Below are 144,179 nucleotides of genomic sequence, written 5' to 3'. Positions count from 1 at the left end.
TATGGAGTAGGAATGCTAAGTCTTGTATCTCTACCCCCAGTAATTTCTGCCTGTAATATGTTTGGCCAACTAACCCTCTGGCCTGCTTTAGTAGGATTGAAACCGTATCTTCAGACAATGCTCACTTGGAATCGTAGAGGCCTACCGCTTTTGTACACTACACCACAGGTCGCGAACTCAATGTTTTGGCTAAAACCTGCCAAAGAAACTATATAGATAATTATAACAGTCCACAAAATAATGAATAGACAGTAGCAAAGGACTTGTTTATAATATTTCTATTTTATTTGTTTGACAATTTTACTTTTTGTTATAAAGCTCTATTTCTTATTGAACAATGTTAAAGTTGTTATAATGCTTGTGTACGACTGACGCGAACGCTAAATAATGTTCGCTGTTTCGCATTGCCAAATTAAATAAAGCAACCGTTTGTAGAACAGTAACGTATTAAGATTGAAAAGTTCTGATAGCAACTTGACGATTTCCGAAAATTCAATACCCGTAGTGCTTTTATTTAGAATGTAGTGAACGATCATAGTTTTCTAAAAATAAAACAAACAAAACATACGAACTTATTCATCTCAGGACATTCCTCACAAATGAAAGGCTTCCTAATGCATTACAAAACACGCCGAATGTTTAGTCTTGTTCAACAATGTAGGCAAAGAGTATCCGTAGTGTTCCATATCATCTTTTGAGAAAACATTGTGATACTATCCGTGGTTGGGTTGTTGGTCGAACATTTTAGTAGAAGTAATTCTTTCAGGGTTTCTTTTAATCAACCTTCTTTCAGATTCTGTTGTTTTAGAATCTATTATTTCTATAGATCTTGTTGTATGAACATCTGAATGATAATTTAGTTTAAGTCACCAGTCTGTAGACATTTTTCGCATAAGAGAACTTTACTTACTCGAGAAACAAATGCCGCTGTAATGTTACTAATTAAAGCGTAATGTTGTACGTTAAACGACATTCACATTTTTCCTAAGAAAGAAATAATTTAGAGATATACTTCTTATCAATTTATTGTATTTGCTTTAAAATGGAAATATACTTAAGTACAGTTTCTGATAATGTTTTGCTTTTGGTGTCCGACAAAATGATTTTTCACCTTTAATTGAAAGACTGTAGGTATTTTCGTAGTCCCAGTTAAAAGAGTACATTGTTTATTAAGAATGGTACTCCGCTATTTGATGGTCCTGGATGCAACCTTAAACTATATGCAATGGTGAGGCTCCAGTTTGCGGGCTTTGGGGTGTGTGGAACCGCCCTTTAATTGGCATTGCTCTTAGGTCCACTCTGACCCGGAGTGGTAGTACCTGTTAGGGTATCAACTATGGATCAAATAGAAACCGACTTGCAAAAAATATATATAGTCTATTAAAAAAGTTTTCTTCAAAATAATTGGATTCGGCATTATATAACCTGAAAAGGGTTGATATGCCGTAAAACAAAGGAAACCAACCAACGAACCATTGTTTGATAGAGTCGGTGTGTAAGTACTTGTATATATTTATCCTTTTTCTTTTTTTCTTCGAAATGGACTTTATTGTTGGTGATGCTTTCTGAATTAAGATATTAGTGTCCAAATTGTTCCAAGTATCCCCTTTGTGAATTCGTACTCGTCATTGCCAAGTTGTGGTAAATATCTCCTTCGTGAATTCGAGTTTGTTTGTGGCAAAGCAATTGTGAGTATCCCCTATTGCGAGCTGTACTTCCAGTTTTGAGAGTATCGCTTTTGTTAATTCGGGTTCCTCGTCGCCACATTGTAGTAAGTATTCCTAGTGCGAGCTCTAGTTCTTCGTCTGCAAATTGTTGTGAGAATTCACTTTGTGCATTCGAGTTCCTCGTTTCAAAAGTGTAGTAAGTTGGAGGAGTCATTAAGAAAAATCCCGATCCGCATATGGTTTTAAAAAACCGCGTATAATTATATACACAACTACACACAGAGGGACAACAACTTTTTGTCTATTTATACAGTTCGGAAGAGTTCATATTTTGTGCATGTTTGAATCGCAACAACAAAAGTGCATATTAGTATGTGTAGCCTTTGGTATGTTATATATAAATTATTATAAATGAATATCTCTATTTTGATATTAATCATTGCTATATACACGCATAAAAGGTTCTACAGAGGTGTTTTGCAGCGGCTACAAACAAAATGGATTACAATATATAAAAATAGTATAATGGTTTACAGCCGTTTTAAGACAGTAGTTATTTGTTTAATATAATAAATAGTAAAAATCAAAGCACAAAATATATGTATCAGTTCATAATTTCCATGTCTCTTTTAAATAGTACTTTCAATATAGTTGTTAAAAATGATATCCGATTCCGTCAAACGTACAACTAATCCCATAAACATTCAACCTAAAAAATACCATAATCATCAGAATCAATTCTGTATTAAAATGCATGGAAAAACTCAATCAATAAATGTAAAAAAATGTTAAACCAGTGTATTGTGTGATTAGACAGATTAATAGGCATATATATATATATATATATGTGTGTGTGTGTGTGTGTGTGTGTGTGTGTGTGTGTGTGTGTGATTTGCAGCCGTCTTATAAATAACCATATGTGTGCCATGAATTTCAGTGCTGACATGTTTACGATCCTTAGTAAATCGCACTCTCCATATCATTTGAAAATTATAGACTCTTTTTATTAAGTCATTGAGACATTCTCTTTGCAAGCAAAAAGAAAATCTTCTAGGGCTTAATTCTCTATGTAATTTTCACCCGTTTATTTCCTTTTTTGTTTTTTTTTTCCTACCCCCTCCCTTGTTTTTTGTTTGTTTTAAATCGTATTTTCCTCGATTTAGCTTTGATAAGTGAGGAACGAAACCTGGTTAGCTAAGCTTTATTTTCATTTTTTATTTTTTAAATTCATTATGCTTTTTGGTCTGTATTTAGCCGTTATAAAATTCTATACCCCCTCGGAAAATTTTCAAATACATATATATATATATATATATTTATATATATATATATATATATATATAGTGGCGCCAAAAAGAAAGTCACCTCTTGTCATTTTTGCAAACACCGCAATTTTAAGCGAAATTGAATTTAACTGTTTAAACAAAATCTACCTTATTTGATTATTCTTTTGTTTTTCCATAAGTTTACCAATTCATATTTGACTTTTAATTGAAGTATCCTAGTGTTCACGTCAAATTAAAAAAAATAACTTTAGATCTAGACGGGGGAAAAAAACTCTACACAATGTTATTTAATTGTACCTTTAGGACATGAATGAAACACAAATACAACAGGAACACAATATAACTAGTAAATATTACTTTCTACAATTTGACAGTCTTCAATGTTTGAATTAATCTGCCGCAATCCTTTGGTTAAAGGGCATCCTACTTCTCATTAGTTTTTGTCCAAAGTTCTTCCAGATTTGAACTGTTATTACATTGTAGCGGTTGCCTGATGTAATGGCGTACGTTTTCGATAAGATTAAGGTCTGGAGATTGTGCAGGCCAATCCAAACACAGAATATTATGCTCTTCAATGAATCTCTTGCTATTGCCAGCTATGTGAATGGGAGCATTATTCTGCATGAAGATGGGATTATCATCCAATTCCGGCCAAATCCTAAGTCAACATATTAATGTACTTAGTCAAAGTAATTCGACCTTGAAAGCGAACTATAAACTCTGGACTATTGGTACTAATAACACCCCACACGAAAACTGAACCTCCACCTTCTTTCAGGGTCGAAACTTTGCACCTAGGCTAAAATTCTTCATCCTTTTTCGACAGACGTAATGCCTAATCTGTTGAACTTGCTTTTCTAGGTAAAAATCATTTTCGACCAATATGAAGAGTTCTGGTCTTCATTACATCTGTCTCGCAAACTAAATTTCGTCAGTCTGTTAACTTTGGAAACAGTACTTTTTTAACAAGATTACACTCTTGTTGGATTTGGGGGCCGTTTCAAATCTGTTTCTGAAGCTGTGGATCTTTATAGCATTTTTTCCCTGTAAGAAGTAACTATAGGATGACCAAATTTACAAGTATCACGAACAGGGCCACTGTTTTCGTGCAATTGCACAGTGATTTGTACTGTTTTCCCATCACATTTAAATCTGCAGCCGATTTTCCGGTTGGGTAAACCAGAAAGGTGGAGATTAATGAGCTTTTGACGATCATTAAGAGAAAGTCGAGGCATATGGGCAAAATCTTATGTTGCATAATCTGGCAGAACAACAATTACGATTATAGATGCTTTGTTGCTTAAAAATGGAATATTTTAGCTGATTTTAAGTTCATTTGCTGCCGCGGAAGTTCTTATTGCCCTCTCGATTTGAAGTTAACTTTTTAAATTGACGTGAACACTAAGACACTTCAATTAAAAGTAAATATTAATATGTCATCTCAAATATTATATCATTTCTCTCTGATAGGTTCATAAGAGAAGTCGTTGACGGGCAGAAATCAGAAGCTCTCGGTATTAACGCAGGAGTTCCTCCGGGTCCATCCTGGGTCCAACTCTTCTCTTGATCTACATCAATGATCTTCCAAATCACATACTTACATCAGTCGTAGACATTTATGCTGACGACAACACCATCTATGGCAGCACATCAAAGACCGTAAACGACCAAGTTTTTTTCTGATTCTCTCTCCTCTGATCTTGAGTGCGTGATACGATGGGGAAAGACGTGGCTGGTTACTTTTAACAAAACTTCTATCCTTACATCATCAACGTTCTGATGCCCATCTGGCATCAATTGAAATGAATGGCTCTCGTCTTGGGGAGGCTTCATGTTTTGATAAGCTTCTTGGCCTGACCTTTACTCCCGATCTGAAATGCAACACGTATATTAAATCCGTTGCCAAGGGCGCTGGAAAAATGGTAGGATCCTTCTACCGCTCCAGTAGATATCTCACTCCTGATGCAATTTTTTACCTATATAAAAGCCAGGTACGGCCAATGATGGCGTACTGTTGCCACATCTGGGCTAGAGCTGGTAGAAACTGGTAGAAACTGCTTCTCTTGTCTTGACAGTGTTCAAAACAGACTTCGTAGCTTAGTGGGGGATGCCCTTTTCTCTTCCCTACAACCTCTTTCCCACCGAAGAGACGTTGCGAGCCTCTCTCTGCTTTATCGTTATTTTCATGGGAGTAGATCGTCTGAGCTTCAATCTCTGCTCTTCCCTCGAAAAACACTCGTCTAGCCAAAACAGCGATCAATACTGTCTTACAATCTTTATATGTGCCTAGACCTAAACGTACATTCCATAATCAGAGTTTCTTTCTTAGAATTGCACGCCTGTAGTACTCTCTACCTTTGGTCTGCTTCCTAGGTGACTACAATCTGATTGTCTTCAAGTCCAATGTAAACACGTTTTTGATGAATCGCACCCCTATCTAATCCAACTTACAAAAATCCCACTACCTATGTTAAAAACGCTTTAATCACATTGACTAATGTGTACCCTTTAACACGTGTCCTCGAGTGGCCTCCGGGCATTGATAAGGGGTGATCCCTTTGTAAAAAACAGGTAAAATTATAAAGAAATAAAAAGCATAGCAAATGAGGTATAGGTTGTTTAAGCATTTACATTCAATTTCGCTTAAATTTGCATTGTCTTTTTGTTTGTTTTTTTTTGGTTTTTCCTAAACGACAAGTGCGTATTTTCTTTTTAGCGCCACTGTATATATATATTTTATTTTTAAGCTTTCAGAATATTAAATATATTTAAATATCTGAGAATGTTATGTTTGAAGTTTTAATGCAATTTTTCCCCATATTAATGCATTGTACTGTCTCACTACATTGTTCTATCATATTAGATTAACGTTAAATCTTGCGGGCATTCCTTCTCTATTCTTATGTATTCATCTACAGTTTTTATGAAGCCTATAAATCCGCTTGCCTCTGTCTTTCCATCTTACTCCCTCTCTTTGTATGTGTGTGTGCTCGAGTGTGTTTGCGTGTATGTGAATATGCATTAATTTTTCTGTAGTCATATTTTTTCATATATTTTATATAGTGCATATATATTTTTTGCTTTGTATGTGAACGTTCAATTAGATTTGTTTATTTTCCATTTTCTTAATTCTAACCAAGAATAAGAACGTGAATTAGGAAATGGATCAATAGCAATTCTTTTTTATCTATATCAGAAAAAAAAACTTTACTAATATACTTTAATTGTTTTTGCCTTGTAGATATGAGTAAGCATAAACTTAAAAATTATAGATGATAATTAAATAAGAAATGCGAATGAAAGTTAAATCTGGTCAGCAGCCAAAAAGATGCTTTTTTTTATATTTTACTTCATTCAGATTTGCTATTTACTATTTAATATCTGGTCAATATGCGTTCGGAAATATATTTGTTGCATGGAATTATTTCTCCATCATGTACACATATCTCATCTATATATTAATACGATAGCGTGTGTCTTCTTTTGTGTCCAAGAATTATGAAAAATGAAGAAATATGAGTTAATTGATACTTGTGTTTTTTTATGAAATAATCTGCCCATACAATATATCAAATGTATTATTTTAGTAAGGCGGGCGATAATGTGGGTTACAATTATGAAAAAGTATTGTCGAAATAGTAACATATTAAATAATTATGAAAAATTATGAAATATAAGTTAATTGACCGGTGTGTTTGTAATGAAATAATCAGCCCAGGAAATATACCAAAGTTATTATTTACGTAAGGATCGATACAGTTTTAATAAAAGGACTAGAATAATATGATTGTGTCTTCATTCTTGCTGAACAGAATGCCCACAGAATGCCCAGCAAGAATATATTACATATGAAAAATGCCGCTGTAGAATTTCCACAGGTCCCACTAGTCTATATATTAATACGGTAGTGCCTGTGTTCTTTTGTGTGTCACGCTTTCCAGCAAATGTTATTCGTTGAGATTTAATTCTGGAATAGACATTTAATTTCGGAATATACATTTATGAACGCTCCAGGTGGCATTCGATTAGCGTGTTCTCACCGTTATATTTGGTTTTAATTCTACAAAATGTAGGGATTTATCTTTCAAAACTTGTTATGAAATAATTGATTTTAAGTTATTCTGTAGTAAACGATGATAAAACAAATCTCTTGGCTGGCGGGGACAAAAATTGAACATTTATTTGTTTGTTTGTTTTTTTTTCATTGTTTTTTTTACATTTTTTTTATTGAGAGAGAGAGAGAGCGAGAGAGAGACGCTGATATTTTCATTAATTAGAATATTATTGCTACTACTACAACATTTTCATGTAAACAAAAGCGAAGGTGCATATCTGTTATGAGACCTCGAACTTCATGAAAACCTTGACGTTACCAACCAAAAAAGTGACACGTTTTTAGCGAAGAGAAACTGGTTTTGTACATAAAATATTTTTTATAAAAACAGTAAATTAAATATATATATATATATATATATTAAATGAAAGTTCCTTTTTCTAAATAAATTATTTTTATTACAAGCATAGTTTTATCTAAAATAGTTTCATGAAAAACTGTTTTTTTTTATTAAAAATATTAAAGTACAAAACCAGTTTCTTTTCGCTAAAAACCTGTCACTTTTTTTGGTTAGTAACGTCAAGGCTTTTCATGACGTTCAAGGTCTCATAACAGATATGCATCTTCGCTTTTGTTTACATGAAAATGTTGTAGTAGTGGCAATAATATTCTAATTATTGAAAACATCAGCGTCTCTCTCTCGCTCTCGCTCTCTCTCTCTCTCTCTCTCAATAAACAAATCTAAAAAAAAAAACAATGAAAAAAACTAATAACTTGTTATTTTCTGTGTAACATTTATTTTTTTCTTCCGAGTGTCGTTTAATTGTTATGCCTTTCCATATCTTGTAATAAATAAGAACCAGAAATTCTTCGTCAGTTTTAGTTTCGGTTTCGATTATAGCTGGTGCACACAAGCAATATGGATATATTTTTATTTTTTTATTTTTGAAATCACAAGTTTATAATATATAAGTAATATATTCGAAATCTATATAAATTAAAATATCATATTTAAGCATATGTTACAACCAGGCTATGCCGGTGCCGCTGCTAGCTTAGATATATACTTTTGCAGTTAAAAAAAAACTACAATAATATCAGGGTGTCTCCATTTACGCTGAACATCCACAAAAATGCCAACATCAATATAATATATATGAAAGTGTCCACTGTGTAATTTCCACAGGTACCGCTAGTTAAGATCTGAATATATTAACACTTTAACGAAACAGTTTCATGTAAATGAACATACAAATATTTCAAATAATTTTTGTTTTGGTCTTACGCTTCTTTTCATGTCTCTACCTATAATTACTTATTATATTCGAAGTAAACTGACCCTACAAAATATGGTAATATGTTGTCCCTAAGAATATAATGCTTATTTATTAAAAAAATTACAGTAAATATTAATTGATTAAAACAACTACGCAGGTATCTAATATGCGAAACATTGCTTCGTTATTATATTTCGTAAGCCAAACCTCTTTATCAAACGGTAAGAAATTCAAATTGAATGTTAATGTTATTTTCTGATTATACTACAGTAAATGATAATGTCGCCACAGCACATGTAATAAAATTCAAATTATTTAATTTATTTATGTTTAGTGGAGAGTAAGATATATAAAACTCTGACAGATTTCTATTGATATTAGTATCAAGGGGCTGCGTACTTTGATCTTTTCTGTGCCTGTTTTTCGATTCCGTTCCATTTTCAAAACCTTCGACCTTTTTTATATAATTTATGTAATTAAATGATAAAATCATTTTTCTGTTACTGTCAATGGTTTATAACTTTTTAAAAGAAGACATGTTTTTTTTCAATCTACTGATACTATTGACGTTAAAATTGTCTTGGAAAGAGCAAATTATATCCGAGCTTGTTGACTGTTGCTATAACGTCCGAATTCAATATATCTGCGTGATTGACGCTAATTTTTAATGCGAGCTTTTTCAACATATGTTAAAGCATTACTCGTGAAATTAACGTTTAAGAAAATTAGAATGTTAAATGTTATTCATAAAAAACATATTTATTTATAAAAGCATTATGTTATTTCCATCTTTCCTTCATTTTTATTAAAATCATAATTCATTCTAAAATGTATTTCGAGTTTCCCAATAGTACCTTTTAAGGAACAATCTGCATGCGTTTATTAACCCAAATTGTTAAATATTTCTACACGTAACTCATTATTGTATTCGTAAAATATTAGGACAAATAGATGCATAAATATTTTAATAAATATATCAAACAATCAAATATCCAAATCTAATGAAACAAAATATTAGCAAAAATACGTTGCTTCCATTATTCATGTTTTACGCTTTTGACCATCCGTAGATATTGAAAAGGTCACATTATAATAATTCTGGTAAAACAAACAAACAGGGTTTTTAAAAAAATATTTGTCAACATAAAGAGTTGTATTTTTTTTACAAGGTGCTCACCACTTATCAAGGCCCGGAAGCCACTCAGGGATAAGGGTTATTGCATGTACACTACGATAGTGTGGAGATTTAATAAAATGTCTACTTAAGGGGGCGGTTCATCAGGAATTTGTTTACGTTGGACTTGAAGACATCCATATTGTAGTCAGGTTGGAATCAGACAGGCGAAACAGAGTTTCATAGGCGTGCAGTTCTAAGTAAGATCTGTTCATTGAATCTACGTTTTGATTTTCGATGATTTTCTCCTTCACTTCACAACGATACTAAACTCGTTCTGTTCACACTTTTTACATACAGAAGTTAATTTTGAAGAGTTTTGAAAAAATACAATATATGATAAACACATGGACATTGTCAAATGTACGCACAAAATAGTTATGTCACACAGTTTACGCCAAGTTTTAATGGTCACTAGTAAAGAAAACACATGCAACTGTGTCCGATATAAACCTAAACCTTTAAACCTTGCGTTACGATTTCCGTAGAAGCTTAAAAATGTTATCAAACTATGTGAAAAGACTATCACAGAATGCAAACTTTGTGTTCGGTTTGCAGCGCATTAGTATGCAGTGCGTAACATTTGTTAAAAGCTCTTCACTAAAAACAACGTGTATTGTCATTGGAACGTAATGGACTGCTATTTGGGATCATGTCTAACGAAATACTGTGAGGAGTTTGAGCTGTGAGGTGTTTGCCTGCATTACACAATATGAATGCTTGCAAGCCTGTATATAACTTAACACTGAAGGGTCGTGATTTATTTTGCTTGTTAAGGTAGTCGGAAATATGTACGTCGAAATGGTAAAGGTCAGTTCATCAGAACATACTTCAGCGATGTACTTGTAAAAAACCACACCAGCATGTATCAGTGCAGCGATGGGACAGAAGCTGGAGCTTTGTCGATAGATTTAATATCATTTAAAATAGGTTTAAAAGATAGGAATCCATCAGCGCGAATTTTAGAAATATAAGCTAATCAGAGTATTTGGAAATTTAATCGCATCTGCTTATTTAAGAACTGTTTTGATAAGTTTTATCACATAGAAGAATAGTATACAATTCTACAGCAATTTCATCAAGTTGAATGATATTCAGACTGAATTCTTCAATTCTGTAGGAGACGGGTAAGAATTCAATAAGTTGTAGTTATCGTTAGTATATGTATACGTAAGATGAGCGATTGTTTGTATTTAATCTAATACAAGAAGATGTAACCGACGTTGCCCGATATTAAACGTAACCTACAAATATTCTAGGTATTAAATATAACATTAAATTCCTTTTAAATCTGAACTAAAAAACAGAAAGAAACTGAAACATATGCATTCGAGTATTATGTTTTTTTCCTAAACAGTTCATTTCTTGTAAGTAAAAAAAAATACTTGAGCTGAGATCGAAACCAAAACCTAAAGACACTGCGTCAAGGACAATAACCATTAGGTAGATGAGTGTCACTACATTGAAAGTGACAAAAAATTTAATCGAATGCGTTATTGTGAAGCAAACAAATTGAAAACACCCAGCTAAATATGTGGACTTTCAAAGACGATCAAAATCAACAATCTGAAGCATATAGAATTGTGAAAGAGGTTCGTATTTACTGATTGCAGACATGTTTGGCTATATGTAATGACATGTAACCATGCAATGAAACACACACGATCCAAGATCCAAACCTGTATTTTGAAGTAGAATTTCTGCTGATTGCTTATAGAGTGTAAGAAAATATTTGTCAGAGAGGGAAAATTACGACCATTTTCCCTAATTATGATTATTTTGAGAATTAGCTTAAATAGTATAAATGTAGGAAATTACATATTTGAATTAAAGTGGCCGTTTATTACCAGGAACATTTTGCAATTATCCACGGGATTCGTGATTATGTTGGGCTTATTAGTAGCACGTTTCTTCATTATTATTATATATTATTATTTTATTATTGTTTCTTCATTATTTCTTCATTTATTAATTAAGGAAAAATCAACTTTACTTTATTATACACACACACACACGCATGCACACACACACATATATATAATATACATATATATATATATATATATATAGATAGATAGATAGATAGATAGATAGATAGATAGATAGATAGAGGGATAGAGGGATAGATAGATAGAGTAAGAGAGAGAGGGGGAGAGAGAAAGAGGAAAATAGTATGGGAGAGACAAAGTAAGATATATTGAAAGATATCATTATAATGCGTACATGTGTGTGACTCATCATATGTATGTAATTTGAAGTCCATTCCTCGCTATTAGTTTATTTTATACTAACCTGGTTAGTTATCGATTTCTATATTCGATGTGGATAATTGAGTCGTTACCGTAACACAAAACGCTAAGGGCGAATGGATGCCATTAATTCCGAAATGAAAAAGAAATGTTTTCTTGGCATTCTGGTTGAACGCTAGGTGACGCTGCTAGCGGAACAGGTACGCTTCGAAGGACAAGTTGTGTGGATGCTTAGCGCCTGAAGCCCTGAATGCATGGAGGAGGGAGTAGCATAAGCATAGTCCAAAATTGTTATACACAACTAAAATAAAGCTAACAGGCTTTTTTAAAGAATTGGATTTTCAGATTATACAAAATAATTTATGGCTTTCATGAAATATACAGCAAGGGTTGTTTTAAACATGAACCTTTCTTGAGTGCGCCTGACATACAAAATAATTCTGTCATCTATCTTGTTTTTACATACGAGTCACCACCTATCAAAGCCCGGAGGCGACTCGAGGATAAGGGTTATTGATTGTACAGTAGTCTATAGGATAATATTACAGTAATCGTTATTAGTGGAAATTTGGTAAATTGGATTACTTAAGGGGACGTTCATCAAGAATTTGTTTACGTTGGACTTGAAAACATCCAAATTGTATTCGACTGGAAAGCAGGTAAAAAAAACAGCGTGCAGTTCTAAGAGACATATCAAGCAAGTAGACATAGGGAGACAAAACTAAGGTATTTTCTTTGTCGTAAGGAAAAAAATATCACTACGATATCAGTGAACAATAAACTTCTGCAGTTTTTAACCGATTTTATATTGATAAAATATGCATATATATATATATATATATATAAATAGTAAGTTATGCAAAATATATATGGCAGTTAAGCTACACAGAATATTCCGCGTTTCATTCTCATAAGTATTCCTTAGGCTTATGACGAATTTACATGAGAATGAAACGCAGAATATTCTGTGTAGCTTATGTGCATATATATTTTCATAACTTACTACCTAGCTCTACTTATGTATTGAGCACTTTTGAAGTAAATACTGAAAAATTTACGCATAAAATTATATTTTCGTATAATAATTTATGTGATTGAATGTAGTAATCATACATATAAATATATATACATATGTATGTGTACATATATATGTGTGTGCATATGTGTATATATTGTTTTTCGGGGAAAGTATTAACTCTCTCTCTCTCTCTCACACACACACACACACTTTCTCTTACTCTCTCTTTCTCTCTCTCTGATTGTTATGGGGTTAAATGATAAGAAACGAAAGGATCACAGGATGTTTAGGATACGAACATGTATTCATATAGTTTACAGGCAAAGCGAGTTGAGCAATACCATTCCTCAAAGGTGGGGCGTGCTTGGTCGCGTGCCAATCTCTCACTGCCGGGCACCGGTACTCCTACCGGATGTGACGTCACCAGAGGAAGTGACGTCAGGAGATAGTCCATTAATCACCTGCAGGGGCGTCTACAACACCCCATTCCAAGCTTTTTGTTCTTAAAAGCGGTTTTAGGGTTTACCATCAATGGCTCGATTATATATACCATGTTACCATATCACCGACTCACTTAGTAATTCTACCCATCTCCCAGAATGATGTATTTTTTTTAACTTTTGAAAAATATTCTTTGACCTGGTATGAAACGTTTACTTGGTACATAAGTGGTCACTCGTGGCCTTGACTGTTTGGATAAGAGCTTGTCAAAAACGAATCTCACTTTCCGCGCAAACATCGTTTCTACAGGTGAGTGCTGTTGGAGTGTTCGGATTGGGTGTAATCCTATACACGTGTAGAAATTGTTGAAGTGCTTCATCTGTTGGTGTCTCTTGAGCCTTCTTAGGTTGCTTTGGCTTGGGGAATTCTTTTGACGTGTATTTTTTAGCTTCCAGTTTTGCAGATTCAGTTTTTTTCGTCTCCTTTGACATATTTTGTTGTAGCTCCCTTTTTCGATTTCTCTGTTGCTGTGAATAGTACGTTTCTTTTCTTCTTGAAAACGGGCAAAATGTGTTCTTTTAGTTCGAATCTTGCTATAGCCTTTGCACATTTTCCTAGTCCTGGTGAGAATACTTCTGGAAATTTCACATTTAACTCGTCCTTCAGTTGTTCCGCCTCCGTAGATGAGTCTTCTACCCTATGACAGAATTTATTCATAGGTTGGTCCCACAATTTGAATCGCTCCATCCAATCAGTACAGAGCAGGTTTTCGGATGTCCTATGTACATAGACTTTCACTTTTTTAGTAACACCATTTAATGTCACCGGGATTGTGAGCTCTCCCTCAAATTCCACTTTATCGCAAGTCACAGCACGAGCGGATTTGTTCGTCTTCCACATCGTTGGTTTCCTTGGCGTTTTCCATGTCTTAAGGTATATGATGTACAGATCTGATCCTGACTCCAATTGTAGATGCACAGTTTTATTTGCGATGTTAACTGTGACATAGTCGCGCCGGTTCTTATCCGAATGCAAGTCGAATCTAGTCTATCGGACGCTGTACTTGACCCTGTTCTTCCTGCACTGGGTTGCTTTGTTGCCCTTCCTGCCACATTAGTTGCAGTACTTATCTTTGTAAAATCATTGGCTTGACCAATGTTCCCGCCGCAGCGATAGCACGGTCTTGTAGGGGATCCGAGTCTTGTGACTGAGTGGTACTTATTAGGTGTAGCCTGAGTTTTCGTACTTCCAGCTTTGCTTTTTCGGGGTGGGTATTTTTCCGGTCTGAAGGTCGTTCTCCTAATGAATGTTGCGCCTGACTCCTCGACGTGTCTCGAGTTGTTCCTTTCGCAGACTACCCGTTGACAATCCTCGGCCAACTTCCGGGGGTGACGCCCTGTTCACTCTCAAGTCTAGAGAGAATACGTTGTCAAATCTCATGGTTTTAGGATGAGACTAGACGTTGCGCAAAAAATTAAACCCTCGAAGTCATCTGACGATAAGTAATATAGACGGTAATCATCGCAGTGCTTATTTACCACTGACGCGAAGGTCAGGTAATCGTCGTCGCTTTTTTGCATGTTAAAGCACTTCCATCGAAAAAGCGTAGAATTCGGGTTGTACAGTTCGGATAAAAGTTTGACCGCTTCAGGAAATCTCAATTCACTCACCTTCCTGGGGAGAATGTAATCCACAAACTTGTTATGTTCTGTGGTCCCTAATGTCCTCAAAAGCAGGCGAAATTTTAGCGTTGCTCCACTCTTGACAATCCACGGTGAATAGATCCTGATATCTCCGATAGAAAGCGTCAAACGTCCCATCCAACTCCGGTTGGTAGTTGAACGTTTTTATAGCGTTCCATATTGTACTTTGGGAAAAAGCCAAACTGCCGTCCCTGTGTTCCGTTCTATCGAATATTTTTAACAATAGCTCTTTTTGTCTCTGTTGTTGAAGTAGCATTCTCTCCTCTGCTTGTTGCCTCCCTTGAAATTGAAACTGGAGCTGTTTATCACGTTCTTTTAAATTTTCTTCAGCTTTCTGCTGCTGGTTCATCTGGGCCTTGATTAGCTGTTTTAATACTGCTTTAACGTCCTCCATCTTTTAATGGCTTTTCAAAACGCACGAAAAAATATTTCCATTTTTGACTGAAGAGGAGAGATAAAATAATTAAAAAAACAAACAGAAAATATATTTTCCTTGAGTGTGTGCGTAAGAGGAGGGAGAAATATATCCCTTACTTCTTGCGAAACAAAAACAAAAAAAATATATATTGTGATACCATACAATTGCAAAGAATAAGAATAATTGTGACACTGTCTGACAGTTAACCAAAATTTCTGTTTTTCATGTGTGTGTGTGGGGGGGGGAGTTGTCCACATGAGGAAGAAAAAGATTTTTTCACTTTAGAACTGACAGTTAAAAATAGAATATCTCATGAAATTCAACTCAATGAAAAAGTAGTATTTCTTTTTAGTCCACGTAAAACGAAAAGGGGGAAAATATTGCATAAAGTTAGCAGCAAAATCAAAGGAAAAATAACTTTTCACTTCATTTGAAAATGTTCAAATTTGCATACGAATAAACAGTCAACGAGTTACACTAGAATTGTCCTCGCGATAAAATTGGGTCAGCATTTTTTTCCTTCTTTCAATAAGCAACCCAACTAACTCTTACGGCCTTAACCAAATGCGTTAACCACATTTCTTTTAAATTTAAATATAGAGATAAAAAGATTACTTACTATTGCGTCCATAACTTTGCTTTGTGTTCGTTTTCTTTTTTTTTTTTTGCCATATCAAATTCAATATATTATTGCTATACATTTGATAAGATGACTGACCAGTTTTCATGATTTCAGGTTCAAATGAGCAGCTACAGCAGGAATTGGAATACATGCTACTAGAGCATTACTGTCACAGATGGTGAATGTAAAAAATGCAATTTGGTTGTGAGGACGCTTTCGAAAAATGATATGCAAGAAAATTCTATTTTAAACTTAACAAAAATGCCGCAGAAACGTATAGAATGTTTCGGATTGCTTTTGGACCATTTTGCATGAATCGAGCATCAAATTATGAATGAAGAGATTTAACTAAAGCAGGGAGTCTGTGAGGGATGATGAGAGGTGTGTGAGAAGTAAGGAAATCAGAACACCAGAATTGATTGGCCCAAACATAGGATTTCATGGTTAAGGACGGTCGTGTGTCTATAGAGACAATAAGTGAACAGTTTGATGTCAATGTGAGAACTCTCCACACAATTATTTGCGAGGAATTGAAAATGCGGAAGATTTACGCAAAGTTTGACTCAGAGATGCCCAGGAAAGATCATTGACTTTTTAACCCAGAAAGGCACGAAGGCAGTTCCTTACTCTTCCTATCGTCACAACCTTGCTCTCTGTGACTTTTGGTTATTCCCTTAGCTCAAGGAAAACCTTGGAAGCTGTTGTTATGGGACACTTAAGGAGATAAGCGAGGTTGTGATAAGGGTCATTGACACGCTCACACAATGGGACTTTCATGGGGTCTTCCAGAAGTCGTTGAACGGTTCAACAAGTTCATTGTGTACTATCAATAAAAGTTCCCATACGAAAAAGTCTAGAAACCTATTGAATGCACCTCGTAAGTGTCTAAAATACAGGAACAAGCATCATTTTCAGCAACAATTCAGAAAGCTCTAATCAATAATACTAACTTCAACTGCACTGCGATGTGAAATAAACGCTATTTATGTACATTAAGAGTGTTCAGTTGTCATAACATTGTGTAACAGAAAGACGGTTTTATTATTTCTCATTACATAGACTAGCTGAGAGAAGACTAGAAATAATGATTTTGCTTATAGATTTCCTCCTTACAAAATTAGCGGAACAGATATAACTCTTTCGACTAGTTCCTCGATTTGAACCTTGAAACAAAGAGTCGAACCGATCTAACTAATTAGGCTAATCTCTGCCGTTACACAACGTAGTAAGACCTAGGCCCTATTTATGCCAAGAACGGTTCGACTCTCATTATCACGCGTACTTTAAGTTACAATTCGCTTGTAACAGATTATACAAGATACATGTAGGCGCTAACGACAAGTAAACGAAGTTAATTCGGTTGTTTTCTTTGTTCTAGTCTAATTGCTGAACTAAGACATTAAAATATGGTTCAGATATAGATTTTAGAAACGGTTCGCGGTAAGTGTTTTGTTATTAGTTTCCTGAAAAATATGTTTGTCTTTCTGATAGATGAATGATGTTTTTTTTCGATAGAAAACGTTATTGATACGGAATGTTATGTTTTAGAAAAATACCAATATTTATATTTAATAGTTCTCAGGAATGTTAACGAAGGAATAGTAAAAGAAACATCAGGTGATCTAAATGTTATGTAAAGTTTATGATGTAAGGAGATAGCTATGAGTTCATTTAATCTGTCTGTAACGAGAGTTGGCAATCGGTGGTAGAGAGAGACGGTCAACGAATCGTGATGCTTCCGATTAGGGCATGTCGATAATTAAGATTTAGAACTGAGCAGTAGCGTGCCCTTTTTAGCGAGAAATCAAGAAAAACAAAGCCTGTACATACAAGCAAGGCTTCTGTTGTAAACATATTTACATTGTAATTTTCCAAGGATGTTCCAACGCAAGATAAACCAGATGGAAGATATGTCTCCATATTTTACAATGAGCACCCCATAGAATTGCATCCAACCGTGTATTGTTGTTATACATGTATACGCGCACATATACAAAAATAGACTGCTATAAAACAAACATAACTAGAGACGATCACACGAAATACATGAACACAAATAGACGACACATCAACAGTAACTAGACTCGTTTATTCACGCATTATATATACGCCTATATAAATACAGTATTTATATACACTCTGACCTGCTACATAACATAAGCTATAAATTTTTTATTGCGGTTTTAAAATATATCTACTAGGCAATGCAACTGGCCGGACGGAAATCGAACACGACGCGCCAATACATTCGTCTACACGAGTGACCCTTTTGCTAGCATCACTCCTCCGTCGAAATCATCATCCCATCCACCACCATAAGATGGTATGAAGTTGAATTTATTGCAGATAAATCACGCTGTATTTAAGACAGACATGATGTCGTATTTGTAATGATTAAAATGTCCGTAACAGTCGATTTCACCGGTTTCATGAATATGTGCAAATAATATATTCATTTATACAGACACAAACACGTCTCTTATTTGTTCAATGCACATTTATTCGAATTATGTTTATTAATAGCCTTCTATTATTGCGAAAAAGAAACAAAAATAGAATACAGAATTAATTATATATCTAGGTATGTATATATATATATATATATATACATATATATATATATGCGTGTGCGTGTATATATTAGGCATACACACACACACACATATATGTATATATAAATTTTGATAAATATAAGAATGTATGATTAGTATAAATGTGTATATGCCTTAGAAAATAATTAACACTGTAATGAATAATAAAAATAATGAGGATATACTGTAGATGTAGATTCTAGATTCCATAAAATACATGAATTTTATTTTTGTATATTTATTTGTTTAGTTTATATAGCGAATCGAGTATATCAACAATCAAATACGTTTTAAACGTTGGTGGAATATGTAAATATAAAAAATGAATTCATGATTGTAAACTAATTTTTTGGATACTTGATATGTACATTTACGGTATATGTTATAGAAATTAAAAAAATCTTCATAAATCAATTCATATTTTTGTTACAAAGGACAGAAAACACAGAACACGATAGTACCCGAACCTGAAGTGATGTGCGTAGACCATTTGGAGTTTTTATATAATTTATATTTAAAAAAATCTTCGATTAAAAAATATTGGTTTTAATTCATTTTATTGATATATTCTAATTGAAGAGAGAGAGAGAGAGAGAGAGAGAGAAAGAGGGAGAGAGAGAAAGAGAGAGGGGGGAATAAAAAAGATAGCGTGTCCATGATGTCTGCTTTTAATTTCTTTAAAAAATTAAAGCTTTTCTTGGGGAATAGCCATTTTATAGAAGTTTACTTATAAGTTGACCATCTATTACAGATGCAAACAATACATCCTTTGCAGAATACTCATCAGCTGTGTTCGTAATGTTTTTACATTTTTAGACGCCCTATATATTTTTATATTTTTATTAGAGGCAGTGATCTTTAGTTTGACTAATCAGCTTCCTTTAATCACAGATTTTGAAAATTATACAATTATTTGGGTTCAGCTCTGTTTGGCAACTCGCCATGAAGAGACGGATATTCGAACAGCGTTTGCAAATTGTACATATTTATTATGAAAATAACACTTCAGTTCGAGCCACACATTGTGCATTACATAAGTTTTATATTGCTCATTAATGACAATCAGAATGATTAATTAGAAAAACGATATTGCCTATCATGTAAAACGGCGTTCAGTGCGCACACAACAAACGACTGCTGCTATATAATGTTATGTTGTTATGTTATGTTGATGATGCAAATGTGTCAATTCGCTAACATGTTCAACAATTTAATTTGTACGATTCGACTTCATGGAAAATTCTTGATTAGCGCACTTATATAATTTATCGTGTGCAGGAGTTGAAGCTAAATGAAGCTAACCGTTAATGCCGTACATTAGGTGATTAAACCGAAGTACACATTGCGATTTATCTATAATTTACTTTCAAACTTTTCTTCAATGATGAAGCATATTTTTTTGTTAAATAGCTATGTCCATTAGTGTGTGTGTGTGTGCGTGTGTGTGTGTGCGTGCGTTTCGGCCACAGGGTAGTAAGAATGTTTAAATATTTGACCAGAAAATTAAATCGCAGTCATATTAAGCTTATTCTCCAATCGTCTGTTCCATACCTCCGGGGTTCAGAGAATTACAATTAATAAGAACTCCAAAATTTTTAATTTCAAAAATAAATATTTAACAGTACACGGAGAAAAGGGGGTAATGGGAAGCACTGATGTACGCATATTTAGCATAGACAGTTACTTTTATATATATGTGTGTGTTTATGTGTGTGTAGTCAATAACAAAGATAACTAGTACATCGAGAAAGCTCAATATACAAGATAGAACAGGTAACTGAATAAATGTTCTTGTTTATATATATATATATATATATATATATATATATATATAATACCAAGCGCGCCCCCACCTTCCCCCTTTGTTCCCTTTCTCTATTTCTTCCGCCCTCCTCGCACCCCCCTGACCTCATTCACTCTTTCACTCTCTCATCCCAAAATAGCGAACATTTCTGTAAAAGTCTGAGGATGCTACAGACGGCCAAAAAAACGACCAAGTAACTGAAACAATAATGTAACTTAACAGAAAGATACGGTAATGAAAAATAAAACGCATATTTGCTCTACAACGGTATTGAGCACTTTCTTCAGTTTTTATTAATTACCATTTCCACTATATATATATATGTATATATATATATATATATATATATATATATATATATATATATATATATATATATATATATATATATAACTTTATTAAACATTACAAAGTCACAGAAGTACAGGGTGACCCCCCCCCAAAAAAAAACAGAGGACATTCAATTGTTTTTCTGAGCATTTTACAGTCAACGGAGAAACAAAGGCCTAGGACCCTAGTGTTTTGATGTGATGTTTTGAATATAATAAACTAGTTATGACCAATGTTTCATTTGCGTCGGACAAAACACTAAGAAACAGGGCCTAATTAGAGTTGGGGCCCGGTTTTTTTGGTCACCCTGTATTAAATAATTCACTTGAATATTGTTTTATTCCTTCGTCCTGTACCTGTTTTATTTGATGGCATGCATATACCAAACTAATCATCAGACAGTTACATGCATTCATCAGGAAAATGCATACAGTTTCTATATTAAAAAAAAATGGGAAATTGTGTTTACTGTGAATATTTGATCTAATCGGTTCATATATTTATAGTACTCATATATACGCACGGTTTACTAATTGACCTCTTGACAGTGTTTATTTATAAGGCATACACACTTAATTGACTATAAAGTAATGTTACTTTTCCTCTTTTCAGTAAAAATAATAAGATGATAAATACAGAATTCCAATAAATTGACACTTTCTTTTTAGTAGAATATTTTCTGAAATTAACGCTCGGTTTTATTAAATTTTATGATTTCCTATACTAATTCTGACCAAACTGATTCTCCCATACGTGTCAGCCTTAGAGGATCTAGTAGTATATTTTACTCAGTAAAACACAATCTATGTAAACCCATCTATTATTAATATGAATTATACTTCTAATCATTTACTTCTCAAAAAATATTCATTGTTTTATTAATTCCGTTAACAAATTATGATTTCCCTAGGAAAATTATTTCCATTTTCCTTCTCTTCGATTCTCATTTCCCATGCAATTAGATTAGTTGTTCAGATAAAAAGGCTTTTAGAATATCGGATTATATATATATTTTTTTACACAGTGATCACCACTTATCAAGGCTCGGAAGCCACTCAGGGATAAGGGTTATTGCAAGTAGTACGTCAGTGTGGAGATTTGATGAAGTGTTTACTTAAGGGGCGGTTCATTAGGATTTTTTTAACGTTGGACTTGAACACATCCAAATTGTAGTCCGGTGGGAAGCAGGCAGACGGAACAGAGTTCCACAGGCGTGCAGTTCTAAGAAAGAAGATTTGTTCATGGAATCCGCGTTTTTATTAAGGCACAGATATAGAGTGGGTGAAATTTTTCACAGTGGACTCAGCTACACGAGTGTTTTTCGTGAAAGATTGGCGAGGGGGCGGACGAGAGATTGGAGTTCAGACGAGCACCTGCCATCGAAAATAACGATAAAACAAGGATAGGCTCGCAACGTCTCTTCTGTGGGAGAGAGGTTGCAGGGTGGAGAAAAGGACATCACCCACTAATCCACGAAGTCTATTTTGTACTCTGTCAAGGCAGGATAGGCTGTTTTTAGCAGCTCCTGTCCAGATATGGCAACAGTATTCCATCCTTGGACGTACTTGGTTTTTATATAGATAGAGAATTGCATTTCAACAAAAACCTAACAGCCAGCCATGGTTCTCCCCAGAATGTGCTGCTGCTATCGCGCACAGAAATCACTTTTTCCATAGCTACCAACGTAATAGATGCACTGAAGCTAAAGCTGCTTTCAGGTCTGCCAGCAACTAAAGTAAAACAGTAATAAAAAATGCAAGAGAGCTATATGCCCAGTCTGTTAAATCCAAGGTAGCTGATCAGCGGCTTGGATCCCACCAGTTTTGGCAAATAACAAATAGGATCCTGGATAGAAGTGTGCGTTCTATACCAACCATAATCAATAGACCAGAGGTCATCTCGTCAGCGTCAGACAAGGCCAAACTATTTGCAAAGAACTTTGCAGCTAATTCTACCCTATGCGACGAAAACCATCTACTCCCCATATTTCCTCCTATAACACAGAACCAGCTGGGTAACATACAAATATCCGTGCATGAGGTCGCCAAGCTAATAAAGAACCTAGATTCCAGTAAAGCAACTGGCCCTGATGGCATCCCAATTATAGTGTTAAAAAAGCTTCAACCAGAACTTGCTCCCATACTTACGAAACTATTTAAGCGCTGCCTTAAGGAGAAGTGCTTTCCGACTCCCTGGAAGACCTCTTCAGTTTGCCCTATATTTAAGAATTCAGGTGATAAGTCATCTCCCTCTCAATACAGACCTATAAGTCTCCTGTGTGTAATGAGTAAGTTGCTGGAATCCATATTAAATAGAGAAATAGTCAACCACCTCAGCAGGAATAACCTTCTTAGTGACACACAATATGGTTTCCGCTCTGCAAGATCTACCGCAGATGTGCTGACGGTTATATCCCACAGGATAAGTGAATCTCTTGACAAAGGCTTTCTTTCTAGGGCAATTGCTCTTGACATATCAAAGGCCTTTGACAAGGTATGACATACGGGTCTACTTCACAAGATTTCCAGCTACGGTATAACTGGAAATGTTTTCTCAATCATTAAATCATTTCTCTCCGATAGGCTCATAAGAGTAGTGGTCGATGGACAAAAATCGGAGGCCTGCAATATAAATGCTGGAGTCCCTCAGGGGTCAATCCTGTGCCCAACTCTCTTCCTGATCTACATCAATGACCTCCCTAAACACATACTTAAATCATTCGTTGACATCTATGCTGATGACACAACCATCTACGGCAACACATCAAACGCTGTAAATGACAAAGTTATCTCTGATTCTCTCTCCTCTGATCTCGAGCGCGTGGTTCAGTGGGGGAAGATGTGGCTGGTTACTTTTAATGCATCCAAAACCAAACTCCTATCCTTACATCATCAACGCTCTCATCCCCACCTGACATCAATTGGGATGGATGGCTCTCGTCTGGGTGAGGCTCCGTGTTTTGACAAGTTTCTGGGTTTGACCTTTACTCCTGATCTGAAATGGAACACGTACATCAAGTCTGTTGCCAAGGTCGCTGGAAAGATGGTGGGATCCTTCTACCGCTCCAGAAGATATCTCACTACTGATGCAATTCTCAATCTATATAAAAGCCAAGTACGTCCAAGGATGGAATACTGTTGCAATATCTGGGCAGGAGCTGCTAAAAACAGCCTATCCTGCCTTGACAGAGTACAAAATAGACTTCGTGGATTAGTGGGTGATGTCCTTTTCTCTACCCTGCAACCTCTCTCCCACAGAAGAGACGTTGCGAGCCTATCCTTGTTTTATCGTTATTTCCATGGCAGATGCTCGTCTGAACTCCAATCTCTGGTCCCCCCCTCGCCAATCTTTCACGAAAAACACCCGTCTAGCTGAATCCACTGTGAAAACTTTCCCCCACTCTATATCTGTGCCTAAATCAAAACGCGGATTCCATGAACAAAGCTTCTTTCTTAGAACTGCACGCCTGTGGAACTCTGTTCCGTCTGCCTGCTTCCCTCCGGACTACAACTTGGATGTCTTCAAGTCCAATGTTACCAAATTCCTAATGAACCGCCCCCTTAAGTAAACACTTCAGCAAATCTCCTCACTAACTTGATGTACTTGCAATAACCCTTATCCCTGAGTTGCTTCCGGGCCTTGATAAGTGGTTATCACTGTGTAAAAAAAAAAAAATCAGTGTTTTTAGCAGCTCCTGCCCAGATATTGCAACAGTATTCCATCCTTGGACGTATTTGGCTTTTATATAGATAGAGTAGTAGTGGCAACAGACTTGATGTACGTGTTCCATTTCAGATCAGGAGTAAAGGTCAAACCCAGAAGCTTGTCAAAACATGGGGCCTCACCCAGACGAGAGCCATCCATCCCAATTGATGTCAGATGGGGATGAGAGCGTTGATGATGTAAGGATAGGAGTTTGGTTTTGGATGCATTAATGGTAACCAGCCACGTCTTCCCCCACTGAACCACGCACTCGAGATCAGAGGAAACAGAAACAGAGAGAACTTTGCCATTTACAGCCTTTGATGTGTTGCCGTAGATGGTCGTGTCATCAGCATAGATGTCAACGAATGATTTAAATATTTGTTTAGGGAGGTTATTGATGTTGATCAGGAAGAGAGTTGGGCACAGGATTGACCCCTGAGGGACTCCAGCATTTATATTGCAGGCCTCCGATTTTTGTCCATCGACCACTACTCTTATGAGCCTATCGGAGAGAAATGATTTAATGATTGAGAAACCATTTCCAGTTATACCGTAGCTGGAAATCTTGTGAAGTAGACCCGTATGCCATACCTTGTCAAAGGCCTTTGATATGTCAAGAGCAATTGCCCTAGAAAGGAAGCTTTTGTCAAGAGATTCACTAATCCTGTGGGATATAACCATTAGCACATCTGCAGGAGATCTTGCAGAGCGGAAACCATATTGTGTGTCACTAAGAAGGTTGTTCCTGCTGAAGTTGTTGACTATTTCTCTATTTAATATGGATTCCAGCAACTTACTCATAACACACAGGAGACTAATTGGTCTGTACTGAGAGGGAGATGACTTATCACCTGAATTCTTAAATACAGGGCAAACTGATGAGGTCTTCCAGGGAGTCGGAAAGCACTTCTCCTTAAGGCAGCGCTTTAATAGTTTCGTAAGTATGGGAGCGAGTTCTGGTTGAAGCTTTTTTAACACTATAATTGGGATGCCACCAGGGCCAGTTGCTTTACTGGAATCAAGGTTCTTGATTAGCTTGGCGACCTCATGCACGGATATTTGTTCTGTGTTATAGGAGGAAATATGGGGAGTAGATGGTTTTCGTCGCATAGGGTAGAATAAGCTGCAAAATTTTTTGCAAATAGTTTTGCCTTGTCTGACGCTGACGAGATACCTCTGGTCCATTGATAATGGTTGGGATAGAACGCACACTTCTGTTCAGGATCCTATTTGTTATTTGCCAAAACTGGTGGAACCAAGCCGCTGATCAGCTAACTTGGATTTAACAGACTGGGCATATAGCTCTCTTGCATTGTTTATTACTCTTTTACAGTAGTTGCTGGCAGTCCTGAAAGCAGCTTTAGTCTCAGTGCATCTATTACGTTAGTAGCTATGGAAAAAGTGATTTCTGTGCGCGATAGCAGCAGCACATTCTGGGGCGAACCATGGCTGGCTGTTAGGTTTTTGTTGGAATATTTTAGATGGTATGAATTGGTCTATGCCTACAATTAACCATTCGGTCAGATTTGATACTATAGAGGACACTTCCTTTTTAAACATGGAGTGCAGAGGTAAATCAGATATGAATGTACGGAAGCTATCCCAGTCAGCCATAGAGTATCGGTATACAGTACGGTGGAGGGGTACGTCTGGGGACTTATTACATTTCGTTTTTATCTTAACTTATACGACGGAGTGGTCGGAGGATCCTAGAGGAAAATGAACGGAACATGAACATAGCTCAGGGGAAGTTGAGAGAAAAAGGTCTAGGAGGCTTGCATATTGACCGCGTGTATCGGGCCCACGGGTGGGTTCGCGAACAATCTGAGTGAGGTCATAAGCAATGGCAAAATCATGACAGAACCTCCCCTTATCCTCTGTCTTTTTTGAATGGGGCAGCCATTCCACGTTATGGACGTTGAAATCACCACAGATGTGGATGTTAGCCGAGGGATGTGCAAACAGTATGTGGTCTTTTTTCTCAGATATGTTCTTAAAGATAGTAACTCCGCTGTTGTGGGGCCGATAGAGGGCAAATATAAATGCAGTAATGTTAACAAGTGCAACCCTGAAGCACATATAGGGTAAATTAGGATCTTCTCTAGAGATATCCCTGCCACACGGGAAGCCATCCTTAATGTAGGCACATATTCCATGCCCATGGCGATCTTGGGGGTCGAATTTAGCTGTTAAGTTAGAGTATCAGTTAATTATGAACTCATCTAGGGAAGAGGTCGGCCCTATTCCAGTTTCACTTAGAAATAATACGTTCGGTTTTGTCTCCTGTAATTGGGTTTAAACCTATGGAAGGTTGGAACCTAGACCCCTGATGTTGGAGAAGGAGACCTGGTAGTAGGGGTCTACGTTGGGAGATGGGGTTCTTGGTTTATTCGAGCTTTTATTCTGGAGATATTTCATGTTGAGGTTTTGCGGTTTGTGGAATAGGTCGGCATACTTGGTTAGACCAGTACAGAGAGGGAAAGTAAGAGAGAAAAAGACAGGATTTTTTTTGTAGCACACGAAAAGGTAAAGCCGTAACAATTACCCACTAATATGGCATCGAGAGGCCCCACCAGAGACTAGTTCATGGTCCAGATCCATTCACCAAATGGCAATACAGCAGTCCCAGTACTTTGCGCCTGCTGATAGGACAGCCTCCTTAGTGGTTAATCCAAGGTTCGGGTCCCTGACTATCAGGCGGATAACGTCAGCCCAGACAAAACGTTTACCTCCAGCACCCTTACTAGTGACATGGCCACAAGGACAGACAGAGACAGAAAATTTCCGACATCTCAGAGTACTGTTCCCTAAGTACTACCCACCTTTAAGCAGCTTTTTCTTCGCCCTTTTTCAGAAAAATCATTCATTGAATGAGGACTGAGGGACAAAAAAGGAGAAGCAAGAGTTACTGGAGCTGCCGATAACACATCCAACGTATTATCTACTCTCCATTAATCCATATTTGTTTAACTATTATATATCACAATTCTACTATATAGCACCATTTTATATTTACATGTAATTATACATAGTTTGACTCGCACTTAAGATAAACATTGAAAAGCGTCGCACTTACTACGTGGACAACGTTCTGCATCTAGCTAACTTCAAAAATATTTTGTTATTCGAAATTACATTCCCATAAACCCCAATGGTGTGAGATATGAGTAATCTCCCTTTGATTCTATTACATTTACTGTAGCTTCTTACTGACAAGTTCATAATAGAAAAAGTACTCACTCACCTGTTCATAACATTCCCATTGCTGCAACTTCCTTCTACTATAGTGACTGCTGCTGTCGTTTTCTATTACTTGTATTGGGACGTGTATACTTATAAAAATATAAATGTAGACGAAACGACGAGCCATAGAACACTGCTTAGTTCGCCGTTGCCAAAGCTAAAGGAAAAAAAGTATTTTATTTGTTTTCAATGAAATAGATGTTATGAAATCAGAGCCAACCACGTGAAGTAGATGATAGAAAACGTGCAATAATTATATACCAAATCTTTTAACTCCAGAGATGCTGATCAGACGTTGCTCCTATTAGTCTTGGAAAATAGTAATCAGGAAATTTACAGGTTATCTTCTCAACCCTGTTTAAATTTGAACCTTTTGCAAGGAATTTCGCAATTAATGCTAACGATTGTGATAAGGAATCATCACTAAAATAGTATTTGGGGAGCACATTTATGTCAGTAATTGTCTACAAATTCTTATATTGCGATCCATTTAAGTATTTAAATCTCGTAAATTCTATTCGGCGCTTTTAACCTCCCATGTTACTTATTCAACTGAGAAAGTAATGTACTTTTGTACTCGAATAGTTGTTTTGACTGAATAAATGTAGAGTAAGTATCATGTTGGAGTTGCATACAACCTCAATAAGTGTGTGTATTAAAAAAATGAAATTCATAACAGCAGTCACATTCCCTAGGGCACAAGGAATAGTAAACGTTCTTAAATTTTATTTTATTTAGTTTTGGTTGCATGATGAATACAGTGTGATTTACACTACTCTTTCCTCTTCTGACGTTCTAACGAACGATTCATTATGTAACGGTCCGGGATATGACCTTAAACTATATCCGATGGTGAGATCCCATCTTGCAGGCCTTAGGGAGTGAGGAGCCACCCTTTAATTGAAATTGCTCCCAGGTCCCCTCTGACTTTGAGTGGTAGTACCTGTTAGGGTCCCAACTATGGGTTAAATAGAAAATGACTTAAAAAACAAAAAATAAATATACTCTATTAAAAAATTGTTCTTCAAAACCACTGGATTCGGCATTAAATAATCTGAAAAAGGTTGATATGCCGTAAAACAAAAACAAACAAACATTATGTAACGGCCTCATGGAATACCGTGCCGGGGAATTATTTAAGAAAATAAATAAATAAAGTTAACTAAACCATAAACGAAAATATATTTATATACTCGCTGTCAACACATATATGAGATACGCAGACCTATTATATAATCTCCTACTTCATAAACTACTATTACAATGAAAAATATTCTATACTCGCTGCTATTGTAATCCACACTGAAATAGCGAATAGTGATGCAAAGCTGCATGACATGCATATGCCAATTTTTTTTTACGTTTTGGTGATAAGTTCACTATAATATGTTTCTAAATGCTTCTTATAACAATGTCTCCCTAAAGTTAACGTGTAATGTTAAATAGAAGTGTATTTTTATAATAATTAAAGAAGAAAAAAAATTGCCCAGAATTAAACTTTCCGAGGGAGAAAATATCTATCTTCTCCCGTCAGTAAAGCTCGCAGCGTACCTATTTCGATTGTGAGAGAAATTTATGTTCCAATCCGTAATAAAATATTGAGTAGCTTTTTTTGATGAAAGCGATAAAAAAAAACTATTAATAGCATATCTCTTTGAGTGATAAAAACAGGGCAGTGTCCATATCAGACTGCTTATTATGTAAAAGAAATTATGTTTTTCTTTGTAATTAAAATATTTCATCAATTCTGGTCAGCCAATGCAAATATTTATGAGGGCTAATGAAAGGATTATGTAAAATTGCTTTTTTTATTTCAAAATTTAACTTTCAAATCTTGTTACCAACAATGCCTTATTATGATGTATATTAGTTCATACATTATTTAGATTTTTAGAGTCACAGCCACCTAGATTGCCGGGGTTATTTTCGCTTCATTGAGGCATATCTCAAAGGAGGCTGTTTTATATAATAATTTGGTTGATATTCTTGGTGATATTTTTTTTAATATAATTTTATGAATATTCTGTAACTTAATGCACGATATTGATTAAAATTCCAGTTTTAAATATGTTATATTTTCCCGATAATATTTTGGTTCATAACAACTATTATTTCAGTGAAATATATTAACATCCTTTAAAATGTCCGACGATTAGACACAAGGGCAGGGAAAGTGGCACTTGCAAGAAAGCGCTCTAGAGGAAATTTACTCTGGCTAGCTAAAAATGCATAGGCAACCTAGTCGCTATTCCCCAGTATGAGCGATCAGAAATGAATTTACTTTTTTTTACAAAGGAGTCACCACTTATCAAGGCCCGGACGCCACTCGAGGATAAGGATTAATGGGTATACATTAGTAAATGGGATTATAGCGTAGTAAACATAAGTAGTGGAGAGTTTGTAAATTGGATTACTTAGAGGGATGGTTCGTCAATAATTTGTTTACGTTGGACTTGAAGACAATCAAATTGTAGTCAGCTGAAAAGCAGGGACACAAAAGAGAGTTCCACAGATCTAAGAAAGAAGCTTTGTTCATGGAATCTACGTTTAGGTTTAGGCACAGATAAAGAGTGTGGTAAATTATTGATAGTGGTTTTGGCTAGACGAGTGTTTATTGTGAAAGTTTGGCGAGGGTAACCAGAGATTGAAGCTCAGACGAGCACTTGCCATAAAAATAACGATAAAGCAGAGACATGGTTGCAGGGAAGATAAAAAGGCAATACCCACTAGTCTACGAAGTTTATTTTGAACTCTGTCAAGGCAGGATAATCTGCTTCTAGTAGCTCCTGTCCAGATGTGGCAACAGTACTCATGCATTGTTGGCCGTATCTGGCTTTTATAAAGGTAGAGAATTGCATCAGGATTGAGATTTCTACTAGAGCGGTAGAAGGATGCTACCATTTTTCCAGTGGCCTGGGACTACTTCTTAAAGAGAAAGCAAAATTAGGAATGATAGACATTTTAAAATTATACCTAAGACAATCAGAGAACCTAAGACAATCAGAGAACTCAGGATGCCCAAGACTTTCTCAGTTTGCCTTTCGTATAAAATTTAGTCTACAATTGATCATATGGTAATGTTCTTATGAGCTGCATATTTCTACGCATATTCAATCCAAACAAGGTAAAATGCTACTTAGTCGCACGAAGCTATTATAAATTAGAGAATTTACCTACACGGACACTGAAAGTAGGGAATATGACACAACGATGCGTATGTTCATATTACATGTAAATTTCTGATGGTTAATACATTCGGGGGAGGCAGAAAAACGGGAAGGAATTCCAAAGTCTAACATTTTGAGAGAAGAAAGTAGCAAAGTAGACGGCTCTCCGGCATCGAGGGACCTCTACCGTGAATGTTTGGGATTTTGCTGCTTGCCAGGTTTCTCGGGGGTATTTAAATCTAGAGGGCACCGGTGCTAAGCGTTTTTTGGCGTACATTCCATTAAAGTACTTGTAAAAAATAAAAGGATATTACATTGCGGCGATCGGTCAGTGGTTGGAACTTGGTTGATAGTTAGGGATCAATTAGATTAGAGACTATCTTTAGGACCCTGTAGTTAACGCACCGGTCCATATTTGGCAACAAGATTACATATTTCGGCGAATGGTAGCTTTGTAGAATACTGTCAAGCCTGAGTTTTTCTTATGCGGTACATAGCGTTTACTTTTTTTGCAGCAGCCTTGCTCATGTCTTCTATATACTTGCTTCAATTCATGTTATCTGCAAATGTTAGGCAAATAAATTAGAATGCTTAACTCTAAACTAAAGTTGATGGAAATCTTTGGCTGCAACATTGTGTATTAGCAGATGATCTGTATATCTAACAGCCCTACACCTATCCGTAACCCGTGGAGATGGTGGATAGGAGTTTTCATTCACCCGCCATTCACGTTACCTACGAGGGATGATGTCATACAAAACCTAAAGCAAGCAAGGAAATAACGTGAGAGAGTCAAAAGTACCCGTGACATTACCGCAACCTAATGATGATAACGTCATTCTAGAATAAAAGTTGTCGCATACTAAAATAGAAATGTTAAACAGCAAAAGTCATAAATAAAATACGAATAAGTAAGAATATCAATAAAGAAACGAGGTATATACATAGAAATGACGGATTTAATGTAAATGTTAGTATAACCATCACATTACAATCATACAAATGAAAGAATACAGAAATAAAATAATAAAATTATTAGCGTTGATATAAGTTAAAGCCTTAAATCATCAGCTATACCTATAAACAGTAGAAATTAGGAATTAAGTTTTAAGGTAAGTACCAAATTACGAGATTATCTATAAAACAAAAAACGAAAATTTATAACTAAAATGAAAAGTATAATTGAATAATTGTTTCGCCATTTAAACTGTGATTAAGTCTAATATACAAATGGAACGAAGTTAATATATAATAAACAAAAGTACGCAAATAAGTATTCTGGATTTACATTGTAAAAACACATTTATTTAATATTGGTTATTAAATTAGTGTTATTCAAAATGTTAATACAAATAAATATATAAATTAAAACATAATAGTTAAAATTATATATAATAATATTCTGCGGATCTTAATTCAAATTGTCTGCACAGTGAGACGATTAGAAACATTGTCAAGAAAGCAAAATTTAATAAGTAAACGCTCTCGAAGAATACACGTTGACTGACTAAAAAAACTGAGTAGTTACGTCGACATTCCGGAATACGAACTCTTAATGTGATCAGAGATAAACTAACTCAAAAGCGAGAATACGCTAAGGCCTGGAAGGGTAGACCACACAGGGTAGAATCGCACAGGAACATACATCAGATAAACGATGAACAAATGTATACCAGCACAGCATGCCCAAGACGGTATGGATGTTGTTTATAGCCCTTAATAAATATCATTAATATATATATATATATATATATATATATATATATATATATATATATATATATATATATATATATATATAGTAATGTAATTTATAAAATATATATGGCGATTAAGCTACACTGACTATTCGGCGTTTCATCCACTCTAGGACTCCTCAGGCTTATGCACGAATTCTGTGGTTGTTTATCGTTTTTATATATATTTTATAAATTACTAACTAGCTCTACCTACGTATTGAGCACTTTTGAAGTAAATACTTAAAGTTTATGCATAAATCTATACTTTCGTATATCAATTTTTTGTGAGTAAATTAAGTAGTTATATATATATATATATATATATATATATATATATATATATATATATATATATATAATATTTGTTCCAACACCTCGCTCCCTCCTCAGTCAGTGGAGGAGAACTCCCTCATGACTGAGACAACTATCATCCCTTCTATTATCCCCCTCCCATACCTATACCCCCTTTAATTGCCCCCCTCTGGGGGACAAAATCTTCCCCACACTGGGAACCGATCCTGGGTTTGGCCATAGCCACATGGGGAGACAAATAAATAGAAACATTAAAAAATTCCCTATACATATTTTTAAATACACCCTTCTATCCAAACAAACATAATATAAGGAATACCCGAAAAGACTGAAACGAAAAACTACAATACTAAAATCCAAGAATCCAAAAAATAAATATCAAAATAGAATGAAAGCACCCCTACCCTTATTTCAGAAGAACTGCCCCCCTCCTACTCACACATACACATTAGTAACGACCTTGGATCACAGTAACCTTACTAGGGAAGCAAATAACCTCGTAATACTATAAAACAGTACACACATTCTCAAACCAATAAAAGAAAACACACACACACACGCACACACATACACACACACGCACACACACACACCCTACTCTAAAGGAAAAGGAAAAGGAAAAAAAACACAAGCAGAAAGAAAGAGTGACTACAGCCGAGGTCAGCGGCCTCGACAAGCCCAATAAAAGAGTAATAAAAATTGAGCATGCCAATGAATAATAGACACTTACACGCCTTAAACCCTTGGAAACACTTCAAATGAACTACGAAAATGCCATTTTTACATCTCCAACACATTTGAAAATAATTTCTGACGAGGACGCTTCACAGAACGTCTGAAACGCGTAAAAACGATTTCAATGATTTAAAAACATTATTACAATGATCCAAACATAATTCTCAATGAAAAACCAAGACACGGAATAATAAAATAATGTTAAAAAATACACATTGTTGGTGACTACCCCCTTATTTAAATATACATCTTTCTTTTGTTGGAATTTCTTAACCCATTATATATATATATATATATATATATATATATATATATATATATATATAACTTTATATATATATATATATATATATATATAACTTTATTAAACATTACAAAGTCACATAAGTACAGGGTGACCCCCCAAAAAACAGAGAACACTCAATTGTTTTTTCTGAGCATTTTACAGTCAACGGAGACAAAAAGGGCAAATACTCTAGTGTTTTCACCATCTGAGGAGATTTCCTGTTTGCAGAAACAATTTTTATGGGCTAAGTTAATGTTTTGACGTTTTTTTTAAGAAATAGAAACGGAAAAACTAATGTCAAATGTTTTTATAGAAGAAGCAAACACAGACATCGCTGTTGGAAAAAAGTTTGTGTCGAATCTGAGGATTCCTAGAGTGGATGAAACGCGGAATATTCAGTGGAGCTTAATCGCCATATATATTTTATAAATTACTAACTTGCTCTACCTACGTACTGAGCACTTTTGAAGTAAATACTTAAAGTTTACGCATAAATCTATACTTTCGTATATTAATTTTATGTGAGTAAATTAAGTAGTTATATATATATATATATATATATATATATATATATATATATATATATATATATATATATATATATATATCAACGGTGCTGTATTTTTATTATAAGAATCTCATTGAATTCAAAAACCAAAATCTTGTAAATTCACCAAAAATCGTTTTCCATTGAGAGCATACAAGTGTTTAGTCCTATCACTATAATATGTGTAATATTTATCTTTCTTAGTAAGGCTATACTCCGTGCTAATGTAAATAAATAAATAAAACGGAAAGCTTCGCAGGAAAACTGTGTTATCTTCCACCTTTTCTTTTATTTTGTATTATTTTGAAAGGTTATGTCTCTTCACAGTAAGAGTAATTTTACTCGTATACTCAAGTGGCAACATGCTCGTAGTATGTGACCTATCTAGGTACTTATATCATACTTTACTGCATATAATATATTCTGTTCTCTCAAGTCGCTGCAAAACACTGGATGGCGATGGACTGTCAATGTGAGATGTAATATCGTTCATGCCCTGCCTTTGAAAGGGGAAGACGTCCACACGTTTCACAGATTCACTTTGCATGGTCGCATGGCAAATTTTGTAAGTTTCCTTTCCTAAGTATTCTGTTTTATCTTTACACACCCTGTGTTCTTGACATGAAGAGAAACGCAGCTAGTTTCTACAGATTCCCGCCAAGCGCTATGATAAACCATAGTTGCTCCCAGGTATCAACATCAATATCCGTATTCTTCCGATTGCTTTGGAGGCTATGTTTATAGCGCGTATATATATATATATATATATATATATATATATATATATATATATATATATATATATATAACGATTTCTCCTCTATACTAAACGAAATTATAGCTTTTAAAATGCAAATACTAAATGAAGATCTAATACAGTCGCACTACTAGCTATCATCTGTTTTTGCGTTTCTTTCATTTGTAACTAAAAATTGTAATAATGATTCGTAGTAATTTTCATTCACACGCGATCTTCACAGTTGATAGCACGAACATCACTCTTTCATTATTTACTACTGTTCCTTTCCTCAAAGCGATCCGGACCATTATTACATTTGACACACACTTTTTTCCAACAGCGATGTCTGTGTTTGCTTCTTCTATAAAAACATTTGACATTAGTTTTTCCGTTTCTATTTCTTAAAAATAGGGTCGCTCACTCCACACAGTCCAATCAATCCGAATGGCTGCTAACCTGTGTTTCTAAGTACAAAGCAATAAAGGTTTAAGTGACTTAAACCCTAAACAAGATAGCGTCAGTCACCGCACAAAATACATTTCTTTTCATGTTGAATAACGTGTCCAACAATTTCGCCAGCTTCATCTATGACGACACAAACCCATTCGCACAGAGGTAAACACATGTTGACTTATTGTTCCTACGCTTTACTTATGCACATAACCCTTATTTACAAGTGTACATAGCAACTTCGACACGAACACTAATCAACCATTACCTTATGCTAATTTTTCTCTACAAGTGACCAGCCGAGCACGAATATACTGCTGTTTCTATGTCGGTTTGCTTACGGTCATAAAAGCTTACACAAGTTTTATATTTGCCTTTCATGTTAACCATTGGCTTTGGACACATTGGCAACTAGTAAGATCAGTATTATTTCAGTTATCTCATCTTCCATCTGTATCTTCTTTTTGGTCGCAAGTGCAAACTACTTTTTCCGTTCAACATACTACGCTTTAACATACAGGGCACGAGTTTCTATTCAATACCGTTAATGTTTTATCGCGGTCCGTATTCCGAAGGATTATACGGTAAGATGCTTACATTATGATTAGATACATCAGAAATTAGGTTTACCTTGACAGTTACAAGACTTCACATTAAATTAAAATTAAATATATAAACAATTATATTTGCGATTTCTTTTTTATAGTCATTGTGGCAACTTCCCACCCAACGTGTGGATCAGAACGTTGATTGGAAACCTCTGAACTGCTGCGTCGAAAGTAACTTCTGCCTGACATAAAAATGTCTACTTTACACATATCTGTTATTTCATTTTTCTGATTCAAACTTTCGTCTATTACTTCCAATTTTAATTTCTTATTTTGTCGTACCTTTATTTGTTGCAGTAGTGGTGGTATTAATTATATACTTTTTAACTCATTCTCACCGAGGCAAACACTTGATGTCTTATTGTTTCATACGCTTAAATTCTATACGTATCATGTGTTTACACATGTACATAGCGGGTGAGACACGAAGACTGATCAACCATACTCTTCCGCTAATTTCCCTCTACGTATGCCCAGACGAACATGAATACACTGTTTGTTTTTATTTCCGTTCGCTTACGGTCGCAGAATCCTTACAAAAGTCGTTGTGTGGCGATTACTACCTATCGTAAACATCTGCTTTGGCAACCATCTAAGGTTGCGATTAGCTATTTGGACACACCGGAAACTAATAATAACGTTTTAGTATTTTCCTAGTTAACTCATTCTCTATCCGTGTCTTTTTGATCGCAAGTGCAGATTACTTTTTCCATTTACAAGATACTACGTTTCATCATATTAGGCACGAGTTTGTATGCAATACCGTTAAAGTTTCACCACGGCCCATATTCAGAATAAGTATAACATGTTTGTATAGCAATCATGTACCCTGCGAAATACATTTAGTTTGGCAGTTCGAAAGCTTCATATTCAATTAAAATGAAAACCAAAAACATACGTTTCGGCGATTTTTAGCGCTTTGCTATTTCTTTTTTTCTTTTTTTTTTTTTTAGGGACAGTGTAACCCGTCGAACTGTTGCGTCAAAAAGTAACTTCTGTCTAAAATAAAAATCTGTACTTTACACATTATTACGCTATTGCATCCGATTCTAATTGTTGGGGAGAGTTTCACTTTCTCAACTTTCCCATTCTCAGTTATCACGTAAACTAACGTGGATTTTACACACAAGACTATAATCCTTTACTGCAGATCTCATTTAATACCGGAAAATATTGAATTCTAATAGCTTTTTTCTTTGAAAACCTCTTCAAGGTCCGTTTATTTCCGATTGTTTATACACGCAGAAATGTAAATGTAATGTTAACTAACACTGTGCCTTCAACTTCAAACAGGATGTACCTTATAAATCAGAATCCTAATCACAGTCGCCTATTGTGTTTCAAAATCAATATTTTTCATTTGTGGTGAAAATCCAACTTAAAAGCTATTAAATAAGATAAATGTTGTATGGTCGAGTTTATATATATATATGTGTCTATGTATGTCTAGTGTATATAAGGTATACGTGTATCTGTAATCGATGCTCGTGCATCGTCTAGTGGTTAGAATCAAAAGGACAGTAACTTTTCTTTGTATATGAGGTGTCTGTACGTGTCAATCTCTCACTTATATATTTATTAGTCTTTCTATGTGTATAAGGAACGAGCCAATAAAATAAATAAACAGTGACGAATAATACCATTGTTCGCTTGACACACATACCTTATTCATTGTCTACCTCTTATCCTGAGCTGGCACCTGAAATGAAGGCATCTTCTTCCGAATGGAACATCCAACACGCCAATTTATCATTTTCAGATCCTTATTTCCAAGAGTTTGCAGCTCTTAATCTTCTCCTTACATATTTTTAGTTGGTCCATAGACGCTTCCATCCGACCACAGAGACAACTCCTCATCGCTAACGAAGGCCGCTGGAAAAATGGTCGGATCATTCTATCGACCCAGTAGATATCTCACTGCTGATGCAATTATCTATCTATATAAGATCCAGGTACGTCCAAGGATGAAATAATGTTGCCACATCTGGATAGGAGCTGCTAGAAAGGACTTTCCCTGCCTTGATAGGGTTCAAAATAGACTTCGTGCCCTCGTGGGAGATGTCCTTTTCTCTTCGCTGCATCTCTATCTCACAGAAGAGATGTTGCGAGTTTGTCTCTGCTTTATTGTTATTTTCATGGAAAGTGTTCGATTGAGCTTCAATCTATGGTCTCCCCCTCGCCAAACTTTAACAAGAAACACTCGTCTTGTTGAAAACACTATCAATAACCCCCCACTATTTATCTGTGCCTAAACCTATACGTAGATTCCATTATCAAAGCTTCTTTCTTAGAACTGCACACCTGTGTAATTGTCTTCCGTTTTCCTGCTTTCCAGCTGTCTATAATATGGTTGTCTTCAAGTCCAACGTTAACAAGTTTCTGATGAGCCGTTCCAGTTAAGTTAACAAATTTGCCGAACTTCCATTACTATCGATTACTATATTGTCCTTTTGACTACTGTACACTCTTAACCCTTATCCTTGAGTGGCCTCTCGGCCTTGATAAGCGGTGCCGCCTATGTAAAAAAAAACCCTAACCCAGTGGCAAGTTAACTCACAACTCGTCACTTCGACTTTCCCTTACAGAATAACTCCTAATTATGAGTTCTCCTAGCTTATGTTTGTTTGACGTCAGAGTGAGCAATCTTGTTTGTCACATAAACCACATCGTTGTTTACTAAACCAAATTCCCAACTAGCTTTGTTTATGTTTTTCCGCTTTAGGAACATTTTTCATTGAACCAGACTTCACCAGTTAAATATGTAACATAAATATGTTAACAAACATTCTGTTCTTTTAAAACATTTTTCTGGATTTCTTTAAACCAAAATAATTTAACAATTAATCATAATAATTTTTCTGACCCTCAGCACGGCCAGCCAAAACATAACATTTACATAAATACTACGCTAAATGGCTACTATTTAACACTTTTTAATGATTATGATCACGCAAAGTAACGCGAATTTCCATCTATCATATGGAAAAGAGATGCTACCGGTGTGAATAAAAATCTTCATTTTAAATTTAATCTAATTCTTTGAAAACAGTGCATTATAATTTTAAGTAGCGATCTTTGACAGCAGTGTGTCGAATTATGCCCCAAACATTGTTTGTTAAAAATTCAGTATAGTAAACAATTATTTGGTGGAATTTTGTAATAGCTAATAATTAATAGTTAAACTTTAGTTCACTGATATATTTATAGTCGGGATTAATCATAGAAAGCAACAATTTACGTACAGTAAAGATATCTGGACGGTTTTCAACATCCTAAATAAAAGTGTTTCTGTGAGACGAACTGAATTCTAACTTCGCACACACAGATTGTTGTTAACCACATAGCTAGTGTCGTTTCAAACCATGTGATATCTTCGATACATCCGTTTAGTTTCGAAAGACAAAGGATACCTTCTGTAGGCGCATGTAATTCGGTGACGACAAGTGTTGCGCAATCGCCAATCACACCTCTCCTGAATCGGCCTGCTTGGATCCAGTGACATAAAGAAGTCCGGGATGAGTGGAAATAATGCAGAGATAAGCGGAGAGCACATACATCACCTGAAAGCCCCAAATGGTCACCCATTTGGTACTGGCCAGACTCATCATTGCTTAACATCGGTGATCCGGTGGGGGCCGATGTGGCAAACGTGATTATTCCGTATATGTAATTATTATGTCTGTAATTATTATATATATAATTATATGTAATTATTATATATGTAATAATTGTATATGTAATAATTATATATGTAATAATTATATAATTATATGTAATTATTATATATGTAATTATTATATAATTATATGTAATTATTATATATGTAATTATTATATATGTAATTATTATATATGTAATTATTACGTATATGATATCTTAACAGTTGCACATTGGCTGTTTCTAGGCAAGAAATCATTGATACATTATAATTATCGACTGAAGTTCCGTATGACAAGTGTGTGAAATAATCAACGAGTCGGGAATCATTTAAAGAAGCCTAACATGCAAACCAGGATCTACATCTTATTTCAATGCTTGCAAGGTGGTGATTCAAGTACGAGTGATCAAAATTATTTAATTGAAAATTAAAAGTCAGATTTTTTACTTTTTTTAAAAAGATTAATTTTACCCTAATTTTATGTATTTTTGTTTTTACATCTGTTTAATAATAAAATATAAAACTATTGAATATTTATAAACTGAGTCAATCCAATTTTTCGTGCCATGTATGTTTAGAACATTCTTCTAAATTAAAGTAAATTATTCACTTAAATTGTTATTCTTTACTGAATATGATTTTTTATTTTAATTTACATTTTAATTATTTTTTTATAATCCGTGATAAGTAAACAAACATTTATCTTTAGAAGGTTGTAAGCTGCACCGTCAATGATATGAGTTCGATATTTTTACCTCATCAAATTCCCACTTTCACGTAATGGTCTACCATTTTGAACCATATCAAGAGAAACGCTATATATTGAGTTGAACAGCGAGATGTTTGTTTTAAATTTCTGCATGTATATACAGTCAGGGGAGCAAGAGATCAGAGGGAATTCCAAAGTATAGAATTTAGAGATAAAAAAATGTAAGGTTAGAAGGGCTTCAAGCATGTAATGACCTTTACTCTGAAGAGGTGGGATTTTGCTATTGGTTATGTAATTCGGGTATTGACGTTGAAGGGTACACATATGAACATAGTATTTCTCTCTATAATTCCTTCCTCCTAAATGTCTTTCATATATGTTATTTCTACCTCATTTATTCTATTAAATACCTTCTTTAAAACCAAACCGACTACCGCGTGGTTCTCGGTCAGCTAGCGACGTAAAGATGCCAACAACGCGAGCATTGACGAGACCCGTGTTAAAACAATGATGAACGGCTGTATGATGGCGGAAAGCAGCGACGGTAGCACATATAAATTAAATTATATGATAGAAAAGTAACAAGCGGTGCTGTCCGGGAATGTTTGTAGTTTCATATTTTTGTAGCTTTTTTTTTTTAATTTTTACTTTTTTAAAACTTTACTCCTCTGTTATGAAATGATTACTTATAATTTCAGCATGCTATTGCATGTTGAAATTATGAATTTTCTGAATATAATATTATACTTATTTTATTAAGGTAAAGCTGTTTTAATTTATATTTACAAAAAAGTATTAGTGTGAATAGTTTTCAAAACTTCCAGTACCTTAGTGCGTGAGGATTTGTAGGAAATCGAAAACTATTTGCCTGTTCACGTGTGTCTAAATTCTTTTCAATTTTACGAGCGTGATTATTATTTGTTATCATTTTTATCATTATTTGCAATCCTTAACAAATATATGATTGGTTGGCATGTTTAATATATTGTCTCATGTTTAATATATTGCGAAATTAGACATATGAAGTATTGAAATTAATATCTATCTGAATTTAACTTTTGGAGGGGAAGGTAAACTATATATTTCTTGCGTGTTCTTAAATCAGGGAAATGTGTTCATTTTTTTTTATTCTTATATTCACTCCACACAAGGCAAACTCCCACTAAGGCGCGGGAAGCTACTGTAAATGAGGAACAATGCTTATAGTTATAATTTAAGTAAAGAGTTAAGCAGCATGATATCTGTTCGAATTATTTTTTTTATATTATCACAGGCAGGTAAATATGAAACAAGGATACAACATTGCAGCGATACGACATTGGTTAAATTATTTGGTTAACAATGCGAGATATCACTAATTGGAGATTCGTTTTCAAACCTGTCTAATGGGAAGAAACCACTTGCAGATTTGCAATCACAATTCTGGAAACAATGCATATAGCATTGTTGAATAGAGGACTTGTAGGGATATAGGATATTGATATGGGAAAGTAAAAGTCCTTCTCAGAATGCATCTCGTCATAAGGAGGAGGATGTTTAAAGTTTTATTTATTTATGTGTTTTGGAGAGATAGTTTTACAGTAATAATTCGAAAAAATAATCCAATTAAAAATATATGTATTGTAAAATCCGTTTCGTAACGAAATAATATGTAGTCTTTGAAATCTGAAATTCCATAAATATATTCGATTTTTTTAAACTCGTAAATTCATAAACAGAGATACAAAAACTTAAACCCAAAAGTACATCCCGGCTTTTTTGACCGAATTATTATATTTCTTTAAAAGTGTATGTTAAAAGCAACAATAATAAAAACAATAACAACGACAATAATAATAGTAATTATAAAAAAGAATAATACAATAAATGACATGAATATGGGAATAGATTGATAAAATATTTTCATTATAAAAATAACAGTGAAAAATAAACTTATAAAAATAACAACTGAAAATTAAATTAAAATGTAAAATTTAAGTATTAAAATAAAAATATATTAAAATTCAGTTACATTATACAAAATTTTGCAAATACAAATGGCGTTGTTTCATTCTTATTACAGCGGAAATACAAATATGTCAATATTTTCTGAATGTATATATTATTTAGTTGGAATTAATTATTGAGATGATTTATTAATTTTATTTATTGCGGACTATTATCCTCATATTTTCTTAGTTATTGTTTCACGACGTTCCGACCAACTATTCCTTTGGCCTTCATCAGGTGGTAACCGTCACGGCATAGGAACTCCGAATCTCCTAACTGCATTCTCAGCAATTACTGCCTTCCATAGTTGTTGTCGTCTTAACACGTTTATGAGATGAGTATTATTTTTATTTTTATTAATTTTATTTATTGCGGACTATTTAGTTTGTGAACGGTTTTACATAATAAGTATAAACAATAAGAAGTGAATGGTTCTGTATTATTGATGGGTAGTATTCTATTCTCAGTTCTGAAGGGATAACGTTGGTCGACATGGTGATTTACATAGATTCCCTTATGGTCAACTATTTTCATAAATACAGGTTTCTCTTAGATAATCCAAACGAGTTTATCTATCATGATATTAGATTACTGTCGCCACGAAATTCCAACAACCAATCTTTTCTATAACTCATGTTAAAAATAAGAAATAAAATTACATATTCATAGCGTATGACAGCTGACCCTATAGATATGCTAAGTCAAGCATACCCCATAAACCGTTGCACTTGGCAAAATATACATATATGCTAACATTAAAAGATTATAAATGTAAAGTAATGTTTAGCGGTAGTTTCTATCTAAATATCCGGCGTTATACAAGCTGGGCATAAAAACTGTTACGAAAAAGAATTCAGATTCATTCCAACAAATTAATCTATATAATAAAAAACTCAAATGACCTTGTAACGAGTGTTGTAACCCAACATCCGGTTTACGACTTCCGGTTTCGTATGTGTACATAAACATAAACCCATAACAGCTACTTTAGCAGAATTTGACCGGCACACTGAAATATGAACCTTATTAGTTAGAAATTATTATTTAATATAAGAAGAGTGAGGATGTTTTGCAGCTATTCTGTATTACAAGTATACTGTCGCACTTTTCTTACAAATAAATAGACTTTAACCCTTTGACAACGTATTGTTTTACTGTGTACGTTTTCAGCGCCCAATTGCTTTTTTTTTCGCGTTTAAATTATCTAAATAATAGTTAATACTTTCTGCATTTTTTATATCGTTAATTTCCATATTACGTTTAAGTTATTTTAACGCAATTTTCTTACAAATAAATATACTTTAACCTTTGACAACCATAAGAGCATTTTACAACGTATTGTTTTACTGTGTACGTTTTCAGCGTCATAATTGTTTTTTTCGCGTTTAAATTAAACGATATATCAAAATTTGAATAGTGCAGATTTACCTATAAGTATGGCAAACCACTTATAATTCAATGACTGTACTTTTTTTTCAAAAATAAACAATTATAATCAGAACGACTCATAGAAATCTATATTCATTTTTTTTTTCATTTTTAATATGCTTTTGTAGAAATGTTTCTGCTATGACACAAAGCTATTTTCTTTACATCACAAGTCACAAGTGGCATGCTCATGCATTAATTCCATAGCTAATATAACATACTGACCCAACGGGTCACGGGTAGTCTAGTTTATTATAAAACCCAATTACAAAAATGATTAGCAAATACTGAAGAAACAATATGGCATAAATAATATTGAAAATGCTTCCCTTGAGCCTTCACTACATTACGACGTCTTTTGATAGAGGCATCTATAGTAGCATGCACAATATCTAAATGTATACATTTCCAGCATTTGTTAAATTTTATCGTAAAATCTTCAACATTTTGACAAGAGTAGAATAGACTTCATTTCTCTAGAATTGACTAGGAAGAATAATCAAGAGCATAAAGATCATGTGATAAGGCCGTATGTGATCTAGAACGGACAGCAGTCTCTACACCACTTCTGTGTTACATGAGAAGTGTGGCTAGTTGCCCCATGTTGTTAGAGAGTCCAAAATCCATCACCGTTCATGGAATTAGACCATGGGGTTAATGCACCTTCAACAATGTCCTTAATGTAACGCTCTTTGTTTATTCTGACTCCTTGAGGGAGAAAAACAAGCAAGGATTTTCCTCTCCAAGAAATGGATCTAGAAACTATCACTGATGATGTTATATAATGGACCTTTTTTTCTAGAATTCAAATACACAACAACACATTTGGGTATAAGCAACAGTCCGCTTTTATTCCTTGTTGTTCCTCTGTTATGGTGGATAGAGAGATGAGTGGGAGAGCGACAGAGAGAAGTACATCGTTGCGCCCGCTTGGTTGACAAATCAACTGTCCATGCCAACTTTTTAAAAACATCAACATAACCAGATTCGTTTAATTGTGAAATTCTTTCTGAAACAGTAACAAATTTTGTTTACATTCGTGAGTAATATTGAAACAATTCTGATTTAGCTGTCATGTTCCCCACATTCCATCCGCAGACGTGTGCCACACTTTTATCCATATAAATACATATATATATACTAGCATGTCAACCCCGCTTAGATCGGACCCTTTGTGTAACATTCCTTCCTATCCATTTAAAAAATGCATGCATAACATCATACATTTCACTCCCCTCTCTCCTCCACCATAGCTTACAATATAACATTTATCAACAATATAGCATTTCAACAATTACGTTAACAATTTTCAACAATAATAATGGCAAAGTATTTCAACACTTATACAACATCGTTTTGTTTTATTTTTATTTTCCCCCTCTTTTTTTAATGCATTTTAGAGTCTAATAGAAGAAAATAAATCATCTGTTTATCCACTTTTTATGACTCTTTTTCAAGTCCTCATACAATTTCATTCGTTTCTCCATTTCACATTTTTTTATATTTCCTTAAATTTCGTTTCATAGAAAACACTCATCTTTCTTTCTTTTTCTCTGACTCTTCCTCTTTGAGTCCACATAAAACTCCACATTTTTATATTTCTTTAAATGTCTCCTCATCATTTTAATTATCTTTAATTATCTCTTTCTGATGCATGATCTTTGATCATCGACGGTAACCGCGTGGTAATTTCAAATTAACATCGGTAAATGACACCCGATATTATCATGTGTGCTTCTGCTCTAGTTTAATATCTTTTTTTTCTTTAAACTTTCTTTAAAATTTCAACATACTCTGGTTGAAATGAGAAGCAGCTACTATCTTCCCAAAGTGTCATTCAACATCTGTTACACGGAGGAACGGTTTATTTATTTTCTATTCATTTAATTATTTCTTTTTTCTCTTTAATTAGGATGGTGAGAAGGTGGCGTGTCCTGTTTTGAGGACCAACTTACTTTCTTTCCTACTACTAACTTGTTACATGTAAATCCCTGGTACCCCTACCCACAGAGCAATCACCCTCTCCCCGCCTTAGGTATGCCGTATCCAGGGAGAATTTAGCCCGGCCATCCTGCAATGAGAAAGTTTTCCCCATTAGCGGTGCTTGGTTGCTTTACAGCTCACCGTTCTCATCCACACAACATCCTCATTCATAAACAGAATATTTCTTTAAGCCATCCTAAACATCCCCCGTTCTTCCGTCCACTACTCTCCCTCCTATCCTCTACACTATTCCTATTCATTTCTGTATCGATTTTGATTTCTTTTGCCGGACGAAATTTACTATCTTCATAGCCACTTACGTCCGCAAGATTTTCGAATCTCGCCGTTAGGCCATTTACACTTCCCGCCGACATACGTCGCAAGTTACGGCGCTCCATCACCGGCTCGTCAGATACTTCATCGGAATTCTCCCGCTGATGTCAACACTTCTGCATTGGAAAATTAGTATCTTCTGGTTCTGACTCACTCTCCGAATTACTTGATTCCTTGGGAGCGGCCAATGCAGTTTTCCTTAATGGCCTCTCTGTAGTGGGGATCTCCCACTCCTCAATAGACGCTGCCCTGAGACGTTCTGCATGCGCAGAGCTCTTTAATTGACCCCTAATTCTATAAGAGACAGGACCCGTTTTTCTATAACTACATAATAGGGATTCGAACATACGTCTAGTTTCCCCTTCTTTGGTGGTTTTTGTAATAAATTAAGTCATTAATCTTAAATGCTACTGATTTTGTTTTTCTCTCTGAAAGTTTTATCATCTTTTTCCTAGCCTTTTTACCATTATTTCTAACTAACGTAAAGGTACGATGCATTTCTTGTAGAGCGATATCGTGATGTTCGTCATTATAGTACACTCTACGTGGTCTCAATATATTATCTAGTGGCAAAATAACGTCCCTGTTATGAAGCAAATGATATGGTGAGAACTTTATTGTTTCGCTCAAATGAAACCTGACAGCCGCTAACATTTGATTTATATAAATGTCCCATGACTGTTCGTTGTCCCCTATCTTCTTTGCTAAAACATCATGCATCGTTCTGTGCAATCTTTCAACTTTTCCATTACTCTGCGGGTGATAAAATGATGAGGTCACATGATCTACATTAAGGTCCTCTAATGCTTTCTTCACCACCTTATTTATATTTTCGGACCCATTATCTGTTAAAAGCTGAAGTAGTAGCCCGAATCTGGGAAAAATCTCATCAATTAACAGATCCACCACAGTTTCTTATTGGGGACCGCAAAAGCCTCCGACCAACCACTATACATATCTATGCAAGTTATTATGTACTAGTTTCCCGAAAGTGTCTTTGGGTAGGGCCCAGAAACATCTAATGCCAACTTTGCAAAAGGAAATGGGGGCAGATCGTACTCCTGCATTTGGGGTTGTTGTTTCTTCAAATTTCTGGTTTGGTATGGAATACATTTACCTATGTATTCGTTTATCTCTTTAAGTAAACCAGGCCAGAAATATTTTTGTTTAATGGCGTGATACGTCTTTTCCACGCCCATGTGACCATTATCGTCGTGATGATGTACTAACACCCTTTTCCTAAGATGTGACGGTACATATAATCTAATCAATGGATCGTTGTCAGGTTCCCCACATTCCATCCGCAGATGCGTGCCACATTTTTATCCATATAAATACATAAATGTATATACACCTATACATATATATATATATATATATATATATATATATATATATATACTAGCATGTCAACCCGGCTTAGTCCGGGCCCTTTGTGTAACAATGATGGCGCCTACGTTCTGATAACCTTTCCTGCATTATCAGGTATTGCATTTCACATCATCGCAAGGACGCTATCCCTTTGAAGATTGCGGCACTGTTGAAGTAAGAATAACTTTTCATCCGTGATGATGATGTTAGTGAATGTGTTCTTTCTGATACGGTTTAACACGACTTTACTTCTGATGACACTCTTTTCTATTGTGGGTGCAGGGAGTAGCTATCGCTTTTGGAGGTTATAAGGTGACATCTGTAGGTTATTCCAACATATTCGTCGCACAGCCTTTTGCTAATGTTTGCGCTTTTTTTTCCATTTGAGTCGTCTTCTTTGATTTAATCTGATTTTTTTCCTAACATGTTTGATGAGTTTAGATGATCGATTTCTATCGTTGATCGACGAAGTTTCCAGGTAAAGATCACTCGATCATTTCAATTACTTCTGTTCATTTTGAGGGTTTCCCCTAACTTGAATATTTCTGGTGGACGCAGGCCCTGCTCGTGCTGCTCTATGATGAATCTTCTCTTTAATTCGAAAGACATAGTTAAAAATTAGTATTCTATTTTGTTTTTTTGAAAAATACGAAATCAAAATATTACATTATCATATAATAACAATAAAATAGTAAATTTAGTTTAATATTGCCATAAAAAATAGTTCCTACCATGTGTAGATAGAAATATATTATTGGTGTTCAGTTTATGATCAGCCATCCGTTAATGTTTAATCGTTGTATTAACATTTTTAACAGATCATTGCACATAAATACACACACACATGTATATATATATATATATATATATATATATGTATGTATGTATATATTGATTTCCAGCAATAGAATCTGAAAACCTTTTATAGTTTTGGTTGTTTGTTTTTTTTTGTTTTGTTTTACGGGATATCAACCTTTTTCAGGTTATTTAATGCCGAATTCGGTGATTTCGAAGAACATTTTTTAAATAGAATATATTCGTTTTTTGCAAGTCGGTTTCTATTTAACCCATAGTTAGGACCCTAACAGGTACTACCACTCCGGGTCAGTGTGGACCTGAGAGCAATGGCAATTAAAGGGTGGCTCCACACTCCCCAGAGTCTGCAAGTTGGGGTCTCAACATCGGATATAGTTTAAGGTCATATCCAGGACTTTTTATAGTTTTAAATAGGAAATAACGTGTTGGCTTATCGTAAAGAAATCACCTTGCTTTGTTAAAAAGTAAAATTTTGTTGAAAAGTAAAATTTTACTTTAACATAAAGTAAATATCATTCAAATTTGTTAGTTCCATTCAAGTTATTTTTTGTTTAACCTCGAAATGCACATTGTATGGAAGAATACATTTTGAACAGTTGTTGCATGACAGCCATTTGTCTATTGTTTATATCAGGAATTTCGTGAACTTTAACGACTTTTTATAATACGTCATAATCACGTTGACACACCGGTTCCCGCTGGATCACCGAAGTTAAGCAACTTGAACTTGGTCAGTACTGAATGCGTGACCATTTAGGACTTCCGGGTGCTCTCCGTTTCTCTAGGCATTATTTCCAGTCGTCCTGGACTTCTCCTTTCCATTCGACTCAAATAGTTCCGATTCAGGGGAGGTTTCATTGGCATTTGCGCAAAACCCTTGCCTCACAATTGCACGCGCAGCTGCCCCTACAAGGGTCTCCCTTGTCTTTCAAGACTGAATGAAGGCAGGAAATGATTTTTTAAATAATAAATTAGAAAGGTAATATTTGGATATAAATCGTCACAAATGGATGATATCTGACAATTTCAGTATACACACACACGCACACACATACACACACATATATAATATATATATATATATATATATATATATATATATATATATATATATATATATATAAAGCCACTTTAATACGAGGCTAGTACTCTGATACTGGAGCCAACATGCAATATAAAAGAATCTTCGTTAGCTATTATAGATCAGGTAAACCCCGGCAATTTCTGACAGCGATTTTTCTCACGGTTTTATTAAGCTGCGATAATTAATAGAAGTTCTTTCACGTAGCATGATGGCTCAGGTGGCTTAACAGATTACTGGCCTCGTATTCAAATGATCGAGTCTTGATCCTGAGTTCGGGTGTTTGTAGTGATAAACCTAATCCAGAGCGACACTCATGTCTGGGACTTCCAGTTTGTAGCTTTCATGGTTTGTATTAGCTGAGGCGTTGTCTGATGGTATAGAGTATTATATATCAACTCATAATATATATACATATATGTATTGTAACATTCTTAAACTGTCTTCAGATATTCTTTTACAAATACAATATAGCTTCCACTTTTTTTATTAAGCTATGTCTGACAAGATTTCCTTATAGCAGCTCTGTCTCATGCAATACATGCAAGCAGGCTTTGCTAGTTATTCTAAACTTTTCTTTATAAACTTCAGACGTACAACTTTTGAATGGATGTTTAAGTGACGTCGAAAATGCCTAAAATAAAGCTTGGAATGCCTAAAAATATACCGCGGCATAGTAGCAAATATCAGTTCGCTAGGTAAATCACATTAAATGAAATGTCTCGAAAAGTAAGTTTTTCACATTTTATTAAATACGAAACTAACATTTAGAGACGTAAATAGCGAGTATTACAAATTTGGTAAAAAGATGTAAACTAAGCAAAAAATAAACGGAATCTAAATATAATGTGCATATTTCTACATACAGTCCAGGAAATCTCTGGAATATTTTTTCTGTTGCGGATTAACTTAATTTTCAGATTAAACTTCACGTCTATTATATCTGGCTCTGCCAGAAAATTATTTACGGAAAAACAGAAAAACGAATAGACTGGCACTGAAATGTTACTTATTTTTTATAAATCGAAAATACAAATTCTATTTTTATGTGGCGTTGTTGAATGTACATACAATTTTCTAGCTGCACTTCAAATACTTGCCAAAATCATATATACACACTAACAATTCATTTATCGCTGTTATAAGACCAACACAAAGACGAATTTATCAAAGTATTTTTTAAGTACAATTAAGCTTTTTGCTCATTGAAAATAGAGAGAGACGTTTAGTGTAGGGTTTGTAGATGTGTGGTTCGCCGACGGAGAGGTGTCAAGATTTTAATCACGCTCGTCGGTGTCTGCCCGCTCTCTTCGCTTGTCTGCTGTTTATATTTCTCTTATATAGTCAAAAATCGACATTCCTAGTATGTTATACATTAAGATAATGCATTCTTCTTTTTTTTTATTTTTCATTGAGCAATTCATAACTTCTGATCTTGGAAAATGAACAGCTCTTTTTCTCGTGATAATTACAATTCCGGTCATTTTTGTGGACACAAAAATGTTGATCGAACCCATGTTGTTACTGTGCACGTGTGCACATATCTGCTTTTAAATGTGCGTCTCTATATTCAACAGTTTTTCACAATACATATCGAGAAAACGTGACACTAACATGGCTGACAAATAAATAAAACGGATAGGGAGTCGGATAGAAAAGCAAAACAGATAAATACAATAATAGATCAAGGCATAAAAATAAAAACAGAAGAAAGGGAAAAATATTTTATTAAAACGTTAAATTACTTAACTTATAATATCTCAATGTGAAAACGCTATGCTCTCGAAAGAATCGTTTTGTTTTGTTTATAAACCAGTATTTCTCTATACAGCATAATAATAATTTCACTATACGGTATATTCAGTTGGCACACTAGTTCTTTCGGGATCACCGAAGTTAAGCAACGATGAACCTGGTCAGTATTAAATGGATTACCATTTGGGACTTCCGTTGCATGCCCTCTTAACTTATCCCATCGTTGTTTCCAGTCTCCGTGGACTTCTCCTTGCCACAGGACTCAAACAGTGCGGCTTAAAGAGATGTATGATCGGGATAGCACAACGCTTACCTCACAATTACATACGCAGCAGTCCCTACAAGGGGTATCGTTTGTCTTTTGCGACTGAACGGAGGCATCGTTTCATGATTTCACTAGAATTTTAATCGTGTTTGCTCTCGCCATCCTTTGAAATATTTTGGAAGAAATTGATTACGTTTTTTTCTCTCATATTAGATATGTGTGGACGTTTGCTGTGTATACGAGCTGGTTAGAAAACTTATCATTTTCAGTTATATCTATGCTGTCATAATGGCCTCTCTTTTTCTGGGTGGAAAGTGAAATTATACGCATCTGCTTGTCGGTTAATTCATTGCAACAACGGTGTTAGCGGCAGTTATCAGCTCGATCGTTTAGCATATCTTAAAGAATAAAATATCTAACCAAAAGATTCAGCTTATTCATTTTTATGTATCTCGAAACTAACTAGATGTAAATAACGACTTCCCCAACTCTCGAGAAAATGACAATAAAGCCGGAAACGACAAACATACGGACAGACGGTTCAGGAAAGATTCCGACTTGTATTCGTCGCGGTTAAGCTTAATATCTATTCGAACTGTGAAAGAGAAAAGAAATTGTCGGGGTAACAGAAGAAAGAATATATAAACAGGATTTGGAGAAAGGAAAATTGCAATATAGAATTTATAAAGCGATAAATATACTGCATAGAGATAGATCAAAAATAGAAACGGTGCATGCACAACAGAGACGAAAGGAAAAGTAATGAAAGAGTTAAATATATATAATTAAGGGAGAAAAAGTTTTTAAAAAGAGGGGGAAAGAGTGAAAAAAGAGTGGGAAAGGGTAAAAAAGAAGGGAAAGACTAAAAAATAGAAAGAGTAAAAAGGAGGGAGAAAGAGTAAAAAAAAGAGGTAGAAAGAATAATAAAGAGAAAAAGTAGAAAAAAGAAAGAAAAAGATACAGTATCCAACTTGCTTTTCTCTTAAAGCAAACATCAAACTATCTAATTGCATTTTTTTTTCACTATAAATACATTTTGCAGAAAATTCTGTTTCATTTGAAATTATTTTTTTTTATACGATTGTAACATAAATCGTATTTATTCTGAAGCCTTTTGTTTGTCATCCGTTTTTATTTTGCTGCTACAAGATAAAAATTAAAATTTGAGGGAAAAGTCATCTTTAATAAGATTAAATAATAAGTTAACTCCATAATGCAATACAATTGTTTGCCCGTCGATCATTCGTAACAATATATGTCCGAAAGATACCTTAAAAGGAGTGTTCGTAAGCATAAAAATATAAAACGACCAAAATATTGATTAAAATGTATTTATGGTCATTAGACATCAATAAATAATATATATATATATATATATATATATATATATATATATATATATATATATATATGATTGTTGAGCTGGATTAAATCCGACGATATGAAATAAAATGGAGGTGGAAGGACCTGGATACTCAATGACCATCCCTCTTGAAGAAGCCCGCATAAATCGGGCGAAACGTTGAGTATCCAGGTCCTTCCACCTCCATTTTATTTCATATATATATATAATCGAGCCAGAGATGTGTTGTGTTGCGGAGTTCAAATCGTTCGACTGGTATTAATCGTGACACCCTGCACTGAAGATTCCCGAAAGGATAAAACACTAGTGTCTGTAGGTATTTAATTATTGTAGTAAAAAATAAAATGTATTTATGGCCACCAGACATCAATAAATAATATATATATATATATATGTGTATATATATATGTGTGTATATATATATATATATATATATATATAACTATATATATATATATATATATATATATATATATATATATATATATATATATATATATATAACGTTTCTGAACGTGGCGGATGTTACCTTGTTATTAATTCAATTAATTTCGAATTAAATAATTATTTTCTCAGAAACCACACATTTTTTCAAGAATTGTCATATTCTTGATAAAAAAAAATCTTAATATCACATTGAATAATATATTTGTAGGATATTTTTTAATCTTACTTTTTTTCACACGTCTATTATAAAGCATGTTAGAATCATTATATTTTAGTGGAATGAAAAAAATAAACTTATGTTAATGTTCAAGATTATATTAAACATTATGAATTAGATGCTTTAGCTAAAAAAATGTGTTTATTTTCTGAAGAAGAATATTTTATTATTCTAAAATTTGAAAAAAATTCAATTTTATTTTAATAAATAGAAATAAAAATAAATCTTGCACTCGTCTGGTCTTTTAATCGTTAAATCTTAAATGCTTAACATCGAGTGCTTTGCAAACAGTGGATTTCCTAATATATATATATATATATATATATATATATATATATATATATGCAGAGAGAGAAATCTAGTTTGCTAGAATTATTGTTGGTAAATCAGTAAGTACATATGAGAGCTGATAGCAATTCAAAAAAATAGGAATGGTGAAAGTATGTATATATATATATATATATATATATATATATATATATATATATATATATACATACTTTTTTTTGCTACTGGTACCATGTAACCCAGTACTACTTACCTCATGGTCGGGTCACCGACGACTAAACTGGTTCCCCAACCAGACTTGTTTGGTGAGGAAGGCGGCTAGTCTCCCTGAAGGATTAAAAACAAGACCTTCCAAAGGGCGAATGAACTCTTTTCTGGGTCAACGGCCAACTAGCACCGTGTATATTTGTGTGTGTTTATATGTGTATTGGGGTAGAGATGGCTCCCGTAAGCCGTGGTGACGGCAACATTTCTAGGAGAAGCAAATCTCTAATTTAAAAAAACCATAAAGCAGAAGACCAGTACCCGCATTAAGCTTGTCTGCAGTTTAATTTGTTGTTGGTTATCTTGCTCTTGCTTGTTGCTGGATCTCAACATGTTGAACCGAGAGAGAGACTTAGCTGTCGTACAAAGCTAAGACTCTGTAACATCATATTTGTATAGATACTCCCTCAGACATTTGGAATCACGGATTTTAAATGTCTGAGGGAGTGGCACTCGTCTGACAAGACGTTGCAATCATCATATATATATATATTATTATTCTGGCGAAATAAAGAAAAAAGTTTAAAAAAAAGGAACAAACCAAGTTATTTGTTCATCAACGTTTCGTCTTTATTTCGAGACTTCCTCTGAATGAATGAAAGTAAGAAAACAAAACACCAGTAGAAATATTTGAAAATATATTTTTGATTTACTAAAATACATGATCCTGTTCCATTTCAGAAATGGAAAAAGTCGTTGAAAATTCAAAATAGAGGGGGAAGCATGCCCTTGTGAAAGAGAGTAAGATTCTTTTCATAACGTTATACAGTCGTTAATATATTTAAACAGATATGATGAAATTTCATTTTCTTTTTGGAACAAATATGTCCGTATAATATCAAATATGGATGTGTAACTGAAATGAAATGAGTAATTTTGTTATGTAATTCATTGACTGATTATATGGATAAACTATTATAGGAGGTGTTTTCTATAATCAGTCAATAAATTGCATGAAATAGTAAACGCATTTCATTTCCGTTACACATTCATATTTGAATTATAACAGACATATTCCTTCCAAAAAGTGTAGGAATTGCATATCTTTATGAATTTATTAACGGCTATATGACGTTATAAAAATCTTGCTCCCTTTCACAACTCTAGACCCCCTATTTTTGAAAGTAAGATATACTAATATTTTAAAACAAGATATACTATAATGGCATTAATACATAAGAATTCTTGTCGATTTGAAATGAAAGTGTAACAAAAATCAGTTAATTTAATGACGTTTTATTTAGATACATCAATTAATGAATATTTATCTTTATTCAGTTTTTGGTGAATTGTTATCCTCATCTTCATAGTTATTGTTTCATGACATTTCGACCAACTATTCGTCTGGCCTTTGTTAGGTGGTTAACCGCAACTGTTGTTGATGTTCGTTTTATCGTTATTAGTCGCGTGCAAGCGACTCTGAGTCACTCCGTCGGTCGGTCGGTCGGTCGGTCTGTCCGTAACACTTTTGTGCTTGGCCTTTTTGGTTAAATCAAAGTTCTGTTGTTAATAGATGATGTTCTTTGCTTTTTAAGCTTTTCTTGGCCTTCGGGCCAGGATCAAAGTGTAGTATAAGGGAGACAGTGCTCCCCAGGAGGGCTACTGCCCCAAAAGAGGAGCAAATCAAAGAAAGCGAGGGGGCATACAGCCTAGACCTCCCCAAAACAAAAGGGGCAAAAGCTCCCAAGGACAATAAAGAGGACAATGCTCCCCAGGAGGCCGACTCAAGAACTGGAAGAAGTATAGAGCAGGGAGAGTCGGTCCCAAAGGAAAGCGGAAAGGGAAATGCCCCTCAAAATAGCAACCATTCCGCAAAGGAACAGCAAAAACAGTCCAACCTCACCAAAGATCCAACACCAACAAGAGGATCGGCATGTGGGAAGACTGTAGAGAAGCAACTGTCCCCTCAAGAGTATAGAGACTTGTACTTGACCAAGTACAGACAATACATAGAGGGGGCAGAAATTAAACCAGTGCCAGGTGCTTGGGAGGCAATCGAAGACAGAGTCCTCTCCCTCATCATCTCGGATATGCCGGAAAACCGCCTCCTAGGGATGAAAAAGGAAGAAATGGCGGGGCTCCTACACAAGCTAAACATCCCGGTATTATACCTGTACCAGAGGAGCTACGCCATGTGGGACATCCTCCTACCCACCAAGGAAGATGCGGAGAGACTCTCCCAACAGGAAATTAAGTATGGGAGAATAAAACTAAAGCCCGAATACCAGGGCAGGACAAGGACCCGGGTGCAGGTATTCAATGTACCTATGCAAATATCAGCAGAAATCCTGGGATCCTTCTTCACACAGTTCGGCGAGGTGGAAAAAATAACCCCAGTGCGGTCGAAAACCGGCATGCACTTGGGCAGCTACACTGTGGCCATGAGGCTAAAGAAAGAAGGCTTTCAGGCGATACCAGCACAGCTGACATTTAAGGAGGCAACTATGACAGTAGTGGTGGAGGGGCGTCGTCCGCACTGCTGGTTCTGCCAAAAACAGGGTCACATGGCCAAGAGCTGCCCTCAAAGGTCAACTCCTACTCAAGTGACACTAAAGGCGGTCCCAACCTCTGAGACAGTACTAGTGCCCAAACAGGCTGTCACAATTCCTGCAACCGGAGCACCAACCCCAGCACCGAGGAAACCCAAAACTACGCAGGAGGCCAAGGGGGAGGAATGGATCACGGTAATGAGGCGGAAACGGAAGCCCGCAATCCGATCTGCCACCGTCCCACCACCAACCCAACAACTGAGGCAGCAACAACAACAGCAGCCTCCACAACAGCCGCAGCAACAGCCATGGCAGCAAACACAGCAGCAGCAGCCAAACCAGCCGTTGAACCAGCCGCAGCAACAACATCAACTGCCGCGGCCAATTCCACAACCAATGCCACGAAAACAGCGGCAACAACAAAAACAGCAACAGCCAAAGCAGCAGCAGCAACAGCCAGAACAGGAGCAGCAGCAACAAAAACGGCTTCAGCAACCAGAACAGCAACAGCATCAACCAGAGAAACAGCAATTAGAGGAGCAGCAACAACCAACGGTCCCCACACCAATTGAGACGGGGACCAAGCGAAGAAAACACTGCTCCTTTGAGGATGACTCTGCTAGCGAGCGAGAGAGGAACTCAACCTCACCACTCCTCGGTTCATTCAAAAGAATAAAAAAGAAAAGCAAAAAAAGGAAAGGGGAAGAAAAGGCAGCCCCCACTCCCTGTGAGCATACACCACCTCTAACAACAACACAACCCACTTCCACCCCCATACCACATACTGCACCAACACTAGACACCGCACTTACACCAACATCAGACACCGTACCAACACCAGACACTGCACCAACACCAACACCAGATATCGCACCAACACCAGACACCGCACCAACACCAACACCAGGCACCACACAGACACTCGTCCCCACATCAATGCAAATTGAGCCGCCATCCCAGAAAGAAAAGAATGAACCCGGGAGGGAGAGAGACCCTTCAGATTCTCCCACTTACGGACTCACTTCAACAGGGACTCTCGCCCTCGAAACGAGAGAGGAACTTTGTTTTGTAGACCCCCTGTCTGTGGCAATGGGCTTACCACACCGGCAGAGAAAAAATTTAAAACCTCTGCTGGACTGCCAACAGATAGGGGGAAAAGACGTTAATGTCCCCTCTAATTTCCCGGACGCCCCATGGCTAACAACTTTCGTCAGGCTTCCTGAGGCTTGCAAAACCAACGTGTGGACAATGCTGGAGTCCGCTGAAGGGGCTGGTCCGGGAATTGAACTGATTAGGAAAAATAACCCTTCCCTTGAGGAACTCGCAAAACAATGCAAGGGAAGGGTTCCAGTGTTGGTCCATCCGTCACTCTATAGGGCCCTTATATTGACTTACCCTTTGGATGTCGGCGGCATTGTGAGAGAAGGTCAGGACATGAAAAACCTGACCACCTTGAGCATTGCACACAACGTCGGTGTCCTTTCCCCGGCTGACTTCGGAGCTGAGTGTAACACACCTTAAGGTAGGTACCATGGCTTTGAATTTGGCTAGTCTGAATGTGAGGGGCTTGAGATCATCGGGCCGGGCGGCTCGCCTCCGGCACGACCTCTTGTCCCTGGGAGTGGATGTTGCTGCGATTCAGGAGACGCATTTCGTTTCCTCTGTGGACTGCCAGGTGCTGGCCCGAGACTTTGAGGTTTTCTCAGCATATGGCAGTCCGCGGGGGAAGGGAATATCCTTGCTAGTTAAACGTACTGTTTCCGCGACGGTCGACGTTGTCCATAGGGATGCGGAGGGCAGGCTAGTCGTGGCAGATGTTGCCGTAAAAGATTCTGTGTTTCGGGTGATTGCGGTTCATGCGCCCAGCACCGCTCGTGAGAGGGTCTCATTCTTCAGTCAGCTTGACGCGTTTGTAGATTGTCGGAAGAGGGTAGTGCTAATGGGGGATTGTAATGCCGTCTTAGACCCCGACATAGATAAGGTAGGAGGCGGAGCTAGAGGGTCGGAGAGGTGCGAGTCCAGCCTGGCTGATCTGATGGCTAGATGCGGACTGGTCGACAGGTTTCGGGTCGAGCATCCAGGGCGGGAAATGTGGACGTGGACGAATAGCGTTTCCTCCTATCCAAATACCTATTTGGACAGGATGTTAGTTAGGAGAGGCGAAGTAGACTTCCTATCCTGTCCCACGTTCACTTGGCTAGGCCAGACGGACCATAAATTAGTTATGACCCGGCTGAAGCTAGGAAATAGGCCTAAGTTAGCGGGGTACTGGAAGTTAAACACCTCCCTTCTGGAGATACAAGACTTCCAAGATCAGTTAAGAGAATTGATTAAAAAGGCACTAGTGGGGGCGGTTACCGGGAGTAAGTGGTGGTTAGGTCTCAAAGCCAAGATCAGAAGCTTCTCCGTCAAGTATGGCCAGCGCCTCGCACTAGATAAGGCCAAGACGAAGAAGCAGCTTGAGCAGAAACTACCCCAGGCTACGGGGGAGGGTGATAGGGTTAGTCAGGAACTAGCTAAGCAGGACCTTCTACGCGAGACTAGCGAGCGTTACGAAGGGCAAGTAGTTAGAGCTAGGCTTAGAAAGATAGGCAACGAAGCAGTCAATTCTGATGCAGACGTGCGCCGTGAGGTTTCTAGGCGTGGCTCGGACAAATACATTGCGAAAGTCAAACATCCGAATGGACGCACCCTGGAATCGACTCGAGAGATCTGCGAGGGGTTTCGAGAACATTTCGAGGAGCGTTTTACGCAGCAGCCCGATCTTCCGGTCCTTGAGTTTAGCGACTATTTGGCCGACTCTCCCCGCCTCGAGGCGGCTAGAGCGGCTAGTTGCGAGGGCCGGGTGACGGAGCGGGAGGTCTTTACTGCGCTGAAGCAGGTCAGCTGTGACAAATCGCCAGGACTTGATGGTCTGCCATACGAACTGTACTTGAGGCTGTCGCACATGTTTCTGCCTCTTCTGACGGATATGTTCAACCATTGGTTTGCTCAGGGATCCATCCCAGGGCAGGTGACCAAGGGAGTGATCACATTGCTGAAGAAAGGTGACGGGCATGGAGGGGAAGAATTAGACGATTACAGGCCCATAACTCTGCTAAACACAGAGTTGAAGATTTTGGCCAAAGTCCTGTCGAATCGGCTGCAGGTTGTTATCGACGAGTTGGTTGAACCGGAACAGAACTACGATGTGAAGGGAAGATCGATTCAGAACAACTTGCACCTGATCCGCACGATCCTAGATGGGGGAATAGATGACGACACGGAAGCCGCGCTGATCAACTTAGATCAGTCCAAAGCTTTCGATAGGGTCGACCATCGTTTCCTGGCATCTGTCTTAGAGGCCGCCGGTTTTAAACCGGACTTTTGCAAGTGGATCTCCATAATGTATCGACAGCCCATGGCTGTCGTGCAAGTGAACGGAAAGCGCTCGAAACCCTTTGTTATCTCTCGGTCGGTTCGTCAGGGTTGTCCGCTGTCGCCCCTGCTTTATGTCCTGGCTTTGGAGCCTCTTCTCCGCAAGCTGAGACATGGGGAGGCAAATTCGGCCCTGTGCGGAATGGCTCTGTCTGGCGGCTCAGCTGCCAAGGTATCCGCGTTTGCCGATGATGTCACGGTCTTCGTGTCGGGCTTCAGAGACATTGAGGTCGTGTCGGAGGCACTCACACAGTACGAAAGAATCACGGGGGCCAAGATAAACCGCAACAAGTCGGTATGACTGCGGTTGGGCGCATGGAGTGGCAACGCAAACCTCCCGGCGCCCTTCAGCTGGACAGATGGCCCGGTCCGGATCCTCGGCGTGTGGTTCGGACCGGGTCTCCAGCTTGACAAGAATTGGTTGGAGGTACGGTCAAAGGTGGAGGCTGCAGTCAATTCGTGGCTTCCTAGGAAACTTTCCTTAAAGGGTGGAGCTGAGGCGTGCGCCACTTACGTCTTTCCTCTCATCCTTTACCGACTGGCCATACTTCCCCTGCCTGCACAACGCCTAAAAGCTCTTGTCGAACTCTTGTCCTCGCTGCTTTGGGACAGAGGAAGACACTGGGTGAGCAGACAGGTCTGTATTCAACGTCCGTGTGAGGGAGGCTTGGGAATGCCGGACTTGAAGTGTCATCGAGATGCTGAGAGGCTGGCCTTCCTGAGCCACTATATGCAGGATGACCAACCGTGGCACCCCGTGGTTACTGCCGCCTTCCCCGACCTCGTTCTCGACCCTTCCATCGAGAGCCGTCGCAGGCCGCGGGGAGAATCTGCCTACATGAAAGACTGCCGAGCCGCACTAAAACGACTACCAAGGTCCAGTGACCTTGTGACTGCTACCCGTAGGGAACTCCACAGGGATCTAGTGAAGGGGGCCGCCGACGACCCACTATGCGCGCGTTTGGGGTGGCAGCAGAGTGAGATCCGCTCCGCATGGAGCTGGGCGCCAGGTTCGAGTCATCTGAACAATTCGGAGTTCTCTCTGAACTGGCGATTGGCCGAAATGTACTTCCACTCCACAACATACAATGCAGTTCCGTGTTTTTGGAGTCGCCTGATTGTCTCCGTTGTGGGAGAACGGCCGTAGAAACTACGGATCACGCTTTCTTCGATTGCCGCGAAATCTGCCAGTACTGGTCGTATGTCAGCGGAGTGACGTCTTGCATCGATCCTGAGCATCCTCGCCCAATTACTGTATCTAATGTTGTGGACAACGTGAGGCCGCCGTGGGACCGGGAAAGACAAATGATCTACGTTACGATCCTGGCCGTGGCGAGAATGGTGATTTGGACGTCGCGTCTGCAAGGTTGCCGGGGGGTGTTGTCTTTTTCTGATCAAGATCTGATCGCTTTCTTTAAACACCAACTACGGGTGAAGATCAGATGTGATAGAGGAAGGCTGCATCGCGCGGCATTTGACAGAAGATGGATACATGTGGCAAGTCTGTGTGTACGAAGAGGAGCCAAATTTGAATACGTGTTCCCTGCCTAGGTGTGGAACGCGCAGTTCTGTAAAGTAAAATTAAACAAGCAGACTCAGCTAGCTGAGTGTGTGTTCCATACCTCCCCGATTAGGAAGCCCCCAAGATCCCCATCCCCTCTTACATGCAATTCTTGTTTTCACCCCTTCCTCTAAATGTTACCCATCTTGGAGAAAAAGAAATACAAACTAACCTCCATCCCTTACCCAAAAAAATTTCTTTTCTCCATTCACCCCTATCTAGAGGGCATCCCAACCTAGAGAGAGACTCGCAGAAGCGAGGTTCCTTTTACAAACCTAGTGGAACGGGCAGTCTATCAACTAGACGGGGTTGGGAGGGTCCTATTTATAACCTTTTGTTTGTTTTTTCTTCTCCCGCCCTCGACACAAATGAATTATTGTACCATTTTATTGTTATCTTTTTTGTTTTTACACGTCAATAAAAAATGTTTTAAAAAATTGGGAGTTAAGTAGGACGTCCCACAATATGAAAGGGTGAATGCGGTATTATGGTGAAAGAAGGTACTAGCTGGGAGAAACTTTTGACTTTGTTTAGTTCTGGAGTGACAAGGATGGCCAACGACCCCCACAATTCTCACTTTTGAGTTGGCCATGTGCCTAAGTTTTTTGTTCATCGTTGATTTTGACTGTATTTTTTAACATGAATAAAAGATTTAATATTTCAAAGTGTAGTATCTGTTCCGGCAGATACTGCAAGTAAAGACCATATGTGCGGGCAATCCCACATATAAGACCATGGCCAATGTAAGGGGAAACCTTCATACCAATTGTCACTATCCAGCTCCCCTACTCCCCGGGGATCTGATCCCCATTTCCCCTTCACTCCTCACATTAAAAATCGGCCTTGTGCCTAATTTACTCTGTTAGGAAGCAAATAAATACCCTTTTCTTGGCTTTTTGGACCAGATCAAAGGGTAGTATCTGTTCCGGCAGATACTGCAGGCAAAGGCCATATGTGGGGGCAATCCCACATATAAGACCTTGGTCAATGTAGGGGCAACCCTTCATACTAATTGTCACAATCCAGCTCCCCTATTCCCCGGGGAGTTGACCCCTATTTCCCCTTCACTCATCACATTAAAAATCGGCCGTGTGCCTAATTTGCTCGGTGGGGGAGCAAATAAATACCATTTTCTTGCACTTTTGGCCAAGATAAAAGTGTAGTATCTGTTCCAGCAGATACTACACTTTACAGATCATTGTAAAATGAAAACCAACTTTAAGACCAGTCAGTCTCAAAGACATTCAGGTGATTCTCCAGATTATTCAAGTTGTTTTTGAAGGATTCCAATTATTTTTTAAGCATTCAAGTCATTCTTACGGTCATTCAATTCATCTTTAAACTCATTCTAAGTTATTTACTTTTTATTTATTTAAATCATTTCAGCCCATTTTGCGGTCATTTTAGTTTCTCTTTAAGAATTTCATGCCAATCATACATTCACGCATTCATTCATTACACGAGAACAAGCGACTAATGTCTATCGGCCTTGTTTTCATGGCAGGTGCTCGACTAAACTTCAATGTATCTTTCCATTGACAAAAAAAATTATCTAGCTGCAAACTCTATCAATATTTTGTTTTCTTCCTTCAGCGTGAGGAAAATATTCTTCTTGTGCAGTTGTCATCTTAATCTCTAGTAATATGATATTAACCTATCACATATTAGCAAACTCATTAAACATAGAATTGGCTATTGGCCTTGATAAGTGCCTAGCTTGGGTGCCCGTCGTTGGCCGGGTGTTTTGAGGTGTATTCTGAGCAAAAAGTAGATAAATAAAAGTGGTAGTAGGCAGGCAGGCTCGAACTCGTACCGCGAAGGAGGAAAAGAAAGTGAGAAAAAACGTGACATCTTTTCTGTTTCGTCCATCGCCAAAAGTGACTTACGATTAAATTAAGTCTAGTCAATCGAAAAGAGGAAATGAGTTTTCGAAAATATTGGCGAAAAAGGGGACCCCTCCCTGTAGAAAAGTGGCTAGATGAGGGTGTAGGAATTAATGTTTTTAGCCATTTTTTTATATCTTTCTTCCGAAGGGTTGATCTTCATGACAATATCGACCTTGTGAAAGTCCGCCGCCTCTGTCGAAAGTTTTAGGCGGACATACAAACAAAACATACATACATTTTAACAGACAGGTGAGATTTATATTATAGATGATAAAAAGTTTACTTTAGATCTATGAATGCTAGTTTTGGCAAGCAGCTAGAAAGCATCACTTCATGCTATATTTAGACTTGATATTTAGTAAGTTTAGATGGAAGAAGGCACATTTATTCATTAAAAACCTCTCTGTAAATATTAACTTTTCACCATCAATTTAAAATATGTGATGGAGGTAAATATTGTTGTTTCTTACTCTATACTTTGGTCATATTTCATCTCATCATTAACAGAGAAACAGTTGGTGGATACGCGGTTAAACAACAATAACTATGAAGATGAGTATTACAGTCGGCAAATAATAAATCAATAAATAAATTACTAATCTCAAAGGATTCCAATAATAAAATAATATTTACCTGTTTTGTATTTTGACCGCCAATGTGCCTAACGCCACTATGAAAAGAAAGGCAACATTGGTAAGATTCAATTTTAATGGCCACACACTTTTGAGTAATGACAATTTTGATATATACCCTAATATAAATCATGCTAAAAATATTTGTGTTGATATTGAATAAAAAGCATCTTAATATGAAGAGCGACGCATAAGGCAGAGTTTGAATTAACATTAAACAAGACAACGTGGGTTTGTTGTAAATGATGAGAAGAAGAAGAGATACGTGCATTGGGAGATTTCGAGCAGGCTGTGGGAAATATGTTAGGCTTAGCTTGAATATCAGTTTAGCTGACCCCGAGTAGATATTGGTACCTTTTTAATTCCATTATTTTAAAGGTGTGATAATGCATATTTTATCTGAGCTTTCGACTGGCTGAAATAAACATTTCATATTATTTTAAAAGCTGATATTTTTACAAAAATAAAATATTCTGCTTCTGCTGATTTAACAAAGATTTCAGCACAAAGTTCTAATGATATTATGTCCTATATATACACTTATATATCGTTGCGGCCTATTCGCTGGGGACTGATTACACGCGAGAGAATCACACGTATAATTGCATCGATCTTTACGAAATATACGAACCACACCTAACATAGCTATACTTATGCCATTACGATTCTCATTAAAACGAGGTGTGTGTAGCAATACGTGGTGGCGTTAATTTGAAAACCACGTAAAAATGTAATTAATAATTTAAGAAATGTTTTAATTATTTTCGCTTCTAATGAGATAGAAGACGACCAAAATATAGGGTAAGGAATAAAAAGATTTACTTCCATTAATTTCTTTTAAATAGACAGTAAAAAGTTAGTATTTATTGACAGTTTTTTAATGGATAAATGTGACCATCATTTGAACCTTGCTAAATATCAAGTTTAGATATAGTGTGAAGTGATATTGTATAGCTGTTTGCTAAAACTAGTATTCATAAATATTAAGTTACCTTTTTACTAAATAAGCATCAATTATCAAGGCCAAGAGTCCACTCGAGAGGTAGGTAGATGATGGAGTAACATAATATTATTTGGTAACAATGGTTGAGCAATGAAAGAGTTTCATTATTTAAGAGGACAGCTATACAATAATGTTTTCCGTAGAGGAAGAAAGGAAGTTATTGAGGATGTTTGTAGCTAGATAACTTTTTCGTTGATGGAAGGAGAGATTGAAGTTTAATCAAGCACCTGTCATGTGAATAAAGATAGAACAAACAACGAAAAACAATATTCCTTATGTGAGAAGAGAGAATCGCTTTCTAGATTTAGAAGCCGAATGTGTACGCTGTCAAGGCAGAAAGGATGCTTTGACTGCAGCTCTCCAGATGTTGCAAAAGTATTTCATTGTAGAAGCAATTAGTTGTCACACTGTTACTTGAGTGGAAGCTCACTGCCGTATCAGTATAGCTAGCGCCAGAGGATTTATTCCCTAGATCAAACAAGATTGACTGGAACCGTCAGTTAATTGCTTAGTCTAATAGAAGCGTAACTATAATTCCTAGTGTCCCTGATTAAGTTAGCTATACGTCCACAAGTAGATATCATGGTGGATGTACGTGTCTGTTGACCGAATAATTGATTGAACGCAAAAGCAAAGCGAAAATAAAAACAATAATTTAGTTTTTGATCAAATATGTTATAATTCTCGTTTATTGACTAGAATTGTACAAGACAGAAGTTGACCCCGCCTGACTCCGGCTAAGAATAAGGTCGTGAAAATAGCATTTGTTCTTGGAAGTATGGTTGATGTGCAATCAGATCAGCATAAACGATTGACCAATCATCTTCCAGTAAGAGTCCGTTTGGCGAGCGTTGATTTGGGGACAAAGGGATATACTGTCTCTTAACCCTAGCTCTGTCTTTAGTATAAAGAAAACGGCACAAATGTATTTCTTCATCTAAGTTAGAGTTTTTGAGTCGAGTTTTGCGTTGAGATCGTAGTTATAGCTGGGTTGATTATTGAGTAGACAGCCAGGATGCTAGGGTTATCTGGCGTAAAGCGGATTATTTCCCCTAAGATGGACAAATGAAAGACTCTTAAAGGCATTTCGAAGATTCATGAAACACCAGGGAAGAAATATAAACTATGCAACCAAGACTTGGACATGATATGAAGAAAAAGTCTAGAACGGAGAAACACCATAATTAAGACGTTATCAGCAAATGTCTTCCCCACAAATTGTACAAGAAAACTGACAAGAAATTACCAGTTAACCCAGGAAAGACTTGAGTGCGATCAATCCGACCAATAGAATATTCTAGTTTAGACTAGCATGAGTATTTTATTGATAACGCGCGGCAGGACAAACATTCATTTTACTTTCTCTTAAACATGGCGCGCAATTGCTAGGATGCATGGGCAGGACGTAAAGAGAAAGAAAGAAAAAAGCATAGCTCAAATAACACTGGTTTGTTAAAGCCCGACTCGTTGGTATATACATACTAGTTTTTTTTTTATTTGATTTTATTTATTATTATTCATTGTTATTCTTTCACCGGCCAGTATTGTTTAGCGTGTTAGCATCGTTTTCATATATATATATATATATATATATATATATATATATATATATATATATATATATATATATATATATATATATATGAAAATCCAAAACACATGCTCGTGCCATAGACTGTTGTTTAAATTTCCCTTCAACGTTGCTGTCGTGAGCGAGTAAATAGAAATTGTGTTCTTTTTTTTTTGTTTTTTGGGTTTTTTTTTTACTTTCCCCTTTCACCTTCAGTAAGACTAACGACACATCAACTGTGTTGAACGAAGATTTTCTTTTGATACGATAACGATACTCGGGTACGTAGGCGAAACAGCAGGAGTTATCTACATACGTACAACGAGCCTATTTCATTTTACAACGAAGAATTAAAAAACAATCACTAGAACTTTTATAACCGAACGAGAATGATTTTGATTGCAATGGCACGTAACTCGTTGGATTGGAAAACCAGGCCTTATAACGAGCGGAGCTCTCACTTGTATTATGGAGCTTTATACAGATAGAGGATTGCGTCAGATGTGAGATTCCTTCTGGAGCGGTGAAATGATCCAACCAATAAGCCTGGAGCAATGTTCCCCTGCTGAGCAGAAACAAGATTACTCTATAATATATAAAAATAACAAAAAAAAAAAATGGCACAAGTATTCATAGCTATTTATCCTTTTTTAGTAAAAGAGAAGAATGTTGGGCTTTACTTTAGTGACGATTTAAATAACGGGGTAAATTGTGCCTAGAAATTATATACAAAAGATGTATTGTCAAACATTTAACATAAAATACGTAGATATGTATTATCGAATGAAATAATTTATACTATTATGTATAGCAAGTAAGTATGAAAGGAATAAAACCCCAATTTTTAATTTCAAATTGATATTTCGCATTTTTCCAGGAATTACAGCACTTTGTAGTGTCAAAAGATTATTTGCAAGAAATAAAATTTAGTATCATGCCTCGTGAAAAAGAACGAACGATCAATAAAAAGAACTATACAAACAAATAAATTAGCAAATGAAAATCTTTGCATCATAGTCATAAGGACTTGAAATGGATAATCGAACAATCAAGAAATTATGTAAAAAGGGAATTCCACCATTAAAAAATTCTTAGTTTGAAATAAAGAATTTAACAAATAGGGATGTGTCAACATATCCGAATAGAACTAAAAGAAACGCAAACACGTTGAGTGCGTTCATAATTAAGATTGCTGGAGTTCTTAGTGTGTCAAGACAAACAATGCGGAAAGCATAAACGACGTTTGCTAATGTAAGGAAATACAATAGCCTATTTTAAGAGAAAGCGTGAGGCGAGAAGATTGCAGTGAACAAAAATATACTTAAAAACTGATTTAAATGAAGTAGTATTTACAGAAATACCATCGGTAGGCTGGATGCGTTCAAGGGTGGGTTTGCAAACAACATAACTCAAGATAATTTTGTAAACGCCAACAATGATGCAATTGGGTCGTGATATATGCTGGGATTATTGATAAGGAGTTCGTGAGTTCATTTAATGTGAAAGACGGGGTTAATTGAATTTCATAAATTGCTGTCATTTTCTAAACAATATTTCTTTGAATAGTTTGATAAGAAATCTTTAGTCTAGAGTAGATATATGATATATACTATGTACACACACACACACACACACACACACACACATATATATATATATATATATATATATATATATATATATATTGTGTTCGTGTATGTGTATGCATGTATATAAGACGGCGTATCAAGTCAGGCATAAAAATTTACTAAATTCTAGTTGAAAAGAGAACAGAGTTGTTGAAAATTTTCTTATCAATTGGCCTCAAAATATCTGTAATTTCAATCTCGTAGACAACCTATGTGGCATCTTTCGGAAAGATATTTATTCTAATATTTAGGCAATCTAACAGCAAGTGCGACTTCTTCGAAGCAGTTAAATTTGCTTCAAATAACTTATGAGCCCTAAAACTTACAAATCTACAACCAGATGTTGACAAATAGTTAAGTTGAAAAGAAATAAGCATTTGTGCACTAAATTGTAGGTGGATCTTATTATGTTTCTTAATATATATTCCCTTATTTTAAAAATAGAATGTGTTATTTTATATTTGTCCTTGTATTTGTTGGGACGCACTCCTACTGCCTGGGATACCGAACTATTCCATGACGTCACTATCTGCCATAACGTCACTCACGGGTAGCGAGGATTGGTTTATGAAGTTAGTCAGAGACGGACACACAGAGAGTATGATTCTAGAAGTGTAAGCCATGTTTAGTTTCAGAAACGTTTCAGATGGCTCGTTGTTCTAAATAAGTCTTGAGAGGTGACTGATTTGCAGTAGACAGAACAGTTTCTCATAGTCCATTGTTACACACAAGTCCTGAGAGGTGACTTGCTTGCAGTAGACAGATCTACAGAGCAAAATATTCTTACCGTGTCGAGACGGAAAAAACATGGGAAATTGTTACAGAAAAGGTTTAATATTTACGGAGCAATTCTGGTTTTTGATTGGTTGGTAGCAGAACCTGAATTAATTCGATTCGTCAGTTCCTAGCAGTATCGTTTATAAATAGAATCGTCCGACTGTGTGGGGTCATACCCCATTACAAGTCCTCTGGATTTGTGATGGGATGTGTCTCCTCGCGGCCTCGGCTGCAGGGAGACAGGGTAGTACCAGTCAAGGATTCGTCACTTGACACTCAGCCCAACAGGTGAGGGGCTGGGAACCGGTCCAGCACCTGTTGGACTGAGGTACACCGCCTGGGTAATACCTAGGAGGTCCACCCTCCCAGGCCTTGCCACCGGGCTTTCCGGTGGGGCAAGTTTATTGCTTGCTGCCTGAGGTGCCCCGACCGGGGAATGCCGACGGGGTTACTCAGGCAATTTTTAAAATTGCAGGAGTGCCCCTCCTTTAGGGGAGCCTGCGGGGTTCCCACTTTCCGGCCTTGTGCCACATTTTGCTGAGGTGGGCAGCAAATAAATATCTACCCCATTACAAGTCCATTGTGATAAGATGTGTCTCCTAGCGGCTTCGGCTGAAGGGAGACAGGGTAGTACAAGTCAAGGATTCGTCACTTGACACTCAGCCCGACAGGTGAGGGGCCGGGAACCGGCCCAGCATTTTTTGGACTGAGGTACACCGCCTGGGTAATACCTAGGAGGTCCACCCTCCCAGGCCTTGCCACCGGGCTTTCCGGTGGGGCAAGTTTATTGCTTGCTGCCTGAGGCGCCCCGACCGGGGAATGCCGACGGGGTTACTCAGGAAATTTTTAAAATTGCAGGAGTGCCCCTCCTTTAGGGGAGCTGCCGGGTTCCCACTTTCCAGGCCTTGTGCCAAATATTGCCGATGTGGGCGGCAATTAAATAACTACCCCATTATATGTCCAAAATATTGCAACAGTAAGTTATTTATTTTGCGTGCTTTTTGCCGTTAACATATTACCGTATTCAGTTTGATTTGTAATATATTTTCTCATATATGATTTTTTCTCTCATTTTTTACTTATGTAATTCAACAAGTTTTGATATTATATAGGTTTTTCAGATTTTTTACACGTCCAAAATACTGAAACAATGTTCTTCACCACTAATCCAACAATAAGCAAAGATATAGCCCAATTAACGTTTTTCATGTATTCTCATTAATACATATTTATTCAATTGTTACTGAGCCTTCCTCGTCAATTATTAAAATACTAACACCACAACATTGGCAAACGAGGATTTAGACTTACAGGAGAAACTCAAAAACAACTTTTTGGCGGAAAGAAACATTTTATATTCTATACCAAAACAATACATTTTACACTAATATAATTTGTCAGCGACCATTCCAAACAGCTTACGTTAAGACCCTTAAAGAAAGAAAGAAAAAAGAAACATGTTATAAAGCTTAAATAGCATAAATACAGGAAAAAAATCTAAAATTGCGCAAAAAGTATTTTTTGTTTCTGAAAAAAAGTCCCGACTTCTGTTATAAAAGGTTTTATAGTTTGAACTTTTTTACTGGTGGCAAAGGTAAAAACTAAGAGAAAACCTTACGCTGTAATTTGTGAAGACAAGAAAAATAATTAACCTACATTCTAAATATAACTGTCCTTTTTTCATACAGATTAAGCTTTTTAGCTTGAAATAGAGATAAGGAACTGTTCTTTTTTAAGGTTGACCTAATTTTGCACATGCGTTCGCAGTTGTCCGTGAGTAATTAATTGCAAAATAAAACGTTTAATTTGGACAAGGTTTTTTTCTTCTCAAGTTTGAATACTTTTTTTTTTCTTTTATAACTGTCGTCGGACATGAACATTTTATTTTATAAACTGGAAAACTGAAATTTGTCGAGTTTTTTCTTCTCGAGTTTGAATATGTTTTGTTTCTTTTCTTTACTCTAGTTTGAAAAGAACATTTAATTTTATGACATTTTTTTTAATTTTAAGACTTTTTTTTGATAGCAGGCGAAGAAGTTATTTTTGTTGCAGTGAATCTTTGGAAATTGAGATCTGAAAATCTTCATACACACACACAAAAGATAGGACATTATTATTTGTTTTTGTCCCCTTTGAGATTTTACTTCCCCCAGTTTAAAAAAAAAGTGTCGTTCGCCTGGGAAGGATATCCGATATGGGAGATTTAAGGCCATAATTACGCAATTACTAACCACTGAAATGGATCAAATTTGTAGGAGGAAAGTTTTAAAGACAAAATGCAATAACAAGCACAGTGGCAACATATGTTGGAGGAGAAATTGATTCTTCAACAGAAAGAACAAGGCAGGAATTGTTATTTCAACAAAAGGGAAACGAAGAATTGTTTTTTAAAGTGTTGACTAAGATTGAACACAATAATGAAAGCACCGCATTTTCCCAAAACAACATATGGAATTTCATCGATAACTTTAACTACCTTCCCGAGCAGGATATGACGCTTGCGGCTTTTTATAGGAGATACGAGGAGTTATTCATTGTTGACTGCCAAGAGTTGAGCAACGCTAGAAAGATTCGCCTATTCTCCGGAAGCTAAGAACCACAGAATACAGTAAGTTCTCTGACTATATTTTACCCAGGTAGACGCGCGAGCTGAAATTTTCCGAAGCTGTCAAGCTCTTATCTGAAATCTTCAGCTCGAATATCACGCAAAACGCGATAACAAAGGACTATCTCACCTTCGTGGTTATTGTTAACAAACCCCGTGACGATATTCGGCTAGTTAAATTATCATTATTTGCAAAAGTTTAATTTTTGCCAAAGGTCTCGTCTTAGCAAAAAAAAAACGCAGATCGAATGGGCAAGCGGACCGGTTTGTAGACACTCTCAAAAGAGTACTGAAGAACGCCCAAGGTACCCCAACAGATGAAGTCCTCCAACAATTCCTGCACATGTATAAGATTAAAGCTAATCCAACACCCTAACAACGGCTTCATCGGCGGAAACTATATAAAACTATAATAATTGTCCTTCGTTAGAATATTATTTTGTCAGTAATATCCCCAGTCTTGATGAATATTTTTACTCATATTAACGAACAATATTACCAATGTTTTTAAAAGAATCATCAGTTATTTACGATGAAACACATTTTCGGGGATATAAAATCAACGACTATCAGAATGAAAAGACTTAATAATTGAGAGGACATTTCCAGCTATTTCACAGCTGGCGATCTTGTGAAGAGGGCCTTTATGCCATATTTTATCAAAAGCCTTTGATATGTAAAGAAACGAAACCCCTATCGAGATATCCACTAATTCTGTGCGATATAACAGCTGTAGATAGTTTTGCTGGGGTGGCTTACAATTACTCTGTTTATCACAGTTTCCAGTAACTTACTCATGATGCACAGGAAACTGATTAGTCTGCAGTGAAAGATAGATGTCCAATCTTCAGTATATTTTAAATACAGACTGATGAAGTTTCCGAGGGTTTTGGAAAGCATTTCTATTTAAGGCAACGTTTAAACTGCTTTGTAAGTATGGAAGCTAGTTCTGGTTGAAGATTTTTGAGAACTTTGACTGGAATGCTGTCGGGGTCAGTTTCTTTACTGGCGTCGAGGTTTTTCATAAGCTTGGCAACATCACGTATAGATATTAGTATGTCTCATAGTGTTTTCACAGTAGTAAAAAGGCGGGGCGGAGCTGATCATACAGGATAGCATTTGCTGCAAAGATTTTTGCAAAGAATTTCGCTTTGTCAGATGCTCACGAAATTATGTTCATAGATAATTGTAGGGGTAGAGGACAGGTTTCTGTTCAGAATCCTGTTTGTTATTCGCCCAAACTGATGGAAATTCTAATTTACTCTTTTACAATGGTTGCTGGCAGTCCTAAAAAAGTGGCTTTGGTTTCACAATGTCGGAAGCAATGGGATTAGTGATTTCTGTGCACAATAACTGCGTCACATTCTGGGATGAACCACGGCCAGTTATTGGGCTTATGTTGGAATTTCTGTGTATGTTCATCAGTTGAATTAGTCGGTCAGTTTAGCTCTTATGTACAGATAATCGTATAACGATTAGATCACTGTCTGACTGACGTAAATGAACATTTAAAATTAAGATGTTTAAAATTCAACGTTATCCTACGCGGTTAATGGTAGCCGAATGGATACGGTCTCCGCTAATCGAGTCAGAGATGTCTCGTGTTCCGGGGTTCGAATCGTTCGACTGGTGTTAATCGTGATACCCTGCACTGAAGATTCCCGAAAGGATGAAACACTAGTGTCTATAGGTATTTAATTATTATAGTAAAAAAATAATTATATATATATATATATATATATAGAGAGAGAGAGAGAGAGAGAGATGTGTGCTTGTGTGTGTGCATATGTGTATGTGCATGTGTATATATTGTGCATGTGCATGTGTGTATCTGTCTATGTATGTGTGTATGTGTGTATGTTTGTGTGTATGTTTGTGTGCATGCGTGTATGTGTGTACGTGTGTGTATGTGTGCATGTTTATATGTGCATGTGCGTGTGTGCATGTGTGTATGTGTATGTGTGTATGTGTGTGCGTAATTATACACAAAGAGTGATTACGCCGTACCATACCTCCTCTTTATTTATGGATGTAGAGAGAGTGTTACAGTTAGATTCGAAACCCGACCGCTTAATCAAGAGTCTAAATTTATTTTTTCTCTTAGCCTCGATATATATATATATATATGTATATATATATATATATATATATATTAACAAAATCAAGACATCAAGGAATAGATTGATAGCAATAAATAGTGTATTTCATCGTTAGTGAAAATTGTTTCAAGACTATTCAGACGAATTCAAACATTATGTCGCTTGAAAATTTTCACAAGGAAAGTCTCTCGTAAGACGTATAGAATAAAAAACACTTTCACAATGAATAGAATGGAGTCCATTTTCCTAATGGGGGAAAAACATGGGGAAATATTTTACCTGCATCTCACCCTTCCAAAGTCTTTTTTAAAGATTTATATATTTACTTATTTTCGTATCTTTAATTAAAAACAGAAATTTCAATCGAATTATCATACAGCGTTACCACTAATTACCTATGTTCACTTAATATGTTTTACTAGAACTATTCAATATATTTCTTAAATTAAATTTCTTTATTCATTTATTTAATTGAAATTATTTTTAATACGGACTAATTAACTAAATCTTCAGTTATGTTAGTTTCGTATCTGGAATCTGTTTATTTACAAAAATATCGGCTAACCTATTTGTGTAATTTCAAAAAGCGTTTTTTGTTTAAAACTTATTCCATGAGAATTTTTTAAAAAAATTACTCTATATTCAGTGTAGTCTTATTCTTCATTTAAAATTAAGGATCTAAATTTATTTTTTATTTTCTTTCGATCCTACCTCTATAGATTTACGATTACAGGATATAGTAGATGTTAAAAGGGAGTTAACGATGTATGTTCGAAAGTTTAAAGGTTTTATTGAATTATTAGTTACCAAAATCCTAATATGTATCAGAACTTAATACCTTCGATATTTTTATGTTTTCGCATAGTTCTAAGTTTTACACATTCCTAATATGTATTATGCTTTATTTATTAATTACACAGAAACTAATTAAATTTGGGCTAACCTATTCAAATTATAAAGTTATAATGCATATCTTAATCGTGATATTGATTTTATTACCAAAGGTTTAAACTACATTTGCCATCCAGACATACGTTTCTGAGGTTATATATGGCTTTAATTCAAATAATATCAATTCATGAATTAAATTATTACATATTTATCTATTAATAGTATATATCCTATTAATAAGTATTCTAATTAATATAGTATTTAGCTCCATGTACGCTTTACTTCAAGGACAATGGAGGTCCATCTTGGTTTTTTGGTTTTTGATTTTTGGATTTAGTCTTTCAGAACAAAAATATTATTTAATAACTAGGATTTTTCAAGATTTACTGATCTAAAACAGTATCAAGTAATCCCCATTCTTTAATTACTAATATTATTTGTTTGTTTTTTTGTTTTGTTTTTATTGCATTTATATTGCTAATCTTTGTTAAGCTATTTTATTGATCTAGAACCAGATTTACCTATTTCACCATCAATATAACTAAAATTGTGTTCCTAGTTTGGAACAATATTGCTAATCTTTGTTAAGCTTTTTTTATATATCTAAATGTCTTATCAAATAATCCATTGTCTATATTTTTATTAATGTGATACTATTGTAAAATATTAGATTCCAGATTTGCTTGCTCAATTTTAATCATTTATCACATGTAATTTACTCCATGTTTAGCTATTTAACACAATTTTTAGCTATTTAACGCCATTTAAACTCTAGCCTTACACTCAAGAACTTTTCTTTACACAAGAACCGTCTTTTCCTAAGATACGTTTAGACGTGATAGAAAAAAATCTATTCATATGAAGACATCCCTGTATAGCATCCAGCCTTTTATTTAATAGTTCGTTTTAAGTATTCGCTATGTAGAAGGTTTCCAGTAAACACAGATTACATCTTTTTGATTTACCAGGCCTATACTCCCTACTCTTATCAACTATTGACTATTTTTATTCAAAATTTTCTTTTGTTTTTATGAAGTTCCCTGACCCACTCCCCTAATGTAGTTGTGTTCCTCTTTTTATTTCTAATTTTGATTCTTGTACCATCCCCCCTTCTTTATTAGTTTCCTTCCCCGGTTCATTTTTGAAGGATACAACATGGTTTCTGAATCTTTCCTTAAAGACGCACCCGTGACTCTCAGATATACCTTCTTAATATTGTCAGCCTTAATCTCACATTTGTATACTATTTCTGAGGTTAAGCATTTGCCACCTAACGGACAATTGCCGGGTATTCTGCAATTACAGTTGCTCTTTAAAACCTGTTCCTCCGATACTGACTTATTATTATTCCTCATTTTTCTTACTCTCCTGTGATTAGAGCTTATTATAGTGTTGGCTAAGTTGGCAGAGGTAGAGAAAGATAGTTTTACTGAATTCCTATTAATTATTTTGCTTAATTCATTCTCAGTTGGGAAGTTATCAATTATTCTGTAAAAGTCCTTAGATATATTGTTTTGGATATGCTCGCTAAACGGCGGATTAAACCAAATCTATTTCTTGCGTCTGTTTCTCTTATTCCTAGTACCCATCTCATTATTACTTGTTTCACTGCTATTTACTCTCCCTGTTTTCATTCCTTTGATCCTTATTAATGTATTCTTCATTAATCTTCGGTTTCTTTCTTGCTCTCATTGCCATGCTGTACGATATTGTGCAGTTAGGTTTGTTATTCCTACTATTTGCACTGTTCTTCTCTTCTATTTTCCCATGGTATCTCAATCTGAGAAAAGCTTCATTGTAATAATCTTTGTTTTTATACAAGTGCCTTCTTCATGCACTTAGGATGATTCGATTGATAATCAATGCAGAATAATTTTTGGTTAGGTTTGTGATACGGTTCGTATGTGTTATCATTAAGATTAAAAGTAATGCCTAAAAAGTTTAATTTTTGTAATTGCTGTCTATTGTTATTTCTAATTCCATTTCATTAAAAAAAACTTGTAATATTTTTCCTGTTTTTTTTTTCAGTAATTTGATCGCTGGTATTAACTATAAGTAGTGCGTCATCCCTATATAACCCCCCGCCCATTTAAATCGGGTATTTTTCTGTTTATCTCCTTTAGTAAGTACAAGCCTACCAAATCAGTAACCTACGAAGACTCCGAGAATTGTAATGTGAAAATGGCCTTCTCTATCTTTTCTTGTCCACAGTTTCCCGTAATATTTGATTAAGGTTTTTTTCTAGCTATTTTTATATTTTCAATCTCCAACTTGGTCATGTCCGTTTCCTCTTCAGCTAATTTAAGTGCTTTCTCGAACAGTATAGGGGTAATTGAAGGGTAACATGCATCTATGTCAAACATAATGAACTTACTTTTTTGATTTTTTGGGATCCTATCGAAAAACTATATCACTTCACCTTGAAAAATCTAGAAGTTATGTTTTATTTTAGATTTTAAGGTTGATATAATTCTATCTAGTATCTTTTTACTGATATTACCTATGTCAGATGCACACGGTGCAATTAGTCTAATGCTGAGTTTATTAATAAAGTCCGGTGTGTGTTCCTTCAATAAAAACCGAGAGTTAAGTGGAGTATAAACTTCTATTTTATCCTGAATCTGCATTTTCTCACAGATTTTTAGTGCTAACAAGTTTATCCTATAAAGCTCCTCTTCAGTTGCTTTTTTATTATTAGGTTAAGTTAAAATGAGATTATTTTATGTTTGAAAATTCATACTATAAGTGTTTATAGTTTTATCCGTTTGACCCATAATGTTTATATATATATATATATATATATATATATATATATATATATATATATATATATATATATATAATTAAAAATTTAAAAAACAATAAAAAAGATACCAGCTGATTCGGACTAAAATTTCTAAGCTTTATTTATATTTTCTTTTTATCATGATATTTTATTTTTATTACAGCATGTATGTTCATTCTCATATATATATATATATATATATATATATATATATATATATATATATATATATATGTGTGTGTGTGTGTGTGTGTGTGTGTGTGTGTGTGTGTCGTGTGTGTGTTTACGTGCGTAATCATACAGATAGAGCTGTTACGCCATATCATAGCTCTTCCTTTATGCATAGACGTGGAGTTAGTTTGACAGTTCGAGTCTAAACTCGACCGCTTAGTCAACAGTTCTAACTCATCACACCTGTTCTCTTAGCGTCAATATGAAAAAAAATGGAAATTATTACTCTTTATAGATGTATTATATCCAGATTAGACATTCTATATATGACAATACTGTTTATCCGGGGAGTGTTACTTGGTTAAGAAACGTCCTGGGTGTGGCAACCAGCTCCCCGGGTGTTAGAGACGATGCAACGATAGCTACCAAAGTTTTTGTTAGTTTTGTGATAAGCCATCCGTTTGCCAGGTGGACACCTTGTTATCATTGGAACTTTACTAGCTCCACTGGTGTTAACAAATGATCGTTTGCCGGGGAGAATTACTTGCTTCGTCATGCGAACGACGTTAAGCCCCTCCGGTGTTAACAAACGGTATTTCCAAAACAATAAATCAGTGGTGTGGACTTCTTCTGCTTAGTGGATGTCCAGTTCAGCGCATTGCTTCTTGGGTCTGTTCTGGCTGTGATGTCTGCTTGGTCTTGATTTCCGGCTGTGGTCTACATGAGTGGTGACAAATGACACGCAATTCAGGTTTGTAGAAAAAAGAACTTAACTGTTTATTTTACAATAGTATACATTGTATATTATACATTATGCATTAATAAAATAATTACAACTGTCTTCTTTTATTCTAGCTAGGTTACCTTTGCTAATTCATTTCCGAGAAGAGGGGGTGTCACCCATCGTCTTCCACGAAGATACCAAAATATTCGTGTTTACTGCATATTGGTCAGACGAGAAAGAGGGGGAGCGAGTTGTAAGAATGGGATTATGGTAAATATATTGCTTAACTCTTACGCGACAGGCCTCATCACTCAGCAAGAATATCTATGTTACTACGCTGAAAGTGACACCCAACCAAATAGTGCCACAAATAGAGCACTGACTTCTATTCGGAAAAGATATATCCTACGTTAAGTGTAACGGTTTATCAATTTACTATCTTTCTATAGGTTTTACCTTGCCAGTGGAGTCATCTTAATAATAACAATTACATAAAAAATTAATTTCTTTAAATCTGAACTAAGTCGAATCAAGACAGCATTAAAAGTCCCGTGTACTTGTTTGAATTTTATTATAGTTAAAATGAAAGGATATAATGTATTGGACATTTATTGGAATCATTACACGGACAATATAAGTGCGACGAATTAACCAAACTCTCTGAACTCTCAGTATTGTGGACAGTATCCGGTGTTAAATATTCAGACTGTTCTCTTTTAGTTCGCTTGTACATATCGACATTGTTTTCAACTTTTAATTAAGTGTTAGCTGGAAGAAATACCGGTTCTTAATAATGATGCTTTAATTTATGTAATTATGTTTCGAACTACTGCTGAAATTGAAGATCCTACTTATAAGCTAAGTTCGACGTCTTTATTCGCGCGGCCACCTAAGTAATATAAAGTGAGTTGATCGTAAAAATCGATGTGCATTATTCAATAACCCGTGCCTATACGTCGTTAATAATGGCGGAAATAGCGCTGAACCTCGTTAATGTTCGTATTCATTCAAGCATCTCTTAAACCGACTTGACCTTTCTCTAACATTTACCTTAGAAGTTAACCTTGGATGTTGATTAAGCTGCTGCTGCTTCTATTTGAGTTACTTTTTCTCTGGATTAAATATTATAGTTAGATTTGAAACTGACATTTTTGCAATTAAAGATTCAGATTTATACGAGTAACATTATAATAAGAAAATGTTTTACCATATCGTACAACACTTCAACTCTAACGTAATTAAAATAAAGGCAGAAAAGAACTCATCTATACTCCTATAAATTCGTTTTTCTTTTGTCTGTATTGATATTCATATTAAAAACCCTTTATCTATTTATTTAAAAAGAAAATACAACTATGTTATATATGTGTCGTGAAATGGAATTCATCTGCAAAAGATCTAGCTAATTTGCATATACATTTAAACATTCATTATGATTAATTCTCTATTAGTTTTTTTTCGGTTTTCTTTTGGGATGATCATATTTAGTTAACTATTACGTGTAATTATATTCGTGTAGATATTCTACATGATTTATACTTGCGTAATATATACATAAAAAGGTTATAGTAAACACAAACCTCTTGTTATATATATTTATGTATGCGTATATATATTTGTTTAAAAATTTTCCTACCAAACTCTTCTGTCAGTTTTTTGTCTACTGATATGAAACTTAATATATAGGGGATTCGAACGCATGCAAAAGTTTATGTATTTGAGAACATCGATGCAAAAGTGTAAAAATTAAGAAAATGGAATTTGCCAGGTGATGGTCGAACGACGGCATTACGAATATGTATGCGTAACGTAATAGCTATTAGTTCAATGTTTTAATTTTTAAAGTTGCAGCAAACATGTATTCAGGCATTAGGGTCAAAGTAAAATCTAAATCTTAAGCTAAACGTTTTGGTTTCGATTCTCGGTAGTGACGCATGACTCATTTTTGTTTTACCCTTTTAAAGTATTACTGTATATTGGGTGTAATATAATATAATAATAAATACGAAATCTGCATCAATCAAAATATCATATTTCAGCGTATTTTACGAGCAGCTTGCTAGTAGAAACTAAGACAAGAGCGTAATAATTTAATCACGAGAATATTAAAGAAAACTTATAAGAAACATGCCACTAATACATGGAACCACAAAGATATAATAAATATATGAGGGTCGTTTCAAAAATAAGGCCTCCTATTTTTAACTCCAAACGTTAAAGAGCTACAAAGACCCTAGTATTACTTTTAAAACGAGTGATTATTTTGTGCTCCAATACTTATGTTTTTTCTATTTAGTCGCAACCATCATTTATGCACTTTTACCAGCGATTTAACGATGGCTGCGTATAGGGGTCCGAAGTGCGCTGTCGTTCCAAAAGTATAGCCTCTTATATTTTTAACTCCAAAAGTTGATGAGCTATGAAAACGCAGGTAAAATTATGAAATCGAGCGATCTTTTGTGGCCCACAATGTATTTTTTCTGCATAGTCACCGCTATTTTCAATGCATTTTTCCCCATGAATTCAATGACGCATCTTTCCTTTTGACACACGTCCATGACGGAGCTTGCTTTCTTAGATGTTCACCCCATCGATATCTGCACAGAGAAATAAAACTCACAGGTCATGAAACATGCTTCCATTTATCATAACAATATAATTTACAATAGATTCTGATCCATTCGGGCTGAATAAAAATCGAGGTCTTCATATGGGAATTCGCCTCTTCTGTGGACCTATTCATACAGAAACTTAAACAGCGAGAGAGCCAGAAACTTAAAACACATGAGTTCACAAAGTTATTTATATAATAAACAAACAACTCAATTAATTAACCTAACTAGACCCGCAATAAACATAATAACTAAAATAGTTCTCATTATAATTAACACATATAAAATATGATTCGAAATGAAACAATTATTGTAATACAATTGAGACAATCATTTAGTTTGATAATATCTCTACTTATATACATAAAGGGTACTTTGTATTTTTGCGGGTATAAGTTCTTTCCTCATGGGCTCGGAAACGACTGGGCCATTTTTTAAATGTCACACAAAAGAATTGTATGGGTCTGATAGTGTTCTTAGATATGTTTTTTTATATGAATGCTCTCGATGAGTAAGTAATTTTACAATCGAAAAAATCCAATTAAAAATGAAACAACCGGATTTTGAGTAATTTTATACTCTGATACAGACTAACATCACAGTTGCATTTTAAGAGTTTTATTATCACACAAACATAAGGGTCTGGCATATAAAATCAGCAAAATATTATTTGATAAGGCAAAATCACGTCCGAGATGAATGTTTCTGTTTCGAGCACAATTGAACCATGACACTTGACATTTGTATTTTAAGCTTTAATTCTAAGCCCTAATGGCTTGGATTTACGTGTAAAAATAAATAAAAAATTATTTTATATAATCAACTGTAAGTTCCTTATAGTGCAATGTAAACTATAATGCATTGAGAAATGAGCCACGTACACACGCATAGACACATAGACACACACACACACACACACACACATATATATATATATGCGTGTGTGCGTTTGTGTGTGTGTTATTTACAAATAATATTTACAATATCATTTTTTTCTGAACTGTAATATGCATATTGGTTAAATTACCATACATAATTTGTGTGTGTATGTATCAATATAGATTGTAAATGTATATTAACATAGATATATGCACCTGTATATATGCACACTCACAGATATACATGCACACTAAATGATCTTAATATATATAATTGTTGTTATTAAAGCGGTTGCAATACACTTAATCCACAATCCGTACTTTAATGCCCTTTATCTGGAATATATTTTTATTACTTTAGTTATTGGTTGACAGTTTACAATTTGCTAGACGTATATGACAAGCAAGATTTCACTCTTTCTTTCTTTATCGGTTCCTTTCTATTTCTCTCTTGCTGATATGGAGCGCACGGGGAAATTAAACGTGATCAAACGCAATCCTTTATGCGATAAGTCGTTGTGAACTTTAGACTACACGTTTCGGGCGTAATAAATCGAGGTGGCTGATCAAAAGACTGGCTCTTTTGATGTAAATCTGTATCGCTCAATGTAATATTTCACATTAAGAAATTATCGACTCAATATGTTAGATTAAAATAACAAAAACCTGTTATGTTCACTAATAATCACATTATACAGCTCCTACATGCTGCAGTGTTTATAAATATATATATATATATATATATATATATATAATATTTTGTAAAATATTAACTTTATTTTATACTTAAAATTGCCCACGTCGCTGGGAAAATGGTAGGATCCTTCTACCGCTCCAGACGATATCTCACTGCTGATGGAATTCTCTATCTGGAAAGGATATAGTACTGCTGCCACATCTGGGCTGGAGCTGCTAGGAACAGCCTATCCTGCCTTGACAGAGTACAAAATAGACTTCGGGGCTTAGTGGAGGAGGCCCTTTTGTCTTCCCTGCAACCTCTCTCCCACGGAGGAGACGTTGCGAGCCTGTCTTTGTTTTGTCGTTCTTTCCATGGCGGGTGCTCGTCCGGGCTCCGGTCTCTGGTCCCCACCTCCCCTGTCTTTCGCGAGACGCACCCGTCTGGCTGAGACCACTGACAGTAATTTTCCTCACTCCTTATCTGTGCCTAAATCAAAATGTAGATTCCATGAGCAGGGCTTCTTTCTTGGAGGTCCACACCTGTGGAATTCTCTTCCTGTTTCCCACTTTACTACAACTTCGATATCTTCAAGTCCAATATAAACAAATTCCTGATGAATCGCTCCTTAATTAGGACTCTTTATCAGATCTCCAATACTAACTATTACTATAATATTTTCCAATTGATTACTGTACACGCAATAACCCTTATCCTCGAGTGGATTCCGGGCCTTGATAAGTGGTGACCTCTTTGTAAAAAAAGACACTAGTGTTTCCTGCCCATGTAATCATCAGTGTATCAAGTTTAGATGAATGCTGGGCGGTGGATTAAAAAAACAGTAATACCTTTGGATTCGTAGTTTTCGAAGGCTAGTATATTTTCTGTAAGCAACTTGTTATATTAGAAATTTAAAAAAAGGAGTAACTTGTAAATGTCATGTCAATAGGCATGGCTAAATAGTCAGAAAGAAAGAAAAAAAGAAAGAAAGAGAGAAAAAGAGAGAGGGGGTAGTATTCAATGACAGGATGTCCGAATATTTCATTCGTGCTAATGTTTGCCGCTTTTTTTTCTTTACTTCCCAAAAGAGAGTTCATCTTTAACTCACCAAAGGATTTTATAACCATAATAGTTTTCATATATATATATTAAATAGTAATTTTGTACACACAGGCATTATTATTGCATGCTTATGCAATTATCAGTGTAGGGAGTAATAATTACAGTTGGTCGAGAGAATAGAATCCCGCCACAACAAAACCGCCTTTGGTATAGTAGCCTAGAATGTTTCTCCCAGGTAATTTGGCATTAACACAGGCACTAAAAAGAAATTAAGTACTTATATCGCCCATGTCAGCGGGATATATATATATATATATATATATATATATATATATATATATATATATATATATATATATATATACTCGGGTTTTTTTATATTCAAAAGTAATGGACTAATGAATTCAACGAGGTTGTTAGATAGTGCTCAATAAAAAGAGCTGATAATACTTGTTTATTGTTATATAAACATGCTCACATCCCGCTGTTACAAATAGCCACTTGTTTCAATCAAACAACAGCTATCATCAGGCAGCGACTTGACTATTCAAAAGTTCAATGAATAATGGATTTTTATTTTAGGTAGGAACTCTTTAAAAGTTGGAGTTAAAAAACTTAAAACACAGAACTTTAATTATAAAATATAAAGAGGGAGGGGCAATTTAAATAAAGTTAAAAGATTACAATGGAGAGAGAGAGAGTGATTGAGAAGAGAAAAAACAGGAATAGAGAAAGAAATAGAAAAAGAAAATAGAGAGAAATATATATATATATATATATATATATATATATATATATATATAATATGGAGAAGAAAAGAAAAGATATAAATGGTTATTATAAAGGAAATAAGGACTAGAAGGGAAAGGAAAGGAAAGGAAAGAATGATGAGATCTAGTTAAAGAGAGAAAGAGAGAAAGAGAGAAAGTAAGAATTTGACAGTATATAGAAAAAGAAACAGAAAAAGATCTGCGTGTCAACCAATTTATGAACAGTTATACAATTCAGTAATGAAACATATTATTACAAATACAAACAGAAGATACAATCTAAGCGTCAGAAATTAACATGTCAAAAAAGACAGCGAATGTACCCAGCCAACATATATATCAACTCACATACGTCCACGAGTAATATCAACGCAGTTCAAACATACGTCTACAATTAATTAGGCCCTTTATGCTAAATGATATAAGTTTAAAGTTTTCGCGTTTTTATTAGATAAGTATATAAATAAAAGAAAAAAAAATAATGATAAAACAATATTAAAATTATTATTATTAATAATAATAATAATAATAATAATAATAATAGTAATAATAAACATAATAGTAATAATAATAATAATAATAATAATAGTAATAATAAAAACAGAATAAAATTAATATTTATTATCTTTTTAATATAACAAATTTAGCCATAAGAGGGGATTAAATAAATTAAATAGGGACAATAATTATAAATAAAAATCTACTAATATTTAAGTATATAAAAAGAATACAATACATATATGTATATATACACATACACACATATATATATACACACACATACACACACACATATATATACATACATGCACATAAGTAAAGGTGTAACTATACTATTAAGTTGAAAGTTTAAGCTATTTAAGTATAGATATAAAGTCATATTAAATTACAAATTAATACATTCAAGATCGGATTATTAAAAACACATATACAAGTACACTTACCTATAAATATATAAATATATTCAGGCAAAAGAAGTAATTAAATCAACGAAATACTCAAAAGTAGCGACACACAGGTAGATAGTACCCAAATTAAAAATAAAATACATATGTATATACCCACAGAGAACCAACAGACATACAAACAAGCATATATATATATATATATATATATAATTTTATGTATACACATACATACTAAAAATACACAAATATATGCACACAATCATATACTAATATACAACAACGCACACACACACATATATAGACGCACACATAAATATGTATAATTTACATAAACTATATATATAGAAATACATAAGAATACAACTAATTTGGCAAGAGTACAGATAGATGCATACACACATAGAAACATACAAATGGAATGAATAAACATGGGAGGGTATACCAAATAATATAAAAATATATAAATATAAGTACACATGGTCATTAAGTAAATACATAGACACATACATATACACATAGGCACACAGGTATATAAGATAGGGGAAGTAAAGAATGAAATCATGAGAGGAGAAAGTATATTAATAGTATTTTTATAAATTATAGAAATCAGTGACAATTTTAAATTTATTTAAATTTTATATCTAAACTAAATTAATTAAAAGATGGTTTTTATAATGTTTGCAATTAATTGAATTTGCGTGCTTCTTATTTAATAATTTATCTCTTTCTCTAAAAGTAAGTATAAATAATTTCTCATAAAGACAGTTAGCAAGGCGAGTTTAAAGATGAACAGGTTTTAGCTTTCTTTAAAATTTTCCAATTTACTATTGGGGAGTAACCTTGCTCTACTAGTTCATTGTAATATTTAGACAAGGAAGTTCTATTTTTGTACTCATTATTTTCAAAAGAGCACTTGTGACCGGTAAATCTTTCTTTAAAATTGTTGTTTGTCATTCCTATGTAATATTTTTTTTTTATTCGGATTTTCCTTAGTAGAAATAGTTGCTTGGTACACTACAGAAGTAATTTGACAATGTCCTTTAAGAGGGCATTTTGATTTAATTCTACAGTTACAACTTTCGGTAGCAATGGGTGTGCTATTTTTGTTTAATATTTTGTTATTATGTTTTTTAATTATTTTTTCAAGGTTTTCATTACAGCTATAACTAAGTTTTATTGAAAATTTTATGCAGTATGTTATTCATAGGAAAGTGCTTTTTAATTAAGTTTAAGAATTTCATTCCTAGATTTGTTTTAAGTTTCAGATTAAAAGGGGGATTGTACCACAGGATTTTTCTCTTACGGTTTCTATTTGTATTTGTGTTTGGGTGTGTTGGTTCTATGAACTCAATTTGGGTGTTTTTGTATCCACTATCCTTTAGGGCCCTGTTATAGAAATATTTATGTTTATTAAATGTTTCAAGATTGGAAGAATTGTCACTGATTCTTTTACTAATGGATTTGGGGATATGCCTAATGATAGATTTTGGGTGATTTGATAGGGGGTGTACATAAATTGGGTTTGAGTTTTCCTTCCTATATGGTTGGTAGATGCCTTTCCTTAAATCAAAGTTCACATCCAAAAAATTTACAGTTTTAACATCTGATACAATATCCACTTTTAATTTAATTCTACGGAATTCATTTAAGATAATCTTTGTGGTTCTTTCACATTTAGGGCCGTTGGATTCCTTTATGATCATCAGTCCATCATCACGATACAAGCCTATATCCATGACATTGATGTCTTTGGTTAAGTTGTATAGTATGAATAGACCTACTAAGTCTGTCATTTCAGCAGAATCCAAAGACCCCATGGAAATGTCAAACAGGTCATTTTGATCTTTTTTCAACCACTGATCATTTCCACTAATCAATGTAGTATTTCTACATGTCCGTATAATTTCAATTTCAGTGTCATTTATATCAGACAGAAGTTTAGCAAACTCCATCACCTCTTCGAATAGTTCCTTAGATATGGAGGGATGATATCTGTTGTTTGATTGAAACGAGTGGCTATTTGTAGCAGCGGGATGTGAGCATGTTTATATAACAATAAACAAGTATATATATATATATATATATATATATATATATATATATATATATATATAAGGAATAACAGTATAATTACATTCCAAGATCTAAATATTTATCTTTATGGAAAATAGCCCCTCCAGCATGTTAAAATTTCGGTACATTTCTTACAGGTCCATTTCATTATGCAGAAACAAACAGTTATTATTACGTCAATACAGTCTCTTTTAAGCATATGTGCTCTTCAGAAGAATTAGAAATGCTTTGCTTATATATTAAACAAATCCATGACAATATGATACTGCAAGAAGAAAATAAGTTCATAGAAGACTATATATGATCTGTTATTATATATATGATTGGATTTTTTATGGACTGTTCTTCTATGGGTCTTTCTTTAAACGGTTAAAATAGTTTTCAAAAATGTGTCAAAATTGAAAATATCGTCATACATTTGTGCATTCATCTAAGTTTATTTTCAATTTTTAATCAGTTCATATGTGTATACAATAAAAAGGGGTATACGAGGTAGGACATATTAAACATATAGAATAACGAAAGAGAGACTAATATATTCTGTTATAGTTTAAACTATATGCATAACAACGCGGCGTCAAAATTAAAAATTGATGTCTCATGTGTAGGAACGTGTTAAATCTTACAACTTCATCTTATTAACACTGCTCTCCTTTTATACGAAAGCTACTTTAAAAAACACCTGGTCATAATGTATGTCTGTCTTATGTTACTTGTTATAAATAAGATATTGATCAACGAGTTCCGAGTCTGCCATATAGATGCCGATACTAATGATATATATATGGTTTATATACAGTACTATCTTTCGTATGTTAGATGTCAAGATTTGATTCTAATAAGATTATAAGTACAGCTTTTTAAAGTGGAGCTACCGATGCTAATTTTCCAAAACAATGAAACAATTACGTGGATTGATGAGGCATTGTGTTCTCATGGGAAGCGATAATGTTCAAGCCAAACAGTGTCTTCATAATTGTTATTTAGATTAATGTCAATCGCAAACAAATGTTAATAGGTTTTATTTTAACTTTAAATGTGGCCATACAAATAAATCTGATGGTGTATGCTCAGGCTATTCCAAATCAGAAGTAGTTTGAGAAACATAAGAAAAATAAAAAAAATTGTGTCTGTGTTTCGTAAATTGAAGCTACGTAAAATTACAAAGGATTTTAACGCATAAGAATGCAGTTTTCTCACCGTTTTTTAAACATATTTTTCAAAAGAATAAGTTGGATTCAAAGCGGATGTCACATGAAGTTGAAGTTGATAAAAAGTGTTGACGATTCAAAGCAAAGTTTACCACTGTTTGAACGTAGTTAAACGGACCTTTTGCATCGATATGTGACGAATACTAGAAACTTACTTCTTTTTTTATTTTACTTTTGTTAGTTTGAAGAGATCAAGGGGATCATTCCTGGGGCTAACGCTTGATTCTATTACAGTGTAAATTTATATCCAAGGGCTCTTTCAAGAATAGACACTGTTCCCTTTATGGCTGCTATCTGTATTTCCTTACAGCTTGGTTTTCTAGGGATTGCTTCTAAGTATTTCTGAAGGTTCTTTTTTATTAGGCCAGTTGTTCCCGTCACAAGTGGTACAATGTTTATTTCTTTCAGAGACCATGTCGTTTTTAGATTATTTTTAGGTCCTGATATTTTGTTATCTTTTTCCCGTTCTGCTCTATTAAGGCCAAAGTCGTTTGGAACTGTGACGCCAATAATGAGTGCAGTTTTTTCAGTTTTGTTCCATATTACTATATCTGGCTTGATGGCCTGGTCTTTTATGTATCTGCTCACCTATATGCCTTTGTCGTAGAACACGGCCATTTTCCGTTTGATGTTATCGGTAGTGGTTCAGGTTCCCAGATGTTCGACGACCTATCTAGTTGCTCTCTCCACAGATCTTCCAATGTAAGTATCTACATACTTTGTTCTGGCGTACAGTGTAATGACCATCGGCTAGAAGGATCTTGCATCCAGATATTAGGTGGCTTGAGCTTTCAACAGCCGAGTGACAGAATCTGCATTGGTCGTTTTTTTTTGTAGACCAGCCATTTTCTTAAATCTATTTGTGAGTAAGCCTTGGTCTTGTGCAGCTATAATTAATCGTTCTTCATCAAATGGAAATTACTGGTAATCTGAGTGGACAGTAACAGATGAAACGAAAACATCACCATTTTTATTTGATCATTTGCAAGATATTTTGTCAATTGAATATTTTGGTACGTTTGAGAGATAATGGTTAAAGTGTCAAAGATTAAGAAGAGAACGCTGATTTTTCACCAAGACACTGCACCGCTTCATGATCACAAATACATTGATTAGGTTTCAAATAAGTTCCACATTCGCTGTATTCCTTTAGAGATTACTATCTGTTTTTTTAATATCTGATTAAAGGTCCCCTAAGAAAGAAGATTTGTTTTAAATGAAGAAGTAATATCAAAACTGATGCTTATTTTTCGGCTAAACACAAATCGTTCTACACAAAACGCATAGAATTGCTCGAAAAGCATTGGACTCAGTTTATCTTTTTAAAAAGGGAGTATGTTGATAATTTTGCATAAAGGTTGATTTTTTATTAGTCTAATCTGAGTTTGGTGTAATGTGATAAATTAATAGTTTTTCTATCATGCGGATGATTTTCCAAAAATATATTTCACTATTTTGCTTTTAGATGCATACATGTGAGCTATTCAAATGGGTGGAGTTATTTTCGGGGAAGTGGTTAATTTCGACGCTCTGACAATACTTTTATAATGCCCTTTTATAATTTACATGAGAGAATTACATTCCTATGAAGCAACACGTAAAATACTTTTGACATGTTTGCGTAAGGGTTTGTTAGAATTCCCCTGTTCTCTTGCCCCACGCGAGAAATCACATGAATTATTGATAAAATCTCTGATGAAAAAAATTAGTGCCTGAAATATTGCAAAGTAACCTTCTTTGTCTTCTGAAGACAAACGAAATAGATTTAATTTCAGAGAAAGAGTAGCGCATATTTTATGCCTTTTTTTTTTTTAAATAGAACAAACATGTTATAGGCGAAAACAAAAGCTTACGATCGCCATTTTCTTTCGTCGCCATTTCTCTTATTTATTTCAAGTATGTTTTAGTGTGTTTTGTGTCTTTGACCGCGAGCAAGCAAAAGTGTTCTTCTAAATTCTATTAAAATTTTTTACTTTCTTAAAATAAGGTAAATAAAGATAAAAACTGACACAACGCTAAATTGTTACTGTCACGCCGGCACTGTGGTTCTGAGCAACCATTTTATTAACTTACATCGATGAAACACACAGAAGAAACCAAATAAAACTACTTTCTATGTTTTATTTATTTCCTGAAGTCAATTCCTTGTGCTATGAATAATATATAACCTGATAGCTAGTTCATCTTTATTTAAACGAAGCATGTTTGTATATTTGTATCTACAACGTGGCGAAAGTAACGCACAACATGACTTACAGAAGCGGCGGTCCCGCCGTCTAACCTATCGCGCGACGCGATCAAAGAAGAAAAGAGAACAGAAACAATTTCGTTTACAGGCGTCGTATTAATATACATATGACATTAATTTACCTATGCGGACAGTGTCGATTGTAATAAAGACGAATGGGAAAGCACACGCTAGACGATCTAAAAACTGCCTCTGAGATGGGTATATATATGCTGATGACACCACACTCTATAACAGGCATGACAGGAAAAAACAATTAGGACATAACTAAAGAAATGGCAAAAACACTAGAGGATGACCTCCAATATGTAGTGGAATGGGAACATAAATGGATGGTCACATTCAATGCTGCCAAACTAAACTGGTTTCCTTCAATAATTACAAGAAACCTTCTCTGCCACCAATAGCAATGGCCAGTGACTCCCTGTCTGAGAGTACATCTTTCAAACTGCTTGGCCTAACGTTCACAGGAAACATGAGTTGGAACAATTATATTGAAAACATTGCCAGGGCCTCTGCGAAAAAGTTAGGCTCTCTCTACCGTGCTAGAAAACTACTGACACCTGAAAGTATCCTGTACCTCTCTAAGGCCACCATTCGCCCATGTATGGAGTATTGTTGTAACATTTGGGCTGGAGCATCTGCTGCTAGTCTCTCGCTCCTAGACAAGGTTCAAAAGATAGTCGCCAATCTGATAGGCCCTGAACTGGCATCTAAGCTTCAGCCTCTGTCCCATCGACGAAACGTTGCATCCCTCTGCCTGTTCTACAAGTATTTTAATGGTGAATGCTCTGACGAACTGCAGACACTGGTGCCCCCACGACGTAGACACCCTCCGCAAACCCGACAGGCAGCTAAATTCCACCCCCACACAGTAGCGATCCCTAGATGTAAAAGATCTTTCTACTTCAGTAGTTTCTTCCCCAGAACCGCTAGACTCTGGAATTCCATTCCAGGTCCTTGCTTCCCAAACTGTACTGACATGCAGAAGTTCCAGTGTAACGTGAACCGACATCTTGCTGCCCAAATCCCAACATAGTGGCCCAGTAGTTGTTGCCCCTGATAGTAGCCCCCTACACCAAAGTGGCAATGTGCCTTGTTTGGGGTTAAAATTTAATAAAAAAACCAAAAAAACATAGGGATCTTTTGGGGGTGCAGCTTAGAAAGGTAGAGAGAGAAAGGACGGTAAGGATTACAGTTGAAGTCAGGAGTTGGCACGAAAGAGTTCAGACAAATTATTATTATTATTATTATTATTATTATTATTTCTTAGTTTCATTTACACCTTACATAATTAGCTGATATTTGTGAATTTCGGAACACAGTTTTTAGACCTAAATGATAGTAATTGGCATAGTTTAATTAAATTTATTCATAGGTCCTATAAACGATGGAAAGTCTAGGTGAATATAAACGTACATAGGATTTACGAGAAATTTTAAAAATATATATTACACAGTAACTAATCGAATCTGAGTAAGTTTAATGGACTATTTTAAACGGGTTTTAAAGGAGCATACGTTTACCACAAGCTCACATTTCAATATTCGATTAATTCAGATTTGCATTAATTTTTATTGCTAGTCATTTGATTCTAGATTCCCTTTAATTTAATTGTTTTAGAACTCTTAGTTTTTATTTTGTATATTTTCGAGAATCAAACTCATGCAATGGAATTTAATCAATATTAGAGTAACGGTCTAGTAATAAGTTTTACTATCATTATAACTTAATTGTAAGATTCGTTAAGTGGCCTTTAATTTTACCAAATAGTTTTGTTTAGCAAATTCTTTTTAACCTTATGTATGGTGGATTTTCTTCTTATTAGTTTACAAATAAAAGGTTTGCTTGTAACAGAGCGCGTATGAACGCATGTGAAAATATTACCAGCAGCAGCAGCCGTTAATTCACGTACACAAATTATCGGGTGTGCACGAGCTTGCGTCACAGGAAGAGGAGAGAAAAATACTCCAGGTGGTCAAAAGAGAAGCAAAGTGTGCGCCGAGATAGACGTGAGAAAGTTGAGGGCGTAAGCACTGGATGACGCAGGGTGAGGTAGCGACGACAGAGACTTTTGAGAAAAGCACATGTATAATTCCGAGTCTTTGAAAAATAATGAAATGCGTTGTTTTTGAAGAACCACGAATAAACGCGTTTCATTTGCACATTAAACAATACCGAAACGGATTTTATTTTGTTTGTTTCTCAATTTGCGACGGTCTCCACGTTACATGGTTTCCGTACACATTGAAAATATGTTCATATAATCATCGTATTTACAAATACGTAACAATACATAAAACGTTAATCCCTTGCTTATTTCCGGGCAGTAATCCGAGTGGAAAGTCACTCACTATTAAAAATTTAAATACAAACAACTTTATAAAAGTCGGTAGTCGAATCTACAAATACAGTTTTATACTTAAGCCTGATAGACCAACGACGATGCTTTTAACACATATAAAGTATGTCCAAAAATCACTGAAGTGTTGAAAATCTTAGTCATTTTACCATTGATGATTATTTTATTCTCTATTTCATATATTTTACTGATAATATTTTGGAAATTAATTAAGGATAAGTATATCATTGAACCCTTTACACAAGTTGCGAAATTGTTTAACTAAGATCAGAGGTCAATTGTTTTTACACAAAGAGCTTACCTACAGCATTTTCATGTAAGAGATAGCCCAAGTCATAACACAATTCGAAACATTGTGCGCCGATTTGAAGACCAGGTTCGCGATTTAGCAGACCTTGAACCGTTATCACAAATATTAGCAACTATACCCTTTTATAAAGAAGCCTGGCAGTCAGCACCAGTACTGTTTCGCACATAAACCTAGCCGACCATCGAGGGTATTTGTTCATACATAGCGTGGCAGGTCAACAAAAGTGTTGTTTCAAATTAAAAGTGGTAGACAAGTGCGATGCGATTTTCTTAATAAATATATTTGGCATGCTGAAGACGATGGTGTTGCAAACATATGAGCAGAAGACCAACTTTTTTATATAGGCGTGACGTAATATTGTCGTTAGCATGTAGGCTCCGTCGTAAGAAAATAGAAAAACAGGAACAGGAAAAACAAAAACGCTACTCGCTATTTCTGTTTTAGTCGCGTGTGACTTTTCGTCACTGCTGTGACGTCACTTACGTGTTTCGAACATGTGCTTTTCTGAATCCGTCTCGAACATGTCTACTTCTCGGAACACTTTTCGAATATCTCATTTTCTCCGAACACGTCTCCAATACCTCTCTTTATTCGAACACGTCTCATACACCATTTGCTTCTTCGGCTATGTGTAACTTCTTGCCTCTGCTGTGACGTCACCAATGTGTCTCGAAAACCTGTTTTCTGAATATCGTTTCTCCGTATATAGCTGTTCTTTTTTTACATAGTTATCATCACTTATCAAGGCCAAGAGGCAACTCGAAGATAAGGGTTAAAGATTGTACAGTAGTAAATTGGACAATATAGTATTCGTTAGTAATGGAAATTCGGAAAATGTGTTAACTTAAGTGAGACGGCTCATCAAGAACTTTTTACGTTGGGCTTGAAGACAACCATATTGTAGTCAGCTGGAAAGCAGGCAATCAGAAGACAGTTCTACAGGCGTGCAGTTCTAAAAAAGAACCTTTGTTCATGGAATCTGGGCACAGAGTGGGAGGTATTATTGATAGTGTTTTCAACAAGACGAGTGTTTCTTGTGAGTTTGGCGAAGGGGGTGCATAGATTGGAGCTCATTCGAGAACTTGCTATGGAAATAACAATAAAGCAGAGACAAACTTGCAACCTCTCTTCTATAAGAAAGAGGTTGCAAGGAAAAGAAAAGAGCATCCCCTACGAGGCTACGATATGTATTTTGAACTCTATCAAGACAGGATAAGTCCTTTCTAGATATGGCAACAGTACTCCATCATTGGACGTACCTGGCTCTTAGATAGACAGAGAATTGCATCAGCAGAAAGATATCTACAGGATCGATAGAAGGATCCCACCATTTTTCCAGCGGTCTTGATAACAGAGTTGATGTATGTGTTCCATTTCAGATCAGAAGTAAAGGTCAAGCCCAAAAGCTTATTAAAACATGAGGCCTCCCCAAGACGGGAGCTATTCATTTCAATTGATGCCAGATGGGGCTTCGAGTGTTGATGATGTAAATATAAAAGCTTGGTTTTAGATGCATTAAAAGTAACTAACCACCTCATTCCCCAAACCACGTGCTCAAGATTAGAGAAGACAGAATCAGAGAGAATTTGTCATTTACGGTCTTTGATGTGCTACAATAGATGGTAGTGTCATAAGCATAAATGTCTACGAATGATGCAAGGCACTTCAAAACGATAGAGATCTTGTAAAAATCCGTCGACTCTGTCGAAAGTTTTAGGCATACATGTAAACATACATCCATATATTTATACATTGGTAACTAAAAATTTTCCACCCAAACCGATTAAAAAGCTTGCTATATTTCTGAATACCCTTTATGTAAAATTTATAATGTTCAGACCAGAAATTGTCTAAGTAATTTTCTAGAGACCGCAGAAGTCAATTTTGTAAACTTTGCCCCCTATTATGACCCCTTAACTTTTATTGTTTGGGGCTCAAATCAACTTATTAAGTATGATCTATGTCCAAGGAACCTATATCTAAAATTTCAAGTGTTTATACCCAACATTTGCGGAGGAGTTTGGTAGAGTTCAAAAAAGGTCAAATCATTGAAAGTTGGCTCTTTAACAGCTAAATTTCTGGCCGAACACCGACTACAAAGATTTTCTCAAATGTCAGTACCCTGTATATCAACTTTTGAGTTTGTAGACTGACAATTGACAGATTTATTGCGCAGGGAAATATACACAGAGAGACACACGCGCACAGGCACGTTCACTTATATATACATATATATATATTCGACAGTGGGAAATGCATACATACATACATACACACATTTCAAAAGACAGGTGAGATTTCTATTATAGATTATATTGGACGTATATAGTAATGATTGAACAAGTTAAAAAAAAAAGGACTCGTGAGCCAGCACCTAGAATCGAAACCAAAATGTTCAGCTCACGATTTACTTTCGCCACTGTCGTTAATGACTGGGCTACGAAGATATACTTAATTTAAGGCTAAAAATTAAAACATGAATCAATAGCTACTGAATTATGCCTTCGTAATGCCGGCGTTCGACCATCACCTGGCAAATTTTTTTTTTATTATTTTTACACTTTTGCACCGATTTTCCCAGTCTAAAACCCAAACATAAAGTTTTGCATGGATTCAAATACCTTATATATGAAATTTCCTGTCCGTAGACCAAAAACTAAGAGGAGTTTGGTAGGCAAAATTTGTTAAACAAAACTATGTACGTATACATAAGTATATACGGAAACAGTTTTGTGTTTACTATAAAAATTTTACGCAAATATTATGCAAGTATAAATTATGTAGAATATCTGCATTGATATAATTACAAGAATAGTTAAGTAAAGATGATCATCCCATAAGAAAACCGAAGAAACAAATAGGAAATTAATAAAACTTAGTGTTTAAAAGAATATGCAAGTAGGCTAGATCTTTTGCTAGTGAATGCACTTCCACAACACATATATAAGAAAGTTGTATTGTCTTTTTAAATAAATAGAAAAGAGGGGTTTTAATATGAATATCAATACACACAAAATAAAAACGAATTTATATATATATATATATATATATATATATATATATATATATATATATATATATATATATATAAATGTAAGTCGACTTCGATATGTCGATCATACCAAAAGTGCCTCCGGAATCTTTGTCACAACTTCCAAAATGTCTATTTTAGATTGACAGAAACTTCCGTCGGAAATTCTATTTTTCTGGTCCCCAGGCCATAAAAATACGTACAAAAAACCCATACACGCATATATGTGTAATATATATATATATATATATATATATATATGTATATATATATATATATATATATACAGAGAGAGAGAGAGAGAGAGAGAGAAAGAGAAAGAGACTTTGAAAAATAGAATGTATAGATATACCACTTACGTTTATGCATTGAAATCTCTTTTAATACGCACTCACATAGGAACTGGCACGTTTTGTTCCACTGTGGTAACTCGCGGATATACCCAGCGGGATCGGAAATGCTATAGTAAGAACGGACACACACATCCACAAAGACATAGACAGAAAACTCCACAGTCATACTTATATATATAGCCGAATGCTTACACATTAATAAATACCAGCAACAGCACACAGAATAATGGTTCAGACTTCCGAAATGTCTTTTTTTAAACTGATGCCAACATCGGTCTCTCATCTATTCTGCTTATTTAGCAAGTCTACCATCATTTTCATCCACCCCCTCTCTCTCCCTCTATCTCTCTCCCCTCGCTCTCTCTTTCTCCCTCTCTCTCTCACTGTTTCCTACTCTTGTATGAAGTCGTGTTTCGCATTCGTCTCCGTTTCTCTCGCTGTCTCTGTTATTATATCAGTAAGATATATATATATATATATATATATATATATATATATGTGTGTGTGTGTGTGTGTCTGTGTGTGTGTGTGTCTGTGTGTGTGTGTGCTTGCTTATATATTTGTATGTTGAGGATTTATTTCCAACATTAGTTTACCTATAATTATGACATTTGGGGGAAAGGTGCTGGTGCAAAGGTCAAATTCTCGACTATATTTAACTTAATTCAATTTTATGCAACAAACCAAAGTCTGAATAATCTAAATTACCCACATTATAAATCCTTTGACCATATCGGCTTTCACACTTAAATAAATTAAATGCTATTGTTTTTCTTCATTTTGCAAAATTCAATCACGTTCCGCAATGTCCAAATCAAAATCAACACTATTCCTTTATATATTATTTTTTTGGGGGTGGGGTCCTATAAGAGGAAGCTTCATAATTTGAACATCCATTTTTTGGCGGACAGTTATCCTCATCTTCATATTTGTTGTTCCATCACATTTCATTCACCGTTGAAAAACGTGGTGAAACGACACTAAGAAGATGAGGATAAGAATTCGCAAAAAAAAAAATCAATATACATCAATTTTCTTCTACAAAACAACTAAGCTATACACTGTGAACAAATATTTGAGGATTTAAACAATTAGAAACAAACACTTTCTTCCACGATTACTGGATTCTGCATTAATTTTTTTTTTACACATTTTCATGTCAAACAAGACTTTGTTCCTTGGTAAGTTAGGGCCACAACTTGAGAGGCTGTGGGGAGTTCATAAGAAAGGTGTCTGTGCACATTACATTTAAACTTTTGCATATTGGTAGAACCAGAAAAGCAATAAACAGATAGATAATTCCAAAGTCTAGCAGTCTAAGGGGAGAAATTATTAGAGCAGAAGTTATTCCGACATATAGGAAGCCCAACAGTAAGGGGTGGGATTTTGCGGTTTGTCGAGTTAATCAACAGTATTTACATCGAAAGGAAACAATTGGTATGAGTATATCAGAGCACAGTCCTTGTGTAGCAGGCATAGGGATGTTACATTAAGACGATGTGACAGAGGTTGCAGTTTGGATGATAGTGCGGGACCTATTATATTTTAAACTCTTTTTTACACCCTGTCTAAGTATAAGAGACAATTGGTTCATGCACCAGCTCAAATGTAATAACAAGGCTCCTTGCATACACGAATTGTGGATTTGTAAATATGTATAATATAATAATCTGGTGTGAATCAATTTTTAGCACGGTCGAAGGAGCACACCTCTTTTCAACACACCTTGGCAATATTCTCTATGTATTTGGCCCAATTCATGTTGCTGTTAATGTAAGAGCAAGGGGTTTGAAAGACAGTTCAGACAGGGTGTTATTTGTCATGGGAATTATTGTTTGAGAAAGACTTTGTTGTTTTTAAAAGAAGAAAGTTTAGTCTATGTAGAATTAAACGTTACCATCCGTTTACGACCCCATTCAAATAAGGATTGAAAGTCGTGTATAGGGTGTCCATTGCAGCCCTCTAGATATACGACTAGTCCTAGATAAACCGGATCAATGAAGCCGCAAGGTGACTACTCCTGCTTGTTGTTTGGGTGTTAATATAGTGAACCTTTTAAATAGAACCCACGAAGATTATGGCGCAATATTTTTTGGTCTCTATGAAGTTTTTCTTGTTCATCGATGCTATTAGATAATCTGCACTATTGTAAATGTATACGTTCAAGGCCGAGAATATCAAGGCTCAGCCGTTGTAAGTGAAATCGTTGAAGGTTTAGCCCTGAACCCTCAATCGAATGGCCTCGTCACTTTCAGCTAACAGATTCGCAGTTCCCTCCCTGCCGCGTTATCGCTGTCAATTCTCTTGGATTTTCACCAGAGTCCTCTTATCTCGGTTACCCTGACACTACAGTATTTCCACTATATCTATTACAAAAAGGAAGGAAGTGTTAGAACTTACTGATGTTCTGTTGTTGAGAAATTACAATATTGTATTTTAGTCTTAATGGACATATAATGATTACACTTTGCCTCGTTTTTAAACCAAGCTCATTAATAAATTACATGAATTATTTTGTCATTCACTCTTCTTTCTTGCCTGTGATCATGCAACAGTTTCCATCTTTTTATGCATTTGTTTGCATTTTTGTTGTATTCTGCAATGCTTATCAAGCTGCGCTTGTTTCTCAGTAAGGGATTCAAAAGGCAGTCTTGCAACGTATAGTGTTGCCTTTTACATTTCCAGATGGCTTGGTCAGATTTGTAGCCATTTTACACACCCATGTTCTCGTATTGGGAGCCAGAATTCTTGTAAACCTGGAGGACGGATCCTGGGAAGGAATATTTCTATGTCAGTATGTTGAAGACATTCTGTCCAGGACTTTAGCTGTAGTCTGGTGTCTTCCTAAGTTGCTATTAGTCTTCGATGTTGCTTAAATTCGTTGATATGGCTTTTTCTGTGTTAATTTCTTTAGTTTTCTTTCGTCGTTGCTTTAGTTTCAATTACGTTTTTCTTTTTATTCCCTATAATCTGTTTGTTCTTTTTTTTATCTGTGATTTTTATTCTGTGTTTTTTTTTTCAAAATCATTAGTTTTATTTTCTTCTTATTTTCTTGACGCGAGTCATCATTATTGATTACTCTATGTTATTCCTTGGATTCTGAGTCACTTCAAGTCTTATAAGATTTTCGGCACTATCTGCATCGTTCGATTACTATTGTACTTCATTTGCGTTATTGCAACATCTGTGCACTATTGATTTCTCGTTGATGTTGACCACAGGTTTTCTCTTTAAATTAAGCATCTGTAAGCCTTCACAAGATTTTACTGTTCTGTGTACGCTTTCGGTGGAAGTCTCGATAATTCTTCTCTCCTCTCTCTTTTTCTATCCCTCTTATCCATTGAGGATTATTTTCTCATACACATTGGAGGAAGAAGTTCGGGGGAAGATTGTGGAGTTTCTCGTATTATTATAATCATTATTACTTTATGTTTTGCGATCTCGAGTTATATTAGCTGGCGCACTCCTGAGAATACTTATTATAGATTTCTGAACCTTTGTCACATAATTGCGAATTGAAGCTGATGTTTTCTTTGTGACACCATCACTAGAAGATTGTCGTACATAACTCAAAGCGTCGTTATGTTTGATTTGGTATTAACAAAAGAAGTCCCTGTACTCGATGTATTGCTTTCACTAGATAAATTCTATCTAATCCATGTTAAAGGAAGGAGTAACAGATGCTACACTTTATCCAAGGGGTAAATGTGACTGTACATGAGCTTTTATACATGCACACTTACCTGAATATATATATATATATATTTTTATATATGTATATTTATATGTATATATATATGTATATATATATTTATGTATATATATATATATATATATATATATATATATATATATATATATTATATAGGAAAACAAGATGGCTGACGAGAGCTGAACATCATTTACGTGTTACCATTAACGGTTTCCCGTTGTGTTGGGCGTGAAACCGACAGTGCCAATGTTTTTTCTGAACTTCTATATAATTAATAAACAAATTTTTAGCTCTTATATCGAAAAAGTTCTTCTTTGTAATCGAGCACTTTGTCGGAACTCTTCCCCCAAAATACAGTAAACATATATATATATATATATATATATATATATATATATATATATATATATATATATGTAGAAATATATTTTCTTACAATATATATCAATCCTTATTTAAAAAGTTCAATGTAATTACAGAACAATATAGAGAATAAATGACAAAAACTTATATTCCAAAATTCATGATGTTGACCATGTTATAGTTTATTCCTTTAATTCAGTAGATTTATACAATTCCTGACAGTATCTGTTTCGTATCGCAAAATCAATGACTTTATTATTATACCAATCAGTGAATCTATTACGCCCTTAACTCATCAGAAGAAATAGCAACAATCAATCCGACAAAAGGAAAAATACCTTTATATTTTTCCATTACGCCATATTGAATTTTTTTGTCGGTTTGATTGTTGCTATTTCTTCTGATGAAACAGATACTGTCAAAAATTGTATAAGTCAACTGAATTAAAGGAATAAATTATAAGATGGTCAACATCATGAATTTCGGAATATAACATTTTTGTCAAGTATATATATATATATATATATATATATATATATATATATATATATATATATATAATACCCAATATTCTCAAATGTTTACCCATGTGGTACTTTCCACGTTAAACGTCGCTTAACTTCGATGATCTAACGAGAACCGGTTTGTCAACGTAATAAAGTTATATAGTTATAATTATTATTTGTTATATTTCTTCCCCTCTGTTTATATATTTCCTTTTGCGACTTTTATTCATTTTCATCTCCTATTTATTTTTCTCTGCTCTATTTGAAACTATTTATAGTATCTTCATTTTCTTATCTTTGTTAGTATATTCGTTCCTATGAATTTATATGAATTCTTTTTTCTGTCGCATATTCTGTGCGTCCGTTCTTACTCTTACATTTTTATTCTACTTATGTTTTGTGTTCTCTGTTCTTTATACTCTTTTTCTTGTTCTTTCCTTAAAGTTTTTTTTCTAATATTTCGTTTTTTCCTGATGTTTTTTTTCCTTATTCTCATAATAATAAGATAAAGGAAAATGAAAAAGAAGAAATCTGTTAATGAACGCATTGTGAGTATTACTCACTAGGCATTTTCAAACAGGTATTCATCAGAAATTATTGCAGTCTCAAGGAAAAGTCTCTACGGATATCCAATAATCTCCCACTTTTTTTATAACCCTTGCAAATGGATTTGCGCTAGCGCAAGAGCTGTTTACTATTGGTTTCTCACGAGCAACATCTATTGGCCTTCACTAGAATTTAAGTGGCACTAGGATTTCCCAAAATGCCAGTCCGTTTCGCTCTTATATAGTGGAGGTCTGGTTAGTACTTTTTCTTCTCGGTCTTTTCTGTTCTCCTTAACCTTTCACTAGTATTCCTTGTTGTGCCAGTTCATGCAAACACAAGACTACAATTTTTTTTTGGGGGGGGGGAGGGGATAGCTTACAATTATCAGGTTTCAGTTTTTTTGGATCGATGTCATGTTGTTCTATGCTTTGATTTTATTTCTCTTGCTTTGTCAATACGGTCAATTATCGTTTGTGTCTTGTCTATTAATGTCTACTTTCAATATTTCAGCCGTTTTTTTTATTATTATTGTTATTGGCTCACCTGGAGCTTTCACACGAGTCAGCAAACGACCTGATTGGAGACCTGTGGTGTTCTCTGGAAGCTGAGTGACAACAAATCTCCCCAGACGTCTAGCCCTCTCCTCCTCCTCCTTCGATAGCATTTGCAAATAAATTTGCATCATCGCAACATCCTCTTACCATTGATTTCTCGCTGGCAGTGGCCATTGGTTTATACTGGAATTTGAGTGGCACTAAGCCTCCCCAAGGTCCCAGTCTTCGCAGACTTTTTTTTTATTCTGATCGTTACTATTCTTTTTTCGAATTTTTTCTGGATTGTTCCTAGTGCTTCTACTATTATTGGTATAATCTTGACTTTCTTCATCTTTTATATTCCTTTCAGTTCCGCGTGTTTTCTTTCGCTTCACCGTCTCCTTAGTATCCACACTGTAATGTGCTGGGACACCATCTCAGAGGAGTTTCCCTCCTTGTTAACTATTATGGAATTTTATCTTGCTTGGAGGTTTTCTGGCTGTACATCCATATGTCATAGAATTTTGTTATTTTTCTTTTCAAGTACTGCTGCCGGTCGGTGCTTGTACCATTTTTTTGGGAAGAGGTGTTCAAACTACAGTTGTTTGCATAATTCCCAGTTCCCTGCCTTCCTCACTTGATCGTATCTATGCTTATACACTTTTTGAGCTCGTTTGTTGCATTCACATACTATTTGGTTCATTGTTTGGTCTTCTTGTCCACAGAGTCTGAATTCGCTGTGTTCTTGTCTTGTCCAGTTTTACTTCATTATCTTTATTTATAATCGCTACTTAGTTTCTCTGTTTAGTTGTATTTCCGCAACTATGTCAAAAGTTTTGAATCTCGTCTTTTTTCATCCATATGAAACGTCCGTGTAGTTGTTCGTCTTCGTTTTTCTTTTCCCGTCTCATCTTTATTCTTATTTGTTGTCTATTTTGTTCGTAGTTACTATCTCTTTTGCTGCAGCGATTACCTTTTCTTTGTTCTGTATTTTCTTATTGTGTGTGTGTGTGGGGGGGGGTATCTAAACAGACCAGTCCTCTACTTTCATCATTTTCGTTTCAGTTTTTCTATGAACGGTCAGAAATATTTTATTTACGATACATCCTATGCGTTTATAGCTTTTAGTACGTTCTTACTATATAATTTTGTTTCCAGGAGTTAGCTTGTTCTTCCGATGTATTGCTTTCCCATTTTCATTTTTCATTTCCTTTACTTATATTATGTCTGCCCGCATCTCCCCTTGATTCGGAAGTTCTGTATCTTTCATTGCCCTCAGTTTACCTCTTCTTATTACTATCAGTGCGCATTTTTCATACGTATAATGCGCTTAAACATGATATTTCAATTTATGCAGATTGCGTATGTATTATTATAGAATCAATCCTCTATTGAATATTTTATATTACGAGAAATAATTTGCCCGGTGAACTAATTCGCAAAAAAAAAAAAATAAATAATAATTAAAAAATAAGAAGGTCGTTCATTAACTTCCGTCTGCGTTAGTTTTCCAATAGTTCGTTAGCTGATATTTAGGTTTGACGATGAATGCCATGGAAAGTCACTTCCGATTAATGTTTAGTTTTAAAATATGCAAACTAAGAAATGGTTTGCGCTGAATTTAAATGGTGCCTCTTATTTTATCCTACATTGAACTTATTATTAAGAAAAAAAATTTAAAAAATTGGTGAGGTACGCCTGGGCTTGAACATGCGACCATTCGATCTATAATCGAATGATCTACCGCTGAGCTATATTTCAACAATTCGGTTTTTCTACGCAATCATTTACTAGTATGTGATTGTCTTCCTCGTCGATGTAACGTATAAAAATTCCCCTGTAAGTTTTTCTCTTTTTATCCATGAGAAATAAGTAATTTTAGGATCGAATGTTTCCGATTTTTGTTACTTACGGGATGAATTGCTGTAGAAAACATATCTAAGAAAACTGCCAGTCATATGCATTAGCATTGTGTAGATTTGCAAAAGATAGGCTCAGCCGTTTCGGGACCTGTACGAAAGGGGCTTACACACACAAAGTGACTTTTTTATAATAGTAGAGATTATATTATTATTATTATTATTATTATTATTATTATTATTATTATTATCATCATCATTATTATTATCATTATTATTATCATTATTATTATCATTATTATCATTATCATTTTTATTATTATTATCATTATTATTATCATTGTCATTATTATTATCACTATCATTATTATTATTATTATCATTATTATTATTATCATCATCATTATTATTATCATTATTATTATCATTATTATTATCATTATTATCATTATCATTTTTATTATTATTATCATTATTATTATCATTGTCATTATTATTATCACTATTATTATTATTATTATTTTTATTATTATTATTATTATTATTATTATTATTGTTTTATGTCTTGCCAGTTTGATAAACGTTTGTTCCCCTTTTCCTTTTTTCCTGTTATAATTTTATATCAGTTAATCCTTCTTCATCGTCTTTTCATTCTTCTTTGATTTTTCATGATGTATTTTTCATGGTTGATTTTTCATGGTTGATTTTTCATGATTGATTTTTATATGTTCGTTTTATCGCCACCTTATCCCCCTCAACGTAATATTCTTTTTCAACCTCTTCATTGTTCATTTTCGTTTAATATAATAATACTTTCCTTCATTTATCTAATATATACTGGTCCTGGATATGACCTTAAACTATATCCGATCGTGAGGCCCCAGCCTGGGGGCTTTAGGGGGGGAGCCACCTTTTAATTGCCATTGCTCCCAGGTTCACTCTGACCCGGAGTGGTAGTACCTGTTAAAGTCCCAAATATGAGTTAAATAGATAGCAACTTAAAAACAAAGAGTACTCTATTAAAAAATTGTTCTTCAAAATCACTGGATTCGGCATTAAATAACCTGAGAAGGGTTGATATGCCGTAAAACAAAAACAACCAACCATCTAATATATAAAAGGCTATATGTCTGTCTGTGTTCCTGTCCGTTTGTCTGTCTATTTGTTTGTCCCCATATTTTCAAACTCCATATCTACCAAAAGTAAAAGTTGCAGGGTGGTGCTAGGGGGCTCAAATGATTGGATTTGTATGGACCGTTCTCATATGAGTTTGTAGCCGGTTAAAATACTTTTACGAGTTTATATATTTTGTACATTCATATTTTTTTCTTTTTTTTTACATAGGCATCACCACATTATCAAGGCCAAGAAGCCACTCAAGGATAATGATTATGGAGTGTACAGTAGAAATTGGAAAATATAGTAATCATTAGTAATGAAAATTCGGTAAATTTGTTAACTTATATGGAACGGCTCATCAAGAACTTATTTATGTTAGACTTGAAGACAACCATATTGTAGTCAGCTGGAAAGCAGGAAAACGAAAGGGAATTCCACAGGCGTGCAGTTCTAAGAAAGAAGCTTTGTTCACGGAATCTACCTTTAGGTTTAGGCACAGATAAAGAGTGGGGAGAATTATTGATAGTGTTTTCACTCAGTCCATATGCGTGTCACCTTGGTGCAGTTTTCGGTTTCGATTCTAGTTTATAGCATCCAAATAATTATTTTACTTTGGAACTCACGGCTCTATAATAATATATTCGAAATCTGGGCAAATCAAAATATCATATCTAATTGTATTTTACGACCTGCAAAGCCGGAAGCCCTTTCCCCGCCATTAGTATCTATTATGTTTAGCATCTCGTTTCCTTACTCCATTTTCATTCAAAAATCAACATCCATTATTTTGATTTAGACTCTTCCGCCTCTTCATCTTTCGGTGTATCGTTTTTTTTTTTTTTTTTTTTTTTTTTGCTGGTTGGCTTTTTTTTTACTTTTTGGTACGTTTCCTTCTTTTATTTATTCGCTTCATCTTTCCCGACCGCCTTTTATTTTTGTTAGCTTGATTATTAAGCTACACTTAAAGCTTCGTGGATTAATATCTTTTCCATTAAATCTAACAAGAAGAAATATTTTATTTCACACAATGTAAATTGGACTCAAGTGATCTGAAACGACTTCCTGCTTACTTCACAGTCAATTCTGGAGAAGATCCGTTTCATTCACAAATCGCAATGGCGATCATCTGACAACGCTAAATGCTTAATAAACCTCATCACTTTAGTTTATGAGTTTCGTTAAATTTTATGACGGTCCATTAATGGAATCAGTCTGAGTCTCAAGTTTAGATAACCACAAAACCATCGTTTAACTCTTTTGCTTTCACGGAAACAACATATTTTTGATTTTATTGTATTTATAATACAATTCTCTATATTTTACGTGCAATCATAAGTGGCCATAACTTGGCCATTATTATTTTAACCTGTCCATATTGAGGTTATGTTTTCATATTACCCTAGCTAACGTTGATGTAATTATTTTAGTTTGTTTGTGTGTTTTATTGCTTACAGCCTAGCGTATACATCGCAATACAATACTTAGTTAAAATGTCAGTGATAGTATTACTGAAAACCAATTTAATTAATTTTTGTTTTACTGGCCAAATTATTCCCACCTATGTTTGGAAGCAAAATAGAGAGAATCGTACTATAAACAAATGAAATATAATTTGAGCACAGTTAGATCTATATGTTAGCTTTGGTTTTGTTCATCGTCCATAGTCTATGCCATATGATACTGAGGTGGAAGGTTCGTTTACGGTCAAGCTTTTAAAGCAAATATAACTCCCAAGTATTCCAAATTTGCTATATAAATCTGATTTTTTTACAAAAGTAAATATCATGCAATCAGATGTTTTTTTTTTAATTATATAGATTTTCTACAAGGAATTTATCACTTATCAAGGCTTAACACCATTCGAGGATAAAGTTTACTAAGGGTAAGGTGAGGCAATAGCGTAGTGATCATTAGCGGAGTAATTAGGTAGAATGTTTAAAGGGATGATCAAACCAGAACTTGTTGACATTGGATTGAAGACCACTGTGTTGTAGTCAGCTGGAAAGCAGGGCTGCAGCACAGAGTTTCACAGGCGAGCAGTTCTAACAAAAAGAAACTTTATTCATAAAATGTGCGTTTCCTTAAGACAACGACAGGGAGTGGGCAAAATTGTTTTTTTACATGGAGGGCACAACTTATCAAGGCCCAGAAGCCACTCGGGGATAAAAATTATTGCATGTACAGTAATCAATGGGATAGTGTCGTAGTACTCGTTAGTATTGGAGATTTGATAAAGTGTCTTACTTAGGGGGGCGCTTCATCGGGTATTTATTTATGTTGGACTTGAAGACATCCAAGTTGAAGTCAGGTGGGAAACAAGCAAGCGGTCGAGAGTTCCACCGGCGTGCAGTTCTAAGAAAGAAGCTTTTTTCATGGAATCTATGTTTTGATTAAGGCACAGATAAAAAGTGGGGAAACTTATTGACAGTAGTTTCAGCTAGACGGGTTTTTCTCGTGAAAGATTGGCGGGGGGTACCAGAGATTGGAGCTCAGACGAACACTTGCCATGGAAATAACGATAAAGCAAAGACAGGCTCGCAATGTATCTTCTGTGGGAGAGAGGTTGCAGGGAAGAGAAAAGGGCATCCCATACTAAGCCACGAAGTCTATTTTGTACTCTGTTGAGAGTAATTATGTTTTTGTTTGTTTTTTTGTAAATAGATTACGGATCAGCCGAACCGACTCGAACGTTAGGTTCCCAAGGACAGCAGCAATTTGTCTGATAGATATACCACTTATTGCTGACTACAAAATTTTGTTAGACTTATCTCTCTCGATTATTATTCTAAGGGTAACTTATAGTAATATCATAATTAAATATTAATAATGTAAAGTTCTGGTGTAGGATTATTTCGAAATACAATGTAAAAAGAATAGAATTATACTTACAATATTGTAATGACTTGATAAATGCAGCTTTGCAACTGCTTATAGGCACTACTACCGACGCCGGGTGGATGAACACGGAGTGGATAATATTTATAAAATTTATTGTTTTTGAGCAAATCCAAATTTAAAAAGTAATGAGCAAGAGAACTTCTTTTTATGTTTGAATGATTGCTTTCGTGTCAACCTTTTATTGGTTGATTTCAGTCTAATGACGTTTTGGAATGTGAATGTCGACTTTTATAGGTTTTCGGGTTGGCTGACAACGAACACCACAGTTAAACTTGATGCTGATGAGTCCATTACCACATATGAGAACATATTTTATTCAATGTAAAAGCTATGGAATCCCTGGCAGCCATTTTGTTTTCACGGGTAGTTAGTAATGCGCATGTGTGTAACTGAAGCAGACAACAAAGCAAATCTTTTTACCCCCATTGAAAAATGGTTATGTCGAAAGCCGTTCTTGGTCTTCGTGGTTGGGTGTGTTTTATTCAGAAAGCTGTTCTTAACAGGGGAGGTAAGAGGTGTTTATTCCGAAAGCCGTTCTTAACATGAAAGGTTGGGAGTGTTTGCAAAAAAAAAACTAATTGTTAAAAATATTAATCGTCTTGAAAGGCAGTAAAAATCTGTAAGAAATTAAAAAGAAGTATTTTATTTTCCCAGCCTATAAATAAATATATTAATTCCGATTTCCGTAAAATAGGTTTAAATATATTTACAACCATTCAGGTAATCGCATATATTAATACAAAAACATGATGACAAAAGTTGTTATTTTTAATGACTTGGTGCCATCAGCTAGAATTGAAACCAAGACATTTACATCCCAGCCGCGTTCTCTACAGAGGTTGTTATCAATAAAAAGCTGAAAAATTTTAAATATTAACACATTTGAAGACATTAATTTCATGCGAGCATGCGCAATAAGGAGTAAAACATGTCAGCCAGTTGAAATGAACATTTCACATTTCAGCCTGCCGATATATGTCTATGCGCGTAATTCCTCAATATAAACAATGATTTTACTCGTTATAAACCATCCTCGGTGTATTATTACGATTTCCTGTTAATTTCAGTGTTATGTGACGAGTAGTTTAAGAGTTTACCTGTTAGATATTTACACACACATACATCTACTGTTTTATTTATATACATTATAGATAGCACTATTATTATTATTATTATTATTATTATTATTATTATTATTATTATTATTATTGGCTCACATGAAGCTTTCACGCAAGCCATTAAAGATCTGATTGGAAACCTGCGGTATTCTCTGGAAACTGAATGACAACAAGTCTCCCCAGACGTCCAGCTGCCTTCACCTCCTTCGATTGCATCTGCAAATAAATTTGCGTCATCGCAACACCCTCTTACCATTGATTTATCATTGGCATCGGCCATTGGTCTTATTGAAATTTGAGTGGCACTAAGTCTACCCGAGATCCCAGTCCTCTTTGTGCCTGTCCATCGGTGGTCTGGTCAGCGCTCACTCCTTAGTGTTTCCATCCTTCTTTGCCCTTCTCGGCTCTTTGCTATCTCTTTTTTTTGGGGGGGGGCGATGATTAGACAATGGGTGGGAATGCGTGATGGGGGTGTAAAACTTGTAGATATGCAGCTTCAGTGTTCTTCATTCCCTTTAACGTTTCTTCATTATATTGTATACTTGTATTATTCTCCACATTCAAGGGGTTTCCTTAATAGTTCAACCATTTTCATTATCGTTAGTCGTTGTATTGTACAGACATTCCTCTGATTCCAATTTCTCACAATTCTTTTGCAAAGTTTTTCAGAATTGTTCCTAGTGCTCCTACTATTATAGATATTATTTTGATTTTCTTCATCATCCAAATCCCGTTTAATACTCTGGCTAGTTCTGTGTATTTGCTCCGTTTCTCCTTTTCATTCATACTCAACCTGTGGTCAGCTGGGACAGCAAAGTCTACGATTTTACAGGATTTTTCTTTTGTGTTAATTATTACGACATCTTGTCTTCTTACTTGGATGGGTTTGTCTGTATGTATGTCCATGTCCCATAGGATTTTGTGGTTTGAATTTTCGAGTACTGTTACGGATTTATGCTCGTACCATTTGTCTACACGTTCAAAATGCAGCCGTTGGCACAATTCCTAGTGCACCTTCATCATCACTTTGTCGTACCTGTTTTTGTACTTCTTTTTGTGCCAGTTTGCTGCATTTATTTACGGTTTATCGTTTCGTCTCTTTGCCGTTATTATTATTATTATTATTATTATTGTTATTATTATTATTATTGTTGTTATCATTATTATTGTTGTTGTTGTTGTTGCTGCTGCTGTTGTTGTTGTTTTTGTTGTTATACTTATTATTATTATTATTATTATTGTTGTTATCATTATTATTGTTGTTGTTGTTGCTGCTGTTGTTGTTGTTGTTTTTGTTGTTATACTTATTATTATTATTATTATTATTATTATTATTATTGTTGTTGTTATCATTATTGTTGTTGTTGTTGTTGCTGTTGTTGTTGTTGTTTTTGTTGTTATACTTATTATTATTATTATTATTATTATTATTATTATTATTATTAACTAATATATGTATTTATAGGACTTCAGTTTTCACAGATTTCGTTTTTAACTATGGTTGTCTGGCTAAAATTTCTGTTTATTGCTCGAGGGAAGAATTACGACAAAGTTTTTTGCTAAAGTGTTAATCAATTGAATGCTACAATAAATCTGGAACCAACCACGAAATTATGAATTCAGGTTTTTTTTTCCATAGCTGCGAGTGAATTCCTAAATAATCCATAGTTTGTTTGATAAATAATGCACTTTTAAACATTTATAGCTATTCTGAATTTCAATATTTATTCAAGAAACTAAAAGCAAACGGAACCCACAAATATCTAATATATGAAGTAATCCTGTGAGATTTTAAATCTTGGACCTAAATAGTATTTTATCTGACGAATAAAGTTGTGATTCTGAGAAGTTAATATTAACACGTGACTATTTTACCATGTTATAGCCATTAGTAAAAAATATTTCACAAAAATAGAAACATAAACTCAGCTAAGGCAATGAATAATATTTATAAAAATGAGTTATCTCCCTTATAGACAGAAGGTTGTTTCTTTGAATAGGTTTATAAAATGTTTAATCATAAATAAATTAACATCTAAATAACTTCCTAACATTACTAGTGGGCCCGATTAGATAAAAGTATTTTTCTTATTTAAATACAAGTTTTTTTTTCGTTTGTCAGTCACGATATTTTTTTAAAGTAATAAGTACATTACAAAACGTGTATTATTTCGAAATATCAAAAGTCGTTAACTACTTTATGAAATAGAAACGATAGCGTTAAATAATAAACCTCCAACAAATTAAACAGATATAATAGGTAAGAATCAAGACTGAGGCCATAAGATTAACAGTCCGAAATTCTTGCCACTAATATACTTGACTTGTACTATGAATATGAAATATCTAAAAAAAAAAAAAAGAATACACTAATAAAATAATTATTGTTTTGACATCATATTTAATTTACTATAATTAATTATGTCTATGTGCCGTTTAATTATAGTTTACGTAAAAAAAAAAAAAAATAAAAACGTATTTCATTAAAACTATTAAATCAACATGTTTTTTTAAATATTCACAATAATTTCTAAATTAGCTTTTTATGAACTAAAATTATGTTTCACATAGTGCGCTTGAAAGCCAAATCACAACGCATTATTATGAAAATAAACAAATATTTTACTTGTTTGAAATTTATAACATAAATATATTTCAGACCCAAACCTATCCTCAGCATGTTTTCTTTCTTTTTTCCTTTTTTTTCTATTCTTTCTTGCCATGTAAAGTTATTCAAATTAAATCAACGTTTCTATTATCGAACTCACACACTTGACGTTAATCTCGCGTTGCCAACACAAGATTCTCTTTCTGGATCCTTTTGCTAACATTCATAAATTTCAACTTAACTAAAATTAATGAGTTAATTAAAATTGTCGAATAAAGCTTTCCTCGTGAATTTACTCATGCTGTTAAGAAACTTGCGAAACTTTTTCAAGGGACCGTGATCTTTTTATGCCAATATCTTGAACAGTAAATAACTTCTTTTCTTCCTCAACTCTCGGTCACCATTTCGCTACTAAGAGTAACCCTATTTTTTATTATTATATAGCAGAAAGTATTGACACTGAAGGGTTGATTGTAACAACTTTAGATCTTTTATCCATAAAATTGTTCTGCATCTCAATTTTTCTAAATAATAATATTTCCCCGATATATATAATTCATTAATTGTTTCTACTTTGAATTCTATATATTCTAAAATTACAAATGAGAAATAACAGCCAATCAGGGACACTACTGAGCGGTGCCATCATTATTTCTGATATAAAGGAATTATTTAGAAAATATATTTAATTATTATTGCAATCAGTCTAGAGCGTCTTCATAAGCTTTCGAATGGCAGCACGTAGAATTCTTTAGGTTTCAACCCAAACCTTAGAATAAAATTAATCGATATTAAACTTCTGTCTTTAAGTAAATGATTTTCCGAACTTTAATAGAGATGATAATTTAACAGCAGGGCCCTGGCGCTGTTAGTAGCAGCAGCGTATAAAGATATAAACAGTAGAAAATAAAAAGACACACATGGCCAGGATCGGGGGGGGGCATTGAGTGTTCGGAGGAGTGGTGATCAAGGCGTGGCCGGTGTTCACAAACCACTATTAGAGACATGTTCGAGATGGAGAGGGTTCGATATATGAACAGTTTCAATATTTCGAAAAAAATGCGTTGTTGGAAATACCAGATATAAAGGCTTTTGTAAAAAAATAATGAGTCGAGCTTATTTTTTCTTTTCTTATGTTATTTGCGATGGAGTCTAAAACATGTTGGATCCGTTAAAATCTAATAATACCCTTAAAAGGTGTACAGCGTTACAATCTGTTGGTGCGGGGTTCTGAACATATCTTGTGTTATTTGAAATTTAGCAAGCATATTGTTACGGGATATACATTTTAGTGCATATTAAGTATAATGTCGTGACCATGAAAAATGACTTCAAGTTGGACAATTTATCATGATAACACATCCATTCATATCAACGAAAAATAACTTCGAACTTCATTAGGTTTCTATTTAATGAAAGAAAAGTATACAACTTCATCATGATAAACGCAATACATATAACGCTTCGGAAGAAAAACATAAAATTTATTTTTAAAAAAATATAAAAGAAATAAGAAAATGTCCAGATTCATATGATTATATGAGCAATAAATAAAATGTCAGATTCATCAGATCGTTAATATTCATTCTTATCTATGACCTTTATTGATCCTACAAGATCATGCCGTCTGAAGACACTCCCTTCCTGACCTAAAATGCACCAAACATTGATACTATTGTTTTTTTTTCTTTTGCAAAACCCAATAACATTTTCCAAAGTCAAAAAGAAAGGCAACAATTTTTTTCTACAAAACAACAAAACAACAACAACAAAAAACACAATTAATAAATACCGCTATCTCAACTATTATATTAAAAAAGAACTTTGCCCTTGAGTCTGTATGTCTGTGAGTTCGTTCTTTATGGACTCCAAAACGGCTGGGTAGATTTTCATTAAACTTCAAACCGATATACTTATGTGTCTGGTTGTATTCTTAGATATGTTTTGTCCGGGAATGTCTTCGATAAGTATCGGTAATCGCATGAATCCGATTAAAGGGGGAACTGGCGATTTTGACCAAAGTAAACACCTTACACAGCCTAACAATACAGATGAATTTGAGAAGTTTGGTACTAGTGCGCTTATTGATCCGTGCTGAAATAATAACATTAATATTTAAAAATCCGTTCTTAACATGGGGAGGGGAGGGTGTTTTGTAACTATTCTATACTTTAACCTTACAATTGAATAAAAAAACATATAATAAAACTTTAATTAACCTTGTAAATACGATTAAAAATAGCGCGGATCAGTAAGTGCACGAGCACCAGAAGTTTTATTACCACACCAGCAGACAGCAAGTTCTTTAATGCGACAGAGTAAAATGAAAGTTTCTATTTAAAGCACAATTGAACCATGATACTTGACCTTTTCATCTTAAACTTTAATTCAAGCCATTATTACCGCACAACCAGTAAGACGATGCATATAAAATCAACAGTAAATTCTTTTATATGAAAAGGGCGTGTTCGAAATGAACATTCCTGTTTACAGCACAATTGGCCCATCATACTTGACTTTTACATTTTAAATTTTAATTCAAATTATTATATATAGAAATAAGTTTATAAGCATCAACAATAGCATCTCTACGGTGCAATATAGATTACAATTTATTGTGGAATAATTTTCTTCGAAAGGAGTGTGAAGCTTCATACACGTGCATTGCAATCTGTTCCCAATTAGAGCAAATAATCGATTTTATTACAAAATGGATGATTTTATTGATTTCGATGACAATAAAAATATGGGAGTGTGAAACATCCATTGATCATCATTCGCTCCCGCGCAACGTCGAGTCACTTGCTAGCTTACGATATAGAGAACTTACGGCATTATTTTTTTTAATGCTGTATTCAGCATAAAATAAACGGAAACATGTTGATATGACGTGCAAGCAACAAAACAAATAAAACTTTCCATCCGGCAGTAAAATAGTTATGGGAAAGTAGAGATTTTTTTTTTGTTCAAGAGAATGTACAAATAAATTTTTTGTCAACCGATGTTAACAAAATAAACAGAAAAAATACTCCCATTATTAATTAATTTATAAATTAATTATGCAGAAAAAAGAAATAGATGCATTGAGACTAAATCTGCCTTCAAGACTTAGCACCCACTGCAAAAGAGTAATAAAAAATGCAAGAGAGCTATGTGCTCAGTTCGTTACATCCAAAGTAGTTGAGCAGCGGCTTGGTTCCCACCAGTTTTGGCAAATAGAAAACAGGATCCTGAACAGAAGCGTGCGTTCTATCCCAACCATTATCAAAGGACCTGAGGTCATCTCGTCAGCATCAGATAAGGCCAAACTATTTGCCAAGAACTTTGCAGTTAATTCTACCCTATGCGACAAAGGCCATCAACTCCCTGTATTTCCTCCTATAACGGACAACACCCTCTGCAACATACAAATATCAGTGCGTGATGTCGTCAAGCTAATCGAGAACCTTGATACCAGTAAAGCAACTGGACCTGACGTTATTCCAATCATTGTGCTGCAAAAGCTTCAACTAGAACTTGCCCCCATACTTACAAAACTGTTTAAGCGTTGCCTTAAAGAGAAGTGCTATCCAACACCCTGGAAAACCTCATCAGTATGCCTTGTATTTAGGAATTCAGGTGATAAGTCATCTCCTTATCAGTACAGACCAATAAGTCTCCTGTGTGTCATGAGTAAACTGCTAGAATCCATATTAAATAGAGAAGTAGTCAACCACCTCAGCAGAAGTAACCTTCTTAGTGACATGGTTTCCGTTCTGCCAGATCTACAGCAGATGTGCTAACGGTTATAGGACTAGCGACTCTCTTGAATAAATGCTTCCTCTCTAGGGCAATTACTCTTGACCTGCCAAAGGCCTTCGATAAAGTATGACATAAGGGCCTACTTCACAAGATTTCCAGCAACGGTATAACTGCCGATGTTTTCTCGGTCATTAAATCATTTCTCCTCGATAGGCTCATAAGAGTAGTGGTTGATGGGCAGAAATCAAAGGCCCTCAATATTAATTCTGGAGTCCCTCAGGGGTCCATCTTAGGCCTAATTCTCTTCCTGATATACATAAATGATCTCCAAAAACACATACTTAAATCATTCGTTGGCATCTATGCTGATGACACGACCATCTATGGTAACACAGCAAAGGCCGTAAATGACAAAGTTCTCTCAGATTCTCTCTCCTCTGATCTCGATCGCGTGGTACAGTGGGGGGGAGGTGGTTGGTTACTTTTAATGCATCTAAAACCAAGCTTCTATCTTTACATCATCAACGCTCTGATTCCCATCTGGCATCAATCGAAATGGATTGCTCTCGTCTAGGGGAAGCTTCATGTTTTGATAAGCTTCTGGGCTTGACCTTTACCTCTGACCTGAAATGGAATACGTACATCAAATCAGTTGGCAACGTCGCTGGAAAAATGGGAGGATCCTTCTACCACTCCAGAAGATATCTCACCCCTGATGCAATTCTCTATCTGTATAAAAGCCAAGTACGTCCAAGGATGGAGTACTGCTGCCGCATCTGGGCAGGAGTTGCTAAAAACAGCATATCATGCCTTGACGGAGTACAAAATATGCTTTGTGGCCTAGTGGATGATGTCCTTTTCTCTTCCCTGCAACCTCTCTCCCACAGGAGAGACGTTGCGATCCTGTCTTTGTTTTATTGTTACTACCATGGCAGATGCTCGTCTGAAATCCAATATCTGGTCCCCCTTCGCCAATCTTTCACGATAACCACCCGCTTAGCTGAACCCACTGTCAAAAGTTTTTCCCACTCCTTATCTGTGCCAAAATGAAAACATAGATTCCATGAAAAAGGCTTCTTTCTTAGAAGTGCATGCTGTAGAACGCTGTCCCGATTGCCTGTTTCCCACCTGACTACAACCTGGATGTCTCCAAGTCCAATGTAAACAAATTCCTGATGAACCGCCTCCTTAAGTAAGACAGTTTATCAAATCTCACACACTAACGTACTGTACACACTATAACCCTTATCCCCGAGTGGCTTCCGGGCCTAGATAAGTTGTGACTACCTTGTAAAAATAAATAAATAAAATAAAATAAAGTGTAAATCAGCAATGTATAATTAGTCGTGGTGCGTTTCCCGCAATAGGAAGCATTTCAGTTTTTGTATACAACTACAAAACACGTAGTCGGTGTTCGTTCGTTTTTGGTTCCTTGTGAAAGATGAAGCGGCGGTGTAAATGGGGAGCAGTAAAAGGAGGAATTAAATAGAGCTAAAAGATTTTACAACTTCCCTAGATTCTTACAGGTTTTGGCAGTGAACTCTCACCAGAAAAATATAGGAATGTACGATTATCGAGCAAGGGTAGAGGTAATAGGCCTTAAGCACACCTCAGATAATGCGCTACAGTTTGTGCATATTACATTTGCATGATACTTCGAGTTTTAATCCTATTAAGGTCAAACTCAGATAGGAAAATGAATTCATTTTATTTATATAGAGAAGAAGAGATAATCTTTCTGTTCTAATTATTATTAGATTAGTTCTTGTTGTGAATATTTTTACAGTGAAAAAAACAGAGTTTCCATGGAAATAATGATAGAATAAAGGAGGCCTAGCGACGTCTATTTTGTAAGAAATTCACAGTAAAAAAAAACAGTCTCGATTAGCCTGAAAAGTACAGTCGGTACTCCATCGAAACAACTGCCGCTTAAATTTGACAGTAGTTTTTTTTATCTTCGGACATATTTAGTTTTATATTGTGTCGAAGGGAAATTATCTTCTGCCTGGCTTTCAATATTTAGAACATTTAAAATACGCTTAAATATGATATTTTAATTCATGCAGATTTCGAATTTATTATACAGTGAATGCTCTATTATTATAATGTATCTTACATAAAATCATTTCAAAATGTAAAAAACTAGGACTTAGGTTTCATCAACAGCAATCGAAACTTAAACATATCATCAGCCTTATCTGTTACCCTATGACCTAAATCCATACGTAAACATAAATTAAAAAAAAAAACGTAACAGTATATGCTTTTATTTTCAATTTTAACACGTTATAACCTACTTCTCCGCTAAAAACATATGAAATTTGTCCAAAGTTCCAAACGCTTCATATATTAAGCTTCAAGTCTGTCGTCTAAAATTCAGAGAGGAGTTTGGTAGAGTCTGCCCGCACTCATAGATACGGTTACTTATATATATATATATATATATATATATATATATATATATGTGTGTGTGTGTGTATGTGTGTGTGTGTATAAGGAATCAATAATAAGATGGTCAACATCATAAATTTTGGAATATAGTTTTTTGTCATGTATTCACTATATTGCTCTGTAATTCCATCGAACTTCTAAAAAAAAGGATTGGTACATATTATAAGAAAATATATTTCTACAGATGTATATATATGCATATATATATATATATATATATATATATATATATATATATATATATATATATATAAGAGCAAATTATTAATAGAGCATGCTAAAAACACTTTGAAAAAAGAGTTAAAAACATATTTAATCTGAAAAGGAAACACTAGATAAATGGACAGTCCTTAATCCGCGGAGTTTCAAAGAAATATTTTCCTTCTCATCAGAGAGTATGAATTAGCAAAATGCCTGATCGGATTTTCCATGCAAAAGTATTAGATGAAACTGCAAGTAAGTCAAAGATCTTACTTGATAAATAAAAAATGAAGCATAGAGAATATGGTGATAAAAAAGTTGATTTCACGTGATAAAACGTTGCTCTCCCCCATCATTATATATAGCCCCGATCCTCCGACTCTCTCGTCAATGAACATCCCTCTTAAAGAAGCCCGCATAAATCGGGCGAAACGTTGAGTATCCAGGACCTTCCACCTCCATTTTATTTCATATATATATATATATATATATATATATATATATATATATATATATATATATATACTAGCGGGCATGCCCGTCGTTGCCAAGGATTGAATGATGCCCAACGATTATTTCACACCTATATTTTTATTATCATAAAAATCTGTACAATCGCTCGGGAGGAAACTTCACATGCCTTACCTATGATAGATAACGGTTTCGAGTATCAGTAATTTCTCGGAGATATTCTGGGACAAAAATTAACTAAGATCAGTCCCAGACAAAGTTCTGTAAATTTTAAAGAAAATCTGTTCAGCCGTTTTGGAGTCTATAAAGAAATAAACTCTCACACACACAGACAAAATTGCGTTTATATAATTGTAGAGAATATATATATATATATATATATATATATATATATATATATATATATATATATATATATATATATATAAGTACATATTCAATACAGTCTTATGATAGGATACAGCCAGTCATTGGTTATCCTGACACACAGCAGCTATGATAAATATTGGAGAAGTTGGGTTATATTTGTTCAACTTTATTTTATGAAAAGAGAACAAACAGAAGGTAAAATATGAAAATATCAGCATCACTGATTTTCGTGAAGTTTATATAATTGCTAATTTATACGAATTAATAAACATTTCTCAAAATTTGTTTTCTTTCGAGTATTTTAATTGTTTCGATCTTCTTTGTGCAATGATGTGAGAAAGAAACTCGTGGTAATGTTTATAAGCTTGACCTTCACTCCTTATCTGCAATGGAACACGTACATCAACTCTGTTGCCAAGGTCACTGGAAAGATGGTGGGATCCTTCTACCGCGCCAGAAGATATATCACTACTGATGCAGTTCTCTATCTGTATAAAAGCCAAGTACGTCCAAGGACGGAATACTGCTGCCATATCTGGACAGGAGCTGCTAAAAACAGCCTATCCTACCTTGATAGAATACAAAATAAACTTTGTGACTTAGTGGGTGATGCCCGTTTCTTTTCCCTGCAACCTCTCTCCCACATAAGAGACGTTGCAAGCCTATCTTTGTTTTATCATTATTTCCATGGCAGGTGCTCGTCTTAACTGCAATCTCTGCCCCCCCTCGCCAATCTTTTACAAAAAACACGCGTCAAACTGAATCCACTGTCAAAAACTTTCCCCACTCTTTATCTATGCCTAAATCAAAACGTAGATTTATTTTACATAGGCGTCACAACTTATCCAGGCCACCCAGGGATAAGGGTTAAAGAGTTTAGAGTAGTCAAAAGGACAATATATTAATCGATAGTAATGAAAGTTCGGTAAATTTGTTAACTTAACTGGAACGGCTCATCAGAAACTTGTTCACGTTGGACTTGAAGACAACCATATTATAGACAGCTGGAAAGCAGGAAAACAGAAGACAATTCCACAGGCGTGCAGTTCTAAGAAAGAAGCTTTTATCATGGAATCTATGTTTAGGTTTAGGCACAGATAAAGAGTGGGGAAAATTATTGATAATGTTTTCAGCTAGTCGAGTGTTTCTTGTGAAAGTTTGGCGAGGGGGGACCATAGATTGAAGCTCAGTCGAACACTTTCCATGAAAATAACGATAAAGCAGCGACAGACTCGCAACATCTTTTCTGTGGGATAGAGGTTGCAGCGAAGAGAAAAGGACATCTCCCACCAGGCCACGAAGTCTATTTTGAACCCTATCAAGGCAGGGCAATTCTTTTCTAGCAGCTCCTGCCAAGATGTGGCAACAGTATTCCATCCTTGGATGTATCTGGCTCTTATATAGATAGAGAATTGCATCAGCAGTGAGATATCTTCTGGAGCGATAGAAGGATCCGACCATTTTTTCAGTGGCTTTGGCAACATATTTGATGTACGTATTCTATTTAAGATCAGGAGTAAAGTTCAAACCCAGAAGCCTGTCAAAACTTGAGGCCTCACTTTAATTGATGCCAGATGGGGATTAGAACGTTGATGATGCAAAGATAGAAGCTTGGCTTTAGATGCATTAAAAGTAACCAGCCACTCCTTTCCCCATTGTATAACGTGATCAAGATCAGAGGAGAGAGAATCGGAGAGAACTTGGTCGTTTACTGTCTTAGATGTGCTATCATAGATGGTAGTGTCGTCAGCAAAAATGTCTACGAATGATGTAAGGATGTGATTTGGAAGATCATTTATGTAGATCAGGAATAGTTGGGCCCAGAATGGACCCCTGGGGGACTCCAGCATTTATACTGTGAGCTTCTGATTTTTGCCCATCAACTACTACTCTTATGAACCTATCTAAAAGAAATGATTTAATAATTGAGAAGACATTTCCAACTATACCATAGCTGAAGATATTGTGAAGTAAACCTTTATGCCATACCGTATCAAAGGCCTTTGATATGGCAAGAGAAATTGTCCTAGAAAGGTTGCCTCTGTCGAGAGATTCGCTAATTCTATGAGGTATAACTGTAAGCACATCTGCTGTAGATCTAGCAAAACGGAAACCATATTGTGTGTCACTAAGAAGGTTATTTTTGCTGAGATGGTTGATTACTTCTCTATTTAACACATATTCCAGCAACTTACTCATGACGCACAGGAGACTTATCGGCCTGTACTGGGAGAGGGATGAACGATCACCTGAATTCTTAAATACAGGGCATACTGATGAGATTTTCCAGAGTGATGAGAAGCAATTCTCCTTAAGACAATATTTAAACAGTTTTGTAAGTATGGGTGCTATTTCTGGTTGAAGTTTTTTTAGTACTATAATTGGAATACCGTCAGGGCCGGTTGCTTTACTGGAATCAAGGTTTTTGATTAGCTTGACAACATCACGTACAGATATTTTTATATCACATAGTGTGTTTTCTGATACAGGAGGAAATATTGGGGGTTGGCAGCTTTGGTCGCAAAGGGTAGAATTGGCTGGAAAGTTCTTGGCAAAGAGTTTGGCTTTGTCTAATGCTGACTTAGGTCCATTGATGATAGTTGGGATAGAGCACACGCTTCTGTTCAGGATTCTGTTTGCTATTTGCCAAAACTGGTGGGAACCAAGCCGCTGCTCAACTACTTTGGACTTGACGGACTGAGCATACAACTCTCTTGTGTTCTTTATTACTTTCTTACAATGGTTGCTGACAGTCCTGAAAGCGGCTTTAATTTCCATACATCTATTACGTTGGAAGCAGTGGAAAAAGTGATTTCTGTGCGCAATAGCAGCAGCACATTCTGGATAAAACCATGGCTGGCTGTTAGGTTTTTGTTGGAACTTTTTCGAGGATATGAAATTGTCTATACCTACAATTAATCATTCCGTCAGGTCTGATACTATAGACGACACATCCTTTTTAAACATGGAACGCAGAGGAAGATCCGATATAAATGTGCAGAAACTATCCCAGTCAGCCATAGTGTACCGATATACTGTACGATGGAGAGGTACGTCTGAGGACTTATTACATTTCATTTTTATCTTAATTGATACAACTGAGTGGTCGGAAGATCCAAGAGGAGACAGAACGGAAACTGAACATAGTTCAGGGCAAGTTGTGAGAAAAAGGTCTAGGAGACTTGCATACTGGCCGTCATTGTCGGGCACACGGGTGGGTTCCTGAACAATCATAAGCAATGGAGAAATCATGACAGAATCTCCCCTCATCATCGGTCTTGTTTGAGTGGGTCAACCATTCGACGTTGTGAACATTGAAGTCTCCACATACGTGAATGTTAGCTGAAGGATATTCTGATAGAACTTGGTCAATTTTCTCAGATATGCTTTTAAAGATAGTAACTCCGCTGTTATGGGGGCGATAGAGAGTAAATATAAATGCCGTAGTGTGAGCTAGTGCTACTCGGAAGCACATATAGGGTAAGTTAGGATCTTCTCTGGAGATGTCCCTACCACATGGAAAGCCATATTTTATATAGGCACATATTCCATGCCCATGGCGATCTTGGGGGTCAGATTTGGAAGTTAGGTTAGAGTATCCTTTAATTACGAACTCATTTAGAGAAATAGTCCGTCCAATTCAGTTTTGCTTTAAAATAAAAGGTCTGGTTTAGTCTCCTATAATTGGGCTTCAACCCCTGGAAGGTTAGAACGTAGACCCCTGATGTTGGAGAAGGAGACATGGTAGTGGGGGTATATGATAGAAGCTCCAGGTCCGGGTTTCATCGTGTATTTTTTATTGAAACTTGTCATGATGGAATTTTGGAGTTTGTGGACTAGGTCGTCAGACTTGCTTAGAGCAGGACAGAGAGGAGAAACAAAGAGAGAAAAGTAACGAAGATTTTTCTTGTAGCACATGGTAAGGTAAAGCCGTAACAATTACCCACTAGTATGGTATCGAGTGGCCCCACCAGAGACTACTGCATGGTCCAGAATCCATTCACCAAACGCAATACAGCAGTCCCAGTACTTTCAGCCTGCTGATAGGACAGCCTCCTTATTGGTTAATCCAAGGTTAGGGTCCCTGACTATCAGGCGGATAACGTCAGCCCATATAAAACGTTTACCTCCAGCACCCTTACTAGTGACATGGCTACAAGAATAGACATAGAACAGAAAATTTCCGCCATCTTTGCCGACTGTTCACGCAAAATACTGCCAACCTAGAATACAGCTTTTTATTCTCCCTGTGTCAGAAAAATTACTCATTAAAAAAAATGAGGACTGAGTGACAAATAAAGAGAAGCGAGAGTAACGGGAACTGCCGACAACGCTTCCACAAAACGTTCTCTACTCTCCTTTAAAACAAAATCTAGTAACTATTGTACATAATAAAAGTCCAACTGGCGTGTTTATTTAAGGGAACGTATGGTGATAGATCCACCTCTCACGAATTAACAATGAATTCAATTTCCTAATCTGTTCATGCAATCAACATGGTAGATATGATAAACATTTATGACGAGAAGACGCTATCATTAAATAAAACAATCGGGAGATAAAAAAATATAAATTAAGCACTGAAATAGAATGTAGTTATTAATATTAGAAATTAAACATAAAAATCAAAATACACTTATTGCATGAACAAAGCTTTTTTTCTTATAACTGCACGCATGTGGAACTCTGTTCCGTCTGCCTGCTTCCCTCCTGACCACAACTTGGATGTATCCAAGTCCCACGTAAACAAATTCCTGATGAACCGCCCCCTTAAGTAGACACTCTAAATATCCACACTAACGTATTGTACTTACAGTAACCCTTATCCCTGAGTGGCTTTCAGGCCTTGATAAGTGGTGACCACCTTGTAAAAAAAATAGTTGTTATTCCCCAACTGACGAAGTTAGCAAAAATGTACGTAGAAAAGGAAACATTTGAAAGAAACAGGGCAAAAACATTGCCTGCCTAGAAATGTTGTACTGAATAAATAAATCAAAGATTCGTTTTTTACAATGTGATTTTATTTTTGTATTGAACTATGTAGCACAGTATTATTTTCTTAGTACGTATTAGTATTTATTATTTTATCTCATGTGGGTCATTTTTTTATTTAAAATACAATGGACAATATTTTCATAGGCATGTTAATAAACTCATATTTGCTGGGTTGTATTAATTTTTCTGCCAGGAAAAAATTGTTTTTTTGTGTCTAGAAACGCATCAGCTTCATCAAAACAAATCTGGTGATTAATATATTTCTCATTACGTGAAATTTCTACGGGTCTGATGTCGGTAAATGTTCAAGTTCTAATTTCTGTAGAGTATCTTAAACGTGTTGCGTGTGCTTATAATATAAGCTCAATGTCTCGTTTTATATTTCATGTTTCATATTTGCATTAAATTTATCAATAAGAATGATTTTGGGAAATGTCAATCTCTTTTTAAAACTCTAAAATATCAGATAATATCTAGAATCGAAATCGTGAAATAGATTTTGATAAATATTAAAAAAAATGAATGAGACATATGTTTTAGTATCATTATTAGTTGATTTTTATGTGTATAACGTGACGTAAATGTGGTTAAAATCGTTTCAGCACGGGCAATTAATTTTAATCGTCACGGGACGAGTATATTTAATATAGTTACAAAAGAACAGACGCGATTATCGTTCACGGATAATAAATCTGGTACTTTTATTGTCATTGTTATCACGGCCATTAAGCTATTAATCTCCCCAGTAACACTTTTTTTTAGAAACGGCGTTAATGTGCGTCTCATATATTTGGCTATATAAAGATAAAAAAAAAAGTACGCTCCTTTTCTTATCTTTTATTTACATGAAACCCCTTGTGACACTACCGCTAATACGCACGGGGGAAACATAGTAGCGTACCGAGAGAAACACATAGGGCTTTCGATCTCTGGGACCCGATCAATTTGAAGTAATTATTCTATATTTTACTTCTCATGATTTGATATATATATATATATGTATATATATATATATATATATATATATATATATATATATATATATATTGATATCGATTTGATAATACTCACTCGCTGACTTATAATAAGTAAAATGTTCCCTGTATTCTTAGTAACATATTTACCTAGAGACATTTTATCACTCAGATTTTACGAATTATTATTGCCTCACAAGGGGCCTTCACACGGGGCATAAAGTATCTATGCTTGAAAATAGTCTATGGTGTTCTCTGAAAGCTGAGTGACAACAAGTTTCCCCAGTTTTCTAGCGTTCTCCAACTCTTCTGGTAAGATTTGCAAATGAATTTGCATTATCGCAATAATCGCCCACCATCGATCTCTCGCTAGCAGCGACCATTGGTCTCCACTGGAATTTGAGTGGCAATAAGCCTCCCCAAGATCCCAGCTCCTTTCGAACTTGTCCGGTTGAGACCTGGTCAATACTCTCTCCTCGGTCTTTTCATCATCCTTGACCCTTCTCGACTATTTCGCATCATTCTTTTGTGGGAGGGGGCGGTGATTAAGTAATGGGAGGGAATGGGGGAGGGGATAGGGTAGGGATTATTATTATTATTATTATTATTATTATTATTATTATTATTATTATTATTAATATTATACCCCCAAAAAGACACAGTGCTACTTGAATGTAAAGAACTAATATTTTGAACCAAATCTACAGAGACACTATGTAAAGAGTTGAGCACCGAAATGTCTGTGAACATTTGCATGTAAGTACAATCACGGAAGCCCCCGGAAGGAATTTCAAAGTCTAACAATTCGAATAGAAGAAGCTATTAGAGTAAAAGGCTTACTGCAATCTAGATATCTCTACAGTGTCGGCATGACATTTTGCTGCTTGTCGGATTAGTGGGGGAGTATTTACGGCGAAGAGATATAAATTCTTCCATCTATCTGGACACATTCTATTAATAAACTTTAAAACCGGCACAGGGATGCAACATTTCGGCGATGAGACAGTGGTAGGAGTTTTAGTGATAGTGCAAACCCTATAAGGATGGGTACATTTTTGAGACGTTGTCTACAAGCGGGAGATTAGTGTCAGATGCAGGAGCCCAGATGTGGTAGCAATACTCCCTTCATTGGCAAATGGTAGCTTTGTGGAAATATATGATACTCTTAGGTGTGAGTAATTTTTTTTTTAACACGGTAGACAAAGCAAACTTCTTCACAGCAATCTGGGAAATGTTTTCAATGTATTTGTCTCAATTCATATTGTCTATTAATGTTAAACCTAGGGGTCTGAACAAACCCTTTCAGTAAGCGTACCATACCAACTAATTCGTGTCATTGCTCAAAAGAGTAGCTTAGTTTTGCCAGCATTGAATGTTACCATTCATATACGTTCCGATTCTACTACAGATTGGAAATCTTCCTCTAATTTTCCAGCAATTTTGTTCTATATTTTTCATTCGTTTTCCCCTTGTGTATATTATTATGCGCAGTATCATCAGTAAATATTCCTATCTCGGAGTTAATTTTATCAAGGAATCATCTATGAATATCAGAAATAATAAATGCCAAGGATCGACTCCTGTGGCACATCCGCATTTATAGCATGTTGTTTTGAGGTACAACTGTCCCATCGACGAAACGTTGCATCCCTCTGCCTGTTCTACAAGTATTTTAATGGTGAATGCTCTGACGAACTGGAGACACATGTGCCCCCACGACGTAGACTCCCTCGACAAAACCGGCAGGCAGCTAAATCCCACCCCCACACAGTAGAGATCCCGAGATGTAAAAGATCTTTCTACTCCAGTAGTTTCTTCCCCAGACCCGCTAGACTCTGGAATTCTATTCCACGTTTCTGCTTCCCTAACTGTACTGACATGCAGAAGTTCAAGTGTAACGTGAACCGGCATCTTGCTTCCTAAATCCCAACATAGTGCCCCAGTAGTTGTTGCCCCTGATAGCAGCTCCCTACACCAAAATGGCAATTTGCCTTGTTTGGGGTGAAAATGTAATTTAAAAAAAAAACTATTGAGGTGAACCTGTATTTTACTTTTGTGTCATAAGGATTTGATTGTATTAAGTAATAGCGGGGTGGGGGACTACCGTTGCTGTATTTAATATATAGTTGTCATTTCTAAAATTAAATAAATAGCTTGGGTTCTATCAGCTAGGATCGAAATCAAAATATTTCTCGCTCTAGTCGCGTTCCCTACCGATGTAGCTATCGAGAACTAGGTACGAAAGCTTTAATATTAAACGAGTTAAGGAAATTAATTGAATTTGGGCATGCGAAGAAAGAAATAAAAACATGTTGGTAAGTTAGAATGAACATGTAGCATTTCAACTTGACGACATGCATGTACGCGTTATTCGTACATCATAACAATGATTCAACTCGTTGTAAACAATCCTTGGTGTATGATAACTATCACCTGTTAATTAAAATGTTATGTGACGAGTAGCTTCAGAGTTTATCGGTTAAATATTTACACACAGGCTAACAGACACACATACTTATACACCTGTTGTTGTATTTATATAAATTCGTCCAGTAATACAATATGGTTTAACTTATGTTTGGAAGACTTTCGTGCCAAACACCGTCATATGACTTCGATACTTTCGTATTTCTTATTTTTAGATGATAATTCTACAATTTCCTATTTTTATATTCAATTTAATATTTTGCTATTTTATAATTATTTTCCCCTCTGGTTTATTTATTCATTGATTTACTCACCAACTCCAAAATTACACATTTTAGATTTGAGTCTCAATTTATATTTCCAGCTATTCATTTCTTAATTTGCCTTAGTTTTGTATATTTTTTTATTTACATGTTATTTTTTCTTTTTTTTTTTGTTATTCTTTAAAAAAACGGTAAATTAAAATATTTATTTAAGAAATTTTAGTTAATATTTATATTCACTTTATTCTTGTTATGAAGTTCATTTAAAAGTTGAATCTATCAATTTCAACCGTACCTTTATTTGAAGATGATTTTTTTTTAATTTTTAGCATTCCCTATTATTCACTATATCGAGACAGTTTAAGTGAAATAAATCACATTTATCGATTCATAATTTCATCGAAATTCCTTTATTCCATGGCAGGTGCTCGTCTGAGCTCCAATCCTTAGTCCCCCCCTCGCCAATCTTTCACGAGAAACACCCGTCTGGCTGAAACTACTGTCAATAATTTTCCCCACTCTTTATCTGTGCCTAAATCCAAACTTAGATTCCGTGAGCAAAGCTTCTTTCTTTGAAGTGCACGCCAGTGGAACTCCCTGCCGCTTGCCAGTTTCCCACCTGACTACACTTTGAACGTCTTCAAGTTCAACATAAACACACTCCTGACAAACCGCCCCCGTAAGTAAGACACTCTATCAAAAACCCAAATACTAATGATTACTACAATAATATCTCATTGATTACTGTACATGCAATAAACCTTATCCCTGGGTGGCCTTCGGGCCTTGATAAGTGGTTACCCCCATGTAAAATAAAATCATTATTTTTATTTTTATCTTCATTAATCTCCAATGCTTATTGTTAAACTTGTAGTTCTCACATCATTCTCTTTATATCAATTTACGTTAAATCATATAAAATTATAGCAATCTATGTTAGTTGATTTCAGATTTAATCTATTTTTATTCATCATAATCTGTTCATCTCAATATTTTGCAATCATTTCATTTATGTGCTATTGAAATGTATCAGGTGTTAGTTTCTTATCAATAACAATTACTAAATTTAACTTTAATTATATTTCACTTATTAAGGTAATATTTAGTTTATTTTCTCTATGTTAAGTTAATAACCTACTACTCATTTATTACACCATCCAAAATTCCCCGTATTAAATTTTGAATTATCTTACAACACTTACATTTTACTCACAACACATTCCTTAATTAATATTAATAATGCATGTGAATTTATTAAGGTCTTAGGCGTGATAATATGGATTTATTTCTATATAGATAACTTTGTATTACATCAAAATTCTTGTTTAAAATTTGTTCTTAGACTTCACTATATGGTATGACTCAACTAAGCATAGCTTACATCTTATTAATTTACTAGGTTTATATTTTTCTAACTTTATGTACTATTATCAATTTTAATTCATCTTCTATTTCAATCTTACGTTGTTCCCTAGCCTAATCATCTAATGAAGTCGTGTTTCGCTTCTTATTTTTAATATTTAGTCTTGTCATATCCTCAGTCCTATCCTTATTATATCAATTTAGTTCATTTTCTGGTTCAATGTTGAATGATGTCAAACGGTTTATGCATCTGTCCTTAAAATTACATCCATCCCCACATAAGTATATCTTTGTTACTATTATTCCCATTTACTGCACATTTATATACAATTGCAAAACTTAAACATTGGGCATTGGTAAGGTATTCTACAGTTACATTTTTCTCAATATATAATTCACCTGATTCGATCCAACTATTCTTCCTTATTTTGTTAATTTTACTATTCTTTGGATATATTATAAATTTACTTAAATTTTCAGATGTTGAGAATGAGTTTAACTGTGTTCATATTATTTTTTTATTTAATCTATTGTCTGAAGGGGAAGTTCTTATAAGTTATTTTGTAAAATCATTTAGGGATAATGTTTTGTATATGTTCAGTGCAAGGTGGGTTAAACCAGAATTCCTTTGTGCGTCTATTTTATTTCTTCATAACTGATTTATTATATGCTACTATTTGAACTTATAGTTTTACTTAAATTTGCAGCGGTTGAGACTAAAAGTTCTTATTAATTATTTTTCTTAATCTTTTGTCTGGGGGACGATTTTACGAATTGTTCAATAAAATTCTTTAGGGATATTATTTTTTATATGTTCACTGAAAGGTGGATTAAACGAGATTTGTTTCGTGCGTCTATTTCTATTCTGAATAACTTATTTATTATAATTATACGGTAGTTTATCCTTTTTAATATCACTTTTTTAATTTTTATACTTATTTTATACTTATTTTTATTCTCTACATTTCTTTTACCTTCATCGCCATGTGATATGATATTGTGTATTTTAATTTACTATCTTCATTATCAACTTTCCTTATGTATTTTATATTTTCTTGATATCCTGATCTAGTTAATGCTTCCTTATAATAATCCTTATTTTTGTTGAAATATTCTTATTTTGTGATATCCTCGATTTTCATTTTGATATACTGGGATAATTTCTTTTTGATGTAATGAGATAATTTCATACTTTTAGGATAGTTAGATTTATAGCCTATATATGTTTAGTACAGAAGTATTGTTGATAAAGTTTAAGGTTATATCCAAAAATCACAATATTACAATTGCAGGCTTATGTTATTTCTAACGTAAGTTCATTAAAAAATGGTTTGATTTAATTTCTAGTTTTTTTCTATTATCCGATCGCTTGAATTAACTAAAAATAATGCGTCGTCTCTATATAGCCCTCCATTAAAGCGCGATATTTTTTATTCATCTCTTTTAGTATGTACTGACAATGCCCTGCCTCCAAACTCGCCAAAGGAGGACAGTAAGTCTCTTGTGGACACGTGGACAATTTTTATATAACTTGTGTAATATCCCATTCATGTCTGCGGCGTAACAAGCGCGGGCTGTATGCAAAAAATCTCAGACTTCGTTCAGTTTTATTCTGCTATCATTGAACATTATAATATGATTTTTCGGTTTTGGTAAGTCCTTTAGCGGAGGTATTGAGATACGGCTCAATTCATCCGAATATGTTATTTTCAAGTGACCCTTGGGTGCCTCCCTTGGCACGTCAAGCTTACCACTTATTGTTTCCACGAAAAGTTTCTTTGCAAAAGCATAACGATTTGTGTTGACTGATTTACGTGCAATTTTGTTTCGATGAATTTCCAAGCTTTCATTATCTGGGTCCTCTGTTAATCAATGCCTCAGCATTTCCAGTTCCGATCTTAACTTTCCTTTATATATATGTATATCAGCTTCATATTATATATATATATATATATATATATATATATATATATATAAAGGAAAGTTAAGACCGAAACTGGAAATGCTGAGGCATTGATTATATATATATATATATATATATATATATATATATATATATATATATATGTATGTATATAGCTGAATATGTGTGTGTGTGTGTGTCTGGTCACGAATAGGCTCCTATATGGTTGACTATTCTAAAAAACTGATTACATATAATGATAGACGATGTATTGAGACACAGGAATGGGTATCTTGGATCTGGCAGAACGGTGGTTCATTAAAATCATGGGGTCTGCGTTCGAGCCTGGTCCACAATGTATGGAAATAAAACATTTAAAAATTAAAAAAAAAAGTTTACAAGTGTTTTTGATATAGATGTACATGACAACACTTTGATGAGTATGTTTTAACTTTAGTAGGAATGGTATAATAAAATAGTGAAAATTTGAAGCTATCTCTTTACAACCGTTCCTTTTCATAACCTATCATACTTTCATAAATCAGAGTCCTTTTTCTGTAGGCTGTTTTTGAACCCAGTCAGCGACGGGTACTTTTGCTAGTATATATATATATATATATATATATATATATATATATATATATATATATATATATATATATATATATATGCATATATATATATATATATGTGTGAAATTTAGCTACCGAAGTTTCCCTTAATGAGGAAATAGGACAAACTGAGAAGAAAAAAATGAAATATCAATGTGTTAGATACGATTTTATTTAGGTTAAAAATGATTAGAGCCAGCTAAAATGATTTCATACAAGATATATATATATATATATATATATATATATATATATATATATATATATATATATATATACATGTATATATGAGCAAACGGTTAATTAAATATGTTAAAAAAACACTTTGAAATGAGTTAAAAACATATTTAATCTGAAAAGGAAACACTAGATAAATGGATAGTCCTTAATCCGCGGAGTTTCGAAGAAATACTCTCCTTCTCATCAGAGGGTAGGAATTAGCAAAATGCGAGATCGGATTTTGCATGCAGAAGTATTTGATGAAACAACAATTAAGTCAAAGATCTTACTTGAAAACGAAATAAGTTAAGCAGAGGGAATATGGTAAAGAAAAAAGTGATTACACATTAATGGATAGTCTGGTGGAAGAGAAAAAATCCAGTGACGGTAAAATCCAAATGTAAAACTTCAAGAAAGTTAAAAGACTTTCCATTTGTACAAGTAAAATCCAAGGAAATCCCGTAATTGGAAGAAGATGGTCCATAATAATCCAAAGGCAGAAATCCATGGAATAATTCACAAAAAATGTGTACAAGAAAAAAATAATATTAATAAAAGAAAAATAAGATGTGCTTTTCACTCTACTTCAGAGACATATATAGGAGATAAGAACAAGAGTCTAAAGAGCAGAGTATATTTTAATGTATAAGTACATTCAATAATACAATTAAAATAAAATAAAAGAAAACAGTGTTCGTTGTAATGTAGATATATAAGCTTGATACACATATATGTCCTAGAGCTATTTTAATATTGAGTAAGATGATCGATAATGTATAATTAAAATTAAAAATTAAAAATCTGTTTCATAATTCATTGAATTTGCTTGTTCTTCCTTATGAAACCGATTTTTAATGTTTTATTTTAATTATAAATTATCAATCACCTTACTCAATAGTATATATATATATATATATATATATATATACATATATGTGTGTGTGTGTATTTCATACAATATATCTATCTATATATCTATAAAAGTGAATGTGTCTGTCTGTCTGTCTGTCTGTCTGTGTACATTTCCCTACGCAATAACTCTGTCTATAGACTCGAAATTTGAAATACCGGGTACTGAGATTTGGGAAAATCCATCTGACGGGTGTCAGCCAGAAATTTGGCTGTTAAGGGGTCAAATTTCAACGATTTTACCTTTAATAACTCTACCAAACTCCTCCGACAATTTTGGGTCTAGACACTTGAAATTTTAGATATAGGTTCCTTGAACCTGGATATAACTTAATAAAGTGATTTGAGCCCGAAACAATAAATTTTAAGGGGTCATAATAGGGGTCAAAGTTTTAAAAAATTAACCATTTTTTTTGTTTTTTTGCTTTTTTTGCACAGCATACACCTCCAAACACCCGAGCAAGGGGTCAAAGTTCAACGATTTGACCTTTGAAAATTCTACCAAACTCCTCCGCCAATTGTGGGTCTAAACACTTGAAATTTTAGATATAGGTTTCTTGGACATGGATATAACTTAATAAAGTGATTTGAGCCCGAAACAATAAATTTTAAGGGGTCATAATAGGGGTCAAAGTTTTAAAAAATTAACCATTTTTTTTGTTTTTTTGCTTTTTTTGCACAGCATACACCTCCAAACACCCGAGCAAGGGGTCAAAGTTCAACGATTTGACCTTTGAAAATTCTACCAAACTCCTCCGCCAATTGTGGGTCTAAACACTTGAAATTTTAGATATAGGTTTCTTGGACATGGATATAACTTAATAACTTGATTTTAGTCCAAAACAATAAATGTTAAGGGGACATAATAGGGGTCAAAGTTTAAAAAAATTGACCGCTTTTTCTTTTTCTTTTTTTTTTCTCAACATACACCTCCAAACACCCGGGCAACGCCAGGCTGAAATGCTAGTACATATATATATATATATATATATATATATATATATATATATATATATATATATATATTTAGTAATGTGATTGCTCGATCTAAATTACAACGAGCACTTTTTCTTTCCCTGTATTTTAATTAAACTAGTAATTTTACTATTACATTAAAATACACTCTGCTCTTTAAACTATTGTTCTAATCCCCTTTAAATTATATATATATATATATATATATATATTACTAATTTTTCCCGATCCATAAACTACCATAAACTTAGCAAACTTAACTTTAACACTTATAAACATTACTATCAAACTAGAAGTAATAATATCACTATCTATTTCTATTCCATATACTAATTTAATATTTAACTTTTCCGCCATACCTAATTGTATTACAATTGATGAATGGCTATATGGCGTCCATTAAAACTTCGGACTGTATATCAAAGATTTAACATGCTTGGATTTTTTCTTCTGGCGCTGCTTTTGTCTGATGACCACATCCTTTGAAATATGTCATGTTTCCTTATATTTTGTTTGATTTTGGCACAAGTGAAAATATAGATGAAAATCTGACAACTTTGAAAGAAAACATTAAGAAGTTTGTTAACTTAAGAAAAGCAACTTACATTTACATTTAAAATACCCAAAACATATTAGTTTCTACTTTTTTAGGCGTTCATGCTGAACACACTAAAACGTTATTTAAGTATTTAGAATGGGAGTTCAGTTATGCATATAAATATAATGTAAACTGATACCATTTCGGTTCATTCTAACTTTTTAAGCAGTTAAATAATTTTTACCACTAATTCTAAGGCCAATCAGCAAAATCATCAAATCACATGTAATTGATATATGTTTGTATTGCCATTCGTACTTAGGGTTAGTAGTAGAAAAGGAGTGTGGGTTTTTATAACTTTTAGCAATATTTTATGTTAATACGATAGGGTGTGTGTTATTTATTTTGTGTATCACAATTACATCCGAATGACTATTGTTTAATTATGGATCCCCATTTCTTATAATAAATAATTTTACCAAGAATTCTTCATCAGTTTTGGTTTTGTTTTGGTTTTGATTACAGCTGATGTCGCTCAAGTCATTTATTTTCTTATACATAATTTTAGTAAGATTTCTTCAAAAGCTTCGGTTTCGATTTCGATTATAGCTGATGAAACACTAGTGATCCATTTTTTAAATAAATAATTTTATCAAGAATTCTTTAGAAATTTTGGTTTCGGTTTCGATTATATCTGAAGGAACTCAAGCTGATGCATCAAAGTCATGTGGATATTTTTTAATATATGAAATCGCAACTTTATAATATATAAAATCGATAGAATAAAAAAAACTCTATGATAATATATACGAAATCTGCAATAATTAAAATATCATATTTAAGCGTACTTAACGACTTAGCTAAGCCAGGCGTCCCTGCTAGCTTAGATGAATACTTTTGCAGTTTTAACAAAAGTTACAATAATATAAGAGCATTCCTATTTACACAATGAATAAGAACATCAATATATTACATATGAATGAGCCTCCTGTGGAATTTCCAAAGGTCCCGCTAGTTGTTATAATTTGCATCTCCTCTTTGTTTTTGTTTTGTTTATTTTTTTACAGCAAAGCAAACCAATTTAATAATCCACCAAAATGTATATAATCAAAATAAAATGTAAATATTCAGAGACGGAAAGCACATAATAGTTAACGAAGACCAACGCCCTCTCCATGTTAAAAATCGTTTTCTAAATATTAACATTGTTATTTAGAAATTAGTTAGTAACAATGGGTGGGGGGAGGTTGTTAATATTTTGTTCGTTTTCTCATTTTACCTACCAATCGTCGACTATTTTCAAATGTTTATGAAAACTTTCGAGTAGTATGTTGTAAACTAACCACGAACTGAAATATCTTTGCTTTGTGTAACACAAGAATAAACTTTTAGTTGTCTTTCAATTTGCAATACATTACAAGGAAAACATTTGAGAAAATATGCCCGGACAATACCGGGTATTTGTGTAATAATTTGAAAGTTTAGAAAAAAACAAACAAACAAAAAACAATTCTCTATTTAAATATGTATAAATATTAAAAGAATCGGAGTCGGGAATCGAATCGGAATCGGAAATTAAGAACGGAATCGGGGAAAACTTTGGAATCGTCCCACCACTAATATATATATATATATATATATATATATATATATATATATATATATATGTTTTTATATTTATATATATATATGTGTGTGTGTGTGTGTTTGTATATTTTGGTAGCAAGTAATTATTCAAGCACGTCTGATTGAACACGCCAGAGTTATTCTTTTTTTCCGATTTTTCGTGATATCGTTTCCATTCGCCGAGCGGTCGTTTTAATTTCAGCTGGCATGTTATATAAAATGGCGCTCAAAAATTGTTGTTCGGCCATATTCTCCTCAAGCACTTTCTATCAGTTCATCCGATTATCGAATGTTATCACTATCGCTTTCTTCTTCTTTTCCTTTAAGGTTTGGTGTATTTATATATTTTTTTTAATTGGTTATTAAGGTAGGTGCAGGAGAGATGGGGCGAATTATTTTATTTTATTTTTCAATTTCGATTTTCCTTTTTTATAGTTTATTTTTTAGTTCAGTGTGTGTTATTAAATATTGTTAATATATTTTTCCCTGTGTTAAATGAGATCGGGTTAAAAAGCGGTTGTAGTTTTAGTAATTTTAGTCCTCGTGTGCAATTGTGAAGGTATCGAATTTCAGTATTGTTAGTTAAGATATTTCTAATGTCGTACGATTGTAGGGTTTTATCATGTGATGTTAGGTGTTGTTTTATGGCACTATTGTCGTCTAAATGAAAAGTTAGTCGTCGGGAGAGTGTTGTTGTTGTGTGGCCTATGTATGCGTTGTATGAGTTTTTGGAGGGGGCAAATAAGTTCATAGACTACATTAGTATTGTTATTGTTTTTTTTTAATTATTAAAGTGAAAGAATTAAACTTAGTATAATATAGTACTAGCAGGACCCGTGGAAATTCCACGGTAGTTAAAATCTTTTAAAATACATCAGTAAGAAATTCCTTATTGTTATATTACAAAAATTAACGTATGGAAGCAAGTAGAACAAAGAACTTTAGTTTAAACTTTTATTGAAGGTCAATGCGATCGTAACTGATGCTGTTGATATTGTCAGGAAGTGCTGGTGATGATTGAGGCGGTGACAGGGACGTCGATCAACTGCTTGGAGTGAGAATAGTGGTCACACAGCAGGTTCTGGGGAGTTAGACTGTGAATTTAGAAAAAAACTGTGTGACATTGTTGACATCGATTTTGTGCAAGTTCTGATGACCCCAAGTTGTTTAATATTTCAGGACATTTTGGATTACACGTGTGAGTAATGAATAGGTCACAGAAAACTGCCATTGCATCTTGATAAAGCTGTTGTAGATTCCTAGGACTTCCTGTAAATGTAGATGGTAGAATAACTGGTACAGCAGAATAACCATCTTCATTCCTTGCTAAATGATCCATTAAGCAAGATTATTGAGCAGCTCTCAATAAACTTTGATAGCACTATTGTAAGAATCATGCTGAAAGCCATTCCTTATATGGGGAGGGGGTTAACTATTCTGAAACTACACTTAACAATGTAAAAAAAATAAGGGAAAATATATGTATGAACAATAAATATTTCTCCAGTTAAATAAAATATTCTGTAAATCTTTTAATAAGGAATAAATATTTATTTAAACCATAATTATTGAAACAAAGTATTTTACTGCATAAAAAACGGTTATGGGGAGAAGAGTTAACTATTTTGGGGTGCCCGGAAAACTCGTCCCGGGAAAACTCGTCTCGGGAAAACTCGTCTCCGAAAAACTCGACCCCGGAAAACTCGTCCCCTTTCGCTAGGTAGGAAAACTGATCCCTTATTGAATAAATATCGATTGAAAACACATTTTATGATCGTTCTTGAAGGAGATATTGTTTTTTCAAAATAGACTATAGCACGCTCACATTATTAAAAAAACATTTTTACTTGTTTAATGTTTTGTTTTGTTTTTTAAATAAAATCGATTTTCTAAGTGTCCGTTTTCTACTTAACTGGTTAAGTTCTTAGTGGTTTCACTTATTTTAAAGCGTTTATTATGTTCATACAAACTTAATTACAAATTTTTTTTTGTTCTTATTTTAACGATGTTTTTTTGGAGTCATAAAAACAATAATAAAAAACAAAACCAAAAAATTAAAAAACAGGGAGCGATTCGATTCTTCGTTACTTTTTATTTTGGATTTTAATTATGATAGTTTTTTTTTGTTATGTTTTTGTTTTCTCTCATACCAAATACACTCATGCGTTATTTAAAATTATAATTTTATTAATTATCAACATTTATTGTTGTCCTGTCAAATTCTGCAAAAATTAACTAATAAATTAAAAACGAAATATTGTTTGGCGCGAGAGATGCCATGTGCTAACAATCTCTCGTTAACTCATTTTTAATTTTTTTTCAATTTTTACTTCAAAATTCTAAAATCAATCATTAAGAGAAAAAGTAATCACTAAATAAATGTATTAATCAATTTTATTGAAAACTCCGCTATCGTTTATCAAGAATCTTTTTAATTTCATTTTTTGTTGGTTGTTTTTCCGAGGGAGATATAGTTTTTACACCCCCCCACCTAAATTATATTTTTAAAAATATTAAAATTTATTATTTTCTTTTTAAAACCAAATCTCCCTCAGTAATTTCTTTAATTTTCTATTTTTTAGCAATTATCAAGAAGATGTGATATACCGGACATTATTTCTCGATCTCACGTAACACTCGACACGTTTTTTGTTTGTTTTCTGTGGGTTTTTTTTCTTTACCGAATAAACGATTCCAACTAAATTAAACAACAAACAACAGTCGGCGAGGTAGAAAAATCGATTTTACCCTTTGATACCGCTGTTGTAAGAATCATGCTGAAAGCCATTCTTAATATGGTTTAATATGGTTTTAACTATTCTGAAACTTCACCTAACAATGTAATAAAAATAATGGAAAAATTCTTTAGTTAAATAAAATATAATGAAAATCTTTCAATCGGAAATAAATATTTGGGTTTGTATTACTGTACACATAGATTCGAAAAAGTTGTCAAAAAACAAATATATAACAAATAAATGTTATCAAAGGCAAGATACGTTACTTTTCTACCTAACTGGTTATATTTTTTGTGTTTTTATTCAATGTAACATGTTTATTCAGCTCGAAAAACATAGTGTTTACCGATGTATTCGAAAATTCAAGATGGCGTCTCACACCCTCTTTAACACCGTAAGTTTGGAAAAAAGTGTTATAAATAAAAAACTATACAAAATACTATTAAAAACCCGCCGAATATATGTCAACCTATGTCACAGTAACACGTATTGAGCGAGATTTTAACAGTATTTTATCCGTTTTTTTATTTATAACATCTTTTCCCAAACTTACCGTGTTAAAGAGAGAATCAGACTCCATCTTGAATGTTCCAATACATCGGTAAACACTGTATGGTTTTCGAGCTGAATAAACATGTTACATTGAATAAAAACACGAAAAATATATCCAGTTAGGTAGAAAAGTAACTTATCTTGCCTTTGATAACATTTATTTGTTATATATTTGTTTTTTGACAACTTTTTCGAATCTATGTGTACAGTAATACAACCCCAAATATTTCTTTAAATAAATTAAATCGTAAGTAATGAAACAAATATTTTAAAAAATTGTTGTGTTCATTTTTTATAGTATTTAAATATGTATGCCCTGTCGGTAGGCATTAGAAGATGATGACTGCCTGTAAAAGAAGCAAAATAAAACGAACAAAACATAAGTAATAACTATGTAAACAACGTGAAGCTGTATAAATGTTACAGAATTACTCGATTCAGCATTAAATAACACGAAAAAGGATTGATATGCCGTAAAACAAAATCAAAACAGAACAAGACGTAAAATATGTTTTGACTCTGTGTTACTCAGTGTATTTGCCAATGGTGATTGGTGATTTATTCTTGACTTTTGTAACATTTATTTCTAAACATATTTTTTTTATGTAAGGCTCACTCAAAAGTAAATAAAAATAATAAAAAAGATAAAATGGCACAATAAAAAAACGAACTCGTAGCGTTAAATGTAAAAAATATATTTATTATTGAATAAAAAAAATAAGCGTTCCAGAATACATCGTTAAAAATGTAAGTAAAATACTATACTATAATCCAGGAACGAAACATGAAATAGTTTTCTAAAAATATATGTTTACTCCTACAACATTAAATTTCATGAAAAAAAACCTCCCACTCTCTCCTCTAGGTGTTGTTTATATTTAAGAGAGAGAGACAGACAGACAGACAGAGAATTATGGTTTCGCAATATATTTGTACTACTACTACAGTAAATTTCATGAAAAAAAGTTTTAATAGGAGAAAGGTATATATTTACATGTGTGGTTAAATTATCTCCACCGGCACGGTTTTCGGCGGATCTAGGTGGACCCGTGTAAATTTCACGGTTTTTTGTTTCTTTTGTTTTTCTCTCTCTCTCTCTCCCTTGAGCGTTCACTTTTTTCCTCTCTCTGCCTTGAGGGTTCCATTTTTTCTCTCTGCCAGGGTTGGCAGACGATAATAATTATTCGAAGCCAAATTTTTTCAGAAAAAGAAGCCAAAAAGGCCAAATCCAAAAGCGCAGGCACATTTTTTAAGTAAAAAAGGCCAACAGAAAGCCAAATTGAAAACTACAGAAAAATTGATTATATTGAAGTTGTTGACTTTCAAATATAAACATTTAGTAAATAACTGTGGAAACAGATTTTAAAATATTTTTAATTAACGAAGACTCTCTCTTTCTCTCTCTCTTTCTCTCTCTCTGTCTATCTATCTATCTATCTATCTATCTCTCGCTCTCTCTATGCCTTGAGCGTTCGTTCAGAAAAGGGACAAATTTGGAAACAAAAAGCCAAACAGAAATTCTGATGGCCAAACTACTTTTAAAATGAAGCCAACCTGACAACCCTGATCTCTGCCTTGAGCGTTCGTTTAATGTGTAATCTGCTATTCCAGAATAAAATCTTCTCAACCAATCAAATTTGCCGGAAAGTGTGACACACATAGATCGATAGATAGTTACAAGCGTATTAATATATAGATTAATTTGATCTTTTTGTTTTGGTCGGTGGGTCTGATGTATCTTTTAATTAGGTGTGTTAATATTTTTTCATTTGTTTTGTAGTTAGTGTGTAATTTTTTTTATAGTATTCTTTGATAATGTTGTTTTCGTTAGGGTAAGGTTTTATGTTTTTATTGTGGGGTGCGTTTAAATACAGTTTTATGTGCTTATCAACGATTTTATTGGAAAGTTATTGTCTATAAGTGTGGGTGTATCATTATTACTATAATACCTACCAACATTAGTATTTAAAACTTTTCGTGAATCATCAGTGAACTCAGTCACAATTACTGTCGGTTGTTTTTTTGTTTTACGGCATATCAACCCTTTTCGGGTTATTTAATGCCGAATCCAAAGATTTTGAAGAAATTTTTTAATAGAATATATTTGTTGTTTTCAAGTCGGTTTCTATTTAACCCATAGTTGGAATCCTAACAGCTACTACCACTCCGGGTCAGAGTGGACCTGGGAGCTATGGTAATTAAAGGGTGGCTCCACACTCCCCAAAGCCCACACGCTGGGGCCTCACTACTGGATATAGTTTAAGGTCATATCCAGGACCTTGAAGATTGGAACCTGGCCACAAAGCAATCTATGGCTCAAGTAGAAAGGAACAAACACCTGGATCAACGTGAACCGTAGCGAAAATATATTTTTAATTAATATTTATATAATTATAAATGTCATTCAAAAGGCTGAGAGTCATGTTATTTTAACATCAGGTTTTGCGCATGTGGGCTTAAGTGACTTATTTCATTTCAACGTAAAGTACTCAATAATAAGAACAGACTTCTTAAACGGGCAAACATAATATATATATATGTGTGTGTGTGTGTGTGTGTGTGTGTGTGTGTGTGTGTGTGTGTGTGTGTGCGTGCGTGTGTTTCACATGTAGCAGTCATAAAGATGTAATATTCGGAATAGAAAATGTTATGAAAAAATGTTAATATATAATTTAAAAAAAAACGAATTTATGGAGTTATATTCTAATTTTGTCAAAATATTTCTTAGGAAATAAATCAATATTTTTATTTTTATTTCAGAGGCAAATAAGGAGGAAGATAAGATTCGAACTAAGATTTGAATCCCAAATAATGATGGATGTGAAGGGTTGTACATAGGGAACGAATGACTGGGTTTGCAAGTTTTATATATATATATATATATATATATATATATATATATATATATATATATATATATATATATATATATATATAACTTACAAGCCTCCACCCCTTGGAAAAACTTCAAACTAACGAAAATCGCCACACGAAAATTTACACATTTGAAAATAATTTCTGACGAGGACGCATCAGACCGTCTGAAACGTACGTAAACGATTTCAATGACTTAAAAACATTATTACAATGATCCAAACATAATTCTCAATGAAAAACCAAGACACGGAATAATAAAATAATGTTAAAAAATACACATTGTTGGTGACTACTCCCTTATTTAAATGTGTGTATATATATATATATATATATATATATATGCCATGAATATAGGTGCATATACAGTGATGGTGAGATGAAATTAACTTTCTTGTCGTCAACACTGAGATGCATCCAAAAGAGAATGCATACCTGCAAACTGCCTGATCATTAAGTTATTTTACTCCAACTGCAGAACTGCCGGACATTTTCAGACTTCTAATTCTCATAGCACAAGAAGTTTAACAGCCCCACCATCCACATATTCATCACCTGGTAAATACCAGTAAACTTAATAAACGGATTACATTGCCCACGAAGAGCTGACCAGCCTTGCTCACCTGTGATCGAAATTAGATTTTCGCAGCATGGCTTTGGGCCAGATGGTTAATTATAGATTCACAATTCTAACGAAGAATCCAAATTTTATATCGACACACACACACACACACACACACACACACACACACACACACACACACACATATATATATATATATAGAGAGAGAGAGAGAGAGGGAGAGAGAGAGGGAGATAGAGAGAGAGAGAGGGGGCAGGGAGATGTTATTTGTTTTTGTTTTTGCGATTCGTTTGGAATGAATTGAATTATTTACGAGAATGCATTTTTACCTAAATTTGAGCTGGGAATAATTTTCCCTTTAACCAATTTGGTACCCCCATATGGGGAGCAGTATGCATATCGTTTTTAAAATATAATTATAAAAATATTTTCAAAACAATATATATATATATATATATATATATATATATATATATATATATATATATATATATATAAGAAATTCATTTCTTATCGTTGAGCACTTTCAGTTGAATTAAAGTCGATCAATTTAGCTCTTATGCATAGATCATCGTATAACGATTAGATCACTCTCTGACTGACGTAAATGAACTTTTAAAATTAAAATGTTTAAATTCAACGCTATTTCACGCGGTTAATGGTAGCCGAATGGATACGGTCTCAGCTAATCGAGCCAGAGATGTCTCGTGGTGCGGGGTTCGATTCGTTCGGCTGGTGTTAATCGTTACACCCTGCACTGAAGAATCCCGAAAGGATGAAACACTAGTGTCTGTAGTCATTATTATAGCAAAAAATAATTATATATATATATATTTGCTAGGTCGTAAACTACGCATGCATATTGTATCTAAATCTATACAGAAACTTAGACATGCGTTTGCGAGTATCATGTTTTTTTCTTCTAAACAGTACACTTCTTGTACCTAAAGACAATGAGTCAGCAATACGACTATTAGACCATATTTCTACGATATTCAAAATGTGTTTTCAAATCTCCTAAACAGTTGACAAATAATCCCTGTAGTCCAAATAAAAGATAAAAATCCGATGACCCCCAAGTACCAATTTTTCGATTTAGACCCCTTAGTTGCTGTTTTACGGACGAGAACTAATTAAGAAGTTTTCAACATGTCTAAATACACTATATACAAAATTTCAAGCCTGTAGATTAAAAATTCATTTAATATATAGGTTGCAAGGTTCCTTCTCACACACAGATTGTCACTTTTATCTATACTCCTATAAATTTG

The sequence above is a fragment of the Euprymna scolopes genome, chromosome 18 (assembly GCF_053919585.1).
Source record: "Euprymna scolopes isolate OS-2025 chromosome 18, ASM5391958v1, whole genome shotgun sequence".
In the NCBI taxonomy this organism is placed as follows: Eukaryota; Metazoa; Mollusca; class Cephalopoda; order Sepiida; family Sepiolidae; genus Euprymna; species Euprymna scolopes.
This window is presented reverse-complemented; position numbering follows the sequence as displayed.